This window comes from Anolis sagrei, chromosome 4 (genome assembly GCF_037176765.1).
Source record: "Anolis sagrei isolate rAnoSag1 chromosome 4, rAnoSag1.mat, whole genome shotgun sequence".
Taxonomy (NCBI): domain Eukaryota; kingdom Metazoa; phylum Chordata; class Lepidosauria; order Squamata; family Dactyloidae; genus Anolis; species Anolis sagrei.
In genome coordinates, this window is record NC_090024.1 from 81815034 (window position 1) to 81950860 (window position 135827).

At 38.9% G+C, this 135827-nt stretch overlaps 5 protein-coding genes across 14 annotated transcripts; 3 read left to right on the forward strand and 2 right to left on the reverse strand.

Annotated features, from left to right (window-relative positions):
- The first annotated feature begins 1261 nt into the window (after positions 1-1261).
- On the forward strand, positions 1262-13514 carry FAM8A1 (family with sequence similarity 8 member A1). Its single transcript, XM_060774849.2, has 5 exons — positions 1262-1794; positions 4996-5116; positions 6552-6675; positions 7456-7595; positions 9193-13514. The coding sequence occupies exons 1-5, from the start codon at positions 1314-1316 to the stop codon at positions 9335-9337; spliced, it is 1011 nt and encodes a 336-aa protein (XP_060630832.2). The 5' UTR covers positions 1262-1313; the 3' UTR covers positions 9338-13514.
- A 1457-nt stretch (positions 13515-14971) lies between these two features.
- NUP153 (nucleoporin 153) lies at positions 14972-68139 on the reverse strand. 2 transcript variants are annotated; one of them, XM_060774848.2, is made up of 22 exons: positions 67952-68139; positions 49450-49663; positions 47227-47475; positions 45325-45464; positions 45117-45245; positions 42538-42654; positions 42367-42411; positions 42228-42281; positions 38984-39124; positions 36823-36875; positions 35338-35467; positions 34491-34628; positions 33791-33883; positions 33543-33633; positions 32158-32259; positions 28972-29607; positions 26824-27018; positions 23861-24727; positions 19853-20230; positions 17408-17695; positions 16799-16949; positions 14972-16071 (listed from the first exon to the last, which is right to left on the reverse strand). In XM_060774848.2, the coding sequence occupies exons 1-22, from the start codon at positions 68093-68095 to the stop codon at positions 15987-15989; spliced, it is 4440 nt and encodes a 1479-aa protein (XP_060630831.2). In that variant the 5' UTR covers positions 68096-68139; the 3' UTR covers positions 14972-15986. The 2 variants fall into 2 exon arrangements, with proteins under 2 accessions (XP_060630831.2, XP_060630830.2); XM_060774847.2 differs by having other exon boundaries at positions 14972-16074.
- A 12058-nt stretch (positions 68140-80197) lies between these two features.
- Positions 80198-95236, reverse strand: LOC132774603 (tRNA selenocysteine 1-associated protein 1-like). 7 transcript variants are annotated; one of them, XM_060774846.2, is made up of 9 exons: positions 95153-95236; positions 92786-92934; positions 89376-89442; positions 88397-88473; positions 86146-86322; positions 84200-84319; positions 82799-83180; positions 81973-82015; positions 80198-80577 (listed from the first exon to the last, which is right to left on the reverse strand). In XM_060774846.2, the coding sequence occupies exons 3-9, from the start codon at positions 89385-89387 to the stop codon at positions 80441-80443; spliced, it is 948 nt and encodes a 315-aa protein (XP_060630829.1). In that variant the 5' UTR covers positions 89388-89442; positions 92786-92934; positions 95153-95236; the 3' UTR covers positions 80198-80440. The 7 variants fall into 7 exon arrangements, with proteins under 7 accessions (XP_060630829.1, XP_060630826.1, XP_060630824.1 ...); XM_060774843.2 differs by lacking the exon at positions 88397-88473 and adding an exon at positions 88180-88301 and having other exon boundaries at positions 95153-95235; XM_060774841.2 differs by lacking the exon at positions 88397-88473 and adding an exon at positions 88180-88304 and having other exon boundaries at positions 95153-95235.
- A 43-nt stretch (positions 95237-95279) lies between these two features.
- PAK1IP1 (PAK1 interacting protein 1) lies at positions 95280-105551 on the forward strand. Of its 3 annotated transcripts, none has more exons than XM_060774838.2 (10): positions 95280-95498; positions 97527-97689; positions 98685-98805; positions 100609-100683; positions 102064-102116; positions 102338-102483; positions 102568-102665; positions 103380-103479; positions 105133-105241; positions 105353-105551. In XM_060774838.2, exons 1-10 carry the CDS (start codon positions 95436-95438, stop codon positions 105493-105495), a joined length of 1071 nt encoding a protein of 356 aa, XP_060630821.2. In that variant the 5' UTR covers positions 95280-95435; the 3' UTR covers positions 105496-105551. The 3 variants fall into 3 exon arrangements, with proteins under 3 accessions (XP_060630821.2, XP_060630820.2, XP_067323607.1); XM_060774837.2 differs by having other exon boundaries at positions 95282-95498; positions 105133-105259; XM_067467506.1 differs by lacking the exon at positions 95280-95498 and adding an exon at positions 95774-95854 and having other exon boundaries at positions 105133-105259.
- A 3109-nt stretch (positions 105552-108660) lies between these two features.
- LOC132774601 (transmembrane protein 14C-like) lies at positions 108661-121668 on the forward strand. Its single transcript, XM_060774836.2, has 5 exons — positions 108661-108769; positions 112026-112102; positions 117828-117929; positions 119814-119901; positions 120015-121668. The coding sequence occupies exons 2-5, from the start codon at positions 112027-112029 to the stop codon at positions 120070-120072; spliced, it is 324 nt and encodes a 107-aa protein (XP_060630819.1). The 5' UTR covers positions 108661-108769; position 112026; the 3' UTR covers positions 120073-121668.
- The last annotated feature ends 14159 nt before the right edge of the window (positions 121669-135827 follow it).

The following is a 135827-nucleotide window of genomic DNA, read 5'->3' on the forward strand; positions in this document are numbered from 1 at the left end:
CACACTGGCAACAAAGATCCACCTAGTCAAAGCCATGGTATTCCCTGTAGTAACCTACGGATGTGAGAGCTGGACCTTAGGGAAGGCTGAGCGAAGGAAGATAGATGCTTTTGAACTGTGGTGTTGGAGGAAAGTTCTGAGAGTGCCTTGAACTACGAGAAGATCCAACCAGTCCATCCTCCAGGAAATAAAGCCCAGCTGCTCATTGGAGGGAAGGATACTAGAGACAAAGTTGAAGTACTTTGGCCACATCATGAGGAGACAGGAAAGCCTAGAGAAGACAATTATGCTGGGGAAAGTGGAAGGAAAAAAGAAGAGGGGCCGACCAAGGGCAAGATGGATGGATGGCATCCTTGAAGTGACTAGAATGACCTTGAAGGAACTGGGGGTGGTGACGGCCGACGGAGATCTGGCGTGGGCTGGTCCATGAGGTCACGAAGAGTCGGAGACGACTGAACAAATGAACAACAACAACACATTATCAGCACTGTATACCGAAGGGCCACTCTATCAATATAGGCAGAGCTAAAGCAGAAAACAGTAGTCTATTTGAATAAATGTAAAGGCATAGAGCTAGGCTTGAACTGAGCACCAGCAAAATAAAAACATACCTTTATCAGAGAACAGGATTATAGCTGACAATCAAAGCAATTACTGACCTGACCTATTGCTTGAATGCAAACTATCCTGTTCTGCCCTTTGCCATTACTCCATTTACCTTCTGCCTGGTTAAGGGTTTTGGAGCAACTGAAAGCTTATACAGCATTTGTGACCCCCAAGAAGTCTCCCTCTCTGCCCGCTTTGTTTTGGCTGAAGGGCTCTTGGTAGGTATTTTTTTTTTCGTGTCAGGAAAAACTTGAGAAACTTCAAGTTGCTTCTGGTGTGAGAGAATTGGCCGTCTGCAAGGGCGTTGCCCAAGGGACGCCCGGATGTTTTGATGTTTTACCATCCTTGTGGGAGGCTTCTCTCATGTCCCCGCATGGGGAGCTAGAGCTAACAGAAGGAGCTCATCCGTGCTCTCCCCGGATTCGAACCTGCAACCTGTCAGTCTGCAGTCCTGCCTGCACATGGGTTTAACCCACTGCGTCACAGGGAGCTCCTTGGTGGCGCATGCGCCTCCCAAGAGTCAAAGCGAAGTGGGACATTCCAATCCATAACCTGACCTCTGCCCTCTCCCTGTAGCCCCGCCCCTGAAATGTTGACGTCACAGCGGGGCGGTTGCGTCAGGAGGGAAAAAGAGGACAGTGGGCGGGGACCTGGGCGTGGGACGCGCATGCGCAGTGGGCAGCTCAAACAGTGACAGGGCCGGGGCTATGGCAGAGCCCTCGGAAATGCCTTCTGTCGACGGCGCTGGTCCTGAGGGAGGCGGAGGAGGAGAAAGAAGGAGAAGAGCAGGCGCTGCTTCTTCTTCTCCTTCCTCCTCCGTTCCTGCTGCCGCCTCGGAAGCCCTCAGTGCCGCAGAGTATTCCCGGCGCGTCCACCAATGGCTGTGGGACTCCTACTGCGGTTACCTGAGCTGGCAGACCAGCGGCCTGGCTGCCCTCATGGCCGGAGCCGTGACGACGACGGCGACGACGGCGGGCGCGGCCTCCTCCACATCTCCGAACCCGGGCGCGTGCTGTTACTACGGCAACGTCCCCACCTGCTACTACCTCCTCGCGACCGCCGCTCCAGAGGGCAGGCCCGCCCCCGTTGCCGGGCAACCGCCGCCCCCCGCCGCTAGGCACGCGCCCCCGGCTCCGCGCGCCGGCCCCGCCCCCAGCAGCGTCTCCAGGGAAACCACCCGGCCCGCAGGTGAGCAGAGTGGGAGAGGGCCCATCATCAACAACAACACACAGACTGGGCCTATCTGAAAGGCCCCACATTTGGTTACTTGTGGAGCATTTTGGATAAGGGGTACACAACCTGTATGTCGTTCTTATGTACACTATTATTTATTTATTTGCGACATTTATATGCCGCCCTTCTCACACCGAAGGGGACCCAGAGTGGCTTGCAATATATATATATATATATATATATATATATATATATGCACATATAATCTATATATATATAAATGCTCTGTGCATAATGAGTACCTTAAAAACAAAAAAACCAATGAACAAAATCACACCAAATTTGGCAACAAAACGTCTCACAACACAAGGAGTGATCATCACTCAAAAAATTATGATTTTTGTCATTTGGGACTTGTAGTTGCTGGGATTTATAGTTCACCTACAATCAAAGAGCTTTCCGAACTCCATCAACAATGGAATTGACCCAAACTTGGCATACAGAACTTCCATGACCAACATAAAACATTGGAAGGGTTTGGTGGGCATTGACCTTGAGTTTGGGAGTTGTAGTTCACCTACATCCAGAGAGCACTGTGGACTCAAACAATGATGGATCTGGACCAAACTTGGCACAAGCACTCAATATGCCCAAATATGAACACAGAGGGAGTTTGGGGGAAATAGACCTTGACATTTGGGATTTGTAGTCACTTGGATTCACAGTTCACCTACAATCAAAGAGCATTCTGAATCCCACCAACAATAGAATTGGGCCAAACTTCCCACACAGAACCTCCATGACCTGCACAGATGCAAAGGGTTTGTTGACATAGGAGAGAAGGCACCCACAATGCATCTGCTAATGTTTAGTGTGCCACAGGAGATTCTTGTTGAAACACAGTGCAATTCTGTAATCTCTTTATGTATTTTCACTGGTAACTGAGTGTAGGATTGAAGCTGAACAAGGCTGCTCATCTAGAAATATCTGGGTGTGTTGCAGTGTGGGCACATTGGATAAATTACAGTGGGGCAATACTGGAGTCCAATACAAAGAATAGCGAGAGTATCTACTCTGCATTCTCTTTTTTGTTTAGTTTTCATAACTTTTCAGAAAGTCAGCAGTGAGCTATATGAAGAATGCCTCATTTTCTTCTTTTAACTCCTTCACATTATATGTTCTTGCTATAGTCTGATAAAAAGTAGTATCCCTGAAATATTCCATGACAGTAGTATTAGCCTAGATTCATGCATTTAAAAAATGAAACATGAAATAACATAAATAATTAATCCACCTGATTAGAAGTATGAGAGATTTCAACATTTACCATCAACGCACTCTAGAAATAATCCCCATATTAATTGATCTGCTTTTAGAGCAATACAATTCAGAATAGTTTGTGGTTTGAGTCCCAGGGGCTTTGAACCAGAGATCAGTTTTTTTTTCCGCTCATCTCTTTCTTTTTGAACCTGCTTCGTTATTCATAGGCAGTGTGTCAGTGGATATTGCCCAGTTGCTTTCACTTGCAACTAAACAAGCTAAGGACTTTGGTCTGTTTGTTTGTCATAATACCTGAGCTCTGCAGGTTTGTGCTTTAGCTGCTCCATTTGTAAGCCGGTGCTGATGGTTCATCACAGTTTACTGTTAAAAGTCAAATGCGTCTACTGAGTTCCTAGATTTTGTTATTTAGACTTTCTTAGATTCCATCTATGTATCCTAGTTTTCCAGTGGTTTATAATAAAACATAGATAGAAGTTTCCACAAGTTAGTAATATGAAAAAAACCTTAATTCCAAAAGTCGTCTTCATGCCTCTACAATACAAGCTTCATGGAACAAATTTGTGTGGTATTGGTAACAGTATTGATAAGAGGCATTGAATGCATGTGTTGTTTCTGAATGGTTTTTGAATGGACATCTGCCTCCAATATTAATACAGTTTGACACTACTTGGACTGCCATGGCCCAGTGCTATGGAATTGTGGGAGTTAGCTTTATACGGTCTTGAGCCTTCTCTACCTAGGAGTGCTGATGCCTCACCAAACTACAACTACTGGGTTCTTTAGCACTGAGCCATGGCGATTAGAATTGTGTCAAAGTGCATTATTTCGGCAGTATACTGTAAATGAACCCTAGGTGTGCGTGGCATCACAATGGCCAGGAACTGTGGAGCGCCCCCCCACCCAACAGCTTGCAGTATTGTGAAAGGGTGGGTTTATGCCACAGGGTATAAGGAGTAGACAAAGTATGCCTCCAGATTTTTTGTAAGTGTTCCCTGGGCCCCTATGCTCCCCCCAATTTTTTAGCAATACCTCCTAATGTGTGTGTGGGCAATTTCACGAGGAGTACATCTAGACTGTAGAATTAATGTCGTTTGATATAGTTTGAACTGCCATGGGTCAAGCCGTGTTGTAATGGGAGTTGTAGTTTGATAATAACAATAACAGCATCAATAACAATAATTTTATTTCTTACCTGTCTCTCCCCATGGTTCAAGGTGTGTCACACCACAGTAAAAAACACATAAATAATATAAAAATTCAAGAAAAACACACATTAAAATGCTGTTCCATAAAAGATAAATATCAAGCATTTCTACACATTTATCACACAGGGCAGAGACCCTTTAGTTTGTAATGGTCATTAGCTGGTGCCCCACCAAATTACAAATCCCAGTTTCCATAGCATTGAGCCAAGGTAGTTAATGTGGTGTATATTAATTCTACAGAGTAGGTGCACCCTTTGTTTCCTCTCCTTGGCTGTTTTATGCCTGAAAAGTTTTTATTCCAAATCAGAAGTGACTTTGAATGTATTTCCTGGTTGGAAAGTAATATTTCCTGGATCTAAAGCACCTGGAAGAAGTGTAGGTTCAGAACAAATTTTTAATAAAAAAAATTGGTTGAGATGGGTGACAAGGGCAAACCCCTGAGGTCCTGTATTGAGCAGGTATGTCCTGAGGACTTTAAGTAAAAACCCACCCCTGCCATAAGGCTGCACTATGAATAGTGTCATAAAATGCCATTCAGCCTGGTGTGGTTTCCAGTTACCACCCTGTTTTTCCTAACATGATGCCAACAACTATAATGTTGCATCAGTTATAGACAGTTGTGAATGATTACGTAAAGTGAAATAAAATTTAATTAAGCTGATTTTTATATAAAGTGTATTATCAGGATGTGTGTTAAATGTGTTTTGCTTTGTTTTCTTTACAAAAACAGGTCGTGAATATATTATTCCATCCTTGGCTCATAGGTTTATAGCAGAGATGGTGGATTTCTTTATTCTCTTCTTTATCAAGGCAACTATAGTTCTGAGTATTATGCATCTCAGTGGAATAAAGTAAGTTGGCAGTATGTAATGTAACTATAATAAGTTTTACTCCTCTGCTTCTTGAGACTATATATATTGAATAATGTCCATTGTGGTAGCAAACTTAATTTTTTTTTGTTCTTCCTTTTTGTTGTCATCTTTTATTTCTCTGCATTGATTATATATCAGTTATTTTTGTCTCTGCACAAAGGTCACTTAACATTTGTATTTAGGTTTCTGACCCTTTTCCTGTTGCCTTTCACCTTGCTTCTCATCTGTCCTTAATTAACTGCTTAAAGATTTTCTCTGTCCCTATATAGGACTGCATTGACCAATAAACCTTGGTATACAACACTGAAAGGTTTAACTTGTTTGCTTATCTCATAAGAATAGCAGCAGAAGTAACATTTATATATGCTTAAAGTTATTCATGACAATATTATTAACCAGCCTTCTCTAAGGCGAGTTTTACCAGATATTTTAGGTACCATTTACACTGCCATGTAACCCAGTTTGAATTGCATTATAATGGTCAGTGTAGACTCATATAATGTAGATCAAACTGCATGGAACTGGATAATGAGTCTGCACTGCCATGTCATCTAATTCAATAGTTAATCTGCATTCAGAAACTGAATTATATGTCGACCATAGACAACAGCTTCTTGGATTCTGTGCTGCCTCGGGTTACCTAATGGGAGGTAGAAAAATTCATTGGGAACTATCATGTTTAGGAGGGGTGTTGCAAACTAGAAAGCAGTCCCGTTGAATGCTGAATGTTATTTTAATCATACTGACAATGTAGTACTGAAGCATGCTTAAATCTAGCCAGTAGGGTCATTACAGAAGAGATATTCATCTTGAGGTCTCTTGTATTTTATTTCTTCATTATGTTCACTTTTGTTAATGTGAGGTGCTATTGCAGTTATTACATTTTTTTTCGTGTCAGGAGCGACTTGAGAAGCTGCAAGTCACTTCTGGTGTGAGAGAATTGGCCATCTGCAAGGACATTATCCAGGGGATGCCCAGATGTTTTACCATCCTGTAGGAATCTTCTCTCATGTCTTCACATGGAAAGCTGACAGACAGGAGCTCACTCCAATCCCCAGATTCGAACCGCCGACCTTTTGGTCAGCTGTTTAACCCATTGTCCTACCAGGGGCTCCTAGTTATTAAAGATGAAGTAGAGGAAATTCCTTATTATATAATGAGTATATATTTTGCCTACATTTAAACTATAGCAAGAGTAAATAGTATTGAGTTAATGTGATCTAAATATAACTGAGATTATCTAAGATCTAATTAATTCATTAGCAGTATGTGCTGTTGAATTACCTCTACTTAAGATCACATTTTCTATCCACTAAATGTGACTTCTATAACAGCAAAATGTTTCATTGATTTACAAAGCCTATATTGTACTGTGATATGTTATTATCTTACTAACATGAGATTTTGGATGCAGGGACATTTCTAAGTTTGCCATGCACTACATTATAGAAGAAATCGACGAAGACACGTCCATGGAAGACTTGCAGAAAATGATGGTAGTGGCCCTTGTCTACAGACTGCTAGTCTGCTTCTATGAGGTATTTAGACCCACTCTCCCTTAGTGGTCTAAGGCATGAGATCCTGCTTGTCAGATGGAGCTTATCTGATGGAGCTCCATTGTTTTCTTATGATGCTGTTCCCCCAAACCAGACAATGCCCCAAAAGAAAGGTTTCCAAGGAGCTTGGGATCAGGGTCCTGTGAAATGATGACTGCAACTCTCTCCCATTTTGCATGATGTGTTGGGATGGCTATCTGGAGACACCCTTTGGGGTCCTGCCGCAGTTGCTTGCCTCAGTGTGAGCACTGCAGTCGCCATTTCCCAGAACCTCAATCAGCAGTGCCTCAGAAAGCCTTTGACTGAAACATTGTCTAGTTTAAGAGGTAGTTGTTTTTTTTGGGATCATTAGCAATCATAAATGTGAATCTTAGAAGTTACAAGCTTGTAAAACTCATTTATAGCCTTGTAAATACTGAACATCATGCCTGACCTGTTTTTAAAATAATTCATGCCTTAACTTTTAATTAACTTAAAGTATGCAAATATGGAGCACATTCAGATAAGTAGTTATAATTTGAGTTTGTTATTTGTCTGAAATGCTGTCCCAAAGTACCAGCAGAAGACCAGTCTGATAGTTGTTTCCATCCTCACTGACACATCTGTAGGTTACAGGCTATCCCCTCTAACCAAATAATCTGATTACATGAGATATTTATAATTCTAATCCAATTGCATCAGGATCCCTTAATTAATATACTGCTGCACAAACTAAAACGCATATTTGTTTGTTATGAACTTGAAATTGGCTGTTATTTTCAGATTATATGTATTTGGGGAGCAGGCGGAGCAACTCCTGGGAAATTTTTGCTTGGTCTTCGAGTTGTAACATGTGATACATCTGTACTTATTGCACCAAGTCGCGTGTTAGTGATTCCATCTTCCAACGTCAGCATGACAACGTAAGTTTTATGTTTTTGTATCACCATTTTTACCAGTAACTAACTAGAATATCACAATTTCCCCAAATAGTATTGCATTATTATTTTCTTATTTGTAGTGAGTTTGGCCTTAAAATGATTTTATTTAAAAGATTTGTTCTTCTTGATTCTAATCTAAAAGGTGCCATTATACTAGGAAAATGTTTGTAGCAATAATGAAAGTTACTTAACATGAGAACTTAATGTTCCTTGCTTCAAGGAATTAGGCAGCACATATCCCAGGAAGGGAATTATTTATCACCCTTAGGAATTATTGCCCTGATTTTCATACCACTAATAGGTAATGCTTCTGAAAGAAATAAGGAGTATAGAATGTGTAGAATCTGTAATTCTTCTTTAGTAATTATCTCGTTAGATGTCTGTCGGGTAGAACTCTTTGGAAATGAATGAGCATTATAACAGATACATGCATTGCATCTTTCTTAGTGCTCACTGACCCATTGTATAATGCTAAAGAGATATATCACTTAAATGTATTTCTTGTACATATTCTTACACGTTTATTTTTTAAAAATAGACAAATAGTAGACTTATAAGCTATAGTGTTCACCTCCTTTCTATCAGTCAACCCCAATAGCATAATCTCTCTTCTTTGTCACTCAGTTTCCATTGGTTTTGAGCTTCCTCTAAATCAAGAATGGTAAAGGTGTGGGATAAATGAGTTTCCTGGGCCTAAAATAACTCGGAGAGGATCAAAACTATTATGTAGCACTCTCTAGAACAGTGGTTCCCAACCTTTAGTTCTCCAGGTGTTTTGGACCTTAGCTCACAGAAATCCCAGCCAGTTTACCAACTGTTGGGAATTGTGGGAGCTGAAGTCCAAAACACCTGGAGGACCAAAGGTTGGGAACCAGTGTTCTAGAAGGTGCTTGTAAGCCAGAACAAAGCAAAACAAGAACTATTTGGGAGGTATAGTTTCCTGGGGACCAATCATCCTCATAATCTCTGGCAGTTACTATGTAAAATCTGAAGCAAGAGGTGGTGTTAAACCCTTTGAACTGTAATGCTAGAGCACAATTCCACTGAATATTGTAATGTATTAAAATGTTAGACAATAGACAGCAATTGAACCATAGAAAACACTTGGAACAAGGAATATGTAAATACCACGTAACAGCGCCACCAGAAAGATGCTTAAAGTTATAAATATACCTTCCCAAAAGACACTTTGGCAAAAGAACGTCAATAGAACATAAAATTAAAGCAACAGATGTGCTTTGTGAGTAAGGAATGGATATAATAATACTACCCTTAATTACAGAGCAATAATTGAAAACATAATACTGTATTTCTTCCATTCTAAAATGCACTCCTCCCATATAAATATCTCTACAACGGGGTGTGACTTAGAGTTGCATTTTGCATATTTTTGGTGGTGGTGACAGGACTAAAATTATGGTGCCTCCTACAATTGAAGAAATACATCAATAAGGGGTCATTTGCACATTGGCTCTCATGAATGACAGATACAGACAATTTTTGGTTTTGTGATATAACATTATGTCAACATTCTCCAATCCCAGCAACAAACAGCAGCGCTTTATTTTTCTTCTTCTAGGTCTACAATACGAGCTTTGATCAAGAATTTTTCGATTGCTTCCTTTTTTCCTGCATTCATTACCCTACTGTTTTTCCAACACAACCGAACAGCCTATGACATTGTTGCAGGAACAATTGTGGTAAAGAGACCCAGTGTCAGATGATAGCCAAGGACTCATTTCTATTGTTTCAACATGCTGATGGTAATTCCTTGGATTTCTAAAATTCACTCCGGAACAGTAGCAGAGAAGATGCGGAACATATTTCTTTCCTTCCAGCTATGCTATCCATTGGTGAAAAGTGGAACTGGTTTGAGAATATTTTGAACTGCACAAGAAAACAAGCTACCTTCAGAAGACTTGCTTTACAATTACACTATCTGTGGAGTGTGAGAAATGCCAGCTTGGATTCTGTACCAAAAGGTAGCTGTTATTTTTATGAAGATCCAAAATTTTCTAATTGCTGGAGCGGTAACCAAAGGGATTAATAATAGTGTTCTCTACAAAGAATTGTGTTCTCCTATTTTGATGACAGTGAAGGATTTGCCACTTTATAAAAGCCTTATCAGGAACTGCTTACACAAGCATTGTGTTATTACAATACTCAAATTTCTCTATAAACAGTGTGTTAAATGTCTTGCATGATGTGGATATCTTGAACGTAATACAGATCATTGACTATGTCAGATATTATCAAGGAAAACAAGAAATACTGCTACTGGCGAAAATGTAAATATTGGTGGCTCTGGTAATAATGCTATAGACAAGAAACTTAAATGGCTTTCAATGGTTGATGAATTGTTTGGTATTCCACCTTGTTGGCTTGCATAGCTTTCACAGAGAGAATATATCAAGATTATTTGCTTTCTTGTAAAAGCACAAAAAACATAAAATGTGTGTGTGAAAAATAGTTCCATTATGTATTTAATAAGAGATAAAACAAGCTTGATAAAAAGTGTTTATACATTGCATTTTACACCACTTTATAACAAAATAAGTTTTTTTAAAAAAAATCAGCCCAATTTCATTGCTGTGTAATAATACTGGGAATTTGTGCAAGATGTTTGGTATACTTTCACTTCATCTGGTTTTGTGCCGAGGTATTGAAATGACACCAGTTAGATAAAGCACATTTTACATTTTTTTAATTTTTACATATGCAATAATACAAATTAAGTCATTATTGTGTTTTAGGCTTGACAATGGCTGTTTGAGCCTTCTGATTTGCTTCTGGTCAACCAATTAGGAGGTAATGTACTCTAAGGAGCTGGATTGCTTTGTAAAAGTTTTAATGCTTTTTTTGAAAAGGCTGAATACCATACTAAACATTCAAGATTCAGTTCTGTGACAACATTACTATGTAAGACAATGCAGACCTGATCTGTGGGTTTGTTTTAGAAAGTAAACTAAGCTGGCTGAAATTCACATAAACCAAGCACACACTCCTCCAGTTGGGAGATGGAGTATACAGTTCCATTCTGGCAGAACTATGTCACGTCTTGCCCTCCTATCCCGTGCAAGACTCACCATCTTTTTGGAGGATTGTGCTTTCATTTTACTTATGGCTACAGGGACGGGGCCAGGTGGCTCTCTGCTAATCACCAGCCACTAAATGGCCAAAGAAAGAGGGCACCGCAGTAAAAATGTGAGTCTTGTAGAGACAGTTATGTGTGGGAGTGAATTTCTCCTACAGTGACAAAAAAAGACATTGGTTTGAGTTGGCCTTAATACTTGTGTGTTACTAACAAGATGCCAGCCATTGCTGTACTCAGGCTGTAGTCTTACCGCTTCATCACACTAGAGAATGAATTCACTTTAAATCCGGTTTCTGCCTCATGCAGAATTCTGGGGTTCGTAGTTTAGGGACAAGCCTTTAACAGCCTCACTAAACTACAAACCCCAGAATTCTGCAGAGGCAGAAATCTGATTTAAAGTGGATTCATTCTCTAGTGTGATGCTTTCCTTAAACATCTGAATACAGAGCAAACAGATAGTGATGACCTTCCAGTTGCTTCATAGAATATACCAGCAGTATTCATCCAATTAGACAAATGGTTTAAGGGGGCAAAACCGAGTAAGCGGCAGTTGACTAGGAAGAAGCAAAGTAATTTATATTCCTCCCTTGGCTAGTAATGTGTTCCAAGTAAATTTGGGTTCCTGGAAGGGATCCTGCGGGATTAAGTATCTCATGCTTGGTCTAAAACAAACTTTTAAATGAATAAAATGTGTAACTTTGATTGCCACCAGACTCTTATGCAAGAAAGTGGAAGTTGAGGCAAGTTAGTGTTTTGGCAGCAAAATGCAGGGTTGTTTCTACATTTTTCAGCAGTGGTCATAAATGCATCTTGAGGAAAAATGAATTACAGGAAGAATTGAGGTGTAAGGGATTACCATTTTTTATGGTTCAGGTGTTACCATTATAATAATTACAACTTAACAAGCACTTTCAGAGGTAACTGCTAAGGAATGAGATAGAGCTTTTTGAGCCCAAAGTACTATGCAGACATAGAGAAATCTCAATATTGCATTCTTTACTGCTTTGGCTTCACTTTCTGGTGGAGTTAGGTAATTCTGCTTTATTAACGGGCTGGATTGTTAACTTCTGATGAAAAACAATGGCATTTTTTATGCTCAAAAGAAGTAACAACTGAGGCAGAAATATGGAGTTGTGCTTAAAACACAGCATGGTCTATCACATGACCTGGATATACTAACCAATAGACAGGTGGTAGGAAATATTAAGTTAGCCCATGGAAGAGGTGCCATTAGATAATAATAATAATGATGATGATGATGATGATAATCTTTATTAATATCCTGCCACCATCTCCCCGAAGGGACTTGGGGTGGCTTACAAAGCACTCCAAGGTGCACATACAACATACAATTGGTGAAAACAGTACAAAAGTATAGAACAAGTCACATAAAATTAGTTACACAACTCCAGTCTTTTACGCCTGTGCTTTCCTCTGCCTAGTGTTACTGAGACTTAGGCATAATTTGCACACTGTTTTCCATGGCAGTTGATGTGAGGAAATTCTGCACCATTATTGTCAGTATTTTATGGGTGAGGTATTCACTTGTAGAATAACAAGAATAGAAACTGCTTTGGTCACTCGACATTTTAATACTGATGAACTCTATGTTAAGTGCATCACTAGATGCAAAGAGATGAATTAAACTAGCCCATTATCTGCATGATTACTTTCATCTGCCATGTAAATAAACTAATTTGTAAAAATATTGTGCAATATGACTGTCTCTCCACAAGTAAGACTGATGATATAAAAAAAATCAACTTGATTGAACAAAATTTTCAATCAACAAAAACAAACACTCCTGTTAAGCTCTATAGCAGGGGTCCTCAAACTAAGGCCCGGGGGCCGAATACGGCCCTCCAAGGTCATTTACCCGGTCCTTGCTCAGGGTCAACCTAAGTCTGTAACGACTTGAAAACACACAACAACAATCCTATCTCATCAGGGGCCCCTGGTGGTGCAGTGGGTTAAACCCCTGTGCCGGCAGGACTGAAGACCAACAGGTTGCAGGTTCGAATCCGGGGAGAGGCGGATGAGCTCCCTCTACCAGCTCCAGCTCTTCATGTGGGGACATGAGAGAAGCCTCCCACAAGGATGATAAAACATCAAATCATCCGGGTGTCCCCTGGGCAACATCCTTGCAGACGGCCAATTCTCTCACACCAGAAGTGACTTGCAGTTTCTCAAGTCTCTGCTGACACGATCTAACTAGCCAAAAACAGGCCCACACTTCCCATTGAAATACTAATAAGCTTATATTTATTAAAATTGTTCTTCATTTTAATTATTGTATTGTTTTAAAGGGTTTTTTGCATTACAAGTAAGATATGTGCAGTGTGCATATTCATTCATGTTTTTTCCCCCAATTATAATCCAGCTCTCCAACAGTTTGAGGGACTGTGACCTGGCTCTCTGTTTTAAAAGTTTGTGGACCCCTGCTCTATAGTTTGGATGCTGCTGTTCTATTTCCTGTCCTCCTCACATTAATTCTACCAAAGGTGGAGTTTCTTTTATCTGGAATTCTGAAATCCAAAATATTCTAAATTGAGATAGTGACACAAGGCACACAAACTTTGATTCATGCACAAAATTATTCAAAAATATTGTGTAGAATTAAATCAAGCTGTGTGTATACAACGTACATGAAAAGAGAAATGAATTTAATTTTTTAAAGATTTGGGTCCCACCCCCAAGATATTATGTACATATTTGCAAATGTAGGTTTCCCAAAATCTGGAAAAAAGTCCCCCAAACCTGATCCTCAAGCAATTTGTATAAGGGTTACTCTACTTGTGTATTTTTTTTTAATAAGCCCAGTGACTGATAAGTTTATCACATCACTCAAGTATCTGTACATACTTTTGTACCAAGTTTTAATTGACAGATTTCCTTTTTTAAAATCCCTATACAAAACATTTATGCACAAGTATTAATGTCTTTATATAAACTGCCAGAAGTTGAACAAAGAAACATGTTTGCGTTAACACATTTTCCTGTAACAGGGCTAAGTCTTACTGATCTGTCCTATGATTTATTTCTGAATGCTTGTTACAGTAAAAAGAAGATACTTGGCTATCTGGGATGTCCAAAATGACCCATAGTAACTCAGACCCCACAAAAATAGTACTCAAAATCATAAGATTTTAAAATCCAAGCAGTTGTTTTATCAACAAGATACAGCATTCAGAGGACTGCTGTAAATAGAAGGCAACTTGATAGCATGTATGAGGCAGCTCTACTTATCTAGCTCATCACTATCAATTCTGACACCAGACTGAGATAAGTGTTTCACATCACTTTCAGTATAGGAATTGAAACCCATGGGAGACAATGGTGTTGGTTACCCTCTCTCATTTCTGCAATGTAAAGATAATGATTGTATAATATCCCTTCTGAATGACCCATAGAAGTGTATTTTTTAAACATCGGCCCTTTACAGGGGCCAAGTTGCGCACGCTTGCAAACAAGTTGGCAACAAGGTGAAGTAAGTGCTCTCATACAACTATTTCAGGTTCCCCATATACCAAAAGTTACATCACAAGAATTACTTCTCCCCTTCCAATTAAATATTTGGGGATACACCAAGTTGACCTGCATGGACCTAAATCTGTTGAATTATGTCTTTTCACCAGCAGAACAGATTCAGAATGTACCCTATTGTAAGTAACCACAGATTTCAACATTAAGAAGGTTCAGATAGCATGTGCAATAGTGAGTGTTTGTGGGATCTGAAGTTCAACATCTGGGGAATTGCAGGTTAGGAAACACTGTTGTAAGGTAGCCAGTGGAGATTGGAGTAGTGAGAAGATGTTTGTCCTGGTCTTTGAGGGATGTGAGCAAACATGGAAGAATGAACATTCAGCACAGACCCGTTAATGGGTCCCTGCAGAATCTGGCTTACAGGCCTGGAAAATTGGGTACACTTGTATTGCTGGTTAAATTTTAGCAATGTTGCAACCTGCCTCAAGCCACGAGGAGAGGCAGGTAAGAAATAAGATTATTATTGTATACAGCATTAACTGTTTCCTCCTGAGTAAGTTAAAGGTTTTTCCCTGACATTAAGTCCAGTTGTGTCCGACTCTGGGGTTGGTGCTCATCTCAATTTCTAAGCCGAAGAGCTGGTGTTGTCCGTAGACACCTCCAAGGTCATGACTGCATAGAGCACTGTTACAAGGATTACATGTTTTCCTCCTGAGTGAGAGCACGTAATCCTTTACAGATATATTTCAGACAAGGTGGCTGGCATTAAACTTCACACAAGTGTATTTCATAATTTTTATTGATGGCATTTATCCCATGGTTTAACATGTTAATTATACTGTAATAAACATGGCTTTAATATTAAACTTTTCCTTATTATCCAAAGTCACCAGAGTCCATTTCTGTAAATATAAAAATATATACTTAACACTTTGTACAATACTGGTTTTTGGTCCAAACAAAAATGGATCAGAAAAGCCAATAAACTCATTTTTTAAGAATTCCCAATTTTAAAGATCTTTAATGGATTTAGGCAACTTTGAATAATGGGATTTACATAATAAAATCTGAGACAATACTAAACAAAAATTTGCTGTAACACACAAAATTAAAATTTCAAGTTCACAGATTTCTTATGCCAAAGTACATAGAGAAACAGAATTGTATTATTTACACATTTGTTTCATAATAAAATAATGAAAAGGCGAGACAGGTGATAAGGAGCTGTAAGAATGAAAATAGAAAGAGCGTCTAATTATTGAATGAAATACTACAGGTCTAACTAGTCCTTAGCATGGACCATTCTTTGATCATTCTTCCTCTACCAGAACATTTTAGTGCACAATACACGCAACTTGCTCACTTCACACGTACATCAGCACAAACTGCAAAGAAATCATTCATATTCCACATTCTCTACTCTATACAGACTCCCCCTCTCTGATATAATTACAATTTCGAGGTGTCAGTAAACGCAGATGAGCGCACAAAGTGGTGCAAACAGAGGTATTATACGAAGCCATTCGCTGTGCAGGCTATATTTATATCTATAGCCAGACCATGCCAAGTCAGTGAAGAAAAAACTGATGGGTTCTAAAGTAGTTTTGCTCAAGATCCTCCCTGCCACCAACTCTAATTATTTTTTAAAAAACTAAATGGGGAGGAAAAAAAGCAAGCAGAATTTAGGCAGACCTGGCTTCAACTAAACCCAGCATGAGGTACAATTCAATTATTGAACAATGCAGGGCAACCAGCTGTAATAAGAAATATGCGGTCTTTAACAATCATTAATACTTTTATTTTCTACGTCTAACAGCCGTCTTTATCTTCCGACCAGACACTGCAGATCCAGGTGTGGAGAATATATTTTTCCCGCTACTCCTGCTTTAGGGGAAGAAAACAAAATCAGAAGTCAAAATCAGAACCTGGGGTGATATGTGTGTTCTTAATGCTATGAAACAAATGTGAAAAAAATCCATTGCAAAAAAAAATTACCAGGGTGAGATTTTCTACTAAGGACATAATTTTCTACGGATTAAAAGCTTTTTTTTTTCTTCAAAAGTCTCAGTCTGAACTTTTGACAGACCTGCAAGGCTTAATGCCATCTGCTTTCAAGTACAGTATGGCCCCCATATCTGTGGGGAGTACATTCTAAGACTGGATACCTGAAACCACGGGCAAAAGCAAACCCCATATTTTGACTATACTTAAGCTGGAAGCATACCACAGAACCACAATGAGGATCTACAGAGACCCACAAGCACGTTTGGGGAGTGGAGCTACAAATATTTTTGGAGCACAAAAAAGTGAAACCATGGATATTGAATCTGTGGAACCTGTGTGCTGTATCCACCATTCTGAACATAACATATCCATTAATACATCCTTCAAAGAAACAACTATGATATTGCTTTGAAGGATGTATTAATGGGAAGAGGTGAGTGCATACATTCACTTAATACACTCACTTCTTCTCTGTCCTCGCCATAACTGCTAATCAGTAATGTGGCAATGTAAGCATATTATTAAAACTTACTCCTCTGCAAGATGTACATGAAACTAAAACACAACAGTGACACAAATGTATGAAACTATTGAAAGTTCTTACCCTAAATTAAATGAAGGCTGATTGAATGAAAATCCTGAAGAGCCTGCAGGCTGTGCTGATGCACCAGGAGCTGCACCAAAGGTAAATACTCCTGGACTGTTTCCTGTGAAGTTGAAATTAGTAGCACTACCTCCAAACTGAAACACTGGACCTGAAGGAATAAACACTGAGGCTTAGCTTCATAAATGAAAAGCTTATTGTCTATTACTGTTTAGAAAATAGATAAGAATAATATTCCAGTAGCACATTCAGTACTTATAATCAGAAAAGACAATAGGACCTTTGCAAATATTATATTTCCAAATATCAACATTTTTTAAAAGGATGCAATGATGGCATATAAACGTCTAAACAACCATAAACATTCAATACTGTATTTCTCCAGCAAAACCTCTTAATGGGATACAGCAAACTTTTTTGAAACTTCTTCAAAAGAGTTTCAGAAATTTGACTATGAGACTTTTTTTATCTTTTAGAAGACAATCAACAATAACAGCAGAAATGTTCTAACATACAGCTGGGGCTGAAAAATATGGATTAAAAATGGAGGCACATCTCTTTTTTGAGTACATCAGTCAATATCAAGAGACTTCCACAGTTTGCACTTACCAGAATTAGGAGTTGTACCTGCGCCAAAACCAGGCTGTTGTGCAGCTTGTTGTCCAAAGACAGGGGGCTGTGTGCTGCTTGATACAGATCCAAAAGCGGGAGGCCCAGCCTGGGAGCCAGCAGGAAATAATGAAGATGAAGAGAGTGATCCAAAGGTTGGGGCAGGAGGCTGGCTGGGGCCTTGGCTTTGGCCAAAGGTTGGGGTCTGGCTGGTGCCAAAAGCTGGGGCTGCGGCAGGAGCTGCAGTCCCAGAGCCAAACACAAAGGAGGAAGAGGAGGAGGAGGAACCTAGAAAAGCAAGAGAGATGGCTCAAGGCAGGAACTGCACCGATCAGAGATGACTCGAACATAAAGTATGCTTCTGATATTATAATGGTATGTCTCAGCTGGTCTCTACTCTTTAAGATGCTTGAAATGGCCAAAATCCAACTCTTGTGTAGTCATGTGGATTTTTATTTGTAATTCCTGGACAAGTTTATGGTGAGGAATATCCCACCCTGTGCAAATGCATTTACAGTGCATCAGGATGGGCAAACTTCGAACCTCCAGGTGTTTGGGACTTCAGCTCCCACAATTCCTAACCGTTGTTAGGAATTGTGGGAGTTGAAGTCCAAAACATCTGGAGGGCTGAAGTTTGTCTATGCCTGATCCCCTTAAGGCAGCAATGTGGAGCAAGACGTTTTATGCAACCAATTTTAAAATGAAAAACTTTTCAGCACTCAGTAGTTCAATGGAAACTATACATTGCATTTTTTTTAAAAACTGTTTCATAAAATGAAGTAGTAACAAAGAATGGGTGGGAGTACAATATGAGGCAAGAACAGCAGTTTTTACACTAATTCATTTTTATCAAGTGATTAACCCTAGGAAGTCTGTGTATCTTATGTTTGTCTGTGTGAATGTGTTTCTATTTCTCAACATCCCTTGCTTCTGGTGAATCAATCGGAAACTAAAGTGTGACAAACACATTTTCCTTGTCACAGAAAGACAATTCTTTGACAAAATAAAATAGGTTTCAAATTATTCTGTTTTCCTACATCTGAAACAAAACCAGGCAGTGCAAGGAAATTCTACAGTGAGAGGAAAACTCAATGAAAGTGTGCTGAACTCTAGTTGGAAATGGATGGATGAAAAATAACAGCATACCAAGCAACTGTTTGAATATGCTACAATTAGTGTGCTAAACATTTTTTCTGCCTTTCAGCATTAAACTTAAATAAATAGTATATGCAAAGTACATGTTTTCTAAAAGAAAAGATAAATATTCTAATAAAAAGAATTTCCACCCACAATTTTGACTTTGTTTGAAAACGTTTCCTCCAGTCAAACTTAATTCAAATATTTATGGATTGATGGGGTACTGGAATTTTAGTTTCTAAACAAAATATATCTTAAGTTAAACAAATACAACACATCATATCACACTTTATTGAGAGATGGTACAGAATTTTCTGGAAAACACTACTGCTGCAGTTTTTAAAAACCCTGCATTTTTTAAAAACACCCTGCATATACAAGACTTTCAAAAGAACAATGCACTACCAATTGATGGCAAATAGCTGTTTTATACTGAAATGGCTGCTTTATATTTTGACACATGCACAAATGCATATACATGCAGCCATTGGGGGGGGGGGACGGGGGGACTGCATTCCATTTTTATGATTAGGAACAACCAGAGGCTGAAGAGAAAAATGAAATTAATTTATAAGTGCACATCACTTGACAAAAAGATATGGCAGCAGCATTTGAAGAACCAGAATCCATGAAGAGAATTAAGCAAGTTGGTGTAACACTGCAGTTTAGATTCTGAGCTGAGAAAATCCCTGGTTTGATGCCATAAATACACCAGGCAGCCTTAGCTTTCAGCACTTTGGGAAAGCTGCATCAGCATTGCCCTTTACAGCCTTTACAAGCTTTCCCTAACACCTCAGAGTTCTTTCTTTTCTTTTTCTCACTACACACACTTCCCAAGTTACAGACATCTGGGTTACATACGACTTTTGCTTAAGAACAAAGTGAGACAACAGGAAGAGAGAGAAATCTACCCCTAGGAAGGGAAATTCACTCCTGGAGAGTTATCAAGGGGAAAAGGGGTCTCCACTGAAGTTTTATCACCAATCTTTGTTTCAACAACAAATCAAATTTTTCTATATCCAAGTATCACAGGGATAGAAAATGAAGTGAAATCATCTGAACAGGGGCACAGGCAGCAGAACAAAGAATGTTACCCCTTCACTGTTCTATCCAAAACTAAAAATCTAGGCTGGACTTCACCTTAAAAATGCACCTGTTCCAACAGAAAAAAATAAACTTTAGAACAAACCTATAGAAGCTATCTTGTCTGTAACCCAGGCTCAGCCTGCAACAAAGCTTATTTGTAAAGATGTCTTTTTTTCCCACTGTACACTTACAATCCCAACCTCCCCCCAGTTTTCAGCCTACCTGCTGTAGGAGCTGCTGTGGTGGTAGGTGCTAAAAAACTGAAGATAGGGTTCGGTGTGCTGTTAGTGGTGGCCGCTGCCCCAAATAGAAAGGGCGCAGGAGCACTTGTACTGGCGGTGGTGGCGGCTGGCTTGGTCTCTTGAGAAAACCCAAAGGACTTGGAGTCCGAAGGGTTACCAAAAACAGAGCTGCTCACAGTGCTGTTGGCCTGTCCAAACAAAAAAGTTGGTGGAGGATTCGAGGAAGAGGTTGTGCTGCTGAATATGTTGCTGCTGCCGCCGCTATTACCACTGATGCCACCAACAGAAACACTTGGCACAACAGGATTAGAAGTAGTAGAGGTCAGGAAACTAAATGCAGGCTTTGCTGATCCTGGATCTGAAAGTTACAAGGAAATAAGAATACGTTTAGAACATCAGAATAGAAAATAAACATTAATGAAGATGGACTATGCATCCCTCAATAGCTATGAAACCAGTAAGTTGAACCTGTTTATCTTAACTGAGCAACTTACAAATGTTACAACAACTAATATCACTATTTTTTTTCTTAAAGCAAATCAAGCATTTCACTCAAATTTACAAGTTGCAAAGGGATATAATGCTTAAGGGGATTCCATAGAAATGGCCATAAACATTTGGCTAAATTTTGTTGCATGCAAGGCACCATATGGCTGTATGAAACAATGCAACTGTTCAGATGCAAGAGTCAGTCTCCTGAAGCATAGTTTACTAAACTGAGTAGCAGAAATGCATTCAAAATACTTTTATTCTCACTGATACTTCAGTGGGAATATTGGGAGAGAAATCAACCAATTACAAAAACAAAAATTGTAATGCAAAACTGTCAAGTTTCGTTAACTTTTCCCATTATGTCTGAACCCAGAATTGATGCGAAATCACCAGCTGCAAGCCAGAAGAGGAAATAATGGTTTGACAAACCGGAGAGTTTTCATATTATGTGTACATCAGGAGGGTGGAAGAAAGAAGAAAAGTACAGGCACTTCTTTCTATCATGGTTTATTAGATTCGAGTGTTGTGTCTAGAGATTAAGAAACCCCAGTTTTCAGGAAAAGGTTATATTTGTACCAAGAAAATCTAAACAAAAAGGCCTTGGTTGATTTTTGTGCCTACTCTGCCAATATATATGCAAGTGACAATGAAGAGGCAGATTATACAAGTCACTGATGATTCCAAAATTAGTTTATATCTCATTGATTTTGATTAAACTGTTTATGCCTCTGCCCTCCACCAGACTTGCTCCATTCAGGGTTCTCTGTTTTCTTCCAATTCTCTTCCTGATCTCTCTCCTGATATTCCACTAACTCTTCTGAAAGACAATTTTTATCAGGCTCTTCCCCCTGGAAACTGTTTTCGTCTAGTCAGAAAAAGAACTACTACTAAACTTGCCTGAACTTGATTTGCAGTTTTTATACAGTCTCTCTCTTCTGCTAGCTCAGCTTTTGACAACTTCAGTCTAGAGTCTATGTTTGCTATTGTTGCTGGGAGAGGAAATCCACAACAATGTAAAATTTTGGATGCCCAAAGAAAATGATATAAATATGGAGTATTTTATTACTGAGTCGACAAGTTCCTTCTGCTTTCGCCTTGATCTGGTTCCATAATTCTGTCTTAGTTTGACATAATTTAAAAGACTCAAAATTCTACAAGAAACCAGTGGTTTTCCTTTGGGTCCTCTTTTCTCTTTCATGATGCAATTTTCTAGTTCTCACATCTGCATCTTCGATTATGTTTTAGTCTACTTCCTTTTCTTTCAGTCTAATCATGTCATTTTTAATTCTTTCTCTCAGAAATCAGTGTATCCCTTCTACTAATACAATGGAGGCAATTCTTCATTGTCAACTTGTATTGTTCTATATATTGGCTTTTCTCCCATGGCTTCGGCTGCTTGTTGGACCTGTTCTACACATTTCTCCGGCCATGTTTTTTTTCTTTTCCAGTTCTTACAATAGTTTCTTTCCACATCTTCCATCTATAAATTGGAAGTGTAATCTGTATCTTCATTCTTTTGCTCCTTGCTATCTCTCTTGCCTTGTAATAAATAATAATAAAACAGAAATTGCAACACTTCAGTGTCAGTTATTATTTCTCTGACTGCAGACCTTCATCTTAGACTAATCCAACTCCCATGAAGTAATTTGTCCACAATTAATAACATATTCAGGACAGTATATACAATTATTCTTCTGCTCATACCCCTTATAGTACCTGTATTAATTTTCTTACCCTCTAAGTAATGTATGCTTTTATTTGAGGAATAATGTTAAGGATTGGTTATTTGACTTATAAAACACTGCCCTATTTTACTGACCAAGCAAAAATCAGGTATTTGATGGATTAATTTAGGAGGACTATAAGAGAGTTTTAAGCCCATAAGAATGGTAAGTTAATTGATAAAATTAGGATGACAGAGCACTATTAATCAGTCATTGATAGACGATAATACTAATCTGTGCCATACAAATATGTCAGTGAACTCCAAGAGCTTGAACAGTTCTTAATTGTTAAGAAATCCAGGAGATGTACACAATAACTAAACTCTGCTTTTGACTGCTTTTTTCCTTGGAGACTAGGACGCGGAACAATGGCTTCAAACTACAAGAGAGGAGATTCCATCTGAACATTAGGAAGAACTTCCTGACTGTGAGAGCCGTTCAGCAGTGGAACTCTCTGCCCCGGAGTGTGGTGGAGGCTCCTTCTTTGGAAGCTTTTAAGCAGAGGCTGGATGGCCATTTGTCAGGGGTGATTTGAATGCAATATTCCTGCTTCTTGGCAGGGGGTTGGACTGGATGGCCCTTGAGGTCTCTTCCAACTCTTTGATTCTATGATTCTATGACTCACTTTGGAAACTGATTTTGAAAGGTAGTTCATACATGTATACACAATGTATAAAATAAGAACCTATTTATTATTTAACAAACAGTAAGTTTTGATTTAATTGAATATTTAATTATGAAGAATTCATAGATGCTCCACTAAATAACACTCCAATCTAAATGGTAACGGCACTATTTCTGACTGGTAGCTATTACATTATATCTACGGAAGTTATTTATCACCCTTTGATCTGCTATTAAATGTGTAATTAGCAATGCAGTGGACATGGGAAGAGCCTCCTCGAAGACAGAGTAAATACAGTTGGGCATTTTTTTGTAAACGGCTAATCTTTCCGACCCAAAAGTATTGCTTTATATGCAATGTTTTTGACATGAAATAAATTAGCAGCCTACAGAATTCAATTTATATATTAGCAAAACTATTGTCAATATGATAAACTTAATCCATGCCATAATTTAATTAATTTTATTTAGGAAGGTTTGTAAATGAGTCAACAAAAGTTACTGGCAAAGGATACGTGCCTATGCTGGATGGGAAAGAAAGGGCTGCCCTCCAAAAGCAGCCTCCTTAGTTTTTACACATCATACAAATGAGGAGTGGATCACTCTATCCCTCCTCACAATTGCCTGAACTGTAGTCTCCTACAGTTCTCAGGGTAGTGATTAAACAGAAAGGTGTTTCTATCACATTTCTAATATGAAACTGTATCCAAGTTGAGAAATCAGGTTAGATTCCTAGTTTAGAAATCAAACTGTTCCAAAACTTGAGATAGTATCTGGAAACCGATTGCCTGAGGTTACACTGTGCCTCTATTATCCCACACAAGAATGGTGATGAGTTTTAAGGACCATATGAGATGTGCAAAATTAGTATGAATGGCTCATTTCCCATCTTGTACACAGAGGCATCTAAGGGGTACCTGCTTTGTTCAACACCACTTTCCAAACTGCACAAAAGACTGACTTTACCAATAATTCAGCAAAAGACGAACCATTAGCAACCATTAGAGCAAGGACATTTTATGAGCACAGATCCCCTTCAGAATAGGTCCCCACATATGTTTAATAACCTGCAGATTTAATTTTACAATTATCTTGACAGCATACAGCAAGAAATTAATGCTAAAAATGCAAGGAAGCTGTTCACCTACCTGTGGTGCTTCCCTGTGCCCCAAACGTAAAAGCTGGTTTTGTTTGTTGTTCAATTTCTTTCTCAGGTGGTTTTGCCAGGCTGAAACTAAAGGCAGGTTTTACTGTGCCACTGTCTTTGGTTTGCTCTGCCCTTCCAAAGGAAAACATGGGTGCAGGTGCCTTTGAATCTTCGTTCTCTGCTTTTTTGCCAAAGACTAGATTAGAAGGGGCACTGGACTCCGGTTTTTCATCTGTCCGTCCTAAAACAACCTGTGGAGCCGCCACTGGTTCCACATTAGCAAAAGTGAAGCCACTTTTCGTTGAAGGAATTTCATCTTTTTTCTCCACTGGCTTATTTAAAGAAAAAGTTGTGACTCCAGTTTCTTTCCCCACAGCACCTCCAAATTTGAAGCTACCTATTCCAGTTTTATTTTCAGACGTAGTAGTGGAGGCTGAGGATCCTGTACCAAAAGTGAAACCTCCCAGAGTAGGGTTGCTAAGACCTTCTTTCTTCTCTTGCTGTCCAAGGTTAGCGATCCCAAACTGAAATGATGAAGATGGTGTATTGCTAGTCCCAGAGGGAAGTCCAAAGCTAAAAGTGCTCTTGCTATCTTTACTGTCCTCGGATTTTGACTCTGAAGGAAAGCTTCCCAGTTTGGGCCCTTCATTTTTAGGTAACTGAAAGCCTCCTGCCATGGTGATCGGCGATGATCCCAATTCTGCTGTAATACCAAATTTGAATCCTCCTTGCTCCCCAAATTTGAAGTTTTTTCCTGTATTTCCCAATGTCTGAGGTGATTCTGAAGATGATGACTGAATTCCAAATTTAAACAAAGGAGCAGATGAAGTTGAAGAAGACTGAGTTGAGACAGCAGCAATACCAAAACCTGAAATAAACATTCAAACATTAAATATGTTTAAAAAGCTGGAAGTGATCAGAAAGTAGATCAGCCTCTAAAAGGCAAACCACACCCTATAACAACAGGGACTTCAAACTTATTTTCATCGAGGGCCACATCAGCCTTATAATTGCTTTCAAAGGGCTGTTGAATTCATGGACACAGAATCTGTGAATACAGAGGATAGACTGTACTTTTTTTCCATAGTGATTGCTGCTCTTTAGTTTTTACCCCTTTTGAGTTCCCAGATATTATTGAACAACGACTTTTGATTATTCGCCATTAAAAGTGGGGATAATGAGAATGACAATCTAACAGCACTTGTGGCTCTGAGGTTGGGGAAAGGTTAAAGTACAATTTAAAGTCAGACATCAAATCCACAACCCTTCTATCTAAATTCAAACACCAATATCTTGACTAAACAAACAAAAAAACCTGCAGCCACCCAGATGTTACTGTATCACATTTCACCTCAGCTGTAGTCATGATATCTAATGATGAGGAATATGGAAGTTATAGTCCACCATCTGGAGGACTACATGACATGGTGAGCTAGATTTTGCCCACTGGCCTTAAGTTGGACACTTGTGCCCTAGAGACATCTGGAGTAATAGTTGGTTGTTTATAAGCTGAATAATGGAAGGAGAGAATGGGCTGCACTAGACATAGAGTTGACAAGCAGCAGAATTTCCATCCCTAATTTATAAAATCAGCATTTATGAGTCTTACACTGTTTGTTTTCAAGGCAATGTGCACCCAGATGTAGATCCGAATTTGCAACCCTCATCCAGAGTAAGAGGCACATTTTAAGGCAGTACAAGGGAACATTAATTCACTAGCAAGTGTATATGCCATCTGCTACTCCTAAATCAGTTGCCCTTAATAGGAGCTCACCACAGAAGAGGTGGAATGATAGGAGAAAATACCTTCCCTGATGCTCTAATTTCCTTCTTGTTCAGAATAGCACTTGTAACAAATTTAGAGGGGGCGGGGTGGAATACATAAACCGTGGTTTCTTTTTTTGTGTATTTTTGTATTAATTGTGGACACGAGTAGGATAATACAAATCTCAATAATGAACTTCCACTTACATTTTCTCTCAATATAATGTATCTTATTTACATTAACTTTGCCAATTCCAATTCCAATTGCACGTTTATGAACCTCTTTTGTCTAACAGTGTCCCCTCCCCTCAGTTTCATCCCCACCCATTGGGAACAGTTGTAACTTCAATTCGGGTATTATTTGAAATAATCAATCATGAAGAGAGTAGCTGCCTGTTGTGTTTTAACCTTCTTTCAAAAATATAATCCTCGAGCATACAGTCCTCTAAATATTCAAACCATTTTTAGAATTCCCCCTTTCCCTGCTCTTTCCAGCCCAAGGCTACTGTTACTTGGGCCACTTCTATCATATGTTTTATAATATCTGCCCATTTATTTGTGCTGCTCCTGCCTTAATTTTCTGAATTAAAATTCCCTTTTATTCAGCTCTACTTTTTTGCCTTAATAGTTCTGCCATCTCTTTATTTTATTATAAATGTTTTGTATCTTGTCATGGTTCCACCACATATGCATAAAAGAGCCAATTTTAGTATATTCCTTATTGGGTGGGCTAATATCCTATTTTTAATCAAACTATATTGATCCTCGTTAGCTATGTTTTGTGAAAAATTTGTAGTCTACATTGCCTAATGCAATTGGTATGTAAGAGCTGGGGTTGGTCTCATCTTTGTTAGGTTTTAGGATTTTAACTCTCTCTATGTCTCTGGGATGATTCTATTCTTCAATATCCCGATAAATAGAATTGCTAGATTTGGGGTGATTTCTGGTTGGAATATTTTGTAGAAATTTGTGCTAAAGCCATCTGGACCAGGGGAAGAATTTAATTTAAATTCTTAATAACCTCTTCAATTTTAGCAATAGGAATATTTTTATTCAATATTAATTGTGTCTGTGAATCTAATTTCCTTGTAATTAGGTCCTCTAATTTTCCAGTGTCTTTATTTGTATACAGTTTTTCATAGTAGCTTGCATATAAACCATAGTTTCTGTGCTTAGAGTATCTCAATTTCTCAAACATACCTGTAGGTTCAGTCTTGCTACCTGGTTTTGCAGTTTCACAAGCTACACATTTGGTGGCATCAGCTTTGTTTTGCACTAAGCAGGTTTCACAATCCCAACTTCCTTCTGGTTTCTTAAACTTGTCTAAACCCAGAAGTCCTCCAGAAAGAACAGGCAAAGAGGAAGCACTGCTACTCACTACAGGTAATGAAGCACCTAGGTAAGAAAACAACAGAGCAGGAAGCAACCATTAGCAAGTGGCATTTCTGTCTGGGAACTGCCTACCAATTTATATAAACTTGTTTAACAATTCTTTTCGGGAGGGAAAGAACAAAATTACCACTTAAACACATTTTTTAAAAAATAATAATAATACAAAACCACCTAAGTTTTGTTAGTTAAATTTTCAAAATGCTCTAGAGCTGGGCTACTTAAAATGATTGTACAAGTCTTCAAGCTTGGAATTCCAGGAAACTACACATAGCAATTTCACACAAAAATGGTGCTGGTCCCCCACACACTGGGAAAATACATGCTGGTCTATGACATCAAATAATTTGAGAAGCATTGGTCTAGATTCCAGGAGTCAAATTATGAAATTGAAATCAACAGCTGCTCTTAGCCAATGCAGAATAATGTGGTATTTTCAGCAACTTTTTAATACAGGTGGCTGTTTAACTGCTAGATGCTACAGTTTATGACCTTTTCTCACTAGCAGTCCATAAAAGATTCCAAGGAAACTTTTTTAAAACAATTATGTTGTAAATGATCTAGAACTCTCAATCACCCTGGAAAAACAACTGCCTTAGATTTAATACAACAATGATGAATATAATTCATGAATGAATGGTGGCGCTAGAGAATTGTATAGATATTGTGCAATGCTAAAAACAAAAACAAATGGGTCCTAGAGGAAATCAAACCTGAACTCTCCTAAAGGCCAAGATGATCACACTGAGGCCATTATACTTTGGAAATATCATGAGAAGCTATGACTCACTGGAAAATACAATAATATTCAATAATGTGGAAGGCATTGGGATCTAGTCTATGCAACCAGATTTACTAGTAGACAGCTCATTCAAGGAAGCCACACTATGAATTTTCAAGAACTGAGAAGGCATTTGGTAACTGGGATACTTGCAGGCCTCTTCTTTTATAAGGATGTTGTCAACTGCAAGTAACAATGAATACACTTCATGTATTTTGTCTGAGGAAACTAATTTGAAGGAGTTAGACAACTGTTACGATATTCTTTCTTTTTAAAGAAAGTTGTGGAAGTTGTAGAATCCAAATTTCCTTTCCATTTTAAAGAGACAGGGCTAAATCCAACATCAAGCCTGCAGTAACACTGCACATTCCTCCTTACAACTTCCTATGGCTCTAAAATCTATTTTGAGATGTTTCCTGCCAATCAGAGCAGGGTTTTAGGACACATGGGAGAATCCAAAAGAAAGAGGCATTGACCTCTTTCTGCCTGTGGAAAAGCCCTATTGGTGTTGCTCACAATCCAAAATTTAGGTTATTTTATTGTCAAAATATAACCCTGATAGACGACAGTTAAAAAGTAAAACCCGATAGAGAAAAATTAAACATAGTTTCCTTGCCCTTCAATCTTGGCATCTAAGAAATTAGATTAAACCAGACTGCATATTCAATAAGCACAAATTCAGTTCAAGAGGACACTAATTTTTCTTCTCTTTCCCAATTTGCCTTGTGGTTAATGTCTAAAAGATACAACAATGGGCAGAACAATGTTTAACACAAATACCAAAATCAACACAGTAATATCTGCTCTTTTCAGTATTTCTCCTCTTTGCTTTCAACCTGTAACATTATATAAGGCATGTTTTGCCTCTGTCGTGGTCTGAAAATTACTGTGGTCTGCTGTGGCCACCGTATTTAGAGCAAGGAACGTATTGCCCAATAGTGCATCACAGTTTGCAAATTATTTTCACTTAAAAACATATCTAGTGCATATTCAATGGTGTCCCATTTTATTTCATTTAGTTAAATATTACATAGTATAATCCTATGTATGCACTCTTAGAAGCAAAATTTGCTAAGATCAAAGAGTCTTATATTCCCTGGAAAGTATGATTTGGACTCTAGCAGGGAAATTGTCCCCCCACCCCCACCAAAATGCAATTTCAAGTGCTGCATGCTCACCTGGTTTGTCTGACTGACAGGCCACACATTTGCTGCTCTCTGCATTATTTGACACTAAGCACACAGAACATTCCCAAGTGCCTTCTGGCTTTTTGAATTTGTCTCCAAATCCCAAAGTGACTGTAGTATCAGCAGAGCTAGAAGAGGAAGAAACTGTTGTTGCTGCACTGTCTGTGACAAAAGGCAACACAAGAGCTTGTTTGACTCCTGTTCCAAGCTTTGGTGTTTCACAGGCCACGCATTTTGTACTTTCTGGTTTGTTCTGGACCAAACAGGTATCACAATCCCAAGTTCCAGCTGCCTTCTTAAATTTGTCTCCAAAGCCCTGTGTCCCTGTGGTAGAAACAGCTGATTTGACAGTGATGGTTTCAGTCAAAGTACCTATCGACCCAGTACTGTCCGATGCCGGCACTTTAGCAGCTTGGCAGGCTATGCATTTGTTGTCTGTCAGCTTGTTTTCTATGGGGCATGTATTACACTTCCAGTAACTTGACACTGGTTTGGGTGAATCTCCAGGTACTGAAGCAGCTCCAGAGAAAGTACTTATTGCAGGTCTTGTATAAACTACAGTATTTTCTGAAGCAGGTGGAGTGGCTGCTGAAGAATACACTGATGGAGTGGTGGGAGATGTAAAACCTATAGAAAAAAACAAAACGAAAGGACACCTGAATTTCTAGAATATTTAAGACACTTAAGATAGCTGAAGTATCATTGATAAAAGGATAATATTGACCTCTTGGTTAATCAGGGTCAGAACCATTTCAGTAACTGGAATAATCACTTCTTGGGAAAATTACTGCCTAAAATTAAAATGCTACCCAAATGTTTCTATGTATTGTTGGTATTCACAAGGTTTTTCCCCCAAATAATCTGGTAAATAGCCCCCAAATGTTCATCTACATTATAAAAATTACTTCCTGTGATTTAGTTTACAGATTGACCAATACTCACCAAACTTTACCTAATACTGTAATTTTGGGGGGCTAGAAAGGAAGTGACTTACACAAATATTGTGATCCCTTGTTTAACAAAGATTTTAAAAAATCTTTTAATAAATATGATTTTTCATACAAGAGCTTCGGTTTCTTCAATAGTATACATTTAAAAAGACCTCTCAACCTCTGAGGATGCCTGCCATAGATGCAGGCAAAACGTCAGGAGAGAATACTTATAGAACATGGCCATACAGCCCGAAAAACTTAAAGCAACACAGTGATTCTGGCCATGAAAGCCTTCGACAACACATTTAAAAAGTACTCTGTATGAGTTTGATCATAAAATTTATAATCAGGATAGAATTTATGTGGTGGTTACTTAAACGGCAGGAACCAGAATCATGGCAAAATTTCAAATAAGGAGACTCCTAAAAGTAAAAAGGGGAACTGCTATAATACACTGGAGAATTATTTTTGAAAGATGATTTTAGAGAGCAGTTCAACAAATAATTCAACATAGAAATCCCTAAATGGCTTGACCTCAATATCCAAAAGAGGGTTTCTCCCTATAGACTCCTGCCAAAAGACAGAGGCCTCCTGATGGTTCCTCCTCTGTGTCTCACCAATGGGGTAATAGAGTGTGGGAGGATGTGGGGAGACAACCATGTTGACCACAGTGCCCCAGTTCTGAAACATACTCCTCTTAGAGATCCAACTGGTGTCAACACTGGTGTCATTCAGGTACTAAGTAAAAGCGTGGCTAAATTATTTCTAAAGCCTTTGGGGCTTAACAAATTTTGTCTAAACCTGTACATATATGTGCTTTTCAACTGTCCTAAATTACCTGAACTGGTTTGAAACTGTTTTATAGTCTGCTTTTTGCACAAGACAATGGTCAGCCCTCTCTAATTCTGATCATGCCCACTATATTCCTGGTTTGTTAAGGTTTGCTTTTAATATATTTTAATGATGTTTTTATACCCTGCTTTTTTAAATTGTTTAATTAGACTGCTATATTACGTTTCTAATTGTTTTTTAGTGGTAAACTCTGTTGTTTGCTCTGGGCTTGATCCTGCATGTAAGCCGCCCGAGTCCCTTCGGGGAGATGGTGGCAGGGTATAAAAAAATTGCTGTTGTTGGTGATATTATTATTAATTATTATTATTAAGTTGTTAAAAGATTTAACATGAAAATTCATTAGTTGCATTGTTTAATTTGTTTTGAACTATGTAAATAATGTATTGTCGAAGGCTTTCATGGCCGGAATCACTGGGTTGTTGTAGGATTTTTTCGGGCTATATGGCCATGTTCTAGAGGCATTTTCTCCTGATGTTTCACCTGCATCTAATGACCAGGGTGGGGCAAAGAACTTATTATTTGAGAACACACTCTAATAACCACCATGTCAGACTACACAGAGAAGCCATTGAAATCCACAAGCATGTGGACAATTTCAACAGAAAGGAGGAAACCATGAAAATGAACAAAATCTGGCTACCAATATTTAAAAACTCTAAAATTACAACAGCAAAACAACAGAGGGAAACAATCAGGCACATCTAATCACCTCTCAACAAAAGATTGCCCCAGGCATGTCAGACCATCAAATGCTAATCAAGGTGGTCAGTTGAAACATTCACACCTAGCTCCAACAGACAAGAGTTCTTTGCCCCACCCTGGTCATTCCACAGATATATAAACCCACTTTCCTAGTTCCAATAGACCTCACTACCTCTGAGGATGCTTGCCATAGATGAAGGCAAAACGTCAGGAGAAAATGCCTCTAGAACATGACCATATAACCCAAAAAACCTACAACAACCCTATGTAAATAACGTGAGATATAAACATTGAGATGCTTAAACAAACACCTTAGAAAATACTAATATGATCCTCTGCTGAAATTTCAATTAATTCCCATCATTGGGATATAGTTAATATGATGGATCCATTGTACTCATTGCTAAAACTGTCAAAATTCAGCAAAATGAGTTTTTGGTTCACCTCCATAGTAAATATAAATGTATCACAGAAAGAGCACAGGGGCCGACTTTATTTCAATACCTACATTTGATGTTAATGTCACTGTGATAGTTTCCCTTTATATAAATTCATTATAGATGATACTGGGCAAAGTTTCATTCTCTCTATATATGTTATATGAAACAAAGTTGTTTATCAAAATATCTATATACAAATGGTATTGCTTCTAATTGTTTATCTATTATTAAGACCTTATCAATTGACTCACCAGGACTTTTCAAAATATCCAAAACACTTCCTTCTTTCAGGATTTTTGCAGGCTTAAAAGGACCATCGTACTCACTCACTCTCTTATTGCTAATAGTCGAAGCTGTAGATACAAAGAAAGTTTTAAGTAACTTTATGGATTGGACTGGGAATGCTTCAGGTAGTAGCTATGTTTTATAAGCTCATCACTAGTACACTTTATCAAGCTGTGCTAGCTTTCATAAAGTAGCCCAATCAATTACCATATTGACTCAAATCTAATGATTGGCTAAATTAGTCAAAAGTGAGGTGCGCATTAGATCCAATGGTGTGTTAGAATCACGCACCTAACCCTGCCTGCGCCCTGATGTCAGGCTGAGGCTGGCGAACCCGCTTCCCAACTGGCCTCATTCACAAGGCCTTCAACCTCCCCCCCCCCTCCGATTTTGAAGGCCTTGTGAATGAAGCCTCAGTTGAGAGGCCACTGTCCACCTGTCAGGCCGAGGCTGGTGGGTCACGACTTCCCCTGGCCTGTCAACTGCTCAGAGGACAGTAGAATGGCTAACAGGTAAGGGGAAGAGACACATTACATTCGACAAATCTATCTCTCTCTTTTTGCAATGTGTACTTCACTGATGGTGCATTACATTTGAGTAAATACGGAGTACGTTATCTTTACTCATATAATGTACTGACCACAGAAGTTAATTTTTTTTGTTGTGTCAGGAACGACTTGAGAAACTGCAAGTCGCTTCTGGTGTGAGAGAATTGGCCGTCTGCAAGGACATTGCCCAGAGGACGCCCGGATGATTTGATGTTTTTATCATCCTTGTGGGAGGCTTCTCTCATGTCCCCGCATGAGGAGCTGGAGTTGATAGAGGGAGCTCACCCGCCTCTCCCCAGATTCGAACCTGCAACCTGTTGGTTTTCAGTCCTGCCGGCACAGGGGTTTAACCCACTGCGCCACCAGGAGCTCCAGAAGTTAAATAAGCTTTGCTGATGCTGTGATACGGTTTTATCAAAACTTAATTTAAGCCTCAGGAACTTTAATCCAAACCAAGAGCTTGAATGCATTCATTTCTGATACCGTTTTGAACAGATAATTTAAAAAATATTACCAAAGACCCTGACATTTATAGAGCAGACCCATTACATCAGGTCCATGTCAAAAAGGAAATCTCTGATTCATATGTGTGTATTCTCTAAAACATTTACCACATTTTTTTTAAATTGAGGCATTTTTTTGTAATAACCTTGTATACGTGGATTTCATTCTGTGTGGATTCTACAATAAAATGTGATCCTGGACAACTCATACGTCTCAGCCTAGAGCATGAAGGTGCTAAACTAGAGTCTTTATCTAATTTATTTATCTAATTATTTACATTAAATGAATATGTTTATTACCTTCTGTGATCATAGGTAATGCTGGAGTTTCCTTGGGCCCTGAAGATTCAGATGATTTTGCAACAGGAACACTAAATTTAAAGCCACCAGCCTGAAAGAGATAATAACAAAATTTCAAAAAAGAAATCTATGGCTTATACATGCTCTTAAAAGAGAATAGCAGATTGCTGATTCTGCACACTAAATTAAATATACATTTTTATCATATTTACACTTCTTTCGTTATAAATTTAAACAGGATTACTTACAGACATTGGTGGCAGCACTTCTGCTTTAGTCGATTTTACAATGGGAGATGAAAATCTGAACACGGGACTGCTAGCATTACTGGCTGGTTGCCCCTAATTTTTTAAAGGAATTAAATTTTTAAACAGCTTGACTGAAAAATTATATTAATGAATGTCTAACAATATACAAGAAAAAAATATTTCACATTTTGAAGGAAAACTGGACATGCATTCAAAGAATCCTTTGAGAACCCAAGTGTATCTCTGCTGCTTCTCAAATAACATACCAAATTATATAAGCGAACCTCAGAAGTAATATTAACATTAGATATTTCACTCTATTTATTAACAAGGTCTGGTATCTAGTAGGCTGTAGTATATTCTACTGGATATAATGCCCTGTTAATAAATAAGAATAGGCTCCACCATATCATACTGGATATCAGGCCTTGTTTACATCTGTAGAATGACAGTTGTCACTAATATTACTATGCTGATTCTGAGCTTCAGACTCCAGAACTAATATAACTTTCCAAAGGAAAAAAATGTCACTGATTTTCCCCACCATCTCCCCCCATAGCTAAAATATATAAATAAAATTATTTACTCACAATTTTTAAATTGCCTGAAAATTTAAGTCAGATGGAAAAACAATGAAGCACAACAGAGAGGACACAAAGGGGAATATGCAAGAACAGGATAAAAGTCATCTGTAAATTACCTTGTTTATCACTGACTGTGCAGCACTGATAGCTGGAGATGAAGCAGTAGTACTAGCAAGAGGGGCAAAGCTGAAATTTGGTAAAGATGATGTACTGATAGGTAAAGATATTTCTGGTAGCACTGGCATCTCCAGCTCCTAGAATTGAGCAGTTATGTCATTATTATTATAATTTTATTATTTCTACAGAAAAAAATAATGCAACCTAGTTATGGGCCACACTGTGCTGGGACTCTTCCATTTAAATGGCCCAGCTATTACATCAAATGCTCATAACTATTACCATTGAACAGTTAAAATACAGGCAGTCTTCGAGATACAAACATCTGACTTACAAACAACTCAGAGTGAAGAACGTGAGTGGAAAAAAACAGGAATTGAGAGAAATCTACCCCTAGGAAAGGAAATTCACTCCTGGAAGAGTTATCATGGGGGAAAGGAGCTTTATCACTAAACCTTGTTTCAACAACAAGCCAAAATTTTCAAAAATCCAATTATCACAGAGACAAGTGCAGTGAAATCTTTTGATCAGAGACACACAGCAAAGCAAACACCAAAGGGGTGTTAACCATTCCCTATGCTACCCAAAGCTTCTATCTATCTATCTATCTATCTATCTATCTATCTATCTATCTCACTGGAGGTACACTGAAAAAAATGTACCTGTTCTGACCTACAGAACCTATCTTGTTCATAGCTTGGGGACTGCCTGCACTTCCTTCAATCACCTGGAGAATGAACAACTCTGACGTTCAAACTTCCTCAAATTACAAGACAATAACTTCAATTACACAGCTTCTGCATTTTAAACACATATTATCCTTGCAGAATTCACAGATTTTCTTACCTCTTCTTGTACAGGTTTGGACACATAATGGACACCTCTCTCCCTCCTCATCTTGCCGCCAGCACCACCTCCTCCCATAGGAGGCAGCCCATTAGATGCAGAAGGACTGAATTTGGGGCTTGCGACACTCCTGGAATCAGGGGTTTAAGAGTCATAAACTCAAATGTCAAATGGAACACAACAAACAACAGACAATGATACTCAGGCTAAGTGTGTTCCCTTCCGAAATGAATGTTATGTTATCTGAAGGTTTTATCAACTGGTGTGTGATTTGGTTCTCCTTCCTTCTACACAATCCTTTTTTCCTTTCCAGATTAAAACCTGATTTGTTTTTAATTGGCCCTAAAAAAGCAACATGATACACAGTCCTCTCCCCAGTGTCTTGGTTTTTAGGTCTGCTCCTGGTGTTATATGGGGCACTGATTTAGAAAATTGCATTCACTCTGGTTTCTTAGGTATGATTATCATGATTTTCTGTGGTTAAGGAGATGGTAGATGGAATATGTTCTTTATCTCAAAAACTAAAGCTGATGGAGGAAACTGGTGCCATTTTTGGAATAAGCAGGTCAAATTACCCCAAAACAGGGCTAACAAAATGTATATTTTTGTGTGCCTGTATGCCTTCAAAGTTTCTGTCAACTTACAGAAGCATTATAAATTTCTTAAGAGTTTTCTTAGAAGAAAGACTCAGTGCAGGATTGCAATTTCCTTCCTCAGCGAGGGAAGAAAATTCATAATAGTTGCCTACAAATGGCAAAATTATTTAACTGGCATTCATTAGAAAAATGAAAATATCTTTTTTGGCAACTTTTATAGGAGGAATATTTCAAAGCAAATATTTCTCACTATTCTGGAAACATGAATGGCGTAAGTATTTGGGTACCCTATCTGTCTTCCATCCAGAGTTGTGATGTTTACACAATCCACCCACTTCTCTGTGTTTGGGTTAGGAGAAGACTTTCTGTTTCAAAATCTTATCTTGTATATTTCATATCTTGCTGTATTCTTTGAATGGCAGACAACCTTGCATAAACAAAATACAACACACATAATGGGTCTTTCTTGACCATTCTTCCCTCCTATAGCCTCTCTGTACTTCCCAGAAGTCTCTCCAGTTCTCTGGAGAAACACCTGAACATTATAGCCTCTCTGTTGTTGGACTGCAGCTGGGGGAAGAAATAGGCTAGTTTATTTTGGCTAAGTTTCAAACAGAAGAATTTTGCAGAGATCACACTATCACAAGTCTCCTTGTCCCCTTGGGGACACATTTTGAAAATTTAGGCGTGGAAGGAGCAACAAAGAGAGAGCCACTGTTTCCAATTCTACAATGCTGGCTAAGTTAATGATTTTCTGTTCTCACTGATCTTTAGGACTGTATATATATTTAATTACTACTTTCAAGTAAAAATAAAATATACAGGACACTACAAGAGAATAGCAACAGTATCTATAAAAAGTCCTTAATCCGCGACAGTTTTTACATACCTTTTTGAAGATTCCATTTGTTGTTCTGCTTCCAAAGTCTTCTCCTGTGCTGCCTGTAAAGAAAAAATGTGTGTTTCAGGCTTTAATTCATTTGCTTTCTGATTGGATGTGATTAGAAAAAGAAAAACAAAACCTTGAAGAGAATAACAAAAAGCTACCAATCCTTCTTTAGCCAACTGCCCTTGCATGTTCCATTTTAAAACCTTAATAGGGCCTTCCACCGTAGCACTTCTTTACTGCCCTCTGCTGTCTGAAGACATTCAAACAAACCTTGTTGCTACAAGTTATATTTCTTGTTAGCAGAAAGATCCATGTGACATTTCCTTTTCTGACTACAGTAAACAAATACCATTCATGAGAAAAAAAAATGAAATTGGGGCTGTTGTACAATAGTGAGAAAAACACAGACTGGAGGGATGTGCAAAAAAGCAAAAGAGTATTGGAAAGGAATCCACACAAAGAAACCCTAAATATAAAAATCCAAAAGCTCCCTGAAATGTATCTATTAGGAATATCAAATAGAGATCTGGAAAAGAAGAAAGAAATCCTACTAAGCTACCTAACAATGACAGCAAGAATTGTCTATGCGAGGAAATTGAGACTAAAAGAAGTGCCAACAACTCAAGAATGGTTAGTCAAAATTCTAGAAATAAGGAATATGGATGAATTAACCCAAATGTTAAAGAGACGTCAAGAAAAGTCGAAAGAAGGAATAGATTGGAACATGGTGAGGGATTATATGAGACAAAAAAAACCCCTTTAAATGACGACTTAATCAAGTTAAACACCATAAGAAACACTATCTGAAGATGAGAGGAAAGAATAAGAGAAGAACATAGAAAAATGAATAAAACAAAGACTGAAAAGAAGAAAAAAGTACCACGATGAAGAAGATCGGAAGTTTAGACTTGGGACGCTTATTAGTCCCCTCCCTTATTCCTGTGTTTTCTTCTATATTTTCTTTTCTTCTTTCTATATTTTTTCTTTTTTTCTTTCTCTTATCTCTTTATATCTTTCAGACTTTTCTCCCCCTTTTTCTTTTTATTCTTCTCCCTATAAACTATTACCATAGAGCTTTTACTATTCACTATATATAAATTCATTGTATTTTATGTATCATGATTAAACTGAATAAAAATTATTTAAAAAAGAAAAACACACACTCATTAATAAAGCTGCTCTGTTATTTTAATAGATGAAAATATGTTCAGTCATTTATATGACAAATATTTGTATAGCCTTTTTATTCTTTTAAAATACTTAGTTCATGTACTTACTAAAATAAGGAAAATGTGAATACTTCTACTTCAGAAATTTTGGACAGCTTATAAAAATACTTAGGATATGTTGGGTTTCATCCCTGGACTGCACAAGTCATTGTGTCATCAAGTTTCTAGCTAGACTAGAGGCAGGGCCAAGCTCAGGGATTCCTTTCCCCCATATTCCTATGCATGTTTTCTAAAGGGCTTTGTCTTTATTGTTAGCCAGTGTATCCTCCCCCTTTGATGAAATGGTAATGGAATTTTGTGAGGGAACTTCCTTTTAAGTAATGGAATTCTGTGAGGGAACTTCCATGCACAGGCCATAGGGTCTCCACCATGTTCTTCTTTTCTTTCTCCTTATGACGAAGATTTTTGCGTCTCTGTAGGCAAAATGTATCTGCCTGGCCTTTTTTTTTTTACCTTTTACCTTCTTTAGAAGATGAGATTTAGCAAGGTAGTTAGCTCCAAGACTTTTCTATCAAGAAAGCATTTCTTTTTTACTTTAATAAATCAACTGAACATAAAATTTGGCTCTGCAATCCTCAGTTATCCTGAGGATAATTAGAAGGCTATTCCTGCTCACCACACATAAGTTTCTGCTGGTTATGGAGTTTACTCCTGGTACTCTGCTATATTTTGGTGGAATTACCCTAACTGAGGGTTATTTTTGAGCCTAACAGCTCAGATTTCCCAACAGGATAAAATGTTGGTCTATTTTGTTAAGGTCCCAAGAATTTAAATAAACGAAGGGATAAACAACCTACAAATGGGTAACCAGTAACTGGATCTTCCAATATTTCGTTGGCTTCTAATTTGAAAAGCAGCTCATAGTATCCAAATTAGATCATGGCAGTTGTGCTGGGGAGGAAATTGGTATGGTTTAAGAATAGCATACGTACTTTATGGTTTGTCTCTATTCTCTGTCGACTTTTGCCTGAATCAGTACTGGATGTAAGTGATGGTTTGAAACGACTCAGTGACAATGAAACACTCTTGGGTGTCACAAGCTTCTGGACTGGAGGGCAATGGGATTCAGCAGCCTTTAAAGGAAACAGAGTTAAATGAATCAATATAAAATGCTATTTACTACATTGTCCTTCAAACAAGTTTCCACAGCGTCTTAAAATAGGTTTTTAAAAGCCCTTACTTTTCATTACCTGTGAAACCAATGCACCATTTTCTTCCACCCATGCCAAGAAAAATCTCAAAATGACTTTGTCTAAATTCACAGAATAACATACTTCAAAAACCCCACATTTATCACAGAAATCAGATAGTTATCTCAAAAAGTTGAACTAGTTTGAAGCTGAATGGGTAGTAAAGCACACCAGACAGTGTATTTACTTGGTCTATCAGTTGGGCATTACCTATGAGTAATCTTTGTGATCTCACAGTGACCAAACAGACACCTATAAGAAACCCACAAGCAGGAAATCAATCCAGTTGGTACCTCCTGCTCATGTTCCCCAGAAACTGGTATAGAGCTGAACTGTTTCTAATACTATGAGCAGAGATCATTACCAGTAGTCACTGATACAGTAGCAGATTTCAACATAGCAATTTTCGGGAGATAAAAAAAATGCAAATGTTTTATCTATGTTTTATCTATCTAGTATGTTTCAACTGTAGTGTCACACTAAACCCTCCTATGTCAGTCTTTGTTCTCTCTAGTAAAAAGTAAAAGTGGCCCCGAGCTCCAGCTTTTAATCCTCTTTTTCTCCTTCTGGACAATTATTTGGGGAAAAAGCATACCAGGCTCAGTTAGCCACGTATTTCCTTTGCATGGGGTGGCATTGGATTGGAGCCAAAACAGCCTTTCTGTAAATGAAAGAGACCTGGATCCATGAGAAGACTTGTGTAAACAGAAGGAGGGATTGTAATTAATTCTTTTTCTTGAAACTATTCTTAATACTATTTCCTTGGTAGGGTGCGATTACTATAACCTATATTAGCAGATTGGGGAGGGGGATGGGTGGCAGGCTATGATGTAAGTGCATAAGAGGAAGTAGGAGCTAATACTCAAAAGTATTACCATTCTGTGATTTTGCAAGAACATCTTCATCAGACATCTTCAACATAATTCATACTAAAACTAAAGATAATTACTAATTTTCTTTACCAGAAGTAAACCCCCAATCACAAAATAAATAAACTGAATCTCATAGTCAGTGGTGTGTTTTATTTACTTAGAGCTAAAAAGAACTGAGCATTTTGGAAATACTTTTTTTAATGAAGAGTCCAGAAAGCTCTGTGCATTTGCATCTGATCTATAACAAGATGTTGAAAATTTCATGAGAATTATGTTCACTGTAAAAATGTCAATATTATTAAATAAGGCCAGGACACTATTTGAGTCTGTAGGTTTTTTTCGGCTATAGTGAAGTGGAAAAGTATCATACTGTTCCTCAGAATACCAATTATACTATGCTATCAACACATGTAAACAGTTGTACTCAAGAAATCTAGCGGATGGTAAACAGCCATTCACTTTGGCAACAAACCATTAGCAACCTCTCTTGGCCAACAGCTACGGCTGCCAACCATTCACTACAGAATGAATAGACAACTCCTCTATTTTCTACTTAATGACAGCTGGTAGAGCATTAATTTTCTCTCTGACATCTCTTTATCTGATGTCTGCTACCTAGTGTTTAATGGATCAACCCAAGCACAAATTTACTAGGTAAGATTTAAAAAATAAATCAGTGTTTGTTCACACGTACAATGCAGAAAACAAAACAAATCTAAGTTTGAAAAAAAGACGATTGAGAAATGGCACATGAAGATACTAAACTGGTTTTACCACAAACCTTAATGCAAAACCTTGGCTATGAAACTCTTTCTAGTGAGGCATGCTAATGTTAATACTTAGCTGCTTATCCATGTCTCTATACAAATATTTTAGCCACAAAAGAAGATAGGATGCCTTAATTCTTAATAGCATCTACTTATTTATTTGTTTCTTATATGTATACTTATGCATATAAGTATTTAAAATTGCAAGAAGATGCTGCAATGACAGGCTGTATAGCTTTATATCCCCAATTTTTCCATTTCAGATGGGAAAATTAAATGTAAGAAATGGAAGCATACATTTTTGAAAGATTTTGATAATTATGACTCTTATTGGTATTAATACAATATAAGATACTGTTCAAGAGAGACATTTTCTCTCTCTTTTTTCTCCTTTCTCTTTTTTGGTGGTGATTGGGTTTCCTACTTTTCTATCTTCTTTGGAAATGTTCTCCCTCTTTCCTTGTGTTGATGTTTAAAATGTTTAATAAAAAAATTATATATATATATATATAGAGAGAGAGAGAGAGAGAGAGAGAGGGAGAGAGAGAGAGACATTTCATTAAACCTACACTTATACCATTAACATTATAATGTGTGTCTACAAGGCATTTCTGACCTATGGCAACTCTAAAGACGAATCTATCACATGTTGTTTTTTTCAACAGAGGAGATTTGCCTTTACATTCTTCTAATACTCAGAGAGTATGATTTGACCAAGGTTACCCAGTGGATTTCCATAGCCAAGCAGAGATTCGAACTCTGATTTCCAGAGTCAAAGCCTTACACTCAAACACTCAAACCCACTGGCTATTGTAATCAAGGGAGAGAATAAAATATGAGGAATGTGGCAGCAATATTTCTTCTACAGGAGGATTTCACAGCATTTTTTCCACCAAAGATATAGACAATACCTCATGGAGGAATGAGTCAACTAATGCAGGGCCTTTCTCTTCTCATGTAGTGTGTTTTAATGGGTAGCACTGCTAACCTATAAACTTATGCCTCTTTGATTTCTCCTTCTTGCATGCTTTAATCTGGATGACAGACTAATCTGTTAGGGATGTTAAATATAGAGAAAGCAGGCTCAGTTCAAGCCATAAATGTCTTCAGACATCACTACATCTCCAACTTTTGTAGAATCTCTTTTTAAGCACTCCAATAATATTTTGCTCTCAATGACAACTGTCAAAAATAAACAAATGGATACTTAACAGAAGCAGGCGAATGCCAAAATGTTTCTGTAGATTAACTCATGTGGCACTTTCACAACACAGGGACACATCAAATATCTAAATCTGCTTTATAGTACCGTGAAGGAAACAAGACTGAAGCTGAAAATTAATTTACCCTTTTTCTTGGTGAGTGGAAATCAGTGATATTAAGCATACTTCTTTCCATAGGCTGTAAAAGAAAACACACAAGTTAAGAAGGATGATTTTCAAAACAGGATATTTATGCATTTTAAAAAGATCAAAAAGTAACTTACTGATGACAATGAAGAAGAAACAGAAGAGGGAATTCTTTTAGCATCCTGTTGAATAAACATTTCAGTAAATTAAAACAGAGGTACGAAAGGCAAGCTTTTATTTAATAGACATGCATAGCAAGTTTCATATCAAATACTGAAAATAAGTATTTTAAAGAAAAGGCAATTTACTGCTATTGGGCTTGACATCGTCTCCAGAGACTGCAAGATTCGCCGTGCAGTGGAACTTGTCACACCATAGGACTGTGTATTCACTTGCTTTGCTTTCATCTGTCTCCTTATTGGTGTCTGAAAACAGGGATGTAAAGAACTTTTCAGATTTTCTGTTTTTGGACAATTTGTTTATTTATCACATTTGTACCCTGTCCTTCTCAACCCTGACGGGGTCTCAGAGCAGCCTCACATATTGGCAATAATTCAAAGTCTTAAAATAATGTACAATTGGTAAACATTTATATTAAAAACCAAAGAATTAAAAACACCTAAAACAATTACAATTATTAAACTCACATAATCCAAGGTCATAATCCAGAGCCATTCCAATTGTCATTGCACAGATTCTACATTCATTTATTGCACTGCAGTTATTCTGCAAAAACCTGGTACCATAGCCATGTTTTAACTTTCTTTCTGAAGGCTAGGAGAGAAGGAGCTGATCGAATATCATTGGGGAGGGAGTTCCCTAGCCAAGGGGCCACCACTGAGAAGGCCCTGTCTCTCGTCTCCACAAATGCACCTGCGAAGTAGGTGGGACTGAGAGCAAGGCCTCCCTAAAAGTTCTTAACCTCCACGACGGTTTATAGAGGGAGATATATTTGGACAAGTAAGCTAGGCCGGAACCCTTCAGGGCTTTATAGGCTAAAACGAGCACTTTGAACTGTGCTCAGTAGAAAACGGTCAGCCAGTGAAGCTGACGTAACAGGGGAGTTGTATGCTCCTTGTACACCACTCCAGCGAGGAATCTGGCTGCCGCCCATTGGACCACTTGAAGCTTTTGAACAGTCTTCTAAGGCAACCCCACGCAGAACGCATTGCAGTAGTCTATTCAGAATGTAACAAGAGCATGGACTACCATGGCCAAGAGGGGGTAATACCAAAAAAATTATGAACTAGTGTGGGATTCTTCCCAAACACAAAAAGACTGGCATTTTTTCTGTTGTTTTTAAAAACTGATTTGCACAAAACGAAGTTTCAAAGTTTTTGTAACAGTCCAAAATATGAAATATCATCAAAAATGTGCCACAATTACAGTACATTTTTCCTAGAGGACAAATATTTTGAATTGTTTAGCTCTTCCATGTCAGATTCAAAGAGAAATGCTGATATCCCAGAATAATCAGGACATCACATCCTCTGAAACAACTTTGTTTTTGTTCTACATAACAAAAATAATGAGACTAACAAAACACACACGTACAGTATCTGTTGTGCTAGTAATACTATTAATATTCAGTTTCAAATTAATTTAATAGTTACTGTCAATATAACTGAAGGGTAAAGGGAATCTTAACCTGTGCTGCGTATAAAGCAATTCAATGACTACATTTTTATGAGAATGTGTCATTGTGTGCTGTAGGCTATTTTCAACACTCTAATGTTTTAGTTCCATCATTTTTAAAATGCTATATCTCTTGTTTTATCTAAATATGTCAAATCGTATTTTATAAAAGCCACAATTAGTTAACAAATGAAGCTTTGATGTTCTGGTTCAATAATTAAGGCCTCTACAAAAATCACTACAGCTTGTTAGAAATCACAAATTGACACTTCAGATTCTTGTCTCTTGTTGCTAAAAGAGAGAAAGGAAGCATGTAAGCCCAATTTACTAAAGTAGTCCTGCATTAGCTACGACCTGTTGTTACATCTGCTGACCTTATTTGAATATAATGGTTTAGTAAACCTCAGGCTTTAACTTATTTTGCACAGTTGCACAATTAGAAACTTCCGTTTTAATTGAAGACAGTTTGTTGTAATATTCAATCCACATGAAGTGGTAGAGAAACAAACCAACTTTGTAAACCACAGTTTGAAGCTGGGGTGTTTCTCTTAACAGTTGGTGAGATTTGTGTAGCCCTCTAGATCAGAGATTTCCAGACATTCCATGTTGGTGACACACTTTTCAGAACAGCATAATTTCACAACATAGCAATCCAGTTTTACTAGCAAACCATAGGTTATGCCAACCCCTTATAATTCATAAACACACACCCACAAATTGTAATATTGAAATGTATGGGGACACAACATACTTCATGAAAACCTTTCATTGATATTTTTTTAAATATATGATTTATTGCTTATTTCACCTAGACTAGTTATGTTTACATGACACACGCTGCAGGCAACGAACTAACATATCATGTCACACAGTTTGGAAAGCTCTGCTCTAGATGTCGCTGGATTGCAACTCCCAGTATCCTCATCACTGGCTAGACTGGTTAGAATGGCTAGGAGATGGATTCCAACAACATCTTGCACAGTTCTCCTTCTTGCTATAGTTACAGTGAATTAGTTTGGGGTTCAGTTTAAATACTTGTTGAGGAAATAAAAATAACATCTCATTTTAAATCTATGTCACATTTATAAGAACAGTTGTGGTTATTATTGTTTTACTGACCAAATAGTCTTATAGCATTCAAATAACAATACTGTGAACAATACATACTAAACCACTACAGAATTATGATTACTACTGCATAAATTTATATACAAATTATGTATCCTTACAGGACCAGCTGAAAATTTCTTACCTGATATGGTGTAATCCGTACTTTAGACTGTCTTGCTGCTGCAGCTGCACCACCATACATGGTTTTTCCAGGATAAAATGGAGAATTTCCAAACTGGCTTGTCTTAAGAACTGATGCATTACCAAGTGACTGCAAACATATATCAACACTGAATTAGCAAAGTGGATACAGAAGAAGCATGATAAAAGGAAGTGCATGCTGTACTTACCGGGGAGAGGGCTCCAAAGGCAGATAGATTAAACCCAGGCTTTTTAGAGCTGGAAGTTGACTGATGAGAAAGGGAAACTGGTCTTTCTGTCTCTGTAGACCAGAGGGGTGGTACTGAAGCATTTTTTGAAACTGTTATGTCTAAAAGGAAATAATAATAATAATCATGTACACATAAATGCATCAGTATTTTATTCACAATACTTCCAACACTTTATTATAAAATATATTTTGAGAAAAAACAGCAAAAAAAGTGCTAGTGAAAATATTAACTATGAAAATAATCACAGAACTAAAGCTTGCAGGATTTTCTTTTTCTTTATTTAACTGACTGACCTGTCCGATATCTTCAGACATTATTACAGTAAGTCTAAATACCACTCAGAAGTCCAAAATTTCTTCAGACACAAAATATGAAACTTTTCCACACTCTGTTTTTAGAAAAAGTGGGAAAAAAATTGGAGATCTACAAAAGACTTGCCCCTCTCTATCTCTCATGAGGGAAGCAGTACAAAACGTTGGGAATTTGTGTATGGCTTAATTGTTCACATTGAGCTGGTTATTCACCAGATAAACATGCTAGGCATTAGTATGAATAAAAGAAGCGTGCACAAAAACAGCAACCAAGCACAGAGAGAAAACCTGGACTGCCATCTCATAAACTGAAAAATCCTTTTACTATGCCTGAAGGATTTTATGCATTTGAAAGAGTAAATATTTTTGAAATATAAATAATTGCAATATGACATAGGTATGCTAACCTCTCCTCCCCAACACAACTAGGTGACAATCACAGCAAAACTACTGCATCTCAAAACAAAATCACTTTCCACATATCAACCGTTATGGGATTAAGTATACACAGGTTACCTCAAACATTCTGGGGAAGCTTCTTACAGGGAACATGCAACTAGGCACCATTCAAAATAGATAATAGGCATGTGTGATTCATGGTTCTAAATGATACTAAAGTATTTACAAAACTAGGGGGCACTGGTGCCTTGTTTCTAAAGTGTTTCTAAAGTTTTGGTGGTGAAAATTTCAGAAATCTAACAAAACTTACAAAATTTCCCCACTGTTAGCTCACCAAATTTCAGAACATTTGACTTATCCACTAATTTTTCAAGGTTTTTATAAAACATGTTTTTAATAATAAAGAAAATCTGTTCCTGGTTTGAAAGTGTTATTTCCTGTTTCATTGTGTGGTATTTACTCTAGAACCTTTATTTTTGAGCCAGAAAGTTTGTTAAATTGGTGGAGACTCGACAAACCAAAATGTTCTATAGGGGGATGTCCCTTGGACAAAGACAGTTTTTGCAGTGTAATAAACTTTTGCTATGTTTTTATGGCAGAACCAATTAGGAACTGCCATTTATAATGAAATTTTGAAAGTTATGTTAGTTTAGACTTTAGAAACACTTTAGAAACAAAGCACCAGCACCCCCTAGTTTTGTAAGTACTTTAGAACCATTTCAAACCATGGATTTTGGTCCTGAGATCTTCAGGAGAGGCTTTCACTCAGTCCCACCATTACATTGCAGACATGGCTGGTTGGGATGTTAGAGGCCCTTCTTGGTGGCTGACCATAGACTCTTGAACTGTCTTCCCAGGGAGTCCAACATGCTAACAGGTAACACCCTTTTTCTATCAACAAGCTTTAAAAAAGAGCTTTTTAAAGAACAGACTAAGGGTGCTGCACTATGTTTAAACTAAATTGTTTTTCATTGTTTCTGATGTTTGTAATTTCATTTTCTCTTTTAAGTGTAGACGTACATTGTTATTAACATTAGGAATAGTTTAATTCAGCTAATATATATTTTAGCGGTATTTTTATATAAAAAACATTAAAGCCATCTTAAATCTGAATTTTGGATGATGATATTATTGTTGTTGTTGTTGTTACCTTTATCAGACGCCCTTGAAGAGAAGCCACTAGTAGTTGAGATGTTATCATCATCGTGCTGAGAGGTAGAATCTTTCATTTCTTTTCCAAGTGAAAGTCCAGAATTACTAATTGGAAATGCAGATGACGTGGAGGGTTGACAAAGTGGTGGTGGGGAATCTAATATGCTACAATTAAGATGACCCCGATGAAGAGAGGGTCTTGTTAAAATATCTGTGAACTTTAAACTGGATCTACTTGTTGAAGGTTCTGAAGAGGAAGAAGGAAATACAATCAGAGCTCTAAGTACAAATAACTGTACAGAGAAATCAGATAAGCTGTACAGATAAGCTAAATTTGACTTGTACCACTTAAGTATAAAGTTTTGCTTATCCATCTGAGAGAATACCTACCTAACGTATTTACAAAACTCTAATGCGCACCTTCTTTGGTTAAATTGCTTAGCCAAAATTGGGGTGCGCATTATATTCGATGGCACATTAGAATCGCGCCTAAATTGCATCCCTCTCCTCCCTCTTGCCAAACCAGGCAGCCTTTGTGTGCTGCTGCTGCCACAGCTTCGGCTCCTTCTCCCTCTCTTTCTGGAGTCAGAGTGCACGCTTGGCCTGCTCCGTGAGACCCAACAGGCCTCACAAGACCTAGCAGGCCAGCAAAGGGGCAAGCCAGCAAGGCGGCTGAGAAAGAGGCAAGTTGCTGAAGCGCCAATCAGTCCCAGGAGCCAATGAGGATGAGGCAAACAACCGATGAAAGCACCATGGCTGCATTTGCATTTTCCTCCTTGGCTTGCCACTACCTCACCAGCCGCATGCCCTGAAGCCGAGGAGGAGGAGGAGGCGGCGGCGGCCTTCTAGCATGTTTATCTTCTTCGCCCGGACTCTCCAGGGCCTTCCCCTCAGTGAAACCAGTCTTTGCTCTGCTAATGCAGAGCTCCTTTCATTCTTTCTCTCTCCCTTCCATCCTTCTCTCTCTTTTCCTTCCTGTACATTAATTCCATTCTCCCCCCCCCCCCCCCCTCTGCCTTTTCTTTCAAGGCTTCTTTCTCCCCTTCTATTTTCTTTCCCTCTCTGTCCAGTCTTCATGTTAAAAGTTTCTTTGAGGATTAACTGTTCAGACTCCACTAATGGTTCTTAAGTCTCCCTACATGGGATTTTAACCTGGCACTGAAAACCTGAACCACTAAAAAGTCTTCAGTGTGATTTCTGTCTTTCACAGTGGTATTTTTAGCAGCAGTAAAATTGGCTAAAATGGTTTCTTTCTGCTGAACATTGTATTTGGCAGCAAATCCTTTTGTTTGTTTCAGTGTCTCGAAAATTGAGGTGCACATTAGATTCGATGGCACACTAGATTCGAGTAAATGACTTGTGATGCTTCTGTATTTTAAATGCATAATGATTTTGTATTCTGTATACCTAAACTGTTGTAAACTGCTCTGAGTCGCCCAAGGGCTGAGAAAAGCGGCATACAAATAAAGTAAATAAATAAATAAATAAATACAGTATATTTATATTTCTCTCAACTGCATTGCTATAACACAGAGTATCATTTCTAATTGCACGTGAATTGTTAACGTTTTTAAAGATGGATTTGTAATGAAAATGTTATTAAATGACAATTTAATGTAAATATAATGAAGGTAATAAGACAGTCACAGGAGAGGTAAAAATGCTCTTTAGTTGCCAATGTGCAAAATTTTAAAAATGCTGTGCAAAAATCTGTGCCTGGTACCTTTTTATCAAAGGGCAGTGGAAAATAGAAGTGTATTGCTAACAATTTCTTTTTCTAATAATCCTAATGGTCCAGACACTGGGAGATAACGCATGCTACCCATTAATGTAACAGACTATAAACTCAGGTTTTCTGTTCAATTTGAAACAATACATTGGCAGATAGCAATACAAAGTGTGGCATTTAATTTTGGTTTTTAAATTTAGTGCTGCAACAACTTTTTCTGATTAGGTGAATGGATTAAAATCTAAAACACAGCAACAGGAAAAAAGCCATACAATGAAATTGGCTCCAGAGGCTTAACTGCATGAGAGCAGAGTGAGCTACTCTCCTTTCCCTAAGTTGCATCCCTCTCACATTAGTTGAATCAGGGAACATTCAGACTGGAGGGCTTGGGGGAAGGAGGGTTGTTAGAGGTGAGGGCACACTAGAGATGCTACTTCTACTGCTCTAACAATTTTAAAAAAGCTGGAAGAATGGAGAGGATCTACAACATACCTTCTAAAGTAATCCCTGCTGGTTCAGGAGTGATTCGTCCATCAATTTCAAGGGTATTATGAGCAACATCATCTGCAAAGGCAGGATGATAGTTTACATTTTCCTCCAAGCTTCTTTGTTCACCTGGGGATGTCTCTTCATTTTGACTGAAGTATCTCTGAAGCCAAGTTGGAACAATACTTTTCACCGATTCCTTCACAATATTTATAATTCCCTGTTTTAAATAAAGAATACATGATTTTAAATTATACGGAGAAAGCATTGCAAGATCTACTTTACTAAGCTAAAATGTTCCCTCTGTGTATCAGAGCCAAGGCTTACTTGGCAGCTATTTACAGTGGTATCAGGTAACATACAGTAAACCTCAAGATTCATTTAGTAAAAACCTTTTTCTGATAAGCCTGTTACAACTTCTGTTCCAATTATATTAATGTTTCAAAATGGCTGTTTGCACTCTGGATGTGCAACAATAATTCGTAAGTGTTCTCTGTGTGGTTATTTAACACAGAAATAGTCATAATATGCAGAGATTTACAATTTAACTCACCATCCTGCCCTGTCATAAGGTGGAAACAGATCTACAGCTTCCTTTCCACCTTGGAGATGGAGGACAAGAAAGTTTCTCTTAGATAAGTGCCTCTTCCAGAGCCCAATTCAACTACAAAGAATACCCCTTTCTCTCTCTACTGGGCCCTAACAGGGAGAAACCCTGGGATTATGTTTTGGTGCGCTGTGTCTGAGGGACTTGGAAAGCCTTGGAAGCGTAGTGCCAAAACATGATCCAAACTAAAAAGTGACATGGAGTTTCTTATTTTTTGCACTGCACTCTCACACAGCATAGCTCTCCTACTGTTTTCCTCACCAGCAGGAACATGGGATTATCCTTAACCTTGCTCTGTGTTCAGAGACACAGCATCAGGTCAGGCAAAAGTCTTCATCGCTCTGGGGACAGCAGGATTCTGGCAAGCACAAATTGTTGGCCCGCCATCAAAGCCAGTGAAAATTTGCTGACTCTTGCTAATGTACTTCCAGGAAGGGGAAACAAATAAAAGGGCACAGCTGAGGCATACAGGAAAAGGAAAAACAGTATTACTCTCCCACAAAAAGCACTAAAAACTATTTTACTTGTAGAATTATTAAATCCATGTAGTAGTTTCATTTGCATTGAGAAGTTTAATTAAATATTTGGCATTTATAAGTTTTGGAAAGGAAAACAGTTATGAACAAATGTTGCATTTCTTGTAATGAAATCTGCTACTTTCAGCATTCTATTGGGAAACAGAAACAATACTTTAAAACAATAAGTATACCATTTTCAATCTATGTTGCCGTTTCCTACTTTACTTTCTGTTATTCCACACATAGGTCATAAACACTAATAGGTTGATTATTATATACAGGTCTAAATCCAATTTTTACTCACTAGAGAAGACCCGTGGAATTAATGAAACCCATGAAAATGTTGTTCTATCAAGTACCCAATGATCTAGCACAGTGGTTCTCAACCTGTGGGTTCCCAGATGTTTTGGCATTCAACTCCCAGAAAATCCTAACAGCTGGTAAACTGACTGGAATTTCTGGGAGCTGTAGGCCAAAACACCTGGGGACCCACAGGATGAGAACCACTGATCTAGCAGCTCAACTCAAGCTGCTGCTAATAACTGGATTTAGGCCTGAGAATGTTGCTTATAAGACAAAATGGAAGTTTGACAAAAAAATCCACCCAAAAAACTAGGTAAACTTATTGATGGGTCATTTTAATACTCTCTCTGCTCTAATCTCACTTATGACCTTTTTGAATGCCTGGCACAATGTTGTCACTTGGAGACGACACCAAAATGACTGCTACTGCTGCAACCTTCAGAATGCCCCAAAACACCTCAGACCCTGGAAGCTGCGACTCCTCATCTTGAGGCTCTTCTTCCTCTTCTCTTTAAGTCCCATATTTACACCTCACTTCCCATCACCACCATCTCCAGGCTCCATCCACTCCCACCCTTCCTTCCTCCACGTGCTGGACACTGCACATGTGGCTGCCTCATGTTGGAAGCAGCCATCTGTATAGACAGATGTGCACATATATCTATGTATGTGTCTGTGCCTGTGTCTTAGGAAACAGGCACAATCTGCTCACAGGATGAGTCTCTGAGGTGGGACTGACACTTCCCCTCTCAACAGAATTACCCTTGACTTACACAATCCATATTTTTGGCTCCAAAACCTGCTCTTCATTTATTATACATAATTATGTACAGCACTTTACTTACTAATAGTGAAGGGATAAAGAACTCACAAATGATATAAACCAGGGGTCCACAAACTTTTTAAACAGAGGGCCAGGTCACAGTCCCTCAAACTGTTGGAGGGCCGGATTATAATTTGAAAAAAAAAAACATGAATGAATTCCTATGCACACATTTTATTTATAGTGCAAAAACCACTCAAAACAATACAATAATTAAAATGAAGAACAATTTTAACAAATATAAATTTATTAGTATTTCAATTGGAAGTGTGGGCCTGCTTTTGGCTGATGAGATACGATTGTTGTTGTTGCGTGCTTTCAAGTCATTTCAGACTTAGGTTGACCCTAAGTGAGGTCCAGGTAAATGACCTTGGAGGGCCGCATTCGGCCCCCGGGCCTTAGTTTGAGGACCCCTGATGTAAACAAAGAATTCAAAACTGCAGGCTGCTACAAATATCAGACTTACAAATAACAAAATTAAGGACGGGACTGAGACAACAGGAAGTGAGAGGAATTTACCCCTTATAAGGGAAATTCACTCCTGGAAGAGTTATCATGGGGGAAAGATGTCTCTGATGAAACGTTATCACTCATCCTTGTTTTCACAACAAGCTAAATTTTTCAAAATCCAATTATCACAGGGACAGAAAGTGAAGTGAAATCTTCTGAACAGACAGCAAAACAAATACCACAGAGGTGTTAAACTTTCCTATGCTATCCTAAGTTATTTATTTATTTATTTATTTATTTGTCGTGTCAGGAGCAAACAGACAGTTGTATTACATTTTAGACAAAACAAACAAACAGACAAAACACAAAGTTTGCAAGCTTGGTAGTTGATTAACTGTCCTTTGACCAGTAGCTGGCCACTTGGAGTGCTTCTGGTGTTGCTATAAGAAGGTCCTTCATTGTGCATGTGGCAGGGCTCAGGTTGCATTGCAGCAAGTGGTCAGTGGTTTGCTCTTTCCCACACTCGCATGTCGTGGATTCTACTTTGTGGCCCCATTTCTTAAGATTGGCTCTGCATCTCGTGATGCCAGAGCGCAGTCTGTTCAGTGCCTTCCAAGTTGCCCAGTTTTCTGTGTGCCCAGGGGGGAGTCTCTCATTTGGTATCAGCCATTGATTGAGGTTCTGGGTTTGAGCCTGCCACTTTTGAAATCTCGCTTGCTGGGATGTTCCAGCGAGTGTCTCTGTAGATCTTAGAAAACTATTTCTTGATTTAAGTCGTTGACGTGCTGGCTGACACCCAAACAAGGGATGAGCTGGAGATGTCACTGCCTTGGTCCTTTCACTATTGGCTGCTACTTCCCGGCAGATGTCAGGTAGTGCAATACCAGCTAGACAGTGTAATTTCTCCAGTGGTGTAGGGCGCAGATAATGCGGCATGTCTCATTAAGAGCCACATCCACTGTTTTAGCGTGGTGAGATGTGTTCCACACTGGACATGCATACTCAGCAGCAGAGTAGCATGGTGCAAGGGCAGATGTCTTCACTGTGTCTGGTTGTGATCCCCAGGTTGTGCCAGTCAGCTTTCGTATGATATTGTTTCTAGCACCCACTTTTTGCTTGATATTCAGGCAATGCTTCTTGTAGGTCAGAGCATGGTCCAGAGTGACTCCCAGGTATTTGGGTGTGCTGCAATGCTCCAGTGGGATTCCTTCCCAGGTAATCCTCAGAGCTCAGGATGCTTGTCTGTTCTTAAGGTGAAAAGCACATTCTGTGTTTTAGATGGACTAGGGATCATCTGGTTTTCCCTGTAATAGGCGGTAAGGGCACCTAGAGCTTTGGAGAGTTTCTGTTCTACCATCTCAATGCTCCCTGCTTGTACCTGTTCCAACTTACATACAAATTCAACTGCCTACATTGTATTAAGAGGTAAATTACAGGGTCTTTCAAAAAGATGGACCATCTGGAGAGGCCCTGCTCGTGATCCCACCTGCGTCGCAAGCGCGTTTGGTGGGGACACGAGACAGGGCCTTTTCTGTGGTGGCCCCCCGACTCTGGAACACCCTCCCCAAAGATCTTAGACAGGCCCCTACATTGGCAGTCTTCAGAAAGAACTTGAAGACCTGGCTGTTCCGATGTGCCTTCCCAGATTAGGAAATCTCCAATACCAAGTCCCATAAGCACTTTATTAGAACCAAGATTGCTGCACATCGCACTCTGCACTTGCCCTATAAGCCTTATATACCACCTGTCACATCAGCACTTTTAATCTTGTACCCATTACTCTGGCCCGGCCCAGGTCTATTGTATCTTAATGTATTGTTGATTGCTTATTGTTTATATTGCTCTAATTGTTTTTAATTTGCCTTAGGTTTTGTATTGTTATATTGTGTGTTGAGGCCTTGGCCTTTGTAAACCGCATCGAGTCCTTCGGGAGATGCTAGCGGGGTACAAATAAAGTTTAATAATAATAATAATAATAATAATATGAAATGGCTATATCTCTGCAACCATGAACCACTTAGGAATGACACTCTTATCGTTTGAAAGGCTGTGGCATAGAGTTTCAAAATATTACTGCTAGACGCCTCTCCCAACAAGCAAACAGCCCCTGGCCTCAGTCATCTGAAAGACTCTGCAATATAAGGCCTAATGAGATAATTTCAATTTGCTGACTTATTTTTTTGATTTTTTTTCTGACTCAAAATGGTTAGTAAAGCTTGATAACTCATTAAACTCTTTGTAACATTTTGTGTAATTGAAACATGATGCTATTGTGAAATATACCGCTTTGAAATTGGATCCAAATTTTGAAAAAAACTAAAGTATTACATTATTTTCATTCAACCTCCAGTAAAAATTTAGTAGTAACAGTACTAGAGATGATTAGCTTCATTGTTCTTGGGGGGGGGGGGGGGATCTATTCTCCAGGTCAAAGCATTCAAGAACTGGCCTAGATTTAAATGCCTGGCACCACCTAGCCATAAGGATATCACTGTAATGGAGCAAATGCGATCATGGATTATATACTTGAAGCATTACAAGCAAAATCCCACAGACATAATATTAAACTCTGGACTTTACTAATTACAACTTGATACTGGATTGATGGCAAATTTTGCTATATCCCATGTTATGCCTAATTAAAATATCAGGTGATACAGAAAGGTTTATGTTGTCATTTGGAAAACAGATTTAAATCACTCTAATTCAAGAATAAAAAGGCTGCTTTTGAAAGAATCACTTCCCATACTTTTCCATTTCTTTCCAATACTCAGTTAACATTTTCAGAATTACACTAAATAGCCTGCAATTGTGTTCTTTATTGTCTAAATTAAGTTACATCAAGTTGATATAAAAAGTGAGTGAGGTATCTTATAATCCTAAGGAGGAAAAGTGATAGACTTCTTGCATGAGACATGATGAATTTTCCCTTCTAATGGCTAAACATGAGAATTAGACTACTTCTCTTTTTTTAAAAAAAATCTGCGAGGTTCATTAAAAAAGAGAAAGAGAACAGTTGCTAAAGAGATCAACAAGGGAGATGTTATTTGATATCCATACCCACCTCTATGAACCTAACAATTATTTCCACAACAGCACAAAAGTTCAACCTAAACTAATGTAGACAAATATCATAAACCATTTGACTGATAAATCATCCAACGTACACATTATAGGTACATCAAATGTTAAACAAGTAAACTCAAAAGAGCAGCAACCCCCCCCCCCCCCCAAAAAGATGGGAGGACAGCAAGCTTATAGTCACTCAGTTCTGTCTCCTAAGGACCAGAGATACTGATGTTATGGTAGGCAGGGATGGAGGGGGAAACTGGTGCAGATAGTCACACAGCAAATAAAATGATATGCCCATTACAAAAAGATAACTGGAGAATACAATGAGCAGCTTGCTATATTGCATATAACTGCAGAAATAATTCAATATCCAACTCAAAGCCAGTATTTTCTTTAAACAAACCAATATTGCATAGATGAGCAAAAAGTACTCAAATGTACAGTACAGTACGCAAGTTTATTTAAATCTATTGCAAAAAAGGACTTCTCATAAGTTTATTCAAATCTATTGTGTAAAATGACTTCTTATAAGTAAAAAAATAAATAAATTAAATTTTCAGTGTCCAAAGTGATAAGTGCTTCAGAGCCAGCACAGTATAGAGGTCTCAGTTTCAACCCAGAACATTGGGAATCCAGAATTTGAATCCCCTCTCAGACTTAGAAACCCATTGGCTGACCTTAGGTAAATCATACTCTCTCAGCCTCAGAGCAAGGCAGGGGCAAAACCCCTGTGAATAAATTTCACCAAACCCCCTTCTCCACACACACACACAAAAACACCAATAGGTTCAAGATAAAGTCACCATACATCAAAAATAACTTCAAGGCACACAACAAATTACACCTTTGAATTTCTTACATACATTAATTTAAAAACCATTTTCAGGTTAATTGCCATGCTTAGGATTGAAATTTTTCAGTCCCTCTAATTTTAGGTCATATCTGTGTTCCTTTCAGGAGTATTAACACTCATCTTAGTACATAATATTCTGTCATGGAAGCAATTTGCAGACACACTCTCTTACACTCAACATGAGAAATATTTTAACAACATACTAACCCTGAACAAAACATTTTATTTCATAAATTAAAGCGACACCTCCAAACTGTCAGTTAACAATCTGAACATTATTAAACTGTTATACCTTACTACTGAAAAAAGTTCAGAACATGGACCTCAAAATTGTGATATAAAGCCATAGAAATTCAAATGATCCCAAAATACTAAATTTAGGCCACCTGTGGGGAAAGCATACCCCCGCCCCGCCACCCAATGCAGAACATAGCCCTCAAGGCACAAGCTTGGCACAACATCTTTGTGGGGAGGGGGAGCTGTATTATCTCTCACTCACTTTGGTTGACAGGACTGACAGCACTAGGCACATTTGACTTATCGGTATGTGTTAAAATCTCAGACTGGAAAGTTAATTAACTGGAAAGTTAATTTAAAAATATTACACTAGTCACATTGAAATGTAGTGTATTTATTAATTATTCACAAGGTCCAATTTAGACAGAACTTTTGATCTAATCCCTACTACAACTAAGATTTGTTTGTCTGGTTTTTTTAAGCTTCCTATTTACATCAGAAAAACTCCTAAAATAATATGCTTGCTCTGAAGCCCACAAGTGTCATTTACTGTCTCTATAGCTAGGCACACAAATTTTGAAAATATGAAACTCTTGGAGAACAACAGAGAACTGATCATATTCACAAGTTGGCCTAAATCCAGTTACCGATCCTAATCAGAGCCAGGACTCGTTGAATCAGTGAGTTTTCTCTAAGTCTTGATTTACAATTCACTGTAGATTCAATCTGGTCTGATATATAGGGGACAAATTTGGATTTAGACTGTAATACTCAACACAGCTACCATCTGTGCAAAATGACTTGATTTCTAAACATGTAGTTATTCACACGTATTACTCAACATATAACATGTCAGCTTTAGGCAACTGCAATAAGGTGTAAATGTTGTCCTATATCCATGTGGTACACTAAAACACAACTTATTAGTCCTTCTACTGGTTTGGGATGTTGTTTTTTAAAGTGATCTGCTGCTCCTCAAGGCCCCAAGAGTTGGGACTAAACTTTTTCAGACATGTTTTTTGCATGCGAGTGGGACTCTTTTTGTAAATTTGGGGGGGACGGACTAAACGCCATTGCCCACAGGCTGCACATTCTTCATTGCTGATCTAGATAGGTAGATTACAATCTGTATTTGCTCAGTGATACACTTAATAATGTGCATATGTGTCATACAGGAAATTCTGGATGACAATTCAGTATACTTTGCTGGCAACAGATGAACACGTGACAGAATATTATAATCCACGCAGTGCTGTACTTAAGCCTCTTTAAGGAGGAGGAAAGCAACAATAAGGAACTTTTTCAAACTGAGAAAGTAGGTTATTTGTTAAATCTATTCACAAAAACACATTCTGACTCTAATCTACACAAAATAAGTTCAAATATGTTTAATGATGTTCAACAGGACTGTGCTCTTTGAAAAGCTGTTAACTACATAAACCTGGAATTGAAATGTAGTTTTCCAGCTGTTCAACTGCAGCTTTAATTATCTGTGCCAGCAAGAACTGACATAAGTTTTTAAAAAAACAAACAAATTCAAAACATATGAAGGGTAGCATGATCACTTCTGAACAAAATAGTTATTAGCAGGTAGCTTAGTTTTGGAAAAAAGGAAAGTATTCATGTGAAACATAAGAATGCTACCAAAAGTGAAAAATACTTTCTGACAAGAAAAGGGAGCAATAAAAACCCGTATGATGTTTAATAAGTCCTCAGTGTATTCTCTGAGGCTTCAGTTGCTACAGGGCATATATTTATCCTTTGAAAACCAGAATCCTCCTTATTTACCATGTGAGGGAGAGAAACCACTTTATTCGGAAGTTCCAGCATTATCAACAGAAGTCTGTATCAAGTAGCAGATTTGTATCATAGTATTTAATCCCAGGGTAACTGTGCAAGCATCGTTATTACTGCCGACAGTTCTGCATTTTTATTCACTTTCTCATCACTGAAAAGCCAAATAATCTCTCCATGCATTGAAGGAAACAAGTTGTGTCTTCATGAAAGTTATTGCTGTAATAAATCTGACAGTGTCACGCAATATTTTGCAAATATTGTTTCTGAACAGGGTAGAATGCTGACCTCAATACTGTTTTTATTCTCTCTGATGCTTCCAGATTCCCAGACCATATCTTTCCTGATCAACAGAAAAAGGGTGAATTTGTTGTTCTGAAAGATCCTGGAAATGCATCTGTACTACCATGCAACATCTGAGGATCCCAGGTGCAGAAAATCGACCATACAGACATGCAACCGTTGTCCACCTCTATTCTAAACAAAGCACAATAAAAACAGCAGGCTGACAGCCAACTAGCCCTGGGCTGGAATGCTGTTGTAGGCCTCAGCCTACTACTATGATAATAATCATTTTAGTTCTTACCAGCCTCTCCTCGTGGCTTTTTGGGATCAAATCCGCTTTTAGATGAATACTGCGTGAGGTATTGCTTTGTGCTTTATTCATATATTTGGAATTATATCTATACTGTTAAGAGGATATCAATAAAATGTACACAAAAACAAATTAATATACAATCTTCGTGTGATCAGTAATATAGACATTAAGTTGGGTTTTAATGTGTGTCTAAAATTAAGAACAGTTGAATCACATTGAATTCTAAGGGACAAGCAACCCTCATAAGTAGAATCATAGACTCATAGTCAGCAGAGACCACAGGGGCCATTCAGTACACCCTCCTGCCATGCAGGAACACAGAATCAAAGCAACCCCAACAGACACCATCCAGCATCTGCTTAGAAACCTCAAGAGAAAGTGACTCCACAATGCTGCAAGGCAGGATATCCCACTGCCAAGCAGCTCTTACTGTCAGGAAGCTCTTCCCAATGTTCAGATGGAATCTTTTTTCCTGCATTTGCTCCAGAGCAGCAGAAAGCAAGATTGCCCCCTCTTCAATGCGACATCCTTCCAAATATTTAAACATGGCTATCACGTCCCCTCCCAGCCTCCTTTTCTCCAAACTAAACATACTCAGCTGTCTAAGCCATCCCTCACAGGACTTGGTTTCCAAAACTTTGATCATTTTGGTCACCCTTTTTTCAACACTTTCTAGCTTGTTGAGCTGTGGTGCAGATGAAGTTTGACCAAAGCAGAATGGAGTGGGACTATGACTTCCCTCAATCCTGACACTATATACTATACTGATGCAGCCAGGAATCACAATTACACTAAATGTCCTGCTCCAAACTCTGCACAGGCAATGTCAGGGAACACATGGCACTGTCAGGAGTGCCTCTCCAGAAGACATCAAAGACTGAATAAAGGAGAAAGTGGTTTCTCAAGTAATCAGGTAACAAATGGTTATGGACTTTACAAATGAACAACAAAACTTTAAACCTGGCATATATGCAACCAGTGGATTTTTTTCAACAGATATGCTATATGCTAGCAGTAGGCTGCTCCAGCTACAAGTTTCTGAATCAGCATTACAAGCAGAATCGCACAGCAGTTATTGCAACAGTCTAGCCTTGAGGTTACCACTGTATGGATCATATAGCTCTAATACCCCTGTCCAACAAAAGTTACAATTGGCATATCTGTCAAAACTGATAAAAACCAGTGCTGCCACATTCTCTTCTCCCTCTCATTTCTTCCTTTTTATGTTTCAAGAGACTAACAAGATTCCTTTTTTAAAAAACGTGTTGAGCATCACTTATCCAGAATTCTAAAAATACTATACTTTATAATCCAATACTGTCTACATGGGTGGCTAGGAAACTGCATTTTTGTTTTCCGGTGGTTCCATTTACACAAACTGTTTACATACATTTTTTAAAATATTGTATGAAATGACTTCCATGCTCTGTGTATAACAATGTACATAAATGCATTTCATGTTAACACTTGGGTCCCATCTTCATGATATCTCATTATATACCTATAATCCAAAATCTGGGGGGGGGGGGGTGGATAAATACTTTTTGAGTCCCAGGAATTGCTGATAATGAACACTCAATTTTTACATCAGGGCAATGCCACACTTGACACATAATAAGCATCTGTTGTCCAATCATGTGTCCTCCACAGTTTAGTAATGCTCAAGTTGTATACTAATTAATGGATTTTTGATCTTTAAAACCAGAACACCAGATGCATTTATCTCAATTTGTATTTAGTTACTTTAAGCATGCTGTATTTCAAATCGATAGTTTATTTGATGCTACTACTGTATAATGTTGTTTAAAGGATTCCGCTATTGGACATTATGTTTAATGCTCCAAAATTTAATTCTTATTTTCAACTATACTAAACATTAGCCTACTAAATCATGCCTACTATACTAAACATTAGCCTACAGAGTTATTACATTATATAAATAAATAAAAAAGCAGCAACTTAGATTTGACTGATCATTATTCTTCAATCATCTTTTCCTGGCAAACATAAAAACATTCTTTAATAATATTAGAAGAAAATTAGAATAAAATCTTGGTTTTGCCAAATTATTTTGTTAAAGGCAAAGAGTTTTTTGAGATTTAAAGCCATGACCACATCTGTGGAAGAGGTTTTATAGCTCTACTGCTTCAACAGGCTAATGTATTTTAAGTGTCAAAGCTATATATCTTACAAAGCAGGTCTGCCTCCCCATTTTGCTGTTGGGAGGACTAGTTGCCAACAGCAGAGATTCCTCAGTCCTGTGCAGTCCAGGTGAACTTAATTAACAGTCTAAATATTCTATAATGCATAGGTAAGAATGGTTTTTAATCCCTTTATCATCTAGGATGGTCTCTGGCAGAAGTCTAGTAGTCATTACTCTGCTTCTGCCAAGGCCATAAGCATGCATATCTGCAAAGGTTGTGGGCAGAGCAGACTTAAAGGGGATTTTAAAGATATTCCAGAAAATTTAACACGTCATCATACACTTCCTCATTATAATGCTCTTCTGGTGATTTCCAACACAGATCTACTTGCACAAAGCAATATTTATCAAACTTAAAACACTGAAAAATTAAGAAAATCCCCAGAAGGTGTCAATTCATTCAAACGGTATGGAGTTTACCATGAGAAATACAAGTGTTTTTGGAGTTTACCAAGAGGAAAAAATAGCGAGGGTTATTGAGAATATTCTGCATTCTTTTCTTTCTACATAAGGATGACATTGATTAAATTTATCTCATACAGATAATCTGTTCATAAAATTGCTGACAAAACTAGATATGCTAAATTCAAGCTTAAAATAGGCTTTATTAGAATTTTGACTTTCAAGATTATTCAACTGATAAATAACAAATCTAACTAACCAGGTTTAAATCACAGCTACACAAATATTAGATCGAAATAGAATGTTGTTTGCATGACAAAGCAAGTCTGCCGTATTAATCCATAACGTAGTAGAATCAAGAAATAGTATTCAAAAATCAAAATAGTCTCCAGAAGTTCAAATAAATAAATAAATATAGACATTCTTAAGATGAATGTAACTCTAAAATAGATCAATACTTGCATTTACATGCAATTTAAGCATTGTACTGAGAAAAAAGTGAGAAGCAATGATAGAAATCATGCTCATAAATTGCCTTGAACTATAGACAAATAATGTGACAGCATGTGTCTCTCATATGTGATGAAATTAGATCCTGACGATTTATACTAAAGTAAAGATGCTAGGGTGATATAGCAGAAATATTTACAAGGGTGCCTTTAACTTTAATGTTCAGTTCCCAACACTCTTACTGTACAACAAACTTCAACTTTCACGAATTCTCTTCTGCATCAACATCTCAATCATAGGAAGCCACTTTTCAAAATGAAAGATTTAATATCACTTCATATTTTTGGAACATATATACCAAACGAAAACAAACACTCTTGACCATATCAGTTTGCTTAAAACTTTTTGATGTCAGTAATTTCATATACCGACTTAAGGAGAAGCACCTGCTGACCGAAAGTCAGCAGTTCAAATCCATGGAGCGGGGTGAGCTCCCGTCTGTCAGCTCCAGTTTCTCATATGGGGACATGAGAGAAGCCTTCCACAGGATGGCAAAACATCTGAGCATCCCCTGGGTAATGCCCTTGCAGATGGCCAATTCTCTAACACCAGAAGCAGCTTGCAGTTTCTCAAGTCACTCCTGACACAAATAAAAGGAGAAGCACAAGTCCTGAGGATTAAATATACAGTATCCTTAAATTATACATATCTACCATATTTTAAACTCTCACAAACACAAGGTTTGCTAATTCCATCTAATATATTTGTATTTCCAAATGCTTCAACCACTATCTCCCACACTATCTGATTGGTTCCTGACTACATATCCTTAGTTCTTATATAGATAGTAATTAATAAAAATGAGATGTATAGTTTAGCCATAAAATAAAAAATAAACCCTTTATTTATCCTCTCTCTGACTTTCACATATACACACACGTCAAACTTTAACAAGACTACATAGTGCAAGTTTAAAGTACGGTATTTATTTTTAATTAAGGGGTTGAAACTTCATAATCTTAAATATTACCTACAGCTCATAAAATCCTAAAGTGAACTTGTTATTTTTAAAACCTGGATTTTTTTTTTAAACCAATCAAACAGGGACTCTTCCAAAAGCAAAGAGCAGGCCTTCGTTTAGTCATCACAGTCCAAAGTTTGCTTCTCCCATCTCCTATGGTAGTTACATCTTTACCCAAAAAAATCTACCAACAAAGACTTGGAAGGAGATTGGTCTCAAAGTAAATCTCAGTCCTCCCTTGCAGCTAAAATTCCTGGGATAGGTGCAAAATGAAAAGAAACAAATGGTTATAATAATAATAATACCTCCTGAAGAACCCACACAAAAGGAAAAACCTGGTTCTAGGAACACATTTTCCTTTTCCTTTTTCATAACCTACCCTGAGAGGGAATGTAGAAATCCCCATGATTGTCAAGGGAGGTGGGGCTAAAATGGGGGATTATTATTATGTTTATTTATATCCCAGTTGGTCTCTCCAAGCGGCTAACATTAAAAGCATTACAATACAATTAAAATATACAAATATGCAAATATCAAAGCAATATTAAACATTATTAGTATTAAAAACGATTCAGATTAAATCCATAAAAATATATAAAACCACAACGCCATCTGATGGTGCTATAAAAATACATAATTATCTTTGTATTATTATTATTATTATTATTATTATTATTATTATGCAATTTGATAGTGCTGTATTATTAAACTATTATTATGTTATAGGGCATCACAAAAGTCTCCATACATAGGAAATATTAATAAGCCCCTATAAAATATTTTATCAATTTTAGTTGTAATGTACAATTTGCAAATCAAGATACAGTTAGCTACCATTTCCCATTTTCCCTATGTATGGTGACTTTTCGGACACCCAGTATTATTAACTTTATAATGCAATTTGATGGCGCTATATCAATAAACTATTATATTACTGCTATTAGTACCCTTACAATGCAATCTGATGGTGCTATATAAACTATTATTATTAAGCTTAAAATGCAATTTGATGCTATACCCATAAACCATTATATAATTATTATTAAGCTTAAAATGCAATTTGATGGCGCTATAGCCATACACTATTATATTATTAACTTTAAAATGAAATTTGATGCTGATATATCAATAAACTTCATTATTATTACTGCTAACCGTACAATGCAATGTAATGGCACCATATGAATAAACTCTATTACTATTATTATTATATTTATTTATACCCCACTTTATATCCCCTGAAGGGGACTAAACGGTTTAACAAAAAAGAAACAGCATAACCATTTAAAATATACAAACATTAAAACAGGCTTAAATATAAACAGCGTTTAAAAATTCAGTTACAAACCATTAAAACAAATTCAAAGTTATTACTACTATTATTGTAGTATTGTTAAACTTACAATGCAATTTGATGGCGCCATATGAATACTCTCTATTACTGTGATTAACCTTAAAAAGCAATTTGATGATGCTGTATCAGGCATGGGCAAATGTCGGCCCTCTAGCTGTTTGGACTTCGACTCCCACAATTCCTAAAAGCCAGTAGGGAGTTTGTGGGAGCTGGAGTCCAAATTGTGGAGGTTGGAGTCCAAAACACCTGGAGGGCCAAAATTTGCCCATGCCTGTGCAATATCTATGTATTATTTATTATTGATTTCCTGCGTGTTTACCCTGCTCTAGCGCAACCCTGAAGGAGACTCAGACTGGCTTACACATTGACAAAATTCAATAATAACTTTTATAATAACTTTATTTTTATACACCACCACCATTTTCCCAAAGGGATTCAGGGTAGCTTACAAAAAAAAAACAATTAAAAACATAATGGCAAATGACAATCTAATTAAAACAATTAAAAATACAGGAAGATATAAAAACATCATTAAAAGTATATCAAACTCAACAATCAGTAACCAGGACAAGGGCATGATCAGACTAGGGAGGCTGGGCATAGATTTGTGCCACATTAAAACATACAAATACAAATTACAATATACATTAAAATCATAAAAAGCCATAAAAACAACATCATATAAATACAGTACATACACTGTTAAACATTGCACGTAGACCCAAAATCTTAATCCGGAAGCCTTTCCAAATTCCAGTCACTTCATAGCCGCATGTTGACCCTGTGCTCTATTCAGATCTATTATTACTATGATCAACAGTACAATGCATTTTGATGGTGCCATATGAATAACCTCTATTATTCTTATTACTATGGTTAACTTTCCAATGCAATTTGATGGTGCTAGATCAGACATAGGCAAACTTCGGCCCTCCAGGTGTTCTGGACTTCAATTCCCACAATTCCTAACAGCCTAAGGCCCTTTCCCTCTCAGCCGCTTAAGTTGTTGAAGGGGGAAATTAAGAGGCCTGAGGTTGCTAGGAATTGTGGGAGTTGAAGTCCAAAACACCTAGAGGGCCGAAGTTTGTCCATGCCTCTGCTACATCAATAAACTAGATTATTGTTAACTTTAGAATGCTAATTGATGGCACTACACAAAGGCAAACATTCAATGCCTGCTTGAGTCCAGGTGTAGAGTAACAATAATAATGGGTTTCTGTGAGTTTTCCGGGCTGCATAGCCATGTTCAGAGGCATTCTCTCCTGTTTCACTCACATCTATGGCAGGAATCCTCAGAGATTGTGAGGTCAGTTGTCAGACCCTGTGTCAGACTACACAGAGAAGTCATTGAAATCCGCAAGCATATGGACAATTTCAACAGAAAGGAGGAAAGCATGAAAATGAACAAAATCTGGCTGCCCGTATTAGAAAACTCTAAAATCATAAATAAAGCGCAACACTCAAAACACTGGGTATTCCTGGCACAAAACAATCAGGGCCAGCTAATACCTCCCAACAAAGGATTCCCCCAAGCAGGAAGCAGCTAGGCTTTGAAGCTGCAGGCCATTCAATGCTAATCAAGGTGATCAAATGCAACATTCACACTTACCTCAAAAAGACAAGAGTTCATTCTCCCACCCTGGCCATTCCACTGATACACAAACCTTACTTGCCTAGTTTCCATCAGACCTCACAACCTCTGAGGATGCCTGCCATAAATGTGAGCGAAACACTAGGAGAGAATGCTTCTGTAACATGTCCATACAGCCCAGAAAACTCACAGCAACCCAATGATTCCGTCCATGAAAGCCTTCAACAACACATTGAACTATGATTATTTATAATATTAATAATAAAACTTTATTTATAACCTGCCCCGTGGGGGACTCAGCGCTGTTTCCAACAAAAGATGGCAAACATTCAATGCCATATTATTATTAACCTTATAGTGCAATTTGATGGTGCGGTATCACCCATCATTATTTATTATTATTTAGTCAAAATAATAAATTATTATTGATATATTGCAACGAGGCTTTGCTCCTGTAGCACAGGAACAGCTGGATTCCATCCTGCACATTCTTCTGCACTTTACCAGGAACTAAGATCTAGCTTTCTACTACAAGTTATAGATTTTTTGAAAAAAACATAATGACCCTGACAAAAATAATTACGTGTTTAAACTGCCAAGATTTTAACTGTTGCCTTTTAGAGGAAAGGTTCCTGGATGATAATAATAATAATACTTTATTTATACATCATACAGTCCTAGACACTTGGGAAGTGTCCTACGTGTGATTGAATACAACAGCCAGCAGAGTCATCTTGTCTGTTGTGGACTCATCTTGTTGTGTTTCAAATAATAATAATGACTTTATTTATATTCCTCTCTATCTCCCCGAAGGGCTCAGGGCGGATTCCAAGCATAAAAGGCAAACATTCAATGCCCGAATACAACAGCAATACATCCATACTAACAAAATTTAAACAGCCCAACATATAAACACGAATGATAACTTAACAACTAAAATTAAATTAAAAACACAGCCTATTATAACAAATGTAAAGCAAAACATCAAACATTAAAAGGAAACAAGTCTGGATGAAGTCTGTAAACTGAACATGTTGGAAATGTGAAGTTTTCTTTCTTTTATCATTTATACTGTACTAGCTGTCCCCTGCCACACGTTGCTGTGGCCCAGTCTGTATATATGTGGTGTGTGTATATATATGTATGCATGTGTATATATTTGTGTATATATATTTGTGTGTATATATGCATGTATATATTTGTGTATTTCTGTGTTTATATGTGTATATGCATATTGTGTATGTGTGTGTGCTTGTCTATATGCATATTTGTGTGTATATATGTATGTAGACATGTATGTGTATATGTATGTGTGCATGTATATGTGCATGTGTATATGTATATATGTGTATGTATATGTGTGTATATTTGTGTGTGTTTGTGCATATATATATATATATATATGTGTGTGTGTGTGTGTGGATGCAGGCATGTAGCCGGGGGGGGGGGGGCTTGAGGGGCTTCAACCCCCCCCCCCGAAATTCTCATGGTGGTCCGCAAGAAGGCCTTACTGGTACACTATTTAAATTGTTATGTTTATTTATATCATGATCTGATCACCATGCTCAATATATCCCATATGCATGGGGGTATTGGGGTAATGATACAAAAGGTTTGCTAGGGTAGACCCTCTTTCACTCAGACTCAGCCCCCCCCAAACCAAACCCAGCCTCCCCCCCCCCAATCAAAATCCTGGCTACGGGTCTGTGTGTATGAATGTGTGCATGTGCATATGTATATGAGTGTATAGCTATATATGGTGTATTTCTGGGGTTTTTAAGCCTGTTCCGCTGGGGTTGTGTGTGTGTGCATGCACGCGTGTGTGTGTTTATGGTGATGGACACTCGTTGGACTGATAGGTGTATTGTGTCCAAATTTCGTGTCAATTCGTTCAGTGGTTTTTGAGTTATGTTGATCTCACATTACATTTTTATTTCTATAGATTTTATTTTATACTGTCTTGTTATATATGCCAATAAAGGCCTATTGGTTTGGATTGTGATAATATCCTTGTATTGGAAGGCCCTGGTCCCTCATGTGAAGAGGCGGAAGAGGAGGCGCGGGACCTTGTTCCTCTTCCTCCTCCTCCTCCATGGCCTGGCTGCTCCTGAGGCCCTCTGCGAAGCTCCTTGGCGGAGGCTCCCTCGGGCCTGCCTCTTTCTTTCTTTCCTTCCCGCCTCCCTCCCTTCTTCCCCTCAGGTCTCCATGCTTTTGGGCCTCTCCTTGCCTCACCTGCTTGTTCCTGGGGTAAGGCTTGGAGGAGGGCGCTGCGTGGTGGTACCGCCGCGTCCGTATCTTCCCGCCACCGCCTCCTGCTCCTGCTGCTCCTCCGCCGCCTCCTGCTGCTGCTCCGCCGCTGCTCTCTCCGGCCTCCATTTCGGGGCCTCGCTTTGCTCCCTTCCCCCTCCCCCCTCCCTCCCCCTCGAGCGCGCGGCGCAACCTGAGGCCTGGCCCGACCCGGCCTCCCCTCAAGCGCGCGCCCGCGCGCGCTCTCCCCTCACGTTGCTCCCGCCTCTGGCTCTCGCCCTCACGCGCGTTCTGTGCTGTCACTCTCTCTGTCTCTCTTTCTCTCTGTGACGAAGGGAGCCCGCCTCGCGCCCCTCACACGGAACGCCCGGCTTCCCCGCGCGCCGCGCTTCTCTTCTCTTCTCCTCCTCGTCACCGTCTAGCCCGCCCGAGACTTCCCCCTCTCTCCCTCCCTCCTCCTCCTCGCTTCCTTTCCACAGACCGACCAACCAACCAAAGGGCACACGCCCGTGCGGCCTCTCGTCACCCAAGTGCGACGCAGCATCATGGCATGCGTCATTCCCGCTCGCTGAGCGGCCGGGATTCATTCATGCCACTGCGCTCTCATGGGAAATGTAGTCTTGGAGAAAGACCGACTACTAGGCCATACCTAGCAGGCAGGCAGGCAGGTGGAGGCTCTCGCAGCCTTCCAGAGGAGGCGCGGGATCTCGCGAGAGGAGAGGGGCCGAGATTCTGGAATGAGCGGGAATTTAGGAGGCTGTTGCCTCTCTTCAGAAAAAGACTCGGTTGCAGTTTCTGAGGGGAAATGGCATCACTGGAAAGGAGGCTTGGGCCTTTTTAAAATAATAATAATAATAATAATACATTATTTTTATTATTATTACACTGCTGGAATTGTCGAAGGCTTTCATGGCCGGAATCACTGGGTTGTATGTTTTTTCGGGCTATATGGCCATGGTCTAGAGGCATTCTCTCCTGACGTTTCGCCTGCATCTATGGCAAGCATCCTCAGAGGTAGTGAGGTCTGTTGGAACTAGGAAAATGGGTTTGTGGAATGACCAGGGTGGTACAAAGAACTCTTGTGTGCTGGAGCTAGGTGTAAATGTTCCAACTGGCCACCTTGATTAGCATTTGATGGCCTGGCAGTGCCTGGGAAAATCTTTTGTTGAGAGGTGATTAGATGTCCAGACACTGCCAGGCCATCAAATGCTAATCAAGGTGGTCAGTTGAAACATTCACACCTAGCTCCAGCAGACAATAGTCCTGTGTCCCACCCTGGTCATTCCACAGATATATAAACCCTTTTTCCTAGTTCCAACAGACCTCATTACCTCTGAGGATGCTTGCCATAGATGCAGGCGAAACGTCAGGAGAGAATGCCTCTAGAACATGGCCATATAGCCCAAAAAACCCCTACAACAACCCACTGCTGGAATTGTGAATTCACCAAAAATTTCCCACTTGGTGTACATGGATGATCTACGGAAAATCAAAAACTGAAATCCAGGCACTGACCAACATAGTCAGAATCTTCAGCACTGGCATCGGTATGGAGTTCAGCCTAGACAAATGTGCCACAGTGGCACTGAAGAAAGGGAAAATTACTCACAGCGAGGGCATAGAGATGCCAAATGGACAAACCATAAGGTGCAATCAGCCTGAAGCCTATAAATATCTGGGCATACTACAGCTGGACAATATCAAGCATGGGGAAGTGAAAAATGTGGTCAGCAAATAATATGTCCGAAGAGTAGGAAAGGTTTTGAAGAGCAAATTAAATGGCAGAAATACGATCAAGGCTATCAACACCTGGGCCATCCTCGTCATTAGATACACTGCTGGGATTGTGAACTGGACACAAGCAGACCTGGATGATCTAGACAGAAAAGCAAGAAAAGTGATAACAATCCACAACTCATTACAGCCACGTAGTGATGTTGACAGACTTTCCCTGCCCAGAAAATCAGGAGGCAGAGGGCTTCTGCAAGTGAAACAAATGGTAGAAGAAGAGAAACATGCACTGGCAAATTATGTGAAAGGCAGTCAAGAACCAACATTGAGGGAAGTCAATAGTAGTAAACTGCTTCAAGTGCAAAAGACAAAGAGGGAATGCCGTAAAAACACAATCCAGAGCAGAAGAGAAAACTGGTGAAAGAAGGCTCTCCATGGACAGTCCCTGGGAAAAATTGAGAGCCAAATTGACAAAAACAAAACAAAACATGGCTGTGGCTCAAATGGAACTTTGAAAAAGGAGACGCCTGATTCTGGCAGCCCAAGAACAAGCCATCAAAACCAGAATTGAAAAGTCAACAGCAGATCCTAACTGTAGACTCTGCAAGGAAGCAGAAACAATAGATCACATCCTCAACTGCTGCAAGAAGATTGCGCAAACAGACTACAAGAAGAGGCATAACACCATAGCTCAGATGATTCATTGGAACGTGTGCCACAAATACCATCTGCCTGCGACAAAGAACTGGTGGGATCACAAGCCTGAAAAAGTTACAGAAAATGAACACTTCAAAGCCCTCTGGGACTTCCGAATTCAGACAGACAGAGTTTTGGAGCACAATACTCTGACCTCACGATTGTGTTAAAAAACAAAGTATGGATTGTCAGTGTTGCAATCCCAGGTCACAGCAGGATTGAAGAGAAACAACTGGAAAATCTGACACGATATGAGGATTTAAAGATCGAACTGCAAAGACTGGCACAAGCCAATCAAGGTGGTCCCAGTGGTGATCGGCACACTGGGTGCAGTGCCTAAAGACCTTGGCTTGCACTTAAACACAATCAGCGCTGACAAAATTACCATCTGCCAGCTGCAGAAGGCCACCTTACTGGGATCTGAGCGCATTATTCACCAATACATCACACAGTCCTAGACACTTGGGAAGTGTCCGATGTATGATCCAATACAACAGCCAGCAAAGTGATCTTGTCTGCTGTAGATTCATCTTGTTGTGCTTCTAATAATAATAATAATAATAATATATTTGTATTCCAACCTATCTCTCCAACGGGACTCAGGGCGGATTCCAGAATACACAAAGGCAAACATTCAATGCCTGCTTGAGTCCAGGTGTAGAGTAACAATAATAATGGGTTTCTGTGAGTTTTCTGGGCTGTATAGCCATGTTTCAGAAGCATTCTCTCCTGATGTTTTGCCCACATCTGGCAGGCATCCTCAGAGGTTGGGAGGTCAGTTGTCAGACTCTGTGTCATACTTCACAGAGAAGCCATTTAAGTCTGCAAGTATGTGGACAATTTCAACAGAAAGGAGGACAAAACAAAATCTGGCTACCAGTATTTTAAAAAAGCCCCTCTAAAATCATAAATAAAGAGCAACACTCAAAACACTGGGGATTCCTGACATGAAACAAGCAGGAAGAATATAAATTAAATGGATTCCTGGTTATATACCACAGTAATATATACCCACAAATACAGCAGTATGTATAGGTCAATAATCAATAAACAGGTTTATCAAACCTGTTAATTGATTATTGACCTATACATACTGTTGTATTTGTGAGTATATATTACTTGGATGAAAGAAGTAGAGCCAGCTAAGGATGCCCCCAGGCAGGAAGCAGCCAGTCTTTGAAGCTGCAAGGCCATTCAATGCTAATCAAGGTGGCCAACTGCAACATTCACACTTGCCTCAAACAGACAATAGTTCTCTCTCCTGCCCTGGACATTCCACAAATATATAAACCTCACTTGCCTCAGTTTCCAAAAGACGTCTCAACCTCAGAGGTTGCCTGCGATAGATGTGGCCAAAACATCAGGAGAGAATGCTTCTGGAACATGGCCATACAGCCCAGAAAACTCACAGAAACCTAGCGATTCCAGCCATTAATGCCTTCAACAACACATTTACCTATTTTTAATTTATAATAATCATGGCCGGAATCACTGGGTTTCCGTGAGTGTTCTTGGCTGTATGGCCATGTTCCAGAAGCATTCTCTGCTGACGTTTCGCCCACATCTATCACAGGCATCCTCATGTATGGCAGGCATCAACCAGAGAAGCCAGTAATAGCAGAGCACCTGATGAACACAGCATATTATTTGAGAACACATAAATGCTGGACCACTCGAACAACCATCATGTCAGACTACACAGAGAAGCCACTGAAATCCACAAGCATGTGGACAATTTCAACAGAAAGGAGGAAACCATGAAAATGAACAAAATCTGGCTACCAGTATTTTTTAAAAAACTCTAAAATCAGGACAATAAATAAAGAACATCACTCAGAGAGCAGGGGAATCCAGACAAGAATCAATCAGGGCCATCTAACACCTCCCAAGAAAGCATCCCCCAAGGCAGCAACCAGCCAGGCTTTGAAGCTGTGAGGCTATTCAATGCTAAATAAAGCTGGACAATTGCAACATACACAATGTGTTGTCGAAGGCTTTCATGATCAGAATCACTGTGTTGCTGTGAGTTTTCTGGGCTGTATGGCTGTGTTCCAGAAGTATTATCTCCTGAAGTTTAATGCACATCTATGGCAGGTATCCTCAGAGGCTGAGGGGTCTATTGGAAACTAGGAAACTATCGTTTTTATATCTGTGTAATGTCCTGCGTGGGAGAAAGAACTCTTGTCTGCTTGAGGCAAAGTGTGAATGTTTGAAGCTGCAATCAAGGTGGCCAGTTGCAGCATTGCCGCCTGGGCCTCTTGCTGCCGCTTGGGCTCTGTGATGCCTCCTCAATCCTCAGTGTTCCCTCTCTACTTAAATTCTTTAAAAACACACACACAAAACAGCGAGTCCGCGATAAGTGAATTGCGAAGTAACGTGGGACCACTGTATTTTCTAAATAGAGATACATTTAGCTACAGTTTTCCATTTAATAATAATAATAATTAATAATAAACCTTTACTTATATCCAGCCCTATCTACCCGTGGGGACTGAGGGTGGTTTACAACAAGTTGCGGCAAAAATTTATTGGCTTTAACGATGTATCGTTATTGTTCTATATTTATTTTATTTTATTTTAGTGTTTATATGCTTTAGGTTTTAATGTACACATTGTCGTTTTAGTCTTAGCCGCTTTGAGTTTCCTCTGAGAGAGAGAAAGCAGGATAAAAATAATAGTAGTAGATAATAGTAATAGTAATCATAATGTGTGCATATTTGAAAATATAGGTATTCCAAAATCCAAGGCAGTTTTGGTTCTAAGCATTTCACATAAAGGATACTCAGTCTGTTGCATGTTATGAAACTGCATTTAACCTTTTAAGCAAAATAAAAAAAAAACATTAAGCAATATATAAAACAAACATCAAAACCAACAACCAATAGCAACATTCAATATTGGCAGCCACAGGGAACATCAGGAACTAGAGATACAAGTTGTACAAGTAGAACATATATATGATACACGATACCACAAGCTTCCAGCTTGTGGATCAGCCTTTCTCAACCTTTTTGGTTGTTTTGGGCATGGATAAACCCTTGAAATAATTTTCAGGCCTAAGGGAATCCCTGCATAACATGTATTATATTTACAGCCAACAAAACTCCCAGTATCCCCAGGACACTCACATAGCTCCTACGTGTATATGTCCCTTCAAGTTGCTTGTGGAACATTACTTTCATATGAGTTTTCTTAGGGAAGGAATACCCAAGGTTTTTTGTCAGTTGCTTCCTCTGAAATACAGCCCACAGAATACCAAGTGCCCTTATTGTGATATAATACACAGACTTTAAAGACACCCAATGTTTGGAGACTTACAAGTGGTGTAGCAAGAAAAATCAAAGGTTAATCAGCATGCGTTTGATAAAATTGTTTCAGTTCACACTGACAAGGGATGTGGGTCTCTGTTGGTGCTTCTAGATGTCACAGCGGTCTTCAATGCCATCAAACATGGTATCCTTCTGGAATGCCCGGGGGCGCTGCAGTGATTCTGGTCATACCTCTCAGACAGGTGACGCTTGGGGATAGCTGCTTCTCAAAAACGGAGCTGTTATATGGCATCCCATAAGGTCTCATTCTATCTCCAATGCTTTTTGATATTTACATGAATCCACGGGGAGAGATCGTCCGGTGGCATGGGGTGGAGTGTTATCAGTATGCTGATGACATCCAAATATATTTCTCCATGTCTTCGAAAACAGCCTCCGCTAATGATAGTGTGTCTCCTCTGAATGAATACCTGGAGGAGGTAATGGGCTGGATGAGGAAAAACAAATTGAAACTGAAACCAGACAAAACAGAGGTGCTTGCCATCAAAGGTCCTAATCTGAGAATGGAGGTATGTCAACCAGTTCTGGATGGGGTTATATCCCCTCTGAAAGACTGTGTTCACAGCTTGGGAGTGCTCCTGGATTTGCCCCTCCAAATGTCAGCCCAGGTAGATGTGATGGCCGGGAATGCTTATTACCAACTTCAGCTGATACTCTAGCTGCACCTCTTCCTAGATGTGGAGGACCTAAAGATGGTAGTATACGCACTGAGCTACCTTTGTACTGGAATTTCAGTTGGTTCAAAATACGGCAGCCAGATTGGTTACAGGAACATCGAGGAGTTAACATATCACACCTATCCTAAAGTCACTCCATTGGCTGCCAGTTAGTTTCTGGGCAAAGCACAAAGTGTTGGTTTTTGACCTGTAAAGTCCTACATTATTTGGGTCCCGGTTCCCTACAGGATCGCCTTCTCCCATACAATCAGTCCTGAGCATAGATCCTCTGGGGGGTGGCTACTTCAGCATACTGGAACCAACTGGCAACTGTCACCCAGAGGATCTTTTCATTGGCCGTTCCAAGACTCTGGAACAACCTGCCCTCTAAAGACCTGCCTCTTCTGACAGGCGTATCCAGCCAGTTTTAATCACAAATTTTAAACTTGCGGCTCATGTTTAATATTTGTTCTGTGTATTTTTATCTGTCTTTTGTAGAAATATGTTTTAATATACGCATTTTGTATAATATATTTAGATGATTGTGTGTGTTTTTGCGATGTAACCCATCTTGAGCCATGAGAAGAGATGGGTAAGAAATAAAATTATTATTGTTATTATCATTAAGCCTGTTTGCTGTTCAATTTAGAAATCAGATAGACCACATGATTTGAAATAGAAGATGAAGAAACGCCATCCATTCTGAAAAAACAAGACCAGGAACAGACTATCACAGGCCATGAACTGCTAATATTAAAAAATCACTAAAGAACACTAAACCAACCATTGTACGAAAATACAACCCGAATAGTATGTTTGCTGAATTTAAAGATAATGTATAAATCACACTTGTAGTATTCAGCATAACTGACTAGGAGACTTTTGACTGAAGCCAGAAACATTGGCAGGGATGAATGCAAAACAACAAAATACACACACACACACAAACAGCACCATCTAGCCAAAATAAGTCTAAATTGATGAATTATTTAATGTTTTAATATTTAAAAATGTGGTCAGAATCCTGAAAATGACAGTTCAGCAACTTGTACATAGGTGAGAGATTACCATCTGCACTCTAACTGATCCCCAAACATTAGGCTGCTGTGTGAACATTCCCACATTTGGGAGCCAGGTGTGCCTGTTTTGCTTGGTAACTTCTTTTACCTGGGTGAAACAGGCACATGTACATAGGAGAAGAAAGAGTAAGTCCTGCACACCACTGCCACATCATTTACCCTGCAAAGCCCAGCTCATGTTCCTGTTTACCATACTTGTCTGTTTTGCCCAGACAAAGAAAAGGAAGATCCGGTGGACTTTGTAGGATAAGTGTGGCAGACAGCATGCGGGGCCAAACTCCCTCTTTTTGGGTGTTGCTTCTGTTTTCTCTGGTACCTAGGCAAAACAGACATATGTGGCACACAGGAAGAGTAGGAGCAGGATATACACGCCACTTCACCTGCTCTGTGGATCCTAGTTACTTTTCCTCTTCCTTTGTTCTGCATCCTTATCTTTCCTGGGGAAAAAGTGAGGAGGTACTGAGGGAAACAGACACTTGCAGCACACGGGAAGAGTATTCCATTGCCACTTCACTTTCCCTAAGAATCCCAGGTCCTCCTCTTGGGTGTTTGTGTCTGTTTTTCCTGGCACTTCCTTTCCTTTGCTTGGGAACAGGAAAAGGAGCCAGGGTCTGCAGAGTAAGTGAAGTGATGTTAGTGGGTAGGGACTGGTCCTTCTTCTGGAACCAGGGCAGATAGCATCTTACCTGGTACCACAGCAGTGGAGGATGGACAGTATTTCCATATACCTTGGAGATGGGACCCAAGTCTAAATAAGAAATTAATGGATGTTTCATAAATCTCGTACACATAGGTTAATTGTAATCTCATTGTCCACCCTAATGTTATTTCTGATTTATGACAGCCTGGAGGTAAACCTTTCATGGGATATTTTGAGGTTAAAAGTTACTTACCCAAGGTCATAGCCAAACAGGATTTCATAGCTGAGCAGGGCATTGAACCCTGTTTTTCACAGCAGTAGTCCAATGCTCAAACCATTTGTACATGATACCACCTTTGTGAACACCAAACCTTTAGAAAGCAGAGGTGTTGCTATTTCTGTTTCCCATGTGGATAATTTTACATTATCGAGCATTTTGAATTTCCACATAAGGGATGTGCAACTTGTATGTCCAGTTGTGTATTCCCTATCCAGAAATCCAAATTGTATGTCGAAGGATACACTTTTAATGGAAACTTTTATTTGTGTCCATTTTGTTCCAAGCAATAAAAGGGAGATGCTTAACCCACATGGAATTCCTAACTTGCTATGAGAAGAGGCGGGTGTGGACACCTTTTAACAAGTTTCTTCTCCTTTTCAAAAGAACCTTCTTAAAATATCCAGAAATACTGAATCTGTCTGATAGGACTGCGAGAACTGTGACTGATAGGTTTAAATCTGTTTGCCATGAAATGTCAAAGATAGCTGTGAGTGATAGGTCTCTCAGTAGTTGAAAATGCAAGGTTTACTAAAGGTGGGGGCTTGAGCCTGGGTTTAGTAGCCACATGAAATGGCAAAAAGTTTAGTACATCACATGAAATGGCAAAAAGAGCACATCAATCTAAATAGAAAGAGGATGCACATATAAATCTGAATTTGGCATTGCTCAGAGATTGGAATACATTGATTTTACTGGGTTATAATTCTCTGCAAAAATGCTAATAAGCAAAATGTTAAGGAGATAACTTGTAGTAACTACATCCTACTAAAACTTCAGAGTCCAGAAATGGCAAAATATAATGTTTATGGTATAGTAAGCTGCAGTCTTTTCAACATCTGCAAAAAAAAATTAGGATAGTTTTAAAGGACTGTAAGGAATGGTGCTTCCCTTCTGTCCCTGAAGCAACATGTAAGCAACCTTGTTAATTTCAAATGAGTACTCGGGAAGGTTGGGTACATCATAATAAGCACTATCTAAGAATTAGAATGGAGGCAATTTAGTTGCATAGATTTTAAGAGAAGGGAGTTAATGAGGGATGGGAGTTTCTTAAAAGTGAGATGCTAAAGGCACAATTGCAAACTGCCAGCAAAGGGGGGGGGGGGGGAGAGAGAAATGTAAAACAACCAAAATGGATATCCAAAGAACTTTTAACTGAGCTAAGATTTAAAAGAGACATGCACAAGAAATGGAAAAGGGGAAAATCCCCAGAGGAATTCAAACGAATAACTAACATATATAGATAAAAGATTTGTAAGCCCAAGGCACAAAACAATCTCAGGCTTATTAAAGAGATTAAAAACAATAAAAAGGGGTTCTTTGGTTATGTCAGTACAAAAAGGAAGAACCTGTAGGGCCTCTCTGTGAAGAATGTAGTGAAATGGTAACAGGAGATAGAGAAAAGACAGAATTATGCAATACCTTTTCCTTAGTCTTCTCCTAAAAGGAGACCGGTGTTCAACTTGAGCAATATGCAGCGGAAATGCAACCCAAAAAAGGTAAAGAAATAGTCCAGGAATATCTGGCTACTCTAAATGAATTAGTCTCCAGGGTCAGATGAACTACAACCAAGAGTATTGAAGGAGCTAGCAGAGGTAATTTCAGAACCACTGGCAATAATCTTTGAAGATTCTTGGAGAATAAGAGAAGTCCCAGCAGACTGGAGGAGGGCAAATGTTGTCCCTGTCTTCAAGAAGGGGAAAAAAGAGGATTAAAAAAACTACCGTTCAGTCAGCCTGACATTAATACTAGGAAAGATTCTGAAGTAGATAATGTAGAAGTCAGTCTGCAATCACTTAGAAAGGAATGGTGTGATTACTAAAAGTCAACATGGATTTCTCAAAAACAGTAATTCCAGACAAATCTTATATTTTTTCAATAGAGTTACAACTTGGTAGATGCAGGGAATGCTGTGGATGTAGCATATTTTGATTTCAGTAAGGCCTTCGACAAGGTCCCCCATGACCTTCTTGCAAACAAATTAGTCAAATGTGGGCTAGGCAATGCTACTATAAGTAGATCTGTAATTGGTTAAGCAACCAAAACCAAAGGGTTCTCACCTATGGGTCCACTTCATCCTGGAAAGAAGTGACTAGTGGACACAGGAGCTTGCTCCTGAGTCCAGTATTTTACTACAACATTTATTAATGACTTAGATTAAGGTTTAGAGGGCATACTTATCAAGTTTACAGATGACACCGAATTAGAAGGGATAGCCAATACTCCAGAGGACAGGATCAGAATTCAAAATGACCGTAACAGATTAGAGAGCTGGGCCAAAACTAACAACATTAATTTTAACTAGGACAAATACAAGATACAAGATACTACCCACAAGCAGTAAAAAATTAAATGCAAAGATACTTGGCTCAACAACAGCCCATGTGAAAATGATGTTGGAGTCTTCATGGACAAGTTGAACATAAGCCAATAGTGTGATGCAGCAGCTAAAAAGCCAATGAGATTTTGGGCTGCATCAAAAGTAGTGTCCTGATTGACGGAAGTCATGTCGTCTCTCTATTCTGCTTTGGTTAGACCTCACCTGGAATACTGTGTCCAATTCTGGGCACCACAGTTTAGAAGAGATATTGACAAGCTGGAGGTGTCCAGAGTGCGGCAACTAAATTGATCAAAGCTCTGGAAACCATGAATCCCTATGATGAGTGGCTTAAAGAGCTTGGGTATGTTTGGCCTGCAGAAGAGATGGTTGAGAGGAGGCATGATAGCCATGTATAAGTATGTGAAAGGATGTCCTAAGAAAGAGGGAACAGGAAACCAAGGCTCTGGCAATGGATTTAAATTACAGGAAAGGAGATTCCGCTTGAACATTAGGAAGAACTGCCTGATTGTATGTGTTCAGCAGTGGAACTCTGTGCCTTTGAATGTGGAAACTCCTTCCCTAGAGGTTTTTAAACAAGAGGCTGGATGTCCATCTGTCAGGGGAACTTTGATTGTACGGCTGTATGTCTTAACATTTGAAGGCAGAACTGTTTTCTTTCTAGTAATATATGTTTCATGAATAATTATTGTGGTAAATATCATCTTCAGCTGTGGGTCAAATATAGATAACTTCTGGCTCCATGGTATTAGTGAAAATATTTTGACTAATTTTAATTATTTAAATATTTAATTAGTATGTATAAGAAATGCAGCAATCATAAGGTAGTAATATAATTATGTGCCTTCAAATCAACTTCCAACTTAAGGAGACCCTATTGAATTTTCTTGACAGAATTAATTCAGAGGTTTGCTATTCCAACTAAGAGAAAGATTTTTCCAGTGTCACTAAGTGAATTTCTGGGTGGGGATTTGAATCCTTGTCTATGAGGTTTCTAGTTGAACAATATTTGCATTTGTTTTCATATTTTACAAAATGGTGTGTACTATCTGTAATGCTGATTTTCTTTGATATACTTGAACAATATTTAATGGGTTAAATGGCCTGTGTTGGGTTAGGCTTCGACCGCAGTGCTCTTGCCAGAGTTTGTAGCTGTGTATGCTGACTAGTAAACCCACCCTCTGCTGTATTAGAGCCTTATCAGCACCTGAATTTCATAAAAAAGGAAAATAAGCCTGGTTAGCAAGCCTTGCAAATGCTGGTTTGTTATCAGCAAATGTTTTGTTTTCATGCATATTTTATATACCTCATGTAAAAAATGCCCAGAGCAAATGGGGTCCCGAGTGCAAAGGTTTAAGAAGCTCTGTACTTTCCCTAGCAATGGCCACTGAAATGACAGCACTATACCAGCAAGGGTCCAAACTCTTTTTTTTTAAAAGCTAGATCACATATAGTATGATAAAAAAATAACTTTCAAAAGGCATGTTTGCAGAAACAAATTTTATTATTTACATAAAGAAGTCTATATTTAGAGTAACTCTTTACATTTCTAGAATATTTACATGATTTCAAGATACTGAGTGATGAACAAAAATTACAAAGGCATCAAAGCATAGCAAAAAAAACAACACTGTGCTTTCAAACTCAGGATGTAAAGTAATGTAGAAGAAATGTCAATTTAGCACCTTGGTCGTAATAGTCATGCTATGATGTTAATATAAGACACTTTTAATAAGCAGTAGGAATCTCAGATGTGATGGTATCCAGAGGTTGCCAATGACAGCTCATAAGTGTGTCAAAGAGTTCTTCGCTTCGTACCATAAATTCTCTGTTCATTCTGTGAACATCTACATGGAGCTGTGGATCTGTTCAAGGAAACAAACAATCAGTGAACAAACAATTGGTGAAGCAATTGCACAAAAGGATGAGTAAGGTGAGAGCAAGTCTTGGAACATTAGTATCTGTCTCCTGCAAAGTTTCAAAGCAGACAAAACAAAACATAATGATTGAGAAATATTCATGCGTGCTGAAGACATTTTTATCCAAAGCAATTTTAACAAGTGTAATCTTCAGTAGATTCTTCTACCTCTTAATGCCTATTATATAATTTAAATTAAATCAGACTTTCTTTGACACTAGCAGTTTATATTTAAGCCATAAGGGCAGGCTCGAACACTTAAATCAGAAAAAATAAAACCACCAACAAACCAGTAGCCACCTTTACCAGATGATTTCTGTGGATCAATAGTTATTAAACTAAAGGGTTTTTTTAAATGTCAGGAGCGACTTGAGAAACTGCAAGTCGCTTCTGGTGTGAGAGAATTGGCCGTCTGCAAAGACGTTGCCCCGGGGATGCCCGGATGTTTTACCATCCTGTGGGAGGCTTCTGTCATGTCCCTGCGTGAGAAGCTGGAGCTGACAGATAGGAGCTCACCACATTCCCCAGATGAGAACTGCCGATTTTTCGGTCAGTTCTGCCTGCATGTTGTGCCACCGTGGGCTCCTAACTAAAGTTCTTGATGTGTATGTAACTGTAACGGTTGCTTGAGAAAAGTTTGAAATTAGCTGAAATGTGGCTAATGTCACATCAACTTGAGAACTGAAAACATGGTTTAAGGAAAAAAACATACATAACACATAGAAAATAAGATGAAACTTCAGAATTGAATATTTGTCACTTCCACAAACAAACCATTGTGTGCTTGTGTACTGGTTTATATACTCCATTAACTACACTATTTGGGAAATATTTTGTGGGTATATAAAGCATGCTGTAATTCTATTGTTAAAATTCTCTTTCCACTGCTGTGCCAAGTTACAATCTGATGAACAAGCCAATTAAGAAAGTTTTTTTTTTTTTTTTGGTTGTGTCAGGAGTGACTTGAGAAACTGCAAGTCACTTCTGGTGTGAGAGAATTGGCCGTCTGCAAGGATGTTGTCCAGGGGACACCCGGATGATTTGACATTTTTTATCATCCTTGTGGGAGGCTTCTCTCATGTCCCCGCATGAGGAGCTGGAGCTGATAGAGGGAGCTCATCCGCCTCTCCCTGGATTCAAACCTGCGACCTGTTGGTCTTCAGTCCTGCCGGCACAGGGGTTTAACCCACTGTGTCACCGGGGGCTCCTAATTAAGAAAGTGAAAGGTAAACATGGAAAAGCAACGTAGTAAAGATTTCTAGAGCCCACTAGTAATTGCAGAAATCCTTGAAAAAACAAGCTACCAGATATCACTTGAAAGTACCACTATTAACAAAATTACCTTCTGTTATAAGATCATCATTCATATACATCATTGAGGGATCCTAAAGGACAAAAACATGCATCATTTTCCAAAAATGAACAGTGGAAGCACATCTGCAAAAACGGTTACATTGATCCCTAGCTCAAATGACATACCCTTTTAAGGAAAGTCGCTTTCCACTACTGCAACTGAATACAATAAGACTGAGTTGGGTTCTCAATAGGCCACTGCATTTCAATAAAATGTATTCAAACACCATGTTTATGTGGAATTTTTAAGAATATGAGTGGGTTACACAGACGTCTCTCAAAGTCCTGCTGATGTTAATTTGTATTGCTTAATAAAACAACTACAATTCATAAAGACTAAAGCATTCTCAGTATAAAACTGTGTCATGATATCAGCAATAACTGTGGTCACTTAGCAGCAAGTCTAACTGGAATGGGGACTTATTGCAGAGTCAGTGTGGTGAAGGGTTGGAATGTTAGATTATGACTCTCTTGACCAGTGTTATTCCCCAATTGGCCATGGAAACCCACTGGGTGACTTTGGCTCCAGAAAATCCCATGATAGGACCACTTTAGAGACCATAAGTTGGAAATGATATGAAGTTATACAACAAAAATATGAATGAGCCCATCAAAATTATACAAATTCCTCAAGATCAGACTCAGATTTATAATCTGCCACCCATTCATTTAGTTTTAAAAGTGAAACAGGCTTTAAATTATTGCAGGTTTGTTTTGAAAAATAAAATACAGCAAAGAGACACATTTCTAAATCCATATTCTCGCCTACACAAAATTACACAAAAAACTAATTGTATGTTTATTTGTGCAAATACCTGATATACAGCTGCATTCATTGCTTGCTGCCCCATACTTCCAGTTTGCTGCATCCTTTCATAAGATGCATAGTTGTAGTTGTATTCACTGTATTCAGCAGGATAATCTCCATAGTCAGCATAATCTCCATATTCTGGGTAGTCAGAATACCGTTCACCAAAACGAGAACCAAAGCGCTCAGAAAAACGGTCACCAAAATGCTCAGGGTAGCGCTCAGAAAAACGGTCACCAAAACGTCCTCCTCGATCAAAACGTTCAGCACGTTCATAGCGATCAAAGCGTTCATTTCTGTCATAGTTATACTGACGGTAGTAGTTCTGATAATCCTGGTAATAGTCATTATAGCTATATGCCTGGTATCTCTGAAATTCTACTTTCAATCTAAAATGAAAATGGAAAGCCTTCTTAGAATTGATCAAATAATGAAATAAATTTAACAAGATATTAGTAATCTGTCAGGTGAGCAAAATAAAATGAAAATCCGTAATAATAATAATAATAATATTTATTTATACCCTGCCACTATCTCCCCAAGGGGGACTCTGAGTGGCTTACATGAGGCCAAGCCCAAACAACAAATTACAATAAAATAAAACCGAAAACGCAAACAATAATCAACAACATAATTACATAAAACATGTGAAAACATAGCAATATAAAATTACAATAAGTACAATCACAATGACATGTAATAGTTAAAAGAGAGACTGATTAAAAACTGATTAAAAACTCAGGCGAGATAAGGAAAAAAAAACCCAGATTATTTGCGGAGGAGGACTCATTATAGTGATGGTTGTGGAATCAAACTTTCCCATCCGGGGGGGGGGGGGCATGTACTCCAATGACAAAACGTTGAGGCTAAACACTAGTGTGAGGATGTAAACCTATTCATCAAAAGCACAGAATACATGTTATAAATAATATTACTGCAGTTTTGGATGACAACACTTAACTTTCATCTATTTGTATTTGTCCCCTGAATTTACCATTCTTTACTCCAAACATTGACTTCAGGACACAAAATAAAACCTGAACTAATATAAATTATCCCTTGTAGGGAAAACATTTAAAGGGAATTCAAGTGGACTTCAGTACTGTCATAATTATTTAAAAATAACAGTAACTATATCCTGAAACCATAAATGGAGCAAGAAAAATAGGTTGCTTGTGTAACATATGTTATAATGTATGTTATACATTGAGAATAAAAGCTATTAAAATGTATTCAACTAAACCAGTTTTTAAAGGAACTGAAAGTTGGGCTTTGCTCTTCAGCGATAAAAATGTTGCTTATTAGGAACCCCCCCTCCCCAAATATATGACAAAGTGGTCTCAGAGCATCAAATATAAGTGACAGTCATAATGAAAAAGCGATCTGTGGGAAGTTTATCATAAATTACCTTTTCGAAATTCCTAACGTCAGCCGGATTCGTTTTCCACCTAGACCAGGTGCATTCTGGCAATCTTGCAATCCTCTCATCATATCACCTTCATCAGAAAATCTGACAAATCCATAGCCCCTGAAGAGTTTTAACAGAAGGTATTCTAATTATGGAATTAAAGTATGGAATTAAAGTAGTGGTCTAACTCATTAAGTTCATCATTTGCATTCCTTGCTGCTCTGAAAAAGATATCTCTCTATCTCCAATATTCTCACTTGAAATAAAGTCCTTTAAATACCTCAAAAATCCACACTGCCATAAACTACTATTGTTTAACCTCTAACAATAGTATCATCACAACATACTCTAGGGCTTACTAAAACTAAAGTCCAATTCTGTCGCTTACAATAGCTGACTCAAAGAACTTTTCACTAGTTTCATCCAGTAAAATTTTAACAACACTGTAATAATTATTTGCGTAAATTAGAATTTTACCATTTTGTCTGTACACTTGATTCTGATAACTCAATCTCCCTTTCTTCACGATGTTCAACCATAAAAAAAAACCCCACTACCCTATTGACATGGCATGATATTTAGTACAAGGAGAAAGATTTACATTATCTGAAGAGAAACCAGAAGTGGATTTTTCACACCATCCTGACTGATAAAAGATATTTTTTCTAGAAATGCTTGCAACATTTCAAAGATTGACAACATTTATAAATGGACTTCTATTTGGTCAGTATCTTTAGAAATGTATGAGAAATTTGGCTATTTTTTTCTCCATCTGTGTTCTTATTTTTCTGCTTTTGTTATACTGGAATGCTATTGTATTTAACAGAGATCTCCTTTCAATGCAAATATAATGTTAAAAAATAATACATACATATGGCACAACTAGTGACTTTTTAAATTTTCTTAAGCTCCATTAACCCTTTTTGCAAGTAGAAAAGGTACATGGATTCCAACATCACCACTCCCAATTTTCCAGTGTTACGAGGGAAAACATCAGCAAGTGCTGCAACCATCTTCAAACGAATGCAAATGCAAAGCTCCATACAGTCAGAAGTCCTGCTTTATCATTGATTCTGATCTTATGGAACTCTCCTGCATTCAGTTGAATATCATTAGATATTTTGGAATACCCCTTGGTAACAAAAGGAGATTGGTAGTGAAGGGAGCATGGCTGGAGTATATATTCCTAATTATCACTACTCTTATAAAGAAGCCACGGTGGTGCAATGGGTTAAACTATTGTGCCGGCTGAACTGCTGACCTAAAGGTCGGCAATTTGAATCCGCGAGATGGGATGAGTTCCCATCTGTCAACCCCAGCTCTCCATGCAAAGACATAAGTGAAACCTCCCACAAGATGGCAACCCATCTGGGCGACCCCTGGCAACGTCTTAGTAGATGACTGATTCTTTCACACTAGAAGAGACTTGCAGTATGCTCTCAAGTCACTTCCGACATGATTTTAAAAACCCTAGATTAAAAAAACCCAGATACAGCATTAGGATTCCTGAGAACTAAGCTGGCCATCTCTATATATCCACAGTTTCTAAACGAAACATACTTGGAATGAGCAAAACCTATGTGTCGGATATAGCCCCCAGCAATTCCCATTTTCCTCTCACAAAATTTTATTGTCCTCAAAAGCTCCTTACGGGATATAGCCACATTCTGATCCACTTCGAGTTGGAAAGTTATCTCCTGGTCCTACACACAAATCTCTGGGGTTGCGATTAACCCAACAGCTACCCACCCCTTCTTGGTAACAATGCTCACCTCAGTCCTACCTCCCACTGGTTTTAAGAGATGGAATGTTTCACCCAGACCACTGCCTCCCTCCAATCAACAATTTAAAGGATGAACCCCTCAGTAAACAGTAAAGCAAAGATCAACCAAGCCATTGTCAGCATTGTGTCTTACAAGCAATATTTTACATACGTGATAAATTACCTGGAATAACCCAAGAGGTCTGTCGCCACTTTACAATCTATACATGATGGATACCGTTTGAAAAAGTAGTCAAAAAGCAAAAAATCATCCACTTCAGGAGTCAAATCACCTACAAATATTGCGAATTCTGGCCTGTAACTTTCTGCCCTAACAAATTCTTGCCGTGGAAATTCTGGTCTGAAAACAATGGAAAGAAAAAACATCAGTTTTCTTCTAGTGCAAACCTCAGAGCCCTGTATCCACTACATTACTTTCCACACTGGGTGTTACCCAAATACCTACCTAGACTTGATCCAGCCAATACTTGTTTGTCCTTGTCCATGGTGCATTCACTGGCACCATGCACAGAAGAAAGCAATGTTTCAGCAAGGCTCTTCTAACCACTTCTACTGAAAATCTACTTCAGATGGAACTGCCCAAGGGCTGCGGCCTCAGGACAAATTACCTTTACAGACTATTAAATTGATGCAACCTTGTTGGCAATTCATTAGCCAATGTTAACATAAACCCTAGTTTAAGTAGCTGGCCGTTTTTCTTATTCATCTATGTTTCCCAGTGATTCAAGACAGTCACACTGGAAGTGCTTAGTCCCGAATACTTCTGTCTATGAGAATGTTCAAGATTACTTCATTCACTACAATAATTATTTCACTGTCACCAAGACAACTGAAAAAGATACAACGACTTTTTAAATTGTTAATGTTATACTGTCTAGCCAATAACAACAGTGGTACACTATTAACCACATGCAGAAAAATAATTAAAACAGTTTATGTTGTTCATTTCAGATATATTGGTGGTTATATTCCTCCTATATTGAGTGAATTTACATCTTTATTCTATAAACAACATTGATGAGATGCAACTTCGTCATTCCAACTCTCTGCTTATGGGACACCTAGACTATGTGCAGAGAGCTCACATGAGAAATATCTTATTGGGCAGCAAAAAGCTGCACTGTTATGGTTGTTTCTTTCAGAATTATGAATCTAACACATTAATTGTTCTGTGTGCTCCCAATGTAGAAAGAAGCAAGGCAGGGAGATCATGAACCACACATTTCCATTTATGAGTTACATTAACTGAATATTCTCAAAATCCCATAATGTTAAGCATCCCAATTGCTATGTGCAAAGGAGAAGACAAGGGTCATATGTATTTTAATAAGTATCTTTAGTCCAGCAATGTTTACGACCCAGAATGCCAAAATATTCAAATACATCCTGTCTGTATTTCCCAAAAAGTCAAAAGAATAAAAATGAAGCATCAATTAGCTTCTGAATAACTATTCTGGCAAATAAGTATAAATGCAAATATTTAGCTAACCATGGTCAAAATTACAGTTTGCCTCCTATTAGGGACCTAATTGTGGAAATAAATTATGCCTGCAAACATCCTGCAGCCGCCTTGGTTTTAATTCCGTTCCTAACTGCGAAATGAATAAAACTTTTTTAGCATTAGCATTTTCCTTAGCTTTCTACCCATTGTGAACATTCATCATGCATCCTCCAAGATGAAGCTGATATAGTACTGAACAAAGCAGAACAATAAACATCACGGTAAAAAGGTTCCAATGGACACAGAACATCTTAAATTAGACTGTGAAGGGATAATCAGAAAACCTTTGGGGCAGCAGTAATCAACCCAACAGCGCAGAATGATCTTGAATAGTCAGGATGTCTATCATCAGATGGATCAGCCTTCATGCTTAAGAGAGTATTCTTGAAACAGACCAGGAACCGTTGCCTATTGAAGCCTTTCAAAATTGTTTTAATTCAAATTGTTTTAATTCAAATTGGCTTGCAACCAGCCTTTGAAAGTTACTAAATATATATGTATAGGTATTAAAAGCGCCACTATATGATTTCGTAGTTTATTCAGCTATGTGAGGTGCGTTTTTTATTCACAAAGCTTTACAAAAGATTCTGTGGTCAATCTAGTGTGTTGTTTTTATTAACTTCTCGCTACTTGATTTAGATACTATTGTAAGGACAAGAGCCATCTTTTTTCTTGTCAGTTTCAAGGTTTCTTCACCTGCTTGGAATACTAGTAAAATCTGGTCTTCCTGCTCTTGCTTTACTCTTTTTCTTCCGTTTTTTGTGGGGGGATCTCCACCACAGAGGCAGGCTTTCTGTTTGGGCCTTTCCCACTGTATCCTGCTAGAATGAAAAACAGTTATACAGTATTTCATCTCAATTACATGCCTCCCACCCTCTCCCGATCACCACCTCGGTGATTTCCCCATATTCACCTTTCCCTTGACAGAAGCCTGGGGTCCCATCTCTCCCTCCGCCTCCCATGAGGGAAAGCAGCCTCTGGGGAAAATGCCTGGCAAAAATAACAGAGCCAAAGGATTGTATGAAAAGCCATATTCCCCTGACTTTGTCAAGCTGGCTATAGGCGTGACCGCTTTTCACACCAACATTTTGACTCCCTTGGGTTCTTTCCATTTTTTTTCCAACAAAAAAAGTTAACCAATAAGAGGCTGGCCAAGCATGTATTTGTAAGGTTTGCCTTCAAATAGGACCCCGCTAGGATTCCTCTGAGACTCATTCGGATAAACTATAGCAAAGGAGGTCAAGTGAATGAGATCCAGAGTTACGTTAGCCATCCCACCTTTTAAAAATCTCAATTTAAAGGAAGATTTTGTCTCTTCCCTCAAACATTCTGTACTATCAGGTAGTAGCTCCTACCTGAAAACAATAATATTAGGAAAACTATAAAGCAGATCCAAGGGCCCAGCTTTCATACTAATGGCATGCAAGTGACAAAAATGTCACATTCAAAAGAAGGCAGCAGAGGCTGATAAATGAATAGGGAAAGCAAAGGAGAGCAGTAGCCAAGGCATGATGACAATATCCTTCACCTTTGGGAGGCATATTAATCATTTTCATTTACTTACATGGATGGCATCATTTGGCTTCTATTGCTCCAGAGAAGGCATCCTAAAGGATGTTATAGGAAAGTCCCACCACTGTGCAGAAGTGCAGAAAGCAAAGCTTCTTGTTCTGCCCCAAGCTGCTTCAGTTGGATTAATGATTCCACAGCAGGGGAGAACAATCTGTCAGAAATTGTTCTGAGGAAAGCCTGGGGGGTTAAGCCCCTCCCACCGCCAGCCCTCTCCCAGAAATATTAGGGTTATGTTTAACATCTGCCAACAGCTCTGCGTATGAATGTGGATTCCCCATAGGTGTTACAATTGCGGTTTCATTCCCATCAAGTGATCTTACCTGGCTAGCCATGGTTTAAAAAAGTCTTCACAAGAAAAGAATGTGTTGTAGTGGTTCTTCTGGTAGACTGTTTTTAAAAAAGAGAGAAAAGGTATGAACTCTGGGGGAAAATAATCAGCCAAAGACACAGCTATGTTTCAAGATTTTAAAGGGTGCCCCATTGAGAAGGGGGGAAACTGACTTTCTGCTGCTCTAGAGACCAGGGCACAAGGGAGCAATGGTTTCAAATGGCAGGGAAAGAGATTTGACTGAAAAGATTAGGAAGAACTTAATGGAGAGTGGCATAGGCTCCCTCGGGGTGTGGTGGAGTCTCCTTCTCTGGAGGCTTTTCCGCAGAGGCCGTGCTTTAATTGTGCCTTCTTGCAGGGCAGGGGTTTAAACTGGATGGCCCTTTGGGGTCTCTTCCAGCTCTAGGATTCTATATCAAGAGTAGGCAATATGGCGTCCAATTGATATACTTGTCTCTCCTGTCAACTATCTCATCCTGACAAAAGACCAACCTTTTGGGGAGCTAAACATTTCCAATCTTTCCTTCACTTTCTGCCTCCTAAATCAGTGGTTCTCAACCTGGGGTCCCCAGATGTTTTTGGCCTACAGCTCCCAGAAATCCCAGCCAGTTTATCAGCTGCTAGGATCTCTGGGAGTTGAAGGCCAAAAACATCTGGGGACCCCAGGTTGAGAACCACTGTCCTAAATAGAAGAGGAAGGGGAGGAAAGGGCAGGGAGGGGGCTTGGGGAGAACCTCCTCCCTCCCAGCCTGCCCACCCTGCTCCAGCCCACCCTGCGGCCCCCAAGTCAGAAAGTTTGTCCATGCTTGCCCGATAGCAATCCTCAAGTGAGTGTCCAAAAATGGAAGCATGTATATTGATCACATAAAACCCAGTTTCTAGCAGTTGTCATCTCTATTATAGCAAGTCTTCTTTAAAGGTAACAGATCTTCATTGCACATTTAAGATGAAGCCACCCTAACATGCATGTACTTTGGATTACAACAGGGATAGGCCAAAATGCATTGTTGCTAAGAACATACATTTTCCTTCTGAGTACAATGGAAACTGCAATTCAATGTATCTCAAAAGCCCAAGCTGAGGGAAAGGGGAGAGATGAGGTCCCGGTCCCTGGAAATGAGAAAGTCCCAGGGTGAGACTCTAGTACATCACTGCCCAGAATCCCACAGTAGCCTGACTCCACAGTCTTTTGTGAGAAAATATGAGAGGAAAACCCTTGTTTGCTGAAATTTGTTGTTAAAATAACAAATTTCCAACATCACAACAGTGATGCAATTGTACATTTCTATACTTAGTGCATGATTTTTATACTTAATTCACTCCTGTTGCTGCGTCATCTCTTATCCAACAACTACAGGCTATATCATTGGCTTGTTAGAGAAAAGGCCAGAATGGCAACACCCTGCCTAGATCAGATGCCATTATTCATTTTTAAATAACAGAAGGCCTGTTTAGCTGACTGGTTTAACTGTTCCACTATTCAGCATGTACAACAAAATAGAATTCTGATATAATACTGTGGTCTGTTTTAAATTGTCTATCTTTTATATTGTATTTTGCACATATAATATTGTTTGTTTTAATGCTTTGTGACTACATAATAAAGATTGGAATGCTATTTTGAAATATTTATTTTATTTATGTACCATATTTATACCCTGCCCTTCTCAACCCCAAAGGAAACTCAAGGCAGCTTTACATATAGGCAACTATTAAATACCTGAAAACAACATACAATTAAATTAAACATTTAAATTAAAATAAGAAAGAATACACATTAAAACAATTTAAAACTTTACATAATACATAGCATTATTATATTTATCTTTATATTTATCTATACCATGCTTTATCTCCCCCGAAAGGGGACTCAAAGTTGTACCAGTTTGAAAGTTGCCGCTAATCTTTTTTATTAAAGGGTCTACCCCTAGAAGCTATGTGGGAGAGAAGGGGAAAGAAACAGGTAGAGAAGTACACAGACATTGCATAGCTCTTTGGATATGCTAATATTTAGTACATAAACTCCTATTTCAAACTTGAGGGACATTTTGTTCTTAAAATGTACTGTAAGTGTAGAGAACTGCACACTAGTAAGAATTCATGTCTTAAGTATTCACAAGTATTTCAGAAGTAGAAATAATACTTTCCAAACAAGTACTAAATATATTTGAATATAAACATTCCATCTAATTTTATTGAAATGTTCTAATCAAATTCATTCTTACTATATCTAACTAGAGGGGAAAACTAATAGATTTATGCAGAAAATAAATTTAACATGATACATTCCTCTCTATTTCAAATACAAATCAAATGTGCTGCATTATTATAAATTTTCAAAACAGAATGTCTCTCAGTTGTGACAATGCCTGAAATCTCAGAACATGCATTCAACTCAATTTATTCTTCCCCTCTTTTTAACTACCAAAATGTTCAAGACTAAATTTAATCTGAAATAGACACACCAGAATTAACAAGAGTCTGGCAAGCAATGCCTAAGGCCCACTATACATTGAGTTAGCTCCCCTGATTCTATGGGCTACTCTAACTAGAACTTAGCAATTACATTTAGTCCTCCATGTTGCTTGGGGTGTTAAATTAGAAGAACATAATCATTATTCTGCACAGCATTTTCCTTCCATGCATATATGAGCACACATTTTAATAAAATGCTGTAATAGAACCCTGGAAGTAACTTGAAATGGAGAACAAGTGTTACAATAGCACATCTTAGCTGAAAGATTCATAACAATACAAATAACTAAGGTTACAATCAGCAGACTCTCCAGTATCACCTAAATGTTTTGAGCAATAGCAGTGAAGCTATATTGGATAATTGTTTATCTTGAATAAACCCATGTGCCAAATCACTGGCAAAAATTGGTAACTGTTGCTGGAATGGATGTAGACTGTAGTATAAAAGATATACCTATGCATGGGAAGGCCAACTTGCACACTATCACTACTGCTCACAGCTTTCAATCCAAGTGTTTGGCTTCTGTAAATCATTATCTTACTACTAATTAAGAGGATAATTTATTTTTAAAACTGCAGATAACCCTACTGTATTAGATCAAAGATCAATTCATTCACCATCATACCTCTAAGAGGCAAAGTAGATGAAAATGGCATGTCTGCAAGCAGCTCATAAAGCACTGCCTTAGTGCATCTTTCCAGCAGCATGTGTTTGGCTGCACTGTGGCTTCAAACATACAGATTCTAAATTAAATAATATGATTTTAAATACTGGTTCAGTAGTTATCTGTATAGATTAACAATCCTGATATGTACATGGATACTGTTCCACTTGCAAGACACATACTAAGAGAACAAAGACAGTTTGCTCTGCAATTAATTCTTCAGATTTAATAACTGAAATTTAATGTTTCCTAATGAACTTACCTGTAAGTATCTATTATAGAAACTGCCAGATAAAAAGAACTGTGGATAGAGAGGATGGCAAGTATTTGTAGATGTGATCCAATATATTCCAAAATCCCAATAATTTACGCTGAAATATTTTTAGTATTTTCTTCCTTGAGATAACTTCACTGTAGTAAAAACAAATGAAATAAAATAGCGTTTTACAGCCATACATTTATAACACAAAGAGAACAAATAAAGAACGAATTATTAAAACACTGTGTACAAAATTACCATACCGTCATGCTATCTGTATGAAACACATATGAAACATAAATGAATTTCATGTTTAGAATGAGCTCTATGTCATTACGTATAAGCAATGTACACAAACTCCATTTCATGCACAAAAATATTAAAAATGAATAATATTGTGTATAAAGTTAACTTCAGGAGATGTATATGACTGGTATATGGATGTCAAATTTAGAACTGCGTCTCATCTCATAGGGGACACACTTTTAATGCACAACATTATTAAAATTAAAAATATTAGGTATAAAATTAACTTTGGTCTATGCATACAAAGTGTACAAGCATTCCCCAAGATTCTGTAGGACTGTTCTTAAGCTGAATTTGTATGTAAGTCTGATCAGCTGCTTTTTTTGAGTGTAAGAGCAGCCAAAAATATGTATATTTTAGCTTTGGATAGCAGAGGGAAGGGTTAACACTCCTGTGAGGTTTGTTTTGCTGTCTGTGCTATTTGGCTGACTGCATCCCTTTGTACAAACCTGCCCCAGGCCAGAGATTTTCAAGAGAGGCTCTTCTCTTGGTGCCACCTCCACCTCAGTGGGTGGGAACGGCAGAGCGGGCTTTCTCTCTCGGTGACTGCCCCTCGACTCTGGAACTCCCTTCTTTCCAGGGAAGCCAAACTCCCCCCCCCCCCCCCCCGTCCTGCTGGTAGCAGGCTAAAAATCTTTACATTCACAAACAGGCTTTTAAAGATGATAGTGTTTAAGATCTAGTCAGGGGGTGCTGTGGTTTTTAACTTTGATTTTGTTTTTTATAGTTTTTAACGGGGATTTTTCAATACAGCTGGATGGCTTGAGTATTGTCATCCAGCTTTGCTGCCTGCTCAGCCCTAGGCTTACCCACAAGGAGACCTGCAGTCACACCCTCATTCCAGCTGACCCAGCAGCCTCCAAGGAGAGCATAAAAGGTCTGACCTAGAGGCCTGGAAGCGCTTTGTTGGGCTCTGCTGCAAGAGGGACCCTGGGGCCTGCTCAGCCCTGGGCTTACCCACCCTCATTCCAGCCAGCTGACCCAGCAGGGAGAGAACATGGGCCCCGCAACCTCGCTGAGCTGCTACTTTAATGGCTGCGCCACCCATTGCCTGGCTGTCGGAATACCTGCGCCGGGTGCCTCCATAGCCACGCTGCCCATCATTTGGACATTGGAACACCTGTGCGGGTGCTTGATTTTGGGGTTCCCCTGCCTCTCCTGTTGCTTCAGACCACATTTTCCATCAGCCCATTTTGGTTGGGATTCAGTGTTTACTTTTAAGCTCTTTTTTTGTATTTCTATTTGAATTATTCTATATTTACTTTTAAGCTTTTTTATTGTATTTCTATTTGGATTACTTTTAAGCTTATTGTTATTGTTTTAATGTTTATTGCTTTGCTTTATGAGTTTATTTATTGCTGTATTTGTTATGCTGTTGTTTTATTGATGTGTACTGACACGACAAATAAATAAATTGTGTTGGGCCTTTGCCTCTTGTAAGCCGCACCGAGTCCTTCGGGAGATGTTAGCGGGATATAAATAAAGTTAATAAATAAAGTATTGTATTTATATTCGAATTATTATCTCATGTTTGTTATTGTATGTTTAAATTGATATGTTAATTGTTTAAATTCATATGTTATGTTTATTATTATATGTGTAATGCGGCATTGTATGCCATGGATTGTAAGCCACCCTGAGTCCCCTATTGCGGTGAGAAGGGTGGGGTATAAATGTAGTATAATAATAATAATAATAATACGAGTTGTTTGCAAGTCGGATGTTTGTAACTCTGGAAAGCTAACTGGGTTTCCGGTCTAGAGCTGGGCCCCATTCTACTCTGGTCCCTATGCATTTTCGGGTAGGCTGTTCTGAAGATGTCTGCTCCGCCTTCTGTTCGGAAGATAACAAGGTAACAACCCTTCGCTGAGCCCTCCCTGGCCTGACACGCGGGAGGCAGCAAGGGCGCGGGGCCTCCTTGAGGGGGAGGGAAGAGGAAGGGGAGAGGCGGACTGCGGGCCAGGAACAGGGCGAGGAGAGGCCAGCCCCCCATGTGGTGGCGTCCCCTCGGCAGAAGGAGCCCCTTCCCGCCCCTCCATCCGCCCCAACGGCACGGATACTAACGTCACCGGCCTTCCCGAGCGCCGCCATCACGACTCGCAAGGTTCCAAGGCGCCGCCCCTCCCTCCTTCCTTCCTTCCAAGCACTTCCGGCGCAGGCTGCCCGGCGAGCGCCTGCTCACTTCGCCTAGGACCACTTCCTCCCTCTCTGTGTCCTTCACCGCGGCCTCTGAATAGGAAGAGGCTCTCCTCAAAATCTTTCAGATTCCTGATCAGGCAGTGAAGTAGAAGGCCCTAAGCAAGGCCGAGAGGGAGGGACTGCGCATGTGCGGGGCGCCGCTGCAGGAATGGAGCTGTTGGGCGGTTGCTACGAACAGGTCCTATTCGGATTCGCGGTGCGGCCAGGCGAGGTGAGGAAAGAAAGAAAGAAGGAAGAGGGGCGGGGTGTCGTAAACGAGGGGAAGGAGGGAGAGGCGACGGGCCACGCGGGCCCCTACTCACCGCGAGGGCCCTGCTGGGTCGCGTGGCGCCGGCGTGCGCGAGGCGGAGGAAGCAGCAGCAGCAGCGTGGTTGGTCGCCTTCCCTCCCAGAAGCCTCTGCGGCGCTTCCCGCGCGAAGGCCCGCCCTGCAGTTTCCGGGTCCTGCTGATGGGAGGCCTGGAAGGGTTGGGGGGGGGGGGGGGCTCTACACTGTAAATGAATGCAGTTTGGGACCTCTTTCGCCGTCCTGGCACAGTGTTGTGGAAATCCTGACATTTTTTTTGGAGGTACTAGCACTCTAAAGCTAAAGGCCTTGTCAAACTCCTCAGTACAATTTATGTATTTACCTTGTCAGAAGCAAATTGAGAATACGGTTCTCTATATAAATAAAAACCACTGGACGAATTGACACCAAATTTGGACACAAGACACCCATCAGGCCAACAAGTGACCATCAGTTATAAAAACACAGCAGAAGGGACTCAGACAAAAAACAAAAAGTATACTACATTGCAAAACCACATAGATACACACAAACACACATATATACACACATATATGCATATATACACACAAAACACATCAAAAAGGAGAAGGAAGGAAGGAGAGAAGGACTAAAAAAATGAAAGAGGGAAGGAAGGAGAGAAGGAACGAAAGAGAAAAAGGGTGGGAAGGAAGGATGGAACCAAAGAGCAAAGGAAGCAAGAAAATAAACAAGTAGAGAAGAAGGAAAAGAAAAAGAAGGAAAAGAAAAAGAGGGAAGGAAGGAAGGGGAAAAAGAAAGGAGGAGAGAAAGAGGGAGGGAAGATTTACCACAGCAACATGTGGCAGGTACAGCTAGTCACTCATAAAAGCACTGGAAAACACAGGAAAGAATTTTAAAAGCCCAAAAGATGCTACAGCACATGCACAAACATGACTCCCTCTGGCAAACAAAACACAGTAGTGTACCTTGACACTCTCTTCTGGACTACAGCTCTCAGAGGAAGGAAAGAAAGGGGGAGGGAGGGAAGGAAGGAGAGAAGGAAAGAAAAAAAAGGAAGGAGGGAGGGAAGGTTGCCTACAGCACTGTGTGGCAGGTACAGCTAGTCTATATAAATAAAAATGTAATGTTTGTTTATGGGATTAACATAACTCAAAAATCACTGGTCAAATTGACACCAAATTTGGACACAATACACCTCTCAGGCCAACGAGTGACCATCACTCATAACAACACTGGAAAACACAGAAGAGACTTAAAAAGCCAAAAAATAAAAAATACAGTACTGTAATTGGACAGTGCTGATTCAGAGACAGATTTTTAAAAGTAAGATACAACTTTGTTATCATTGTATGGGTTATGAATTGGAGTCAGTGTGGGCCTTTCGTCAGAGTCTATTAGCATTAGATGCCTATTCTTAGCTTTTTAGAGATTCCCTTTCTCCACTACAGTGCTTCCCATCCTTTGGGTGGCTTTTCCAGGGCTGAAGGCCTGTGGTGTCAAATCCAACCGTCTCCTGCCATACAGGAAAATACAATCAAAGCACTCACAACAGATAGCCATCCAGCCTCTGTTGAAAAACCTCCAGAGAAGGAGACTCCACCAGATTTGTTTCCAATGGACAGTAATTTCCTTGTATATGAAGCATTTTGATAAAAATAAGAGTAGGAAAACATTTACAATTTACAGTTGGCTAGATTTTCTTTTGTACTTGATGCCCATAGTGTTAATCATAGCCGAATCCCACTGAGAATCATTACAGTTATGATTGTAAAGCCCATTGCTTTCATAGGATGTCCGTAATTATTACTTTAGCTGGATCAAAAGATATAACAAAGTATTAACTGTGGTGTGTGTGTTTCGATTGTGTTTTAAATATTGGGCCATTAGAATGTCATATAAAAATTAGAAAAAAAACCCCCACTTTTTCAGACAAAATTTTCCAAATATTGATTCATTTTATATTTTGTTTTCAGAAGTGGGAAGCTGTTCCCGATTTCACCCACCATGCCCACAGTGCTTCATTGTCAGCGCTGGCTACTAATGATAGATATGTAGTCACTGGCAGCAAGGATGAAACCATGCAAATCTATGATATGAAAAAGAAGGTAGAACATGGTGCACTGATGCAGCACAATGGTAAGACAACCTGCCCTTGTATTCTGCATGTGACGGAAGCCAGATGTGTATTAGTAAATGATGCTTTTCAACAGGGTGTACCCTATATATTTATGTAGAAATCTAAATTAACTTAGAAAAACAACCTGCAAAACCTGAACTGACCTCCAGAAATCAGTGGGATTACTGTACTTCATTTCTTATCCAAAAAAGGAGCCATCCCTTTCTCTGATTAGAATAGTAAAAGATAAAAACTTTGTCCATCCCTGGAGAACCTAGAAAAAAGTGATCCTGTCTGCTTTTTCTACTGGGATACCTCTTTTGGCTTTTTTGAATGCTGGGCTGGAAAATGACAGTTGGCCGCCTAACCTGGTGTCGGTGCTTTCTTCTCTCTGTGTAATGGCCCTTGAGTTCTCCATGGGTCATATTGAGATTTATAATTGTGGCCCCAAAACTTGCCATCAACTTATACATGAATGTACATGGTATGTACAGAGATACTTGAAAAAGGTTTACAAATAGAGTCTTTGCATTTATGGAAAAAGTCCTTGCTTACATGGAAATAGCATGGAGATGTAGTGATAATATAGTGTGAAAATCTCCAGTAACTTATTTGCCAAGAGGAATATCTTCTATGCCTGGGAAACCAGCTGTAGTGGAGTACTATGTATAACCTGAGCTGCATGTGGAACACTGATTCATCACATATTATTTAGGATATGATTTAAGTTACTTCAGGTGAAATTTCCACTTCCAAGTAACATGAACAGTGATAAAATGTGTTTCCATGGACTTAAATGTTACATAAATTGTACATCGTGTTAGAAAGTTACTCAAATGAACAGGAATTATTTTATATATCAAATAATGTCTTCCATTAACTGCTTAGTTACAGTACGTGTGCAGATTTGCAAAGTAGAAACACATGCTTAAAAGTAAGTAGGCTATTCTACTTTATAATAGATGCCTTACATTAAATTAGATTATTAAACCAAACCATTTGCATTGGTCTTCAGGCACTGTAACTTGCTTGGAATTCTATGGAAATTCTCACCTACTGAGTGGAGCTGAAGATGGCTTTATGTGTGTTTGGAACACAAAAAGATGGGAATGTTTGAAATCCATTAAAGCTCACAAGTAAGTATTTGCAGACATTATCTCCCTTTCTCCCCATTTTAGATATCTTGTGGTTTGGATCCAAAGTTGTCCAAGTTGAATTCTGATTGTGCAGTCAGTTTTCTGCTCATTCCTTCACACTCATTCTCAAATATGGGTTGAAATAATCCAGAGACCATATTGAATGGAGTGTTATATGATGCAGAAAGCTGTGGTGGGTCAAAGTTAGGGTGGGAGTACAAATGCCACATTGCATACTGCTCCTAAAAAACAACTCTTTTTGTTATTCGGCATTGTTAATTTTTTCTCAGCAAAAGAATTACAAAATGTGGGCCTAGTAAGTCTCTTTGAGGAGGGCACCCATAGCTGGTGCTATCAGTAAGAAAGCATTCTCTGTACTATTACTCCTTTTGGTTGGCATGTCCCAAGCTGCTTAGGAAAAGTTAATACTAGTAATCTGTATTAAATAGTCCAATTAGTCCAACGCTCGGCAGCCATGATACTAACGGGAGCGGAGCGCAGGGAGCATACAACTCCTCTGCTGCACCAGCTCCACTGGCTGCCGATCTGCTACCGGGCTCAATTCAAAGTGCTGGCGTTGGCCTTTAAAGCCCTAAACGGTTCTGGCCCAACTTACCTATCCGAACGTATCTCGGCCTATCAGCCCGCCAGGACCCTTAGATCTTCTGGGGAGGCCCTGCTTTCTATCCCGCCTGCTTCACAGGTGCGGCTGGCGGGTACGAGAGACAGGGCCTTTTCTGTGGTGGCCCCGCGGCTATGGAACGCCCTGCCCTTGGAGGTAAGATCAGCCCCCTCATTGATGGTATTCTGAAGAAGATTGAAGACCTGGATGTTCAAGCAGGCATTCGGCTAACTCAGTGCAATGAATGGTAATTGACTAAAGGATTGGGAATATGGACGACGAGCTGGATTACGTTTTTAGTTAGGAGTTGAACTGGATTGGTATTGATGTATGAATTGTGTATGATGTTTTTTATGCTTTTAAACTGTATACTGATGATTGTTATATTATGTTGTAAACCGCGTTGAGTCGCCGGCTAGGCTGAGAAACGGCGGTATACAAATATAGCAAATAAATAAATAAATAAAGATATGGACTAGAATTCAGTGAACCACATGAACTACTTCTGTAATGTGTTCACATTTTCCAGTGTTTGGTAACAACTCTGTAGCCCTGTTTGAGACTAACTGGAGCTTCAGCATCAATTTCAGAGACATGTAGAACTATATGCGAGAGTTTATCATAACTTGAAGAACTGTAGCTAGACTACTGCAAATCTGGTTTATCAGGTAAAGTTGATAAACAGAACACTGAAGATGTGTCGTTGAATGTTTTCATGGTTGGAAACACTGGGTTGCTGTGAGTTTTTCGGGCTGTATGGCCATGTTCCAGTAGCATTCTCTCCTGACATTCCACCTGCATTTTTGGCTAGCATCTACAGAGGTCAGACCTCTGAAGATGCTGACCACAGATGCAGGCAAAACGTCAGGAGAGGCTACTGGAACATGGCCATACAGCACAAAAAACTCACAGCAACCCAGAACACTGAAGTATTGTACTTCTAGTAACTATGTTGAATCGATGAGTTCATGGTGATCCTCTTTAAAAGAATCTCTTATTCCCATTAGCAGGTCTCTTTGTGGGATATCATATGTTTGAAGAAGCTATATTCCAATCTCTGATTGACATTTTTTTCAGAATTTTCAGTAAAATAGGTTCTGGAGAAAGATTTGAGATACCAGATTACAAATGATCAAAATGGGAATTATTAATCATGTGTGTTACTTATTCTTTTTAATTAGGGGGCATGTAACATCCCTTTCTATACATCCATCGGGAAAGTTGGCTTTGTCAGTAGGTACAGACAAGACATTAAGGTAAGTCCACAATCCTCAGAAAGCTTTTACATTTTTATTTTCTAAAACAGAAAAGTAGCCATGTTGCTTTACTGCAGCATGCAGAGAATCATAAAGATTTATAGAAGTGCATGTATTGGAATCCCAAATTAATGGGTTTAACAGAAATATTGCCTTATTATTTATCGGTTTTTTTCAATGGGCCTGTTCCTTAGTTTGAGCTGGCAATTTGATTTAAGCCCAATACATCTGCTATTGCATCAGCTTTTTGAGCAGTTTTTTTATTTGGTGAATTCATTAAACTTTAAGGTGCCACAAGATTTTTGTTCAGCCCTTTTGTTTGAAGAGCAAGCTCCTTGCTTTGACATTCTCTTGCATATTTCGCAGTATATTTTAAGAATGTTTTCAATATACAGTAATGTAAGTTCACCAGAATATTCATACGCCTTGTTAGAATGCACACATGCCAAAAAGGATGCACATGTCCCAGACTCCATTTGGGGTTTTTTAATATTCAGCAAGGAAAAGGTCTCTGTAATCTATGTAGGAAGTTAATTACTGCTCCTAGAAATATTGAAGACATTACCACTTTCCTTCAGAAATTGTTGAAGCCCATATTCATACTTCAACTGTTGTATGTACAAAGGTAATTTGGACATTGTCATTTGTTATGAGGAAATGCTGTGCTGAGTAATTTTTTTGCAAGTGTTAAAAAGAATGAACAAGTAGTTTTTATCCTTCAATTGTTACCAGTTTGGTGTCCTCAGGATGTTTTGGACTGCATTTCCCATCTATCTCTGCCTGTAAAGTTAAGGGATGACATCTAAAATATGTGGAGGGTATCAAGGTTGGGAAAGCTGTTCTATTGCATTGCAACCAGTTATTGTTTCCTTCTACTCCATTTTTCTTTTATCATTAAAAAAAAGGAAAGGAAAATGCAATCAAGAACAACAACAAAAATTGTGGTGGTGGCATAATCCACTTGATTTAAACCTCAGTTTGCCAGTTGGAAAGCAAATATCTTCTGCTAGGTTTACATATTTTCTAGAGAGCTGGAGTCTCTTTAAACAGCTAATGACCCTACATTCAGTTTACCTGAAACTTTTTAAGTTTCTTTTCCTCTCTCTGTTTTCTTCCCATATAGCAGTGGTTCTCAACCTGTGGGTCCCCAGGTGTTTTGGCCTACAACTCCCAGTAATCCCAGCCAGTTTACCAGCTGTTAGGATTTCTAGGAGTTGAAGGCCAAAACATTGGGGGACCCACTGGTTGTGAACTCTGATTGAGAAGAAGGGCCAGCAAGGAGTAATTAGCTTCTCATCTATCTATATTCTTGTAGACTCTACACATCTGATCTTTTTGTAACAGAAATATCAAAAATAATATTCATTGTTGTTTTTCCAGAACGTGGAACCTTGTAGAAGGAAGATCTGCATTCATAAAAAATCTAAAACAAAGTGAGTGCGTTCCCTTCGCTGTGCATTGTTGATGTGTTCTGCATTATAGAAATAGCTGTGTCCTTCTAAAGGTTATTATAGCTTTGAGCCATTATTGTTTATTGTTTATTTATTATGTTTATTGAGCCATTATTATTATTGTTCTGCAGGAAGTTATTTTTTTTACTGTATTTGAATTATTTCTCCAACAATATTTTTTTCATTTATTCCTCTCAATTTAGATGCACATCTTGTTAAATGGTCACCCAATGGTGAGCTATATCTAGTCGTTATAGCAAACAAAGTGGACATCTACAAGCTTGCAACTGCTTCGATCTCTGGCACCATTGTTACGGAAAAGAGAATATCTTCTGTCAAATTTCTTACAGTAAGTAGGAAAAGTGATCTTAGGATAGCTAATGTATTTTAACTATTTCCAGTCTCACCTACTTTTAAAATTATTTTCTTTAAGGACCGCATACTTGCCATTGCAGGAGATGATGAATTTGTACGGTTATTTGACTGTGAATCCCAAAAGTGTCTTTGTGAATTTAAAGCTCATGAAAACAGGTATTTTCTGTTTTTCACATAATAGGATATTTTGCATGTTTTAGTTTAACTTATGTACAGTTTTTAAAGTAATTTTAATTTATTATCCTTTGGGTTTTGTTCCATGAAGGGGTATATGTTTTCATTGCAAAGATAACCTGGTTCAGTAATTTATTCAATTTCCTAGAAGTAAGCATCTGTTTAACTTTCCTTTTGAAGACAGCAGCATTGTCAGCTGTTAACTTTGGACCTATTGTGTTAATTGATATTTTAAAATATATTATTAAAATATATATTATTAATCCACTGAGCTGCTGAACTTGCTGACCAAAAGGTCAGCGGTTCAAATCCAGGGAGTGGGTGAGCTCCTGCTGTTAGCCCCAGCTCCTGCCAACCTAGCAGTTCAAAAACATCAAAATATGAGTAGAGCAATAAGTACTGCTTTGGCGGGAAGGTAACAGCACTCTGTGCAGTCATGCTAGCCACATGTCCTTGAAGGTGTCTATGGACAATGCCGGCTCTTCAGCTTACCAATGGAGATGAGTACCACCCCCCAGGGTTGGACACGACTGGACTTAATGTCAAGGGGAAACCTTATATATTGTATATAAATTTAGGTTTGTTTCAACATAGTTGTTTATATCATGCCACAGTCTATTGAATATTAACTGTTTTCTAAACATTTGCTTGTTTAATTATTGTTGATTTTATATCAATGGGTTTTTTTTTTCATAGAGTAAAAGAAATCAGCAGTTTTGAAAGGGAAGCTGTTTGTGTACTGGTGACTGCATCAAGTGATGGCTACATTAAAATGTGGAGCCTTGATCTTGACCAGGTTTGTATTTTGCATAGTTAATGGAAAGGATATATAGTTAATGGAAAGGATATATTGAAGAGCTAGAATTCTGCTAGTATTTGTGCAACTTGTACTAGAATAGCCTATTTCTGTAATTTTAAGACTGCAGTATTACATAAAACTCACTGGTTGACCATGTTGTGTGTGAAACTTATTTTGGTGTTAATATGGAAAACACTGGTGTGATTAAACTGTTGTTGTGTTCTGTCCTATTGTGATCTTTATTTTTTTAAAAACATAGTTTTTATTATTGATTTCATAGGATATTAATTTAAAAGTATCTGTTTATTAAATGATTTTTATTGAATATGAATTTTACATTGTATTTTGTTCTCCACAGTTTTAAATCATTTTTTAAAATGCAGATTCTGTGAAAACAGAATCTTCTTTTTTTGTATGGAAGAAAATTGATAACAGTATTAAAAAATTCTAAAATTGCAACAGCAAAAACAGCAGGGAGAAAAACAGGCAGGGACATCTAATCACCCTTCAAGAAGAGTTTGCTCCAGGCACAGTCAGCCCATTGTATGCTAATCAAGGTGGTCAGTTGAAAGATTCACACCCAACCCAACTTACAAAAGCCTTTTGTCTCACCCTGGTCATTCCACAGATATATAACCCCCTTTTTTCCCAGCTCCAGCAGACCTCACCTCTGAGGAAGCTTGCCATAGATGCAGGCGAAACGTCAGGAGAAATGCCTCTAGAACATGGCCATATAGCCCGAAAAAACCCACAAGAACCAAATTGATAACAGTTTGATCAAGTGATATGAACCAAATTGGTAGCCTTTCCCACTGTGCTATTCACCATGTACAAGCGATTTGTGAACCACTTCCATCGACTCAGAACTCAGGCCTCACGAGAATTTGTTGTTCAAAAGGTAGAAGCCTTCCATTTGACCCATCTTTGTATCCCCTGGTGGCGCAGCAGGTTAAACTGCTGAGCTGCTGAACTTGCTTACCCAAAGGTCGGCGGTTTGAATCCAGGGAATAGGGTGAGCTCCCACTGTTAGCCCGAGCTTCTGCCAATGTAGCAGTTTGAAAACATGCAAATGTTTACTGCTTTGGTGGAAAGGTAACAGTGCTCTGTGCAGTCATGCTGGCCACATGTCCTTGGAGGTATCTATGGACAACACCAGTTCTCTTAGAAATGGAGATTAGCACCACCCTCCAGAGTCAGACATGACTAGACTTCACGTCAGGGGAAACCTTTACCTTTACTATGCATTCTATCCACAGAATTGGATCTAAATGGATTCCCTTTAAGTATGCAAGTATGCATTAGTTTCTTGAGATATAGGGTTGGATCAAACCTGAGTGTTACTCAGATGACCCATCAAAATCAGTTAGTCATGAAATCTTTTTCATGCTAAAGTCTCACTGGGGTTGAAGTGTAAATAACTTAGTCCCCTTCTAAATTGCCATATAAAATCCAGATTATCATCTTTGAACTGGATTATATGGCAGTGTAGACTTATATAATCCAGTTCAAAGTAAACCATGTGGATTTTCCACTAATCTGGATTATATGGCAGTGTAGAAGGGGCCTTGGTGTGGTATAGATTTGCTTGGCTGCTACAAATTGTAACGTTATCACTGGAATTCACATGCATTCATTGCTTATTCTTTTCAGATGAAGAATGCCCCATCACTCTTATGTGAAGTTAATACTAAGGCTAGGCTTACCTGCCTAGCAGTGTGGCTCAAAAGAGATCCAGAAGCAAAACAGACTTCTAATGAAGGTACAACGTCCTCTCAAGGTACCCTGAGACTTTTTAGCATTTTCTTACATTGGCTGCATGTTAAAGATCTTACTAGATATTTAAATGTAACTGTTGATTTTTCTTTTCTAGTTCATGAAGTGGAACCGCCATTGATTAAGAGGAAAGGAATTTCTGGTCAGCCATCAGAGGAAGAAAGCCAGGAGATCCCCGTGAAACGAAAAGTTCCAGATAAGAATCAAAAGAAGAAGAAAAAGTCACAAAGATTAAAATGAAAACGTACTTTGTTATAATTTGCAGTACTGAATTTGTAATAAATAATCAGAAGTTAGTTTCACTTCCTTTCTAAGGCAGTCTCCCAACTTAAATGCAATATATTGTTGGTCCGTTTATAACAGCCCATTCTATGAATATTTATATAAAGTAGCCATTTTGTTGGAACTGTAACTGTTCTCAGATGTTGGCTGGGGGCCTTAAAAATCCTATTTCAGTAGGATTTACATCTGCTTGGAAACTGGTAACAAACTCTGCAGTTTGTTATATATAATGGGATTGTAAAGTTTATTTTCATATTTCTAATATCCATTATGCTTTTGGAAATGTCATGAGATACAGAAAACTACTTAGCAACATTTTCAGAGTTATTGATTTCATTCTGGCAAGTTTGTCTTCTTTAGCACTATTTGTTGCTCTTCGGAACAAAACTTTCCCATTTGATTTTAATGTGTTGGATTAAATAAAAGCTCCATATATTTTTGGATGCATGCTCGGAACACATCTCTCGCTGTGCCGGTATGTTTGCTTCAGCAAAGAGCAAAGTTATTTATTCAAATTCTCAATAAAGTAGATCTCTTTCCCAAATTGGGATGCACAATCAACTATGTAGCAACATTTGAAAAATTTTCTGTTCCTGATTTAAAAGTGTTATTTCCTGTTTAATTAAAAGTGTTGTACTTACTTTGTAAGAAGCTGAAACTTGGTTTTTGTGGCTGCCACAAACTGTGTTGATTAGTTGAGACTCTACGAGATAGTCATTGAAAAACTATAGCAAAATGTGCTGCAGGATGTCTCACAAAAATAGTTTAATAAACTTTTCCCAAGTTTTTATGATAGAACCAATTAGGAAATGATATTTATAATCCAGGAACAAAATCATGTTACATAGTGTTATCATCTGTGATAATAAACCATTTCATGAATTGCAAAGCAGAACTGGCAATGTTAATAAACAACCAGTTAAAATAAAGTGGTTTTGGTATCAAAATAGATACGGAACGTGCGACCCGAAGATGATGTTGAACCGTCACTCCTATCATCCTTCAGTGTTACTAGGCCTGTTATTCACTTTTTAAATACCCTGCCCTTTGAACAAAATGGAACTCAAGGTGGTTTACAAATTAAAATGTGTACAAAAAAGCTTGATGTTACATGCTTTCATATGGTTTCTGACTGGAGATACTAAAATTAATTTATCATGGGTTTTTCTTGGCAATATTTGTTTTGAGAGTTTTTCTTGAGGCTGGGAGAGAGTGATATGGCCAAAGTCACTCAGTGGGTTTAGTGGCCAAGGGGAGATTCAAACAGTGATCTCCAGAGACATCCAATGCTCAAGACCACTGTGCTACACTGGTTCACAATATACCTCCAGAATCATAGTCCAAGGAATTGCACAATGAATTTAGGTCCAATCTCACACATGCTCCCCATATGTTCAATACTGCATCCAAACTTCCTGATGGTTCCTGAATAAATTATGTGCCTTGAAGTTTTTGATGATTTATAGCAACTCTTATCACCACATGCTTAGGACATCAAGGGAAGGGAGGCACCTCAGAAGTTCCCTATTGCCAGATTTCCCATACATAGACTGGGTTGCCAAACCGAAGGCAGTGTCACTGGACAATGTTCCACACAAAAGGGACTCCCACAATAAAAAGACTTTGCCACTAGAAAATGTAGGGGGAAAACTTTTCATTTATAAAGAAGATAGAAGTATACAAGATGCCTGCAATGGTGCAGCGGGTTTAACCGCTAAGCTGCTGAACTTGCTGACCAAAAGGTTGGTGGTTTGAATCCAGGGAGCAAGGTGAGCTTCTGCTGTCAGCCCCAGCTTCTGCCAACCTAGCAGTTTGAAAGCATGCAAATGTGAGTAGATCAATAGGTCCCACTTCAGCAGGAAGGTAATGGCATTCCATGCAGTCATGCCAGCCACATGATCTTGGAGGCGTCTACGGACAGTGCCAGCTCTTGGGCTTAGAAATGGAGATGAGCACCAACCCCCATAGTTGGACTCGATTTTAATGTCAAGGAGAAACCTTTACCTATACAAAAGCAAACATTAATTTCCATCTTACTGTAAGTTTTGTTTCATTTCAAAAAATAAAAAAATCATTGTTTATTATCATTTATGTTTTGAATAGGATATATATGAGGGCATCAAAGTCTTAACTCTTTTGAGTGCTTAGGACCTCTAAAAGTCTCAGTTAAGTGCTACTTATTCTGTGGTTTTCTTGGCAAAATTTGCTCAGGCCCCATCTACATTGCCGTATAAAATCCAGATTATTTGAACTGGAGTACATGACAGTGTAGACTCATATGATCTAGTTCAAATCAGATAATCTGGATTATCTGATTTAATAATCTGGATTATATGGCAGTGTGGATGCAGCCACAGAGTGGGCTTGCCTTTGCTTTCCTCTGAGCCTGAGTGTGGCTTGCTCAATGCCAACTGGTGGGCTTCCAAGGTTGAGGAGGGATTTCAACCCAGGTCTCGTGAGTCATAGGCCAAAATTGAAACAGTTACAACACATTGGTTGTTAGGAATTGTGGGAGTTGAAGTCCAAAACACATGGAGGGCCCAAGTTTGCCCTTGCCTGATCTACATTGTAGAATGAATGAATGCGGTCTGACCTCACTTTAACTGCCATGACTCAGTGCTGTGGGATTCTGGAAGCTGTAGTTTGGTGAGGCACCAGCACTCTTTGGCAAAGAAAGCTTTAAAACCCCATAAAACTACAACTCCCAGAATCCCATAGCATTGAGTCTTGGCAGTGGAGTCAAACTGCATTCATTTTACAATGGAGATGCTTCTCTCCCTCTCTGTGTCTGTAAAAGATCTTGTAAAACTACAGCTCACACGATTCCATTGTTTTGAATCATGGCAGCTAAAGTAGTATCTATCTGCTTTCATTCTAAGGTGTGGATGCACTCTAAGACCCATGAAAAATGTGTTTGAAAAATCAAAGAAACTATATTACTTTAAGAGAGGCACAATTTGTGTTTTTATGACGGAACCAATCAGGAAATGGCATTTATAACCCAGGAACAAAAATCGTGTTACATTGTATTCTTGCAGCCAGAGGCAAGGAAACTCTGGGCAAGGCAATGCTTGGCCGGGGCTTCTGTAAGAATCAACCTGGAGCCTCGCTCTGATTGGCTCCACGTCACGTGCTCCGCCCTGCCTTGCTCTCCACTCCCCGGGAGGTTTGGATCTTGGGAGGTTGGGCAGGGTTTTCTTCCCCTCTCCTTGCACTGCTGCAGAACAGGCATGTAAGTAACCCGAGGATCCTGTGTCTTCCTCACATGGCAATTCTTTATGCTGCTTTCAGATCTAACTCTGCCTCTCTGGGTGCATCCACACTGTAGAAGCAATGCAGCTTGATACCACTTTCACTGCCAAGGGGCAGTGCTACTACTGAATAGAATAAGTTGTACTTTGGTGAGGCTCCAGCACTCTTTGCCCCCTTCCACACAGCTGAATAAAATCCCACATTTGCTACTTTGAACTGGATTATATGGCAGTGTGGACTCAGATAATCCAGTTCAAAGCAGATATTGTGGGATTTTCTGCCTTGATATTCTGGGTTATATGGCTGTGTAGAAGGGCCCTTTGGCGGAGAATGCTAAAAAACTTCTAAAACTACAACCCCCATGCTTCTATAGACCTGAGCCATGGTAGTTAAAGTGGTGTCAAACTGCATTAATTCTACAGTGTGGATGCCCCCCCCCATCTCTCTCTATATTTACTAGCCTTGGCCCAGCCCGTTCCAAAAAGTCCAGGCCCCTTATTGAAATCTTGTCCCCTGGTAGCTTACCTTTCACGAAGAAGAGAGCGGAACAGGTTTTAAATTGATTTTAATGTATATGTTGTGTTAACAGTTTATGCCTATGTTTTTGTTTTATACTAGCCGTCCCTTGCCATGCATTGCTGTGGCCCAATCTATGTATATGTGTTGTGTGCGTATGTGTGTATATATATTTGTATATATGTGTGTTAGCGTATATATGTGTGGTTTTGCGCACGCGTTGATATGGTTTTTTTTTTTTTGCTTTTTAAGTCTCTTCTGCTGTGTTTTTCAGTGTTTTTATGAGTGATGGTCACTCATTGGCCTGATAGGTGTCTTGTGTCCAAATTTGGTGTCAATTCATCCAGTGGTTTTTGAGTTGTGTTAATCCCACAAATGAACATTACCTTTCTATTTATACTAGCCGTCCCCTGCCACGCATTGCTGTGGCCCACATGGGGGTTCTGTGTGGGAGGTTTGGCCCAATTCTGTCGTTAGTGGGGTTCAGAATGCTCTGTGATTGTAGGTGAACTATAAATCCCAGCAACTACAACTCCCAAATGTCAAGGTCTATTTTCCCCAAACTCTACCAGTGTTCACATTTGGGCATATTGAGTATTCATGTAGAGTTTGGTCCAGATCCATCATTGTTTGAGTCCACAGTGATCTCTGGATGTAGGTGAACTACAACTCCAAAACCAAATCCTTCCACTATTTTCTATTGGTCTTGGGAGAACTGTGTGCCAAGTTTGGTTCAATTCCATCATTAGTGGGGTTCAGAATGCTCTTTGATTGTAGGTGAACTATAAATCCCAGCAACTACAACTCCCAAATGACAAAATCAATTTTTTTGAGTGAAGGACATACATTGGGTTGTTAGGTGTCTTGTGTCCAAATTTGGTGTCAATTCGTCCAGTGGTTTTTGAGTTCTGTTAATCCCACAAATGAACATTACATTTTTATTTATATAGATATAATTACAGGTCAGGACTGCAGTGTTTTCAGGTAGAATTTGGATCCCAGATGGACACTTTAAAACTGAAGTATGAGATTGAAAAGGATGAATGAAAACAAGTTTATTTTTAAAAGCATCAGATGTCTGAAGTGGGACTGACCTGGAGAGTGTGTTTCCTTATTTATTCTTCTGTGTTGTACAAAATATTTTATAACTTCTGGGGAGAGTTACTACAGTATTATTATTATTATTATTATTATTATTATTAAATAATAGGTTTAATATCAGTTTTCATGGCTGGAATCACTTGGTTGGTGTGAATTTTCTGGGCTGTATGGCTATGTTCCAGAAGCATTATCTCCTGACATTTCACCTGTATCTATGGCAGGCATCCTCAGAGGTTATGCCATTGTCATAATTTTTACTTCTATCCCACCTTTACTTTAAAAATCAGGATTTAAGGGGATTTACATATTAAAGTTGCCCCCCAGAGGTGCAGGTTAAACCACTGAGCTGCCGAATTTGCTGACTGAAAGTCGGTGGGTCGAATCCAGGGAGTGGGGTGAGTTCCCACTGTTAGCCCCAGCTTCAGCCAACCTAGCAGTTTGAAAACAGGCAAATATGAGTAGATCAATAGGTACCGCTGTGGCAGGAAGGTAATGGCGCTCCATGCAATCATGCTGGCCTCATGACCTAGGCTCTTTGGCTTAGAAATTGAACTGAGCATCCTCCAGAGTCAGACTCAATTAGATTCAATGTCAAGGGGAAACCTTTACCTTACATATTAAAGCAGTACTGTTAAAATGTGCTAATATTAAATATGCATTAAAAGTATCAGTAACATTAAAAACAATTTAAAACATACAGTAATTGGAGACAAAAGGAGTTTAAAAATCTATGCAGTTTGAAAGAGTTCTCTTTCAAAACATTCATTTCTGCAAGTATGCACATTCTTCACTATACAATATACACAGCCAGAAAGGACTGGTCATTGCCCATGCACATGTTATATGCCACCAGGAAGCATTATATCTGTATGACATTGCTATCATTTAGCTGAAATGTCATTATTATTATTATTATTATTATTATTATTATTAGAAACACAACAAGATGAGTCCACAGCAGACAAGATCACTCTGCTGGCTGTTGAATTAGATCACACGTCGGACACTTCCCAAGTGTCTAGGACTGTGTGATGTATCGGCAAATAATGTGTGCAGATCCCAGTAGGGTGGCCTTTTGCAGCTGGCAGATGGTAATTTTGTCAGCGCCGATTGTGTTTAAGTACGGGTCAAGGTCTTTAGGCACTGCACCCAGTGTGCCAATCACCACTGGGGCCACCTTTACTGGTTTTTGCAGTGCGATTTTTAAATCCTCATATTGTGTCAGCTTTTCCAGTTGTTTCTCTGCAATCCTGCTGTCACCTGGGATTACATTATTATTATTATTATTATTATTATTATTATTATTATTATTATTATTATTTAATAACATTATTATTATTATTATTATTATTATTATTATTATTATATTCTTTTAAAAAACATTCTGGTATACAGGGTACTTGAAATATTAAGCCCATTTTCAACCCAGTATCACTCTTTTCATCACTCTCCAGAGTTAGGTCTCCTATGGACATGCTTGTAGGACCATAGGATTTCAGCCTTATTGATATCTTTATTGCCATTCCATTTTAGGGTGTCTTTCAAAATATTGATGTTCATCACTCAAAGGTTTATCAGATTGCATGCAAAATGAGCTTTTTGTTACTGTTTTGTTTCAGAATGGGATTGGACTGGGTTGGTTTTGGCTATGCAGCATTAGTGGCCTCTGGAGGAATGATCGGCTATGCAAAAGCAGGTATCGTATTGTTTTCTGCCCTTAGATGTGGAAGTCTCCCCTACCTTTTTTTTAAAGTAGTAGTTCAAGAATGCATTTTTTCTGTCTGCAAGTAGATAAGAAGTTACTGTTGGTGTAGAGCCCTGATCTGGTCTTGCAGGCCATGGATTCCCCTCCTAGTTGGAAGAAGTGCTTGGGAATGATAAGCTCTGAAACAGCTATCTGCTTTGGCCTATTGATTAACTCACTACAACACCCTGAGTTGTGTGTAATGCAAGAAACCTTGTTTCTCCTCCAGATTAGAGATGTTTAGTCACACGGTTGATTATTTCCAGAAGTAATAATAAATAATAAGAAAACTTTATATACCGCCCTATGGAGCCCCCGGAGGTGCAGTGGGTTAAACTGCTGAGCTGCTAAACTTGTTGACTGAAAGGTCGCAGGTTTGAATCCAGGGAGCAGGGTGAGCTCCCGCTGTTAGCCCCAGCTTCTGCCAGCCTAGCAGTTCAAAAACATGCAAATGTGAATAGATCAATAGGTACCGCTCCAGTGGGAAGGTAATGGTGCTCCATGCAGAATGCCAGCCACATGGAGCCCCCAGTCGCACAGTGGGTTAAACCCCTGTGCCGGCAGGACTGAAAACCAACAGGTCGCAGGTTCGAATCTAGGGAGAGGCGGATGAGCTCCCTCTATCAGCTCCAGCTCCTCATGCGGGGACATGAGAGAAGCCTCCCACAAGGATGATAAAATATCAAATCATCTGGGTGTCCCCCTGGGCAACGTCCTTGCAGACGGCCAATTCTCTCACACCAGAAGTGACTTGCAGTTTCTCAGGTCGCTCCTAACATGACAAAAAAAATAATGCCAGCCACATGACCTTGGAGGTGTCTATGGACAACGCCGGCTCTTCAGCTTAGAAATTGAGATGAGCACCAACCCCCAAAATTGGACACGACTGGACTTAATGTCAGGGGAAGACCTTTACCTTGACTTTATCTCCCGAAAGGAGCTCAGGACAAGTGCTAAGGACAAGTGTGATGCAAAGTTTAATGAAACTAACATGTAAATTAGCTCCTTGGAAATACAGGCCCCTTCCACACAGCTGAATAAAATCCCCCCTCTGCTTTGAACTGGGATATATGGTAGTGTGGATTCTGATATCCCAGTTCAAGGCAGATATTGTGGACTTTCTGCCTTGAAAGTCCACAGCCATATATTCTAGGTTATATGGCTGTGTGGAAGGGCCCACAGTTACAACCTCCTTGAAAACTATGTGACCTAAATGTAATGATGGATATCCACAGAGTGTCTCAATGGAATCACAAGAGGGCAACATTTGGAAGTGCATGAAACATGCTCGTTTTCTTACCAAATATTACTTTTCTTGTCATACATGAGTAAATTTATTGCTTCAAGACTACAGCCTTATATCAGACCAGATAATTTCCTAGTTCTAGGCATTGTGTGCACACTTCCCTGGATCTGATCTCTCTCATGCCCCATCCCAATTCGCGTTAAGTGATTTCTAGTTTTGGAAAGAGCAACCCAGTGTGGGGAAAATCTTGGGAAAGCACCCCCATGGACTCTAGAAGGGCTGCCTTTTTGTTGATTTTTTAGTGGGTGGCATTTCATTGGAGCCAATGGAGGACTCTGCTTTAATCGTCTGTGGCCGCTTCTACACAGCTGTATTACATCCAGATTATCTGCTTTGAACTGGATTATTTGGCAGTGTAGACCCTTCCAGACAGGCCCTATATCCCAGGATCTCACCCCAGGTTTTCTGCTTTAAACTAGATCATATAAATCTGTAACACCTCCAAGGTCATGTGGCCGGCATGACTGCATGAAGCGCTGTTACCTTCCTGCCGGAGTGGTACCTATTGATCTATTCACATTTAAATGTTTTTGAACTGCTAGTTTAACATAAGCTGGGGCTGACAGTGGAAGCTCTCACCACTCCCTGGATTCGAACCTGCAACCTGCATACCTATTGATCTACTCACATTTGCATGTTTTTGAACTGCTAGTTTGACAGAAGCTAGGGCTGACAGTGGAAGCTCACACCGCTCCCTGGATTCGAACCTGCGACCTGTGTACCTATTGATCTACTCACATTTGCATGTTTTCGAACTGCTAGTTTGACAGAAGCTGGGGCTGACAGTGGAAGCTCACACCGCTCCCTGGATTCAAACCTGCAACCTTTTGGTCAACAAGTTTAGCAGCTCAGCAGTCTAACACACTGCACCAATTGAGATATACTTGTATGAATATTACACCACCATTATTTAAAATAATTCTGTAGTATCAGGCTTTAGAGTTTTCGTATTTTTTCTGAACTAGATCTCTGTTACAAGCTTTGGAACAGCCCATCTTATAAATAAAAAAAGCATAAATCCTGGACAGGATGGATGGATGGATGGATAGATGAATGGATAGGTAGATAGATAGATAGATAGATAGATAGATAGATAGATAGTTAGTTGATCCTAATGTTTTGGGATGTCAGATCTTTTGTCCTATCTGTGGTGGAATCAAATTCGGTCTAATGAAAATGCCCACAAATAAAGAATGTATAGAACTAGGAGTGGATTTCTTGTTCAGGCTGAATTGGTGTTTCCCCCTCCCCCTCGCAGCCTTTTCCGCAAATGAATAATTGAGCAAGGTCTCAAGAACCGTCAGCAGCAATGGCAGAGATCAAAATACAGCAACAAAAAACCTTAGGGACATATTCTTCTCTGGGCTTGTACATATAACTCCCATTAGCTTCAATGGAAGGTTTGTGTATTGATTAGGAATGAGGGTTTTCATGTCCTCGGGGCTTTCATCTGATTCTCTTGCAGTATTTTGATGAGATGATGGTTCGCCTTTTGAGAGATGGGGAGCGGAATCCAAATGGCAGGGTTTTATCACAAATTGTGTTTTTCGTCTGAGCCCATCTACAGTTGGAGGAAAAGTGAATCAAAGGAGAGGCTTCCATGTGATGGAAACAGATCTTGGAAACTGTCTGTACTAACTGGGGGATTCTGGGAGTTGTAGTCCCAAGCACTGGTTTTAACAGTTATGTATCTAAATATAGAAGAGCTTTAAAGAAACATTTGGATTTCAAGTCTTTCACTGGCTCACATTACAAAATATTTACTCAGTCAATCCCCCGTTGTCTGAGTATGATGGCCTTCCAAGTGCAATGTCTTGATGGTGGATATGTAGGTGACTGTCGAACCCTATTCTTGACCTGCATGTTCTTCCACAGTGAGGACATCGGTTTCCAGGTGGAAGGCAGTCCCAGTCTGTTGGCTTGATGTGCCTTCCTCTGGGCACGTTTCTCCCATTCACCCTCCATTCGTGCCTCTTCAAATTCCACAGCACTGCTGGTCACAGCTGACCTCCAGTTTGAGTGCTCAAGTTCCAGGGCTTCCCAATTCTCAGTGTCTGTGACACAGTTTTTAAGGTTAGCTTTAAGCACATCTTTAAATCTCTTTTCCAGTCCACCAACATTCCATTTTCCGTTCTTGAGTTGGGAATATAGTAACTACTTTGGGAGACAGTGATCAGACATTAGGACAACATGGCCAATCCAGCAGAGTTGATAGCATAGGAGCATGCTTCAGTGCTGATGGTCTTTGCTTCTTCCAGCACACTTACATTTGTCCGCTTGTCTTCCCAAGAGATTTGCAGGATTTTTTGGAGGCAACGCTGATGGAATAGTTCCAGAAGTTGAGTGTGACGTCTGTAGACAGTCCACGTTTCACAGGCATATAGCAGGGTTGGGAGGACAATAGTTTTATAAACAAGCACCTTGGTATCCCTACGGATGTCCCAGTCCTTAAACACTCTCTGCTTTATTCAGAAAAATGCTGCACTCGCAGAGCTCAAGGCGGTGTTGAATTTCAGTGTCAATGTTCACTTTTGCGGAGAGGTGACTGCCAAGGTAGCGGAAATAGTCAACTTTTTCTAACATTACACCATTAAGCTGTATTTCTGGCATTGCAGAGGGATTGACTGCTGGAAGAGCACTTTGGTTTTCTCGATGTTCAGTGAGAAGCCGAGTGTCTCATATGTTTCTGCAAAGATGTTTGGAGTGACTTGTGGATCTTCTGAATGCACAAAGACTACATAGTATGTTTATGAAAATGACAGATCTTTTTATTGTTCTCAGAGATAGGGATGAGGGCATAATGACTGGGTTGGAAATGCTACGAATTAGCAAGTCCAATCAATTTTGTCCTGCAGATGGAAGGCATTAACAAGAGGTATTGAATGCTCCGTTACACCTGGCTAATGAGGCCATTCAATTTAGTAGCCCAAAGTGGTGACATTTCAGTTTCTTTGGCAGGTCGCCTCTTCCTGTGTATAAACAGATAATTGGACTGGAAGCAGTCTCCTGAGGCACTTAAAATAGCAAAAAATTATTCTTTGCAAGAGTAATGTTCTAGAAAGACTTATTTAAAGGCCCCATAGTAAAAGTCCAGTTTTATCAAGAGGAAATTTGTACTTGGAGAACAAGATATGTGGGATGTGTTGGCAAGCTAATTTCCTTTCTACTTTTTAGAACCACAGAAGTTAGCACAAGCCATTGGATACACAATTTGGCTGCAGTGTCAGATTTTGGTTTGACCAAACTCTGGAGGCTGTGTGATAGGTATGAGGGCAGAAAAAGGAAGGAGGCATATACACTTTTTTGGACAAAAAACAAAGCTCCAAATCTCGGCTGTTTACAAAATTTAACCCAATTCCTATGGTGGGACAACTGCATTGGGACAAGGAGCCAATTACTTTGCCCCAGGAAAACCAAAATATTTAAATTTTCAATGTATTTGTTGAAGGCTTTCATGCTCAGAATCCAATTTGTATCTGGAAATGTATGAGGGCCCTCCTGTACTTAAATATTTGTTATTATCAGCCTATGGCAGCTGTAGTCAACTTTAAATAGTTAAGGGAATCCAGCCGGACGTTATGTCTGATCTGTATGACTATACCATAGAAATCACAAGATAATGTTGTAAGGCTTTTATGTGAGTTTTCTAGGCTGTATGGCCATGTTCCAGAAGCATTCTCTCCTGACGTTTCACCATAGATGTGGGCAAAACATCAGGAGAGAATGTTTCTGGGACATGGCCATGCAGCCCAAAAAATTCACAGCAACCAATTTACATTTTTCTCTAAGTTCCTCTAAAAAGTGTTTTCATGTGTTTGTGGAACTTTCCATGTGGTTCGAGGGGCAAAATTGTTTGGAAATTGTACCTTTTTAAAATTTGGTTTTGGCTTGAGGAGCTTTTGGACACATGGGGGCTTCTCGGTCGCAAAAGTGGGCTCTACAAGCCCTACACAGCCCATGAGGTGAATTTTTCTCACCCTGCCCTATACAAAGTGCTGAAAGTGAGGCAGCACAAATCACTATACATAAATCGAGAGCATCAGGGCATAAGATTTTTGATACTTGGACCTATTACCTGAGATTATTAGCTAACTTTGGCCCCTTCCACACAGCTCAATAAAATCCCACATTTTCTGCCTTGAATTGGAATATATGGCAAGTGTGGACTCAGATAACCCACTTCAAAGCAGGATTTCTGCCTTCTGGGTTATATGGCTGTGTGGAAGGGCCCTTTGTGTAGAAATAGGGTTGGCCCTGTAACAATTTCTTTTCTTTGCTGATATCTTGTGACTATAGAATAAATGTTGAGCTTTTTGTGTGTGTAACCAATGCATATTAACTTTTTAATGAACATTGTTTTATATATTCAAGGTAGTGTTCCATCTTTAGCTGCTGGACTTCTCTTTGGGAGTCTAGCTGGACTGGGAGCTTACCAGCTATCTCAAGACCCAAAGAACATTTGGCTTTCTCTGAGTAAGTGTGCCTTTACAGGAAAATACATAGAAATGATTATTGCAATAACTCCTTGAATGCCTCTGCCTTTTATATCTCGTGTTCATTTAATTTTGCTTAGAGTCCTTCCAGACAGGCTCTATATCCCAGAATCTGATCCCAGGTTTTTTGCTTTAAACTGGATTAAATGAGTCCACACTGCCAGATAATCTGGGAGAAACAGAAAACCTGGTATTATATCCTGGGATATAGGGCCTGTCTGGAAGGGCCCTTAGTAGCAACGAATCAGCTTAACCCTATAAATTAAGTACTGTACCTTCTTTTCTAAGGGCACTGATCTGAAGTAAATTATAGTCATGTATATTTTGTCATGGAAAACTGATTACACTATGTAACAAAATTTGAAAAAAATGTTTCTGGTTCAGAACTGCTATTTCCTGTTTAATTGTGCGGTATTTACTTTGAAAGTAGTTGTTATACTCCAGAAACTTTGTTTTTGTGGCTGCCACAAACTATAATAGAGTCTCACTGATCCAGCCTTCGCTTATCCAACATTCCGTATTATTCAACGTGCCTTGGCTGCTTCTGACTTGGAATAATGTTTAAAAAGCAATGCTTTTGGATTTGGAAATATTAGCCGTTTACAAGAAATGTTGCCTGAGGGACGCCCGACTGTATTTACTCAGTCTTCAAGGAGGCTCTTTCCGTGTCTTCCAGGAAATTGAAAGTCACTTGGGAAAGTCAAGAGCTTGAACATTGTTTCCATCCTAAATATCTTGGTGTCGCCTTAGATTGAACACTAGAATATAGGAAACACTGCTTGAACACCAAGCACAAAGTAGCTGAACGCAATAACATCCTGCTGAAACTTACTGGCAGCACATGGGCTGCAGACCCAAAATTAGTAAGAACATCAGTCCTGGCCTTGTCTTACTCAACTGCTGAGTATGCCTACCCTGTTTGGCATAGGTCTGCCCACGCAAAGCAGGTGAACATAGCATTGAATGAAACATGCAGAATAATCACAGGATGTCTTAAACCTACACCTGTTGATAAACTCTACAAGTTAGCTGGTATTGCACCCCCCCCCCCCCATGTGCAACGGGAAGTTGCTGCTAAATGTGAGAGAAATAAGGTTGAACACTGTGAAAGCCATCCACTGCATGGCTACCAGCCTCCTCTCAGTAGACTCAAGGAAAAGCTTTATGAGAACTACCACTCCTCTTGACGTCCCCCCAGCAACAGCAAGGGTATCCCTGTGGGCAGCTAAACCAGGAAATCCCAACTGGATGGCCTCCTGCGAGGGTCTTCCTCCAGGCGCAAACCAAGAATGGGCAACTTGGAAGTCCCTGAACAGACTCAGAAGTGGAGTGGGCAGATCAAAAGACAACCTGGCAAAATGGCACTACCTAAAAGAATCCCAACCTTATGTGACTGTGGAGCAGAACAGACAACTCTGCCTCTGTATGCTTGTCCATTGTGCCCTGCCTCATGTACAGAGGAAGAATTGTTGGATGCTACAGACAATGCCATTGCTGTTGTTCGTTTTTGGTCAAAAGATATTTAGCCGCCTGCGCTCCTTCTATTTTTATCAGTTTTATACTAATTTATGCAGTGCTTTTGATACGAAACAAATAAAACTTGGAAGAATAAAAATAAGGCTCTTCTTCCTCAGAGAATTGCAATGAAGCTCCCCTCCCTTCCTCCTTCCTTCCTTCTGGTTGGGGACTATGAGAGTTGTAGTCCAACACATCTAGAGATGACACGGTTAGAGCAGCCTGTTTCTGTTTAATACTACTGTTCTTGTTACCCCTGGGTTTTCTTTATCATTCCCTGAATGTTTGCTGTCTCTCACAGAAACAGCCATAAGATAACTCTGCGATGTGTTTTAATTTTCCTCCCCAGTTGCTTCTGGAACCTTAGCTGGTATTATGGGCATGAGATTCTACAACTCAGGAAAATTTATGCCTGCGGGACTGATCGCTGGTGCAAGGTATTATGCCTCATCCATATGTTTTTCTTGGGTGACAAAACACAGATTACGTGGTAGATGGATTTTCTTCTTTTCATTGTGTTCACAGACTGATCACTTTTTTTTCTTTGAAGTTTACTGATGGTTGGGAGACTTGGACTGAAGATGTATGGAAAACCCCACGAGGGCTAATGGGCCATTCCAGGTGGTTTGAGATACAGATAAAAAGGCTGGATATGCACCAAATCGAATGCACTATGCAACAGAGCGACAGAAGACATCAAAAATACTAAATGGACTAATTTTAACAAGCAAAATAACATTATGTCTTGATATATGAAGGTATAGTTCCACATTCCAGGAGTAAATACTATTTCTGATACGAAAACTACTATGGCATCTTTTCTTGCAATTCTCTTTCTTCCAAGTTAAAGGCAACATTTGTGATTAGAAAGGCAGAATCCAGTGGTTGTCTTAATGGAGCTCTTAAATGAGTGAGCTAGTTTGGAAGGTCTGACTGGATGTCAAATTTGCTGCTCTGCTACAATAAAGATAGCAAACAAAATATGACCAGGCTGAGCCACCTTCTACTCCCTGATCCCAGTTGCCTTATTGTAGCTTTGAGCATAGACTCCTACACTGCATGCTAGTACAACCCCAATATTGTTGAGTGAGTGGGCTTATTAACAAATGTACAACACAGTAACTTATTAGTAACAGCGTGACCCAGCACCAGAAGCCCAAAGTGATAAAAACAACAAAAACACAGAGACCAATGTTATCTCTTCCTTAGGAGGCTTTTCTTTATAGTAAAATAGTATAATTACACTATTTACAAGAAAAAGGTTTCTATAACACAAATAAACTTCTTTATACTTCCTTTGTTGCTTTCACTCTGGGCTTTTTTCTTATGCAGATAAACAGCTTCACTCTCACAAAGCCTCTTCTCACACTGAACTTACACAGGAGCTTCACACAGTAGTTTTACACACAGCTTCAACCTGGGGCTTCTCACATCAGGTCTTCTCACACATGGCCTTCTTATAGACTAAGGCCTACTTCACACTGTGAGGCATTCTCACAAACTGAGACCTTTCTCCCACTGAGGTTTACCTCAGACTGACGGCTGCTAAGCTACAGGCACACCTGCCTATATAAAACTGCAGCTTTTGCTGAGTCATAGGATCCATTTAACCATTTCAGTGCTTGACTCACATTTTTGTAATTAAAAACATCTACTTCATTTTTTAATATTTCTGACAAATATTACTTTGCCAAATTTAAAGTCCGAATCCACTTAAGCCATGTAGTCCACTCTGTCTGCCCCTGTAGTGTGTAACCTGTGGCATAACGTGGGATGTTGGTTCACTCTATGTCCCATCATGCCCATTGAGGCCAGCCATTAGTTGTACCCAACACCACAAAGACAGCCACAGTTTCTTCTTTCTAGTCCTATTGAATGTTGCTATCTCAACCTTCAGGGACGGAGAAGTTGTGACAGCTCAAACCTAACATGAAAACTATGTTTTCTTATTATGCTAAGTAAAATGCCACTGAAAAGTTTATATAGAGAGATATAATGATGATTGTCCAAATGATTCCAAACTGAATTTGGGAAAATGTTTTCATTTTTCTTCCTCAAACTTTATCAAAAGTTTTGAAGTGCAGCCTTTGATCAGGTATCCATGTTCTCTTCTCTCTCTCTCTTTTGTAATAGAAGAGGGGAAAATTCAGTGTGTGTATGTACCGTAATCTTTTTCTTTATACCATTAAATCCTACCCAGATTACATGAAGCTTCTGTTGTGATTTCTTTAGAGTGAACATAGCAGGGTCTAGGTACTAAAAGTGATGGGTGAACCTGATAGAAGTAGTTTTGTTACCTTAAATTAAATTCAAAGTGCTTACCTTTTATATCAGGCATGGGCAAACTTTGACCCTCCGGGTGTTTTGGACTTCAACTCCCACAATTCCTAACAGCCTCAAGCCCTTAAGCAGCTGAGGGAGAAAAGGAAGGAGTCTGAGGCTGTTAGGAATTGTGGGAATTGAAGTCCTAAACACCTGGAGGGCCAAAGTTTGCCCATGCCTGTTCTACAGCTTAAATTAAGTAGAAAAAAAATACTATATTTCATTACATTCAACATTTGTTAAAATACAAACCATGTAGTTTTCTTTTTGTTGCCCCTAGTTTACTCTTATTTGTTCTAGTTAATAAACTATTACTCAAACACCCTGATCTACTATGACTGAAACCAGTTATTAGGGCCAACCACAGCCAGAATGTGTGCCTTTTCATTTTAGCATGGGATTGTGATACTGAGGCTGACATTGTTGATGTATATTCTGAAAATAAAATGCTGAACAATGCTCCGGCATGAAGAGTACCACATAAATCAGAAATAATTTGCTTGCAAAACCGCAAACAGCATGGGATGGAGGTGGAGAGTAGGGAAGCTATCTAGGCAACAGAGCCATAGTTTGCTTTTAATAAAAAAGCTGGAAAAATATACTGGCATAGTCTTTCAAAGACACAGGAACTTAATTATCAGGTGCAGCACTGAAAAAGAACTGGAATTAATGTAATCTATTAGCAGTACTGCTGGGTCTGCCAGATGTACTAGTCCCTTTGTTTCATACGCATAACAAATCATCAGGGGTTCATTCCAAATTCTGTTTTATTTAGCATTCAGCAGCACTTCAAGAAGACCCTAAACAAAGAGCCTGCTGGAGAAAAAGGGTGGGGGAGAAAATGCATAACACATTTCTGTAATAGCCAGACAAAACATAGACCCCACAGCATGTGGAATTAGACAAATACTCAGAAACTCAAAATATTTTTCAGGGTTGATAAGAGCTGATTCCTGGAGAAGTGTAACAAGCAATCTGTGCAGAATATAAATAATTTTTTATTATTATCTTTAAGAGGAGTGTGAGCTGCAACCCTAGAAGTCCCATATACAATCTGAGTTCAGCAATCTTAGGTCCCTTCTACACTGACATATAATCCAGATTATCAAAGCAGATAATCCACATCTACTTTGAACTGGATTATATGAGTCTACACTGCAATATAATCCAGTTCAATGCAGATAATCTGCATTTTATATGGCAGTGTAGAAGGGGCCTTGCTCAATGAGATCCGTTGTAATCTGGATTAAAGTTTTATGAGACAGAGCCAGCTTTGGTTGTTTTGGTGGATTACTTACACCAGGAGCTAGACAAAGGGCACTTCCAGACAGCACAAAATCGTGGGTTTTCCATGAGGAGCAAAATAACCTGGAACTGGAGATCAGATCTGCACACAGACCTGTTTGTCCCGGGATTTCTGCTTGCTATGTCCAGACTTGCTGCTTCGTTACAGGATTTTGAAGTCCGCAAGATGGCTGTCGCAGAATAGCCAATGGAAATGTCAGGGTTTTTTTTTTAAATAATGTGCATTATTTAAAAAAAATAATGTGTGAATATGTGCATTGTTTGTAAGAGTTTTCTTCCTGGGTCATACATATCTGTTCCTCATTGCTTTTATCCTGAAAAGATGGCAAAAGTTGACTAGAGGGCAAAAACTTTGTCCTGGCAAGATAAACTTTGTCCTCCATGCATTTAATGAAGTTTATGGCAACCAAAAAAAGTTTGTGGAGTAGGACCCCTACTATCAAAGTCAGGACTACACTATTAAACAGGAACTGACATTTTCAAGCCAGGAACAAAACTCTGTCATCATCATCATCATCATCATCATCATCATCATCATTATTCAGATGCTGCATGGCCACCTGTCCAGACAGGTTTGGTCGTGTACTTGTGCCTGGGAAGAATGGGGTGCTGTTCCTGGGTTATACATATCGGTTCCTCATTGCTTTTATTATAAGAACATGGGAAAAGGTGATTACATGGCAAAAACTTTGTTTGTGTGTCACAAACTTCATTAAACGTGTGGAGGAAGAAGTTTCTCTTGCCAGAATAAAGTTTTCGACCTCTCGTCAACTGTTGCCATGTTTTGAGGATACAACCATTCAGGAACCGACATGTATAACCCAGGAACAAACCAACATTTAAAATCCTGTATTTTCCAAGTGTAGGGACATACAGAGATTTGAATATCTGGATTTTCCTGCCAGAACTGGGATATTCCTGCAACTGAAAACCTTGCATTTTTAGCGCTTTGTAACAATTCACTTCGTGTTATCAGTTTAATATCTGATACGTTTTGAACTGGGAACTTCTGAGATTAAGGTCCTGTGCGGATGGCTCCAAAGAGGTTAGAACAGCTCCCTCCTTGCTTTCATTTAGGAACCAAATTAAAACTTTCCTTTGGAAGCAGGCCTTCCCTATATTATTATTATTATTATTATTATTATTATTATTATTATTATTAATGCGCTTGTATACCGCTAATATCTCAACCTAAATCGGCGACTCATTGCGGTTTACAACAGTTAAAAACAATATTCAATTAAAAGCATAAAACACATATACAATACAAGTTATTGGGCCACCAATAACAATCCCATGCATCTCGTAACTGAAATCGCAATCCAAAATTCGTTGTCCATGATTACCCATCCTTTAGTCATCAACATTCATTGCAACGGATTAACCGAATGCTTGATTAAACACTTATAGAAGAATAGTGGTACTCCAAACATCAGATTTATGTGTGCAATGTGTAAATTATAGTAGACTTCCAGCAATGGACTTGACTACAACCTAAAAAATGGATTTTAGATGAGATTTTAATTCTACTGAATGTTTCAAGTTTCATGAGATGTTGTGGTTTGATTACTATGTTTATTTTTTTTATAGTTGTAATATTTTCATTTACATGTTGTTAGCCACTTTGAATCCCGATCTGGGAGAAAAGCGGGATAGAAATAAATAATTAGAATAATAATATAATAAAGGGAGTTCTTTGATATCATCAACCATCTTATTCTAGGTCTTTCAAGAAGATAACAATGACTGGTAATGTTTTGATGAAGGCTTTAATGACTGGAATCACTGGTCTGTTGTAGGTTTTTCAGGCTGTATGGCCATGTTCGAGAAGCATTCTCTCCTGATGTTTCGCCTGCATCTATGGCAGGCATCCTTAGAGGTTGTGAGGACGTCAGGAGAGAATGCTTCTAGAACAGTGGTTCTCAACCTGGGGTCCCCAGATGTTTTTGGCCTTCAACTCCCAGAAATCCTAATAGCTGGTAAATTGGCTGGGATTTCTGGGAGTTGTAGGCCAAAAACATCTGGCGACTCCAGGTTGAGAACCACCGTTCTAGAACATGGCCATACAGCCCAAAAAACCTACAACAACCCAATGACTGGTAATGCTGTTGTTATGTCTGTAGGAGCCAGTTATGTGCTATAAAATAATTATATAAAATAGTTTTTATAAAGCATTTATTTGGGGGCTCATTTGAAAAAATAATTTTCCTATTTTATTTTTTTTAATATATATAATTTTAAAAAAATCAATAAAAAACTGCCATAGTGGTAAAACATTGCTCATTTGTCTGTTTTAAAACATCAAGTAATTTGTTTAAAAAGCAAACACTAACAAATTAACGATAGTACTCATTTGATTTTTATCTCCTTTTCTCCAGAACATGATAAAAATATGGTAAGATATAATACTAAAATGTCATCAAACAGTTAACGCTGTTAAGTTACAAGTTTTGAAAAAAAATTAAGACAAAAAATCTTGGTCCCAAACATTCAAAGCCCATCCTCAGCACCCAAGAGTACTTCAAAGTGTGCCTTTATAGCAGTCTTTGCTTACTTAGAGAGGGCATCTTAGTTTCTTGTGACATGGAGTACCACAGCATGGAGGCAGACACAGAAATGTGCCTTTAAGGCTCCTTTACCAAACATGCCTTTAACAGTGGAGCAAATAAGATGAAGCCCTTAGAAGGCTTGTATGGAAGTATATGGTTTATAATTAAAGTGCAGGAGCCCCCCGGTGGCGCAGTGGGTTAATCCCTTGTGCCGGCAGGACTGAAGAGTGACAGGTCGCAGGTTCGAATCCGGGGAGAGCACAGATGAGCTCCCTCTGTCAGTTCCAGCTCCCCATACGGCGACAGGAGAGAAGCGTCTCACGAGGATGGTAAAGCATCAAAACATCCGGGTGTCCCCTTGGCAACACCCTTTCAGACAGCCAATTCTCTCACACCAGAAGCAACTTGCTCAAGTCGCCCCTTACTCGAAAAAAAAAATTAAAGTGCAAAGCTCTGCTTGTACATGTGAGAAGTCCTGCTTACACCTGTAGACCTTTACAAGGCTTTATTTTTACATCAGAATTCAGTCACGGCATTGGAAATGTGGGCTGTTTACCACACCAGAACAAACAAAGCCAGTTGACAAGTACAGTGCAAATTTTATAACCTTGTCTTTCCAAAGAAGGGATGGGCTGTGGAGTTTAGGAGAATGTGCATGTGTATTCATCCTGCCTGTATCCTAAAATGTTTGTCTTGTTGCCTAATGGCTGAGCTGGGTTCAATCCAAAGAAAGCACTCCTATCAGTCTTTGAATCAGATCAAAGAACGCTCTTGAATAAAGCATTTATTCATTTGTTATTGCCTGCGGTCAGGTTAGAGACTGGCACTTTAATAGCTGGGAGATAGACAGAAGATCAGAGCTTAGCAAACTGGCAACACAGCGCATCTGCTGCAGTGTGAAGGTGTATCATGTGAATATATGTTGCACGTCTAAAACGTATCACCAATATGAAATGATTGGAAAGCTTTGCAGTCGATGTTTGGTATACAAAAGACTGGTGGACTAAACTTACTGAGAATGTTGCTTGTAAGACTGATTTTTGCTTAAATTAAAGTAAAGGTTTTCCCCGACATTAAGTCCAGTCGTGTCCAACTCTGGGGGTTGGTGTTAATTTCCATTCCTAAGCCGAAGAGCCAGCTTTGTTCATAGACACTTCCAATGTCATATGGCCATCATGACTGCATGGAGCGCTGTTACCTTCCCACCTATTGATTTACTCACACTTGCATGTTTTTGAACTGCTAGGTTGGCAGAAGCTGGGGCTAACAGTAGGAGCTCACCCCGCTCCCCGGAATTGAACTGGAAACCTTTTGGTCAGCAAGTTCAGCAGCTCAGTGGATTAACCGACTACACCACTGGGGGCTCAATTACATGAGTAAATATTTAGGAACTATTTGTATTGTAAATAATAAATATAAATAAATAAGCTTTATTTGTATGTCGCCCTATCTCCTCAAAGAGACTCCAATATGTAAGGCGAACATTCAATTGCCAGAAAGAAACCATACAGACATTACATCAAGATAAACACATTTGACAATATAACACAATCTAATTAAACTTAACAGACAATTAAACAACTAAAAATGTAATAAAATACAAAGAAATTCTACTAAAACACACTAAAGATAAAAATATTTTAAACCCATTTTATTGTAGCTCCATCAGTAGAGGTTCAGCAAATCAAATGGCCAGGGTTACGAATGGATGTGACCAACTATAAAAGGGCTGGGCATGGGATAGTGCAAATAGCAAATCATAAGGCCGGGAAAGAGGATGAAGTGCAGGACAGAGTTCTATCCTTACTTGGGAACTGGGCCTAGGGACTAACCATTCTCAAAAACTTGCTGGAACATCCAGGTTTTCAAATCCCTGTGAAAGGAGGACAGTGTGGGGGCTTGCCTAATGTCCCTGGGGAGAGAGCTCCAAAGTCGGGGGGCCACCACTGAGAAGGCTCTTTCCCTTGTCACCACCAACTGCTTGTGACGGTGATGGAAGCAGGAAGAGGGCCACCCCAGCAGATCTTAGAGCCCACACCCATTCATAGGGGGAGATGTAATCCCGAAGATAGGCAGGGCCCGAACTGTTTAGAGCTTTGTAGGTCATAACCTGCACCTTGAATTAGGACCGGAAACTTATTGGCACATTCTTATTGTACCGACATGTACTTACTGTACATAAGTCCTGACTGTTCACTAGAACTACACCTCCTTCTGGAAAAATAGCATCTCTAAATCATACAAACATACACAGATAATTGAATCTTGATGCTCCGTGTGCTTTTTCTTCCAACTGGCAATTATATGACACTTTAATAAGACTTTGTAAGCATCACAGAACAGGCTGTGACCTGATTTGTTTAGCATTGTGATGACATTTCTGTTAACAAATAAGATAAGTGCAGATGAGCTATAGAAATGTGAGACAACTTTTTAATTTATATAACCTGCAACTTGGCAAGATTCTAGGTGTCATAAACTAGAAAATTGTGTGAGGATTGCATCTCTGTCTTCCAATTTTTGGTAACATTTAACTGCAGTCGCTGCTTTCAAATACAATTTGTTATTTATGCCACAGGAGGGCAATATCCATGGGTACACATCCAAGCTGTACACAACTGAACCTGGATTTGTTATGATGTTCAATGTATTGTCAAGGCTTTCATGACCGGAATCACTGGGTGGTTGGAGGTTTTTCGGGCTATATGGCCATGTTCTAGAAGCATTCTCTCCTGACATTTTGCCCGCATCAATGGCAGGCATCCTCAAAGTTGTGAAAACAGAGCTAGGAAAGCAGATAGTTAATTAAACATTGGTAAGTAAGATCTAATTGTGCTAACCTCCTTGTTCTTCAACCATAAACATCCTGACAGGATGTGAGGATAAAGGGAGCTAAGAGAGGTCAATCTGGTCTTAATTGACTTATTTAAAACGGGCCAATGCAGTTGACCTCTTCCAAGGCATTCAGAGTTGTCTTCACTGAAAATGAGGCATTGTGTCACTTAATATTAAGAGGCATTTAATCCTCTTATCTAATATGATTTTACATATTTTGGTATACCTCATTTAATAACGTTGATGTGGCCTTGGGTGTGACCCAACTGAAAAACTGATACCAGAGGTAGGAATAATATGAAAAGTATAGGGATAGGTTACTACACCCCAAAAAAGGAGTTTTATCCAAAGCTCACACTAGGGACATGAGAAATAAAACATGTGGGTCAGATAAATCTTGTTTAAGTAAACAAAAACATTTCTAAAGAGCACTTGAAGGCTTCTTTCACCAAATTTCTTGATTTCCATTTTAGTGGCTAAATGAATAAATCTATGCTTTTGGGACATGTAAGGGCTAGCTGGTTAATAAGCATGCTTATCTGCTTCCCATATTTCTCTCTGTTTTGTTGCCCACATGCTTGGTAACCAATTCTGGTGAAAGCTTATTAGAAATTCTATAACATATTGGAAATGCACCACAACCTTATTGAAAAGGTAAAAATTATGTCACATCCGTTTGGCAAATGTAAATCTCAATGAACATTTGGAGACCACCTTTTGAAAACCACTAGTCAAGACCTTGTTAGAAGTCAACTCTTTGAACAAGTGATATTCATAAGTATTTGTGTAATGGCACACAGGGAACTCAGGTGTTAAACTGAAGAACCATGTCTTTAAACTCCAAGGATAAAGATATGTCACTACAAAAATATACTGGTTAACAGAGTGTGGTTGTTTCTTTGAAGTTGGATTTGCAGTTGTAGTTGCCCAAAAAAGATATACACTCCTTTGAAACCTCTTAGTTAAAATATGCACTTGAGAGACAAAAACAAAGTAGTCTTCTTTTAAAACAACATCTCAGGTTTACTAATAAACTTCTTGTATATATTCAGCATAGTAGTCCATAGTCCAATGTCTTTAAGAATATAGATATAGTCCAAACTGTATAACTGTACTCATTGAAGTCTGAAAGGAGATACCAGGAGTGTATTATGTGCAAAAGGAAAGAGTGGTTGACAAATTAATAGCGTGTGCTCAAATTGTTTTAGTGAGGGGTTGGAAAGATAAAACAAAGTGGACTCTGACAAATTGGTATAACTATATAGTAAATACCTTATTTTCCGGCATATAAGACAACTGGGCATATAAGACGACCCCCAACTTTTCCAGTTAAAATATAGTTTGGGATATACTCGCGGTATAAGACTACCCCTCTTCCAATGCACACCAAATAAAAAATTAAAAAGCATCAGATTTTATTTCAATATGGTAATTTTCCTATTACTGTACCTCCTTCTCTGCCTCTCAGATCTCGCACATGTGCACCTGCACCACTTCACTGCAGTCTTCAGGAGCAAGATTTGGGAGGCAGAGGAGGAGGTATGGTAAAAGGATACAAGGGCGGGCCAGACAGGTAAAAGAGGTGTGTTTTTCTGGGCCCAGAGCTACTCTATCTCTTTTTTCCATACCTCGGGTGTCCTGGATGCCTGCAGCTTGCTCCACCCTTCACTTACACCTTCCTCATGAGGTGCCCCTTCACCTCACTATCGGGATTGCATTAAGTCTACGAATACTGATGAATGGATTTTCTTCTACCGTACTTGTACAGCGTTGCCCCTAATGTTTTCATACAGTCGCTGCATATGGCAGGGACGTGGCCACTGCCATTTTTGAGCTTCCCCCACAATATGCAGCAACCACAGATTCTCCAATCCATATTGGAAGTTTCAGCACCCATTCTATAAGACGATTCCCGGCGTATAAAATGACTCCCGCATATAAGACGACCTCTGACTTTTGAGAAGATTTTATTCAGTTTAAAAGTAGTCTTATAAACCAGAAAATACGGTATTTTAAATGTGGAAATCACAAATGGTAAATTGAAATATTTAGACAGAATAGAAAATGTTATAATGATTAAGAACATGTCGGATCCAGTTAGGAATTATTTAGAGAATGTATTAAGATGTGGAGTGGAAAAATGGAGACTAAGACCGATATTTCAAATGTAATTTCTGTAGTTTGTTGTATAAACTATGTTCAGGATGAAGGGTGGGAGTGGGGTAAACAATAAAATAATTAAAAAAATTAAAAAAATTAAATCAGAAATGTAATGCAACACTTTCATCACTTGATCAGCATCTGCCTCAAATATGCCACACCTAATAATTTCCCTAATATAAACATCATTTATGAGCGCTCTGCAAGTACATACAAACACTTGAATTCTTTGTAATCAGGCTCCCTCTTTTGCACAGTGGGGCCCTAGTACAGTATAATGCATCATTATACTAAATAATGTTTCCTGACCAAGAAAAAAACGAGAACGTTGTGAGGTTTCTCTACAGTCAAAGAAATGTGGAAACCAATGGTGAGATTCCAGGAAGAAATGAATTACCATTAGTATGAAATGGCAAACTACTGAATTGACGGCTTTCGCCATCCATTGCAGATGCAGCAATCTTTATAGCTAGGGATGACTCAGTAATGTCTCTGTGTGGGAGAACCAGACAGGTCTGAATCACCTGTTTCTTTATCTGTAAATCACTATTACTGTCATGTAAAGCAACCACAGCTCCCTGAGTTGCATAAACTCAGAGGAGTATGAAGAAAAACCATGTCGGTGAAAACCAGCTTGCACAAAATATACTATAGTATTTGTACTGAAGGATGTCATCCGGTTTAAACAGGAAGCTTTGCCACATTATTGAATTCGAAACATTTCTCACATTGTTTTGTAAGCAAACTAATAATAGCCTTGTTGATTTTTCACACTGACTATTATCTTTAAATAGCTGGAAAAGGATTCCAGGACAGCAAAAAAATAACAGAATAGAGTGTGATAAACTTTTAATTTTAAAAGCATTTTTCCAAATAGAAATTGAAGAGTATAATTTGTTCACAGCCCAAATGTGAAAAAATGCACCCTCCTCCCATTCTACTGTTCTTCCAATTCTTCTAAATGTATTACTCAACCTATATTTTTTGCTCATTGGATCACAGGATCCTTTACTTGTTCATCAATTATATAGAAATTCATAAAAGATTGATACAGCTTCCCAAACTATTTAGTTTTGCCTGCAGTAATTGGTTTAACTAATTCTCCGACTCCTGTATAACCCCCTTTTTTGGTCTAAATGGAATCTCTATTGAAGTTGATTATAATGAAGCCATGTTATTGTTGGGTCTTCTTTTTGTAGCTCTTTTATTGTTTTTAATATATGCAAGGATCCTTTTTCTAATAATTGCTTGCAGGATAGATATTATCTGAATATGTAAGCTAAATTTCACTGCATAGAACTTGCTCCTTCCTTGTTATTGTTTATACGTTCAGTCGCTTCCGACTCTTTGTGACCTCATGGACTAGCCCATGCCAGAGAGCCCTGTCGGCTGTCGCCACCCCCAGCTCCTTCAAGGTCAAGCCAGTCACTTCAAGGATAACATCCATCCATCTTGTCTTTGGTCTGCCTCTCTTCCCTTTTCCTTCCATTTTCTCCATCATCATGATCTTCTCTAAGCTTTCCTGTCTTTTCATTATGTGGCCAAAGTACTTCATCTTTGCCTCTGATATCCTTCCCTCCAGTGAGCAGTTGGGCATTATTTCCTGGAGTATGGACTGGTTGGATTTTCTTGCAGTCCAAGGCACTCTCAGAATTTTCCTCTGTCACAAATGACTTTTCAATGATTTTAAAGCATAGGTTCTTTTTATTGCAATTTCCAGTGTGAGAAGGTATATCAGATTACAGAAAGCATTTAGACAAAGAATGACATTGGACATACAAACATACAGATTCTATGCAACTACATTGGATTTACAATTACATTGGTTAACAAACAAACAAAGGGGGATTACATTTTCACTCTGCATTCACACACATGTACATGCATTCATCCACATGCATCCGAATATTACCATATCATTTTCTCCCTCCTTGGAGAAGCACCCGTAAGGCCAGACCCTGCTTTCCTGCAGCCTGCCAATGCATAGTTCCAAAACTTCCATAACGCCATAACTTCAGAACGCTGAAATGCCAAAACTTCTTTCCCTAAGAACAGTGCCAAGGACCAGACCTCTGTTTCCCATACAGCAGAACCTGACTCCCTGCACAAAATCCAAGACTCCAAAAGCGCACTTCTTCCTCTTCCCTTGAGAAAAAAACCCCAAAGTGTCCCGAATCATGCTTTCCCATAGCATATCTGACACTCTCTGAATACACCACCTCTGTCCTTCCCATGGAGCAGAGCATGGCGGGTGGAACAGACTCCTCGGTCTGCCACGATTTGAGCATTATTAGCCTGAGTCTTTTATAGGAATATTCTGTTGATGTAGTCCCAAAGTTATAAATTAATTATAGAGATCTTCCATCCTGGCTCCATCTCAGTTTCCTGGCCAGATGTTGATCTTCTTGATTGGTGTTGATCTTATGTTGGCTTCCTTCTTAACATAAGGAAGGTTGCAAACATTTCCTTTATCACTGTCCCAGTTCTTATCACAGTTTACTCTTCAGATCTCATTAGCAAGTTTTAATCACAAAGCAGCAAGCAGGTAGTTAGTCATTGCAGGCCTTAATATTATTCTGGTGTTTCCAAAATTATTAGCTCCATCCATACATCCTTCCATTCTTCCATTCATTCCCACACATCATTTTAAATTCACATTTATCAAATTTTCACATTGAATTTCTTATTATACCTCCAACACTACAGTTCAAAAGCTCAGCCTTCTACTATGGGGAATACCATTGCTTTAACTATGCAGATCTTTGTTGCCAGTGTGATGTCTCTACTCTTCACTATTTTATCAAGATTGGCCATTGCTCTCCTCCCAAGAAGTAAACGTCTTCTGATTTCCTGGCTGCAGTCTGCGTCTGCAGTAATCTTTGCACCTAGAAATACAGTCTGTCACGGTCTCCATGTTTTCTCCCTCTGTTTGCCAGTTATTTGCTCCTTCCTTATTCTTTACAAAATACCAGAGACAGTTTTGGTTTTGAAAAACCCAAATTATGCTCACAGTAATTTAATCACAATTCCATTATTTCCTTTGGTTCCACTCAACATTTGTTTGTTTTTAAGTGTAGTTTGTGGGCAAGCAAAATACACTGAAAGACAAACATGTGATTTTTAGCAATAAAAACACATAAATAATCTGGAGATGGTTAAAGGCTATTGCCTAAGGGTAGCTACTTCCGGCAATCAACACATGCTCCCTTTTCCTATCTTGGCTTTAAATGGCTGGCAAGAACTGAATAATTGGATGTTTAGAAGATCCTAACCACATTTACTGCACTATAGGTCCCTCAGACCTGTTTCTGTCACTACTCCTTATAAGAGTGAACCCTGGTTTTGCATCCTGATAGAACTGGGCATGCAGAGAAAAGAGGAAAGTGCTGGTATGGTCAGAGGAACAGAAATATAGCAGATCTTCAAACAACAACAAAATTATGGAAGTTAATGTAATTTGAAATAGTGGTTAGCAATTAAAAATTCAAATAGAGCAAAAGCAATTAAAATGGGTGGGAAAGGCACAATAATTAATGCAATCTGACTGGGACAAAAGCCTGCTAATTCCTGCATCAATCTCATTCCAATCCAGATTGGGTCTTCATGCCAGTACTATTAAATTGTGTGACTTGTGTCTCACTTAATGTGGACGCTAGTGCTTTGGAACTGAGTGGAATCACATCACTGCCATTGATTAGAATACTAGAATACTTTCCCCTTATTTATCTTAGGCTAAAAATCATACAGTCAGTTAAGATAATCTGGTTTGACTGGTAAAAAAAAGTATCCAGAGTGCAATTGGGAAATCTTAGACTAAGTCTTAAATGTTTAATGGGGATAAACTTGGCTTTAAGTGATAAGTATGCTGGTTGGGGGAGGGGGGGTCTTACTCATATTCCTTGGCAGGACCATAGCAACACAGAAAATATAAAAAAGACCAAGACAGGAATAACCGAATTATGCCATTCAAAGGGAATGCTGGTTTGACTTGCCTTGAGTTTTATTTCCTTATATTGGAGCATTTTGGAATTGTGAACCTTTCCTTGGCATCCTCCCAATGTACCAATATTGGAAAGTATGGCTGTGTTTGTGAAAGCAAATGAGCTGCAATAACAAAAAATAATAAAATGATTTCTTCAGCTAGACATGACTCTGGCAGAGGGAAAAGTGAAGTGGAGGAAAAGTGGTCACTTATCATCTTTGCCATTATTGTCCTCATGAAAATTAAATTACTGTACACTACTTTTTTTTTCAATTGCCCTTTAAACAATATGAAACACAACTATTTACTATTATTATTACAATTTTATATATATTGTGTCTTTTTCCCAGCTCAGAGGAAGAATGAACTGGCAAAACTATTTCAGAGTATTTCTTGCCTAAGAAAATTCTATGAAATTAATGAGGTTGTCATAAGTCAACAGACAACTTGAAGGCACAGATACACACATACAAGGTTAAAAACAAACTGAAAACATATCTGAAAAACAGTTCTGAAAATATGTTAGAACAAATTACTGGGCAAGAAGAAAGAGAACTCACTTTTACTACCTAGGAAAGGACTTCTACAGGAGTATGGACTGGTTGGATCTTCTCGCAGTCCAAGGCACTCTCAGAATTTTCCTCCAGCACCACAGATCAAAAGCGTCTATCTTCCTTTGCTCAGCCTTCCTTATGGTCCAGCTCTCACATCATAGGTTAATAAAAAATAAGAATATAATAATCAGAATATATCCATAATCAATTTTGCAATTCTTGATTATTTGTTACTGTGCTGATCCATGGCTGGTCTTTAAATTATTACTTTCCAATGCCTCTGCCATATTAAAGCATGTTTACTGACATGGTAAAAGAATCTGTCCATACTGTTTTGTGTCATACATAGAAATATATATAGAAAGAAAGATGGATTTCGAGAGCACAATAACTTATTTCAGTGAACCTGCCATGTCTGATTTGCTTCAAAAATGCTTAATGCCAGCATTAATTGCTTCTGCTTATTATGGTTAAGTATTTTGGAGATGCTATTGCTCTATCCTTTATGATATTGCTAATAGTCTTATATATCTGTGTAATTATATTACTGAAAAATGAACCATAAGCCGATAATTATACATGCAAATTATTGCTAATTTCCTCTTCTTCTCCACTAGTCACAACCCTGAGAGAGTCCTAGCCTTCAAAGCATTAAT

Excerpts from the sequence above, each read along its gene's own strand:
- FAM8A1 (XM_060774849.2), top strand. The coding sequence starts at position 1,314 with ATGGCAGAGCCCTCGGAAATGCCTTCTGTCGACGGCGCTGGTCCTGAG. Across the intron at positions 1,795-4,995 it reads GGAAACCACCCGGCCCGCAG|GTCGTGAATATATTATTCCA; the intron begins GTGAGCAGAGTG and ends TTACAAAAACAG. Across the intron at positions 5,117-6,551 it reads ATGCATCTCAGTGGAATAAA|GGACATTTCTAAGTTTGCCA; the intron begins GTAAGTTGGCAG and ends TTTTGGATGCAG.
- NUP153 (XM_060774847.2), bottom strand. The coding sequence starts at position 68,095 with ATGGAGGCCGGAGAGAGCAGCGGCGGAGCAGCAGCAGGAGGCGGCGGA. Across the intron at positions 45,465-47,226 it reads TTCAAGGGCGTCTGATAAAG|ACATAACAGTTTCAAAAAAT; the intron begins GTAACAACAACA and ends ATTTCCTTTTAG. Across the intron at positions 17,696-19,852 it reads CACAGCAGCTCCTACAGCAG|GTTCCTCCTCCTCCTCTTCC; the intron begins GTAGGCTGAAAA and ends TTGCTTTTCTAG.
- LOC132774603 (XM_060774839.2), bottom strand. The coding sequence starts at position 88,426 with ATGGGACCCCAGGCTTCTGTCAAGGGAAAG. Across the intron at positions 88,305-88,396 it reads AGGCTTCTGTCAAGGGAAAG|CAGGATACAGTGGGAAAGGC; the intron begins GTGAATATGGGG and ends TTTTCATTCTAG. Across the intron at positions 84,320-86,145 it reads GACCTCTTGGGTTATTCCAG|GGGCTATGGATTTGTCAGAT; the intron begins GTAATTTATCAC and ends AAAACTCTTCAG.
- PAK1IP1 (XM_060774837.2), top strand. The coding sequence starts at position 95,436 with ATGGAGCTGTTGGGCGGTTGCTACGAACAGGTCCTATTCGGATTCGCG. Across the intron at positions 102,484-102,567 it reads CTTCTGTCAAATTTCTTACA|GACCGCATACTTGCCATTGC; the intron begins GTAAGTAGGAAA and ends ATTTTCTTTAAG. Across the intron at positions 103,480-105,132 it reads GGAGCCTTGATCTTGACCAG|ATGAAGAATGCCCCATCACT; the intron begins GTTTGTATTTTG and ends TATTCTTTTCAG.
- LOC132774601 (XM_060774836.2), top strand. The coding sequence starts at position 112,027 with ATGGGATTGGACTGGGTTGGTTTTGGCTATGCAGCATTAGTGGCCTCT. Across the intron at positions 112,103-117,827 it reads GATCGGCTATGCAAAAGCAG|GTAGTGTTCCATCTTTAGCT; the intron begins GTATCGTATTGT and ends TATATATTCAAG. Across the intron at positions 117,930-119,813 it reads GAACATTTGGCTTTCTCTGA|TTGCTTCTGGAACCTTAGCT; the intron begins GTAAGTGTGCCT and ends TTTCCTCCCCAG.